General features: G+C 50.7%; 22 protein-coding genes across 22 annotated transcripts; 13 read left to right on the top strand and 9 right to left on the bottom strand.

The window, feature by feature from the left end:
* Positions 1 to 1,377: 1,377 nt before the first annotated feature.
* On the bottom strand, positions 1,378 to 2,883 carry MAA_10964 (uncharacterized protein; the record flags this gene model as incomplete). The annotated part of the gene is made up of 3 exons (XM_011412909.1): positions 1,378 to 2,215; positions 2,276 to 2,575; positions 2,627 to 2,883. 3 exons carry the CDS (start codon positions 2,881 to 2,883, stop codon positions 1,378 to 1,380), a joined length of 1,395 nt encoding a protein of 464 aa, XP_011411211.1.
* Positions 2,884 to 7,301: 4,418 nt separating this feature from the next.
* On the bottom strand, positions 7,302 to 9,473 carry MAA_03700 (Glycoside hydrolase, family 29; the record flags this gene model as incomplete). Its single annotated transcript, XM_007821698.1, has 6 exons — positions 7,302 to 7,854; positions 7,942 to 8,278; positions 8,340 to 8,477; positions 8,547 to 8,731; positions 8,782 to 9,313; positions 9,374 to 9,473. The coding sequence occupies 6 exons, from the start codon at positions 9,471 to 9,473 to the stop codon at positions 7,302 to 7,304; spliced, it is 1,845 nt and encodes a 614-aa protein (XP_007819889.1).
* Positions 9,474 to 11,077: 1,604 nt separating this feature from the next.
* On the top strand, positions 11,078 to 13,118 carry MAA_03701 (sister chromatid cohesion protein Eso1; the record flags this gene model as incomplete). The annotated part of the gene is made up of 2 exons (XM_007821699.1): positions 11,078 to 11,295; positions 11,381 to 13,118. The coding sequence occupies 2 exons, from the start codon at positions 11,078 to 11,080 to the stop codon at positions 13,116 to 13,118; spliced, it is 1,956 nt and encodes a 651-aa protein (XP_007819890.1).
* Positions 13,119 to 16,667: 3,549 nt separating this feature from the next.
* On the top strand, positions 16,668 to 17,849 carry MAA_03702 (transcription factor RfeG; the record flags this gene model as incomplete). Its single annotated transcript, XM_007821700.2, has 3 exons — positions 16,668 to 16,829; positions 16,922 to 16,984; positions 17,091 to 17,849. 3 exons carry the CDS (start codon positions 16,668 to 16,670, stop codon positions 17,847 to 17,849), a joined length of 984 nt encoding a protein of 327 aa, XP_007819891.2.
* A 5,918-nt stretch (positions 17,850 to 23,767) lies between these two features.
* On the top strand, positions 23,768 to 27,853 carry MAA_03703 (importin-7; the record flags this gene model as incomplete). The annotated part of the gene is made up of 9 exons (XM_007821701.2): positions 23,768 to 23,857; positions 24,211 to 24,289; positions 24,390 to 24,856; positions 24,964 to 25,148; positions 25,219 to 26,402; positions 26,467 to 27,150; positions 27,210 to 27,388; positions 27,461 to 27,584; positions 27,663 to 27,853. 9 exons carry the CDS (start codon positions 23,768 to 23,770, stop codon positions 27,851 to 27,853), a joined length of 3,183 nt encoding a protein of 1,060 aa, XP_007819892.2.
* A 1,105-nt stretch (positions 27,854 to 28,958) lies between these two features.
* MAA_03704 (IMP-specific 5'-nucleotidase 1) lies at positions 28,959 to 30,704 on the top strand (the record flags this gene model as incomplete). The annotated part of the gene is made up of 5 exons (XM_007821702.1): positions 28,959 to 28,983; positions 29,104 to 29,139; positions 29,224 to 29,379; positions 29,488 to 29,838; positions 29,944 to 30,704. The coding sequence occupies 5 exons, from the start codon at positions 28,959 to 28,961 to the stop codon at positions 30,702 to 30,704; spliced, it is 1,329 nt and encodes a 442-aa protein (XP_007819893.1).
* A 4,624-nt stretch (positions 30,705 to 35,328) lies between these two features.
* On the bottom strand, positions 35,329 to 38,262 carry MAA_03705 (serine/threonine-protein kinase hal4; the record flags this gene model as incomplete). The annotated part of the gene is made up of 2 exons (XM_007821703.1): positions 35,329 to 37,577; positions 38,160 to 38,262. 2 exons carry the CDS (start codon positions 38,260 to 38,262, stop codon positions 35,329 to 35,331), a joined length of 2,352 nt encoding a protein of 783 aa, XP_007819894.1.
* A 10,853-nt stretch (positions 38,263 to 49,115) lies between these two features.
* On the top strand, positions 49,116 to 49,613 carry MAA_03706 (uncharacterized protein; the record flags this gene model as incomplete). Its single annotated transcript, XM_007821704.1, has 1 exon — positions 49,116 to 49,613. One exon carries the CDS (start codon positions 49,116 to 49,118, stop codon positions 49,611 to 49,613), a length of 498 nt encoding a protein of 165 aa, XP_007819895.1.
* A 1,882-nt stretch (positions 49,614 to 51,495) lies between these two features.
* Positions 51,496 to 52,492, top strand: MAA_03707 (Tyrosine-protein kinase, active site protein; the record flags this gene model as incomplete). The annotated part of the gene is made up of 2 exons (XM_007821705.1): positions 51,496 to 51,652; positions 51,756 to 52,492. The coding sequence occupies 2 exons, from the start codon at positions 51,496 to 51,498 to the stop codon at positions 52,490 to 52,492; spliced, it is 894 nt and encodes a 297-aa protein (XP_007819896.1).
* Positions 52,493 to 61,725: 9,233 nt separating this feature from the next.
* Positions 61,726 to 63,699, top strand: MAA_03708 (uncharacterized protein; the record flags this gene model as incomplete). Its single annotated transcript, XM_007821706.1, has 1 exon — positions 61,726 to 63,699. One exon carries the CDS (start codon positions 61,726 to 61,728, stop codon positions 63,697 to 63,699), a length of 1,974 nt encoding a protein of 657 aa, XP_007819897.1.
* Positions 63,700 to 64,415: 716 nt separating this feature from the next.
* On the bottom strand, positions 64,416 to 65,617 carry MAA_03709 (autophagy-like protein 3; the record flags this gene model as incomplete). Its single annotated transcript, XM_007821707.2, has 3 exons — positions 64,416 to 64,469; positions 64,559 to 65,027; positions 65,097 to 65,617. 3 exons carry the CDS (start codon positions 65,615 to 65,617, stop codon positions 64,416 to 64,418), a joined length of 1,044 nt encoding a protein of 347 aa, XP_007819898.2.
* A 647-nt stretch (positions 65,618 to 66,264) lies between these two features.
* Positions 66,265 to 67,499, bottom strand: MAA_03710 (CCCH and RING finger protein (Znf183); the record flags this gene model as incomplete). The annotated part of the gene is made up of 3 exons (XM_007821708.2): positions 66,265 to 66,685; positions 66,798 to 66,822; positions 66,938 to 67,499. The coding sequence occupies 3 exons, from the start codon at positions 67,497 to 67,499 to the stop codon at positions 66,265 to 66,267; spliced, it is 1,008 nt and encodes a 335-aa protein (XP_007819899.2).
* A 3,353-nt stretch (positions 67,500 to 70,852) lies between these two features.
* Positions 70,853 to 75,991, top strand: MAA_03711 (Pleckstrin like protein; the record flags this gene model as incomplete). The annotated part of the gene is made up of 2 exons (XM_007821709.1): positions 70,853 to 71,320; positions 71,420 to 75,991. The coding sequence occupies 2 exons, from the start codon at positions 70,853 to 70,855 to the stop codon at positions 75,989 to 75,991; spliced, it is 5,040 nt and encodes a 1,679-aa protein (XP_007819900.1).
* A 2,434-nt stretch (positions 75,992 to 78,425) lies between these two features.
* On the top strand, positions 78,426 to 81,520 carry MAA_03712 (uncharacterized protein; the record flags this gene model as incomplete). The annotated part of the gene is made up of 2 exons (XM_007821710.1): positions 78,426 to 78,931; positions 79,015 to 81,520. The coding sequence occupies 2 exons, from the start codon at positions 78,426 to 78,428 to the stop codon at positions 81,518 to 81,520; spliced, it is 3,012 nt and encodes a 1,003-aa protein (XP_007819901.1).
* Positions 81,521 to 82,080: 560 nt separating this feature from the next.
* Positions 82,081 to 87,232, bottom strand: MAA_03713 (DNA polymerase family B; the record flags this gene model as incomplete). The annotated part of the gene is made up of 2 exons (XM_007821711.1): positions 82,081 to 86,942; positions 86,998 to 87,232. 2 exons carry the CDS (start codon positions 87,230 to 87,232, stop codon positions 82,081 to 82,083), a joined length of 5,097 nt encoding a protein of 1,698 aa, XP_007819902.1.
* Positions 87,233 to 87,930: 698 nt separating this feature from the next.
* On the top strand, positions 87,931 to 89,310 carry MAA_03714 (Pre-mRNA splicing Prp18-interacting factor; the record flags this gene model as incomplete). The annotated part of the gene is made up of 1 exon (XM_007821712.1): positions 87,931 to 89,310. The coding sequence occupies one exon, from the start codon at positions 87,931 to 87,933 to the stop codon at positions 89,308 to 89,310; it is 1,380 nt and encodes a 459-aa protein (XP_007819903.1).
* A 338-nt stretch (positions 89,311 to 89,648) lies between these two features.
* Positions 89,649 to 90,365, bottom strand: MAA_03715 (uncharacterized protein; the record flags this gene model as incomplete). The annotated part of the gene is made up of 3 exons (XM_007821713.2): positions 89,649 to 90,060; positions 90,124 to 90,222; positions 90,301 to 90,365. The coding sequence occupies 3 exons, from the start codon at positions 90,363 to 90,365 to the stop codon at positions 89,649 to 89,651; spliced, it is 576 nt and encodes a 191-aa protein (XP_007819904.2).
* A 402-nt stretch (positions 90,366 to 90,767) lies between these two features.
* Positions 90,768 to 91,498, top strand: MAA_03716 (uncharacterized protein; the record flags this gene model as incomplete). The annotated part of the gene is made up of 4 exons (XM_007821714.1): positions 90,768 to 90,803; positions 90,857 to 90,924; positions 91,001 to 91,048; positions 91,168 to 91,498. The coding sequence occupies 4 exons, from the start codon at positions 90,768 to 90,770 to the stop codon at positions 91,496 to 91,498; spliced, it is 483 nt and encodes a 160-aa protein (XP_007819905.1).
* Positions 91,499 to 93,170: 1,672 nt separating this feature from the next.
* Positions 93,171 to 97,517, top strand: MAA_03717 (cytoskeleton assembly control protein Sla2; the record flags this gene model as incomplete). Its single annotated transcript, XM_007821715.2, has 6 exons — positions 93,171 to 93,360; positions 93,417 to 93,486; positions 93,564 to 93,704; positions 93,762 to 94,243; positions 94,299 to 96,712; positions 97,431 to 97,517. The coding sequence occupies 6 exons, from the start codon at positions 93,171 to 93,173 to the stop codon at positions 97,515 to 97,517; spliced, it is 3,384 nt and encodes a 1,127-aa protein (XP_007819906.2).
* Positions 97,518 to 105,511: 7,994 nt separating this feature from the next.
* On the bottom strand, positions 105,512 to 106,642 carry MAA_03718 (mating-type MAT1-1-1; the record flags this gene model as incomplete). Its single annotated transcript, XM_007821716.2, has 2 exons — positions 105,512 to 106,362; positions 106,411 to 106,642. The coding sequence occupies 2 exons, from the start codon at positions 106,640 to 106,642 to the stop codon at positions 105,512 to 105,514; spliced, it is 1,083 nt and encodes a 360-aa protein (XP_007819907.2).
* Positions 106,643 to 108,164: 1,522 nt separating this feature from the next.
* MAA_10963 (mating-type MAT1-1-2) lies at positions 108,165 to 109,214 on the bottom strand (the record flags this gene model as incomplete). The annotated part of the gene is made up of 2 exons (XM_011412908.1): positions 108,165 to 108,958; positions 109,043 to 109,214. The coding sequence occupies 2 exons, from the start codon at positions 109,212 to 109,214 to the stop codon at positions 108,165 to 108,167; spliced, it is 966 nt and encodes a 321-aa protein (XP_011411210.1).
* Positions 109,215 to 109,518: 304 nt separating this feature from the next.
* On the top strand, positions 109,519 to 110,214 carry MAA_03719 (mating-type MAT1-1-3; the record flags this gene model as incomplete). Its single annotated transcript, XM_007821717.2, has 4 exons — positions 109,519 to 109,631; positions 109,682 to 109,806; positions 109,854 to 110,015; positions 110,066 to 110,214. The coding sequence occupies 4 exons, from the start codon at positions 109,519 to 109,521 to the stop codon at positions 110,212 to 110,214; spliced, it is 549 nt and encodes a 182-aa protein (XP_007819908.2).
* Positions 110,215 to 111,357: the final 1,143 nt, after the last annotated feature.

Here is a 111,357-nt window from a genome sequence, read left to right as displayed (position 1 = left end):
TTGCACGCGCGACAAAATGTTCACGTTAACTAGGCGCCGCCACCCTCCAACTACGTACATACTCAATCAGGCAACCGCCGTTGCGGATCAGATCGTCAACGAGATATCGTGATGTCAAGGCTCAACACCCTCTACATCCCAACTAGTAGTACTACTGCCTGTATTCATGCAAGACTCGTCCCCAAGTCGTCGGTGGAGAAGTAATTTATCAAGGAACACGTGGGGACAGCTATTCTTCAGCCCGAAATAGCGTACGGGGTCTATAACCAGACGGCGTTGAATCAACGACAGGAACTAGACGAGAAAATGCCAAAATCTGTAGAGATAGACCCAGAAGGTGGATGCCTTGTTTAAATCCTGGCTGTGTTGCCATATGTACGTAGCGATGCTTGGTGCCCCGTCTCTCCGGATTTCACCAGCATGTGGCTCCATCTGCCAAGGAAACCATGAACAAGATTGCATGTTCAACTCGCGTGACGCCCCGAACGGCTGGAGCCTCGGCCCAGCAATAGGAGGGGTGGGTGGCCTCGGGGCGCCTGACCTGTCATATTTGAATGACAGCGGCATCGTATTCCGTACAGAAATTCAGCCACCAGAATTTGATGTCTCTACGGCTACACATTGTAACAAGGTCCAGGGGCAGGGGTGAGCTGGGGTACAGGAGTCAAGGGCCATGACTCGATTCGGGCGGGAAGAGGCCAAAGCCACGCGTGTGGCCTTGTCTAGGGCGGAGCTGATGATTGCTGTCCTCACCTCACTGTCCACAAGAGAACAACAAAACATCACAGTCAATATTGGCATCTGCATGGTTTGTCCCTGACACGAGCCGCAGACGGCCTGCTTCCACAAGAGCAGAAACATCATCTGTTGTGTCTCAATACAATCTAATTTCGCCATCGTACGCAATGAAGCTCTGATTTTTTTTATGCCGGCTAAACTCGTTGCTGCTTCACACATGTATCATGTCCATATCCAAGATTGGCCATGTACAATACACGACACCAAAATCCAAAACAGCTTATCCAAAGCACACGCGGCTTTCATCAGAGGAGTAGCACGTGTTTCTGTGCTACAAAGGTATCTATCTCCAAGTACAGGAACCAGACTCCTGGATCCAAAAAAAAAAAGACTCCGATGAAATGGGACTTGACGGTCATAGAGCAAGCTCCCCCCTTTCTGTTTACCAGAAACAGACACTCTTCCCGGGATCATGCCAGAGAACGCATATTAGAATTTTGAGTCGAAGCAGGTCGTAAAAGTGGGAATAAACAGATAATAGTAGCTAATTACATCAACATCAACCATAATGAAGAAGAATGAAGAATGATATTACAATAGTGTCGGGGATTTCGTTTCGTATTATGGCGCTGCAACACCTCAGCAGTGACGGCTGCCATCAGCTGAATGAGCCCGAGCCTTGGCCAGCTCTGTCGTGCTGTCAGACGCAAAAGTCCTGGAGCTGCCGGGAGGGGACCTGAGCACGTTCCGGCTACGGGGGGGTGTTGCGGCATCCTTTTTGTCGCGACCGTTTCTCTCGTCAATTAACTCGGACACACTTGGTCTTTTCTTCCACCGCAGATCCTCCAGGAGCTCTTGACACGCCGACCAGGACGTCACGGCGTAGATGACGGCGTTCCAGAACCCTTGGAGGGGAAGGACAAAGGCGCTCATGAACTCCAGAGTAACAGAGACATCCTTGTCATTCACAAAAGAATACACTCGGTTCGCGCTCGACGGGATCCACGTGATGAGAATTGCTGTGAAGAAGAGAATAGAGCACTTGGTATATGACCAGGCCGCGTTGTTCAGCTCATGGTTGCGTCGACGACTAATGTTGGCTGGTCGTCGAGGAGCAAGTTGCACCGTAGATGTATGTTGCAGTGTCGTTCCTTGAATGGGCAGGGCATCTTCGTCATAGGTCTGGGCAGTGTTATTCAAGTCCGCTGAGATGTGAACTGTGTACGCTCCGTTGGGACTCCTCGTGCTCTGCACAGAGTTGGAGTTTTGACGATTCATGCTGGCGAGCTGCATTCCCCTCTCTCCCGCTACCTCGCTTGTGACGGTAATCTCCGTGGTCTTGACGGTGGAGATGGCGTCGCCGTTGACTGAAAGAGGGTCAGGGTCGGACGAGTTAAAGCCTCGAAGCTGCTTGTGCTTTTCATAAATGGTACGCCCGGCTCGTATATAGATGAAAAATGTCATCAGAATCACAATCCTGGATGGCTTGTATTAACGAGAGTGAAGTTCAGCATGATTCGGGGCCATGACCACGTACCAGACAGGGCCATAAAAGGCTGCAATTCTAAGGAGATCCCAGTCGTAGGAGATCCAACACCACAGTGAAGCATTTCCGTAAACACGTGCTCCATCGTGGTCTTTGATGAAAAGAAAGACAAAGGCGGGCACGAATGGGATGCCGTAGCAGCCAATTAAATAGGCGATTTCCATGCGTCGAAGGCGTTCGGCATCAAATTTGAAGTAAAACGTAAGATAAACATTAATAGCCATAGCCAAAGTCCAAAAGGCATCTGCAGGCATAAATCTGTAGTTTTGGGGGGGGGGGACGTTAGTAACTCTTGATATAAATAGGTTCGTGATGCGGCTAGTCAGAAAATCGACAACGTACAGTTGAATCAGAAAGGCTTGAAATTGGCACCCAAAAGAAGTACCGTTTTCCAAGAAGGTTCGTGACATCAAAGTTCCGATATTAGTTAACATGTTGCCAAAGGAGGCATAAAACACCAGTCGGTTGATTGGCTTGTGAAAGGATCGTGAGTAGCAGAAAGTAACAATGGTGAAGAGACAGCCCAGAAGCGACAAGACTGAACAGGCTCTCTCAATGGCACTAATGGCCCTGAGCTGACTCTCGTTCATACCAATCATTGTCGGAGGCCGCTCGTGGCACGAAGCACTCGGTCGTTGACTGTGTTCTTGGAAACAGGGTCCATATAACACAATGAGCCAACAGAATGCCAACGGAGTGCTTCCAACCGCCTTGGAAAAGAGGCCCAGGTGACGTCGTAGTTCTAGAGTAGAGAAGCTCGAGGGTCAATTCGCGGGTCCGTCGTTATACTCGAGAGCCGGGAAGGCTGGTTGTTTAATACTTGATGTGAGTCGTTAAAGGACATGAGATGAACCGGCAATTGAGTGCAAGTGAAATCTGATAGTAAGAAGAGTGAGGGGACCTGTAAAATTAGAGCCAGGCAAGATCATGGCCCCAGGTTCGGCATCTACTCTCAATCGTTGGAAGTGGGCAATCTTTTGTCGAATGAAGACCAGGTAAAAACAACCCAATGGGCTGGGATGAGACAAGAAGTGGAGAAATGGACGAAGACTGAGGGCTCTATCTAGGATTCGTAAAATCTTTTGCATGTCCTGCCCGATCTGCAAGAGATGGATATCTGTTTCGGCTAATCAGACTTGCCGTTGATGGAGTTCGAGCAGCATCGAGCCACTCGTTTCCCAGACAAAGCCTTCAACCACACGTCTAGGGAAGACGATTGGTAATGACAACAAAAGAATGAAGGAGGGCTGTGTTTTGCCAATCTCTACGCGTGCGGCAGAGGAATGGATGAAACTGACTAGAATTCTCAAGTCGTGGGCAATGAATGGCACAGGCCAATATATGGAGCCAGTCCGGCAACATGGACATTGGCTATACTCGTCCAACTGAGAGACTGAATGCTTGGACCTTTTCTGCCCGGGAGACTGACAGGAGCCTCAGGGAGTCTGTGTCGTCTGTGTTCCGTACTCTGTGTACACATTTGTATGTTGTGGCGTCGTCCGGTAGCCGCCTCTTGTAGCCAGGCTGACAAGGATATCAAGGGTAACAAGGGTGCATAGCATGGACGCAGGCACAGAGGTTGGTTTAGCAAGGGTCCATGCAGATGTGGTAAAAGGAACACGACCGTGTTGCATTATAAACCCAGAATCTGGGACCGTGGGCGGCGGCAGATGGGTGTACGGCCAGAATGGATGTATGTAGTAGTAGTTTTGTGCTTGCTGGGTTGCACTGAGTGGAAAGCGGCTACAAGTCCGAGGTTGCCCTTGTTTCGTTGAACAACAGAGTCAAGTTTGTCTGAGTTGAGTCAACTTGAGTGTGAGGCATGTGGGGGGATGAAGACTTCCATGTCGGTCGGTGTTGGAGGACCGAACCTGCCAACGGGGGTGGATTCTCTCTAATGACGGCCTCGTTTGTCCGTTGGCCTTCGGGTAATGTAAGTACTACTGACTGTGTGTAAATCCGGGCTTAGCGTTGCGCGAGCCTGTCAGGACCCTCCAAATAACAGGCAACGCCCTATCGCTCCGACTGTCAACAGGGGAACAGGATTTACAATAATGTACATACAACATATTGTCCATGTCCAGGCTTGGAACATGGAAAGCATCAGAGACAAGGTCGACGAATCAGAGCCGCAGGATTAGGGTTTAGCCATGACGGGTGGAGGCCAGCAAGTCTGTCCCTGGAGAAGTCTTGGCTGAACCCCCTCAACAAGAGTCAAGAGTGCCACCATTCTGGGGAAAGCTGGTCCACGGCATTCAACTGTTCTTTGCTTCATCTTTTTCTCTTTTGCTTTTGCCGGCTTTGGTTGGCTTCGTTGCCTGTTCTCTGCACTGACATCATTATGGAGCACGCTTCCGTCGTCTCGGCGGCACGCATGTGGATGCGAGTTGGAGCCATGAGAAGCAGACGGCAAACTTTGCGATTGTTTGCTTGCCGGGCCAAAAACGGCAACTTGCAGGTGGAATTCTCCCAGCGACAGCATCCCACCTCGCGTCGTCGTTTGGCACTCAGTTGCTTCTTTGTCCCGATTTCGAGCTATCCCTGCGGCCGGAGCAGTTCGTTTCGGGTTCAGACGGATCCAGAGTTTGTGGTTCCGGTTGAGCAATCCAGTTTCGAGTACAGCATGACAGTCACTGTAGGCCACTTGGTCAGGTAGTCAGGTACGGACGAATCGACCAGGGATGAGCAGAGCCAGACCAAGCTCGAGACAGTTCGAGTGCCCAAGTTATGATGCTGCCCTGGACGAGAATAGAACAACTCGGAGACTCGGAACCGGCCGCGGAGCTCCTGAGCTGTACAATGTACATATATGCTAGTACAATGTTTGTCCCATCCCGGTCTACTCCTCTTGATGGTGGAGTTTTGAGTTGTAAACTTTGTCAGGATGGTGTCAAACGTTTGCCTTTTTCTTTTCCCATCACAGCCAGCACGGTTGAGTCGGCCCATCTCTTCTCCATCTCCCCACGTCCTCTGTGGGCATGTCTTACCTCAACTGGCCTCTTGTGGTCGGCGAAGAACAGGGTCTAATACGCTTGAGGAGACAAGCGTTGGCAGGCAGGTGGGAAGAAAGGAGAGAGAGCATTCTCACAAGATGATACGTACTTTCCAGTTCATTGTCAGGCACAAGTTCGCCGCACAACACCGCCGGTTACCCACAGACGCCCTCTCAGACAGATTGATTGTCAGTCGTCCAACTGACTGACAGGCTGAGTGTCCGTGCTTGGACATTCCATGCCCGTCCCATCAGCTAGTACTAGTAGTAGCCGTGCCCTAGCAATCCTGGCCAGATTGCGCATTCGCGTCATTCACGTTGCCACCAAGTCCCCTGCTTTTGCTGCAAGCATGTCCGTCCTCAAGTCGCGTCCATCAGTCAACCTGCGCGGGTTGGTTGATGGCGCGCGACGCACCGGACCTGTGGTCTCACAAAAACGACGAGTCTCCGCTTCTCGCAACGGCTTCTGTCCTTCCAAGTGGCGTAACTTGTCTTAGGTCCCGAACCTAGATGACACACAGGAGCCAGGGGAACAAAAAGGAAAACTGCTGAAGAATGTCAGGCACCGTGGCGTCGCCGTTTCATGTGCTTCGTGTGGACAGGTCCACATCCAACCCCAACAGGGAAATCGCTCAGCAATAATAGGACATCAGTGATACTACTAGTACCGGAGTACTAGTACTAGCGTTCTTGCATCCAACTCTCTTCCTGGCTTTTTTCTTCTCTTCCTCTGTTCCCCGGCCCGGATCGTATCGATGCCTGCAATAGCGGCCGTCTTTATCGGAGATTGCTCAAGGAAGACGATCGAAGGGCATGAGAGAGCCCACCAAAATTATCGTAACCGCACATCTTCCCAGCCAAGGAGCCCCAGATAAACGGGAAATATACCTCACTAGTGCTTGTGCTTGCCGGTACAGCCGTCTTGGCTCTTGGAAATGGTCAGAGTTGAGTCTTTCTGCTGCTGTATCCGTGGCTCCAAGGCTGCAGACAACCCACCGTCTTCCGTTCCACAACGGGCACTTTCCCCCGTTTCGTACACACAGTTCTTTGCTCCATGTGCCAGCAAGCTAGCAAGGCTACTAGCCTCCGCCTAGTAATGATGATCATGATGAGGGCTTGCGTGGAACCGCGCCTGTGGCTCGAAGCACAACATGGCCAGAGGTTTGTCCGTTATTGTGATTGGGCCCCACCCCTTGCCCTTGGTGAACTTGATGCCAAATTTGCCGGCTCAACACCAAGTCCAGAGTCTGGATGAAACTAATGCACCTAACCCTGTGGCTCCCATGTCCGTTCCTGCGGAGCCAGCCCATGAAGATATTCGTTGCGGAATCGTAATGATGGAAAAGAGCCATAAGCTTGACTCAACGGAATCTGTGTCCCTGGATTACGGTGTGCACCGCAAGTACGTACAATAACCGCATAGCTATGTTAGGTTCAGAGCCGACGCGTTCCTCAAGTAAGGATCCATGCCGTCATGGCTGAGCCATCAATGTATGTATTTCCAGTCTTGAGCTGTCATTAGGACCTTCCCAAGTGGGTATAAACCTTACTGCGTGGCTGCATTTGAATCGCAGCAGCTATTGGTATTGCAACGATTCTCAATTCCGCGGAAGGCCATCCCCCATACCGAGTGGCACGCACTGGTCTCCATCAGAGGTACGTATGCACGGTTAGCATAATTTGGAAGGCAACAGTGACTTGGTGTGCGGCCTTGTTGCCATGTTCATCCAGATTCATACATGTAAGCGTCGGGTTCGGCACTTGTCCGGAGTTTGTAGTACATGTAGGCAATAACAGGTAAATTTGTTGTGTCTCAATCCAAAAACCTAGAGTTGTTTCACATGAATTATTGAGTGCCATATGAATCTCTTCTCACCCAGTCCATACGAGACAACAGCTCAGAAAAAGACGCTGTCGGATAGTGATTAGCTGGCAGTGGTAGCCTTGAACCAACGAAAATGCTACATCGAGTACTGTTATCGTGTCTCAGGTGCTCCTGGGATGTTTTTTAATGCCGCAGCTGTACTAATTGTACTGAATCTTGAACGTCCAGATGTATCTATCCCCAGAAAGAACATCCTTTCCCAAAGTGAGCTTCAGAGAGCCGACCTCGTTCCACGACGCGGGGACAGTCTTGCCGTTCAGTCTTCCGCCTACGACAGTAACTTTATCGCCCGGCAAATATGGGACCGGGTCAGTGATATCCAGGGTTTCGGATGGCTTTCCAATGTGATGAATGTAGAAAGCGTCCTTTGTGGTCGTATAACGAAATGGATCAGACCCCGGCTTGACAGTCCAGAATCGTGTCCCGAAGATACTCTCTCCATGGGACTTGATCCATCTGCCGGCATCTCGCAGGTTGTTCTGCATGATTTGTGGAATGGATCCATTCCCCGTAGGTCCAATGTCAAGGAGAAAATTGCCGTTCTTACTCACCATATCAACCAGGGTATGCACAATCTGTTCACCCGTGAGATAGGCGGAGTCTGGCGTTTGGGCATTGTAGCCGTATGAATGTGGATCCATGCCTCTACTGGCTTCCCATTTTCGTGTGACTGTCTCTCCGTTGGTCACATATCTACAGAGAACAGAGGTTAGCAATACAGTCCATACAATGGCCCGTACAGATGCGAAATCCAAGACTATCATTATTATATATACGTACTCCGGAGTATCGAAGTCTCCAAGTATTCCACAGCGGTTGTTAAAGGTCACCTGACGTTTATTCTTGCGTGCCGAATTCAGCCATTCAGATGCAAATATTGTCGCATTATTCCCTTTACTCGTGATATCACACCACATGATATCGATACCATATTCGTCGGCCAACGTCCTCATCTGAGGCAGCTGAATGTCCTTGACGAAGTCTTTGACCTCTACGAAACCGGTGTAGGGGATTTCTGCTTTCGTGTAAGGATTCGTCGGCGGGCCACCTGGCCAAGCACTGAATCCATACTTCTTATATGCTGGGTTGAACCATTCGGGCATACTAAAATATGTGCCTTGAATCCGGTTAGTGAAGGTGTAATTCTACGCAATGATGGTTGTACTCATTCTCTATACCGAGTCGGAGATGAGGCTGATACTTCTTGGCGGCGGCAAAAAGGTCCTTGATGATATCTCTTTTTGGGCCATAGTGGATTGATGATCGCTTGCTAATTGCAGTTGAGAAGTTGAACAAGGCAAACCCATCATGGTGCTCTATGAGGTCAAGTTAGATATAATAGGCTTCTAACGGCTAGGAGCCGTTCCAATACTAGGCAGACATACTCGTTGTCGGCACAAAATACTGAGCACCCGCATCGGAAAACAAATTTACCCATTCTTGAGGATCAAAGCCTCTGTCAGTGAAGTTGGCAAAAAAGTCGTCATAGTTGACATCCTTGCCATATGTCTTCAGGTGATACTGGTAAGTTTGGGTCTTGTCATTGGGATACTGCATTGATGACCAGTACCTATAGAAACGTCAGTTGAAACCCCTTACTTATGAGTCTAAAATACTTACCATTCTGCATAGTTTTCATTTTTGCCCACGTTTCCATAGGCAGGCACAGCATAAGGCCCCCAATGTATAAAAATTCCATACTTCAGGTCATCGAACCAGTCTGGAGCGAGATGAGGGTTGACACTGGACTTCGTTGCAGTATAGTCTATGAAGCCGCATGTTCCAGAGACGGGCTGCGTAGCTTGCTTGCCTCCCCTCTTGTGACCGTAATTGGCGACAATAATTCCAGTACATTGAGAGCCCGCCTTTGCTTTTGGCTTATTCTTGATGCCAATTTGAACAATGGCAGCTTGTCTGGGGCCGAGGCGCTTGAGCGTTCCACGCACGACGGTGTCTACTGAGTCTGACAAGACTTCCACAACCAAGTTGTCTGCCTCTGTCAAGTAGTTTGTTGGGTCTGTGTTATTGATATAAACCTCTACAATCTGCACGAGGTCACTCCCATCGATCCATTTGGAGGTGATGTTCGGCTTGTTTATCTGCAGCCCAGTTGGAGATTCATGCGTATCTAAATTGACTTGCCGGGTCAGTGCTGTTTTCCGGGAGTATGGATACTTGAAGCATCGATCTCACAACAATTGTATCGACGTACCAGCCCGGGTAGGGATGCTATTTTGCGAGACAGAGTTTACCAAGGCAGTCACACCTGGGAGACAGGTCAACAATTTGGCGAAGAGAGCGTTACGAGTCATGCTGGGATGATTGGTGTTTAATCCATCGAGGGTTATTGCTGATTTGAAGAGGTTGTACAAAAGTTGGATTGCAAAAAAAAATTCATGTTGCAACGGAGAGATTATATTATTTACGGAAACCGCGAACTACTTTGTCGATATCTTCCGTCGGGTATTTGGTGTGCAGGGACTTGCAAGCCAACTTTCAGTCCCCTTAAGCAGCTGCCTCGTAAGCTGCAGATATCCTAAGGAATACTTTATTCGTATCTAGATTTGGCCATGAACATGGTGCTGAATCAAGTCGCCCAATCAATCACCTGGCAGAGAGACGAAGCTAGGGGGAGTGAATGCTGATCTATGGTCACAGAAGCCATCTCCAGAATACGACGGTACGATATGATGCGGGGTTATCGGCTCACAAATTAGGTGGTTGGCATTGTCTAGCCGACGGCGTCGAAAAGACATGTCATTGGCAAAATGGTAATACCTCAGCTCCTTCTGTTTTCATGAAGACGGGATGAATAAATTATCCGGGTCCTGTAACAACCCAAATTATCATGGGACTTGTTCCGATCTCCTAACCTACACTTGATCACGTCGGTCAATACTCCAAATTCTCGCCACGGGAGAACATGTAGAGCCTGTGCTCATTATTCTGGTTTCAAACCACTCTGATGGGATGCAAAGACATCTTCATGTGTCAGCATTCATCAATGAAAGGAGTCGTAATGCCACACTCCGACCATAGTCCATCCGCGAATAAACTTGCAGTCTATGAATGTGTTGATCAAGGCATCCATTTATGCAAAGTCCTCGATGTTGCTGTGCCATGCGTTTCCCCGCCATCCAAATCAGCGGTTGCGATATCCAAGTTTATCCTGCGGGTATTTTCAGCGTAGAGCAAGCTGCGGTGTTGTTACATGAGCAAGGTTCCATGATTGGCATGGACATGTCCGAACACACGCCACGAACATTGGTCGCAACAGGCTCGGGCACAACCAGCGGGATACAACCCTTCAGGCAGATGATCCAAAGATACGTATGTATTGCCAATGCGTTTGTGGGTAATTATAGCTTCACCCAGACTGCCCAACGGCGGAATGAAAGAAGAAAAGTTCGAGGCTTCGAGCATGGGCAATAGCTAGCGAACATCTTGATAGGACAAAGATCGAAACGAATAGCCTAATGCTTGTCTCTCGACAGAAGTATGGAGGACATTCCACTTGGTCGTCACGGGAATTATTGACGGATGTGCGGAGCAATAGATCCATCCTACAAATCCTAAGTAAACTGCGATTCACCAGACCCGACATGAAAGTGAAGTTGCGCCTGAAACATTGATCGCCACAGGGTTTCTAGAATCGGAAGTGGGGGCCCAGCTACCGAGGTTGGTTAGTGCATCGTACCTTCCACAATGAACATTGAGGGCTCGAGATAGCTTCACTCCTTGCACTGCAATTCTTACACCTCTTACAAAGCTGAAGGACCTACCAGCGAAACACGCTGTCCAACATTCAACATCTATCAGGTCATCCTCCATCAAACACCGTGGCGGCTAGCCCGGGTTATGTTCCATGGACGCGTCCAAAAAGCCATGAAGACGCGCTTCAGTTCGTATTGGAGCCATGCCGTCATCGCCCGTGGCTGGCATTTCGTCGCCGCCAGATGCAAGGCCGGCGGCGCGTTCAAAGTTCACATATCGTCAGCTCGGCCAGCTGGCATCATTCAACACGTCAAATCCACTTCGCGTCATTGCTCACATTGACCTAGATGCATTTTATGCACAATGTGAAATGCTGAGGCTGGGGGTTCCTGAGGACAAACCTCTCGCGGTCCAACAATGGTGAGTGAGGTAGCTGCCTAGATAGTCTTACTGCATGCTGAGCCACCTCTGCTTTCCCGAAGTCATGCGCTGACGCCATATTTAGGCAAGGACTCATCGCAGTCAACTATCCAGCGCGAGCGTGGGGTATCGGTCGACATTGCAATGTGGCCGAGGCCAAGAAACTCTGCCCAGACCTCATTGCCCAACATGTTGCTACATGGCGAGAAGGTGATGACAAGTGGGCATACCGGGACGATGCTGCCGCCAGCATCGCGACAGATAAGGTGTCGCTTGATCCATACAGATTGGAGTCTAGGAAGATTCTCGCTCTCATCCGAGACACGCTGCCTCCCAACCTGCAAAAGGTGGAGAAGGCTAGCATCGACGAAGTCTTTCTCGACCTGTCAGCTCACGTTCACACCATACTTTTGGAGCGGTTTCCTGAGTTGTCGAATCCACCCCCGTATGATGACCTTGCCGAGAGGCTTCCCTTGCCTTCCATAGCGGCCCTGGACTGGAAAGCTGATGCTTTGGTGGACTTGGATGAGGATCAGGAGAGTCAAGATCCGGACTGGGACGATGTTGCAATTCTCATTGGATCCGAGATTGTACGCAATGTACGTGCACAAGTACGGGGGAGGTTAGGGTATACATGCTCCGCTGGCATTGCGAACAACAAAATGGTCAGTAAATTGGGCTCCGGCTTCAAGAAGCCCAACAGCCAAACGGTTGTGCGGAGTCGTGCAGTGCATTTGTTTCTAGCGGACTTCAAGGTGACCAAGATTCGCAATTTGGGCGGCAAACTCGGAGAACGAGTTGTGTCAACATACAGCACGCAGAGTATCAAGGACCTTCTTGAAGTTTCATTGGAGCATATGAAATCGAAGCTTGGTGACGAAACCGGCTCATGGCTTCACGATACACTTCGAGGCATTGACAACAGCGAGGTCAGCTCTCGGACCCAAATCAAATCGATGCTCTCTGCCAAGTCCTTCCGACCTAGTATCAGCACGGAAGAACAGGCGCTAAAATGGTTAAGAATTTTTGTCGGAGACATATTCTCTCGATTAGGGGAGGAAGGCGTGTTGGATAACAGACGACGACCTCGCTCCATTAACCTGCATCACCGCCATGCAGGCCAAACTCGCAGTAAGCAAGGCCCAATCCCCCCCGGTAAAGTTATCGACGAAGAATTTTTATTTCACCTGGCCAAGGATCTCCTCACTCAAATCTTAGCAGAGGACAAGGTCTGGCCATGTGCGAATCTCAGCCTTAGCGTTGGTGGGTTTGAAGATGGCGTGAAGGGCAATATGGGGATTGGTGCTTTCCTAGTCAGAGGCGAGGAGGCAGCTCCGGCGAGGTGTAAATCTCCCGAGAAGAGATCAGTCGAGACCGACGCCCCCTCACATAAGAAACCACGGATAACCAACGACATACAACGGTTCTTCTCCAGGGATGGCATAAGCAACGCGGAGGCCCTGAGTATCACAAGCGGTGAAGCTGCTCCCATGTATATGCGTGACAATGTGCAGGTTTCTGCGCTAGTTCAGGGAAGGGAAGCTGCCTACTCGACGGAAACCGAATTTTCTGAGGGTCAGGCTCGAATTACTAGCTTTCTCTGCGCTCGATGCGATTTTGTTTCTGTTGATGCGGCACAGCTTCAGAGCCATGAAGATTGGCATATGGCAAAGGACATTCAAGAGCAGGAACGTGCTAAAAGCACACCCGTTTATAAACCATCGGTTTCCCGCAATTCGGCCCCCAAAGGATCAGGTGCAGCATCTAAGCGTAGCCGCGGAAATAAGCTGGAACAAGGACAGCAGAAGCTCAGTTTCGGATGATCCCATGGAGCAAGATTGCGGCATAATCAAGCTGAACTCGTATCTACCAGCTCGGAATGCGGGGGAACCGATTTGTACGTACACTTCCGAATTTTGTCGACCCTGAAAAAGAAAAACGAGTTCTGCAATTGAAGGCTCAAGGTGCACAGAGGCAGGACATACCTCACCATTTCGTCAACTTACCAACGGCACGAAGCCCGAAAAGCATTACGGAGTACTGCCAGTTGTGTACGCCAAGATTCTGTGCCGCAAAGATGCAAGAGTCGCCCACTTTGTCTGTACAACTGCGAGGCATGCCTTGGACTTGAAAGCTGGCCGTAAGCAATTACTCCAACGCTGGGTGTGACGTCTACACCAGGAGATGTCATGGTCTAGTCCTTCGAAGAGGTCCTTTATCGCGGCAATGGTGATACGGTGGCTGATGACTTGACATAAACAATGAGCAGTTTTTGTGAGAGCACAATTAACACTTGAGAATTTTTGCACTTTGCCAGGACTTGTCACGAAAAGGAAAGTTTCCCTCCTCCCTGATTTGTTGATGAGGTCACATTAGGCAATTAGTCATTGGACGGACTGAAATTTGTCTTGGTGGAGCCCGAGCGTTCACGATACGTGATATCAACTAGTTTATCACAAGCCTTGAAAGCGTGTTAGGCTCCAATTGGCGAGAGGCGTCGATACCCAACTGCGGCCCGAGACTAGTCAAAACCTTGTGGGACAGGCGGTTGGGAAAGTCGTCGCCACATTTTGAGGTCTGAGGCAGATCGGGGTATCGGCCTTCAGAAGTCTGGCCTCGGGACTCTCACAACAGTCCGCCGCCAGCATGACTGACACGTCTTCTTGCTTCTGTGGACTGCACCATGCGCTATTTTGCATTGAATTCGTGTTTTACCTTGTTGCTCGCCCGCTCGCCCTCCACAGGGTGGGCCCTACTGTGTTGAAACGGGTGCATTTGTGCTTTCCGAAGAAGATGAGTGAGGCGAGTGTACCGGGATGCTTGGATCAAATCTATCGACAGTCTCTCGAGGTGATTGTCTTGCATGTATGACAATGGATTTAGTATAAATTTCACCACAGCTTCTCGACCTGGACGACTATTGCAATGAACATTTGCTGTCAGGTTGACCTTGAGAGCATCACACCGGGTGACCAAGACGTGTGCAACCTTACTCTATTTCCTTGATGTACTATGATCGTACCGCGCCGCACATGGTGACACAACTTCTCTGAGACAAAGAGTCGGAAACGCCAGCCGATCTGGGTATTGTACGCCACCAAGTGCTTACACCACAGTGTGTGTGTGCCAGGAGACCAAAGTACGAACACTTGCGGTCATACTACGGAGTATTCCTCCTTGGATACTGGCGATAACTTCAGCTGTCCATCAGTTCTCCAAGTACTCACCACCTCTGGCACTCTGGTAGATTATTGTCCTCGTGACTCGCGAGTAGACTTTGAACACCATACTTGCAACCGCTGTCCTCTTGAATTTTCTAGAGGGGAAGCAGCCAGAAGTTGAGAATATTCCGCACTTGTTTCATACTTTATGAGGCTACAAATCCCATGTGGCCTTCTAATGTTATACACGTCGTCTCGAAAACAATACAGCACTCTGGCAACAAGTCTTGCCGATTGCTTGCCGATACGCGCAAAGGCTCCAAACGCTAACCGACTTTTCGTTCCTTAGCCGAGCATACTGCTGTATACTTGCGGCGGAAGCACGGGGAACCTCCAGCTAGGCAACTCCTTCACTCAGAAGAAGGGGTCAGGACGTTTGCTGGTAGTCTTGCTAGCACGACGAGACGGCCGCCAAGCACAGCGGTGGCGCTTTCTGAAAAGAAAAGATCGTCTCGAGCGTTCGCCCACATTGTCTCTGACTGCGAGAGCCAAACGCGTTGTCGCTTCTGAGAAGTAAATATTGCCTCTATACTGTTAGATGAGCGGAAAGCCGGCAGAGAGGCATCACAGACATTTACAAGCGAGTTTCGAGCTTACCCCGAGGCGGTCTCGGTCTGGTTAGTCCCATACCACCAACACTCGCTGGAAAACCTCTTATCCGCTTGGCATCTAACCTCTCTCGGGTTTGAAGTGGCGAACCAACCAACCAGTGGTGAGACCAGTAAGAAAAATCGCCAAAAACCAGGGCCACATTTTCCGCCCACATTGTTGCAGGTCGCAGGGTCTTAGGTTGGAGCAGTGCAGCCCAACTCTAGGAATATTGAACCCAGACAGCCAGCCCAACCCACAACAGCCAGCCGCAGCCAGCAAGCCACTGCACCATCACGGCAGTCACACAGCAACGACCCTGACCCTGGACCTTGGTCTGCTCGGAGCCATTGAAGCTCAACTGGGCGACAAGATTCTGTCGGGAGTGGATCATTGCTGCTGCCGTGCCTGCGCCTGCATCTCTGCAGTTTGTGTCCGTTGCGTTGTATAGAGTGGTATTCCTATCTACAGCGAGGAAGCTGGATTGGGACTCACCAGCAGCAGAGTAGACAATCACGGACTGTCCTCGCCACCCCGCCGCACCGGAGGACCATTGAAAGGTGCAGGACCTGGCACTAGTGGACAGATCCTGTCTACGCCTATGAGCGCCAGCTATTTGGAGGATTTCATGTATCGTACTTGTTTACCTGCTGTAGGTACTTCAGTACCTCAACACGGAGTAACCTGGCCAAGGTGTGTTCGCTCTGCCTGGTACAGAGTGCTTGTCCATTCGTTTTAAGGGCAAAGAGGGTCACTGTCGCCGTGTCGGTGTCTGGCAGCCCAAGAGCCCAACATTGACAGGGCCACCCGGGCGGTTTCTGCTGTCTCTCCCTCTCCCTGTCCCCTTCCTTTTATACCTATTTTTGCCTCCACGCTGTCTCTTGGGCAGGAGTTTGGCCGTGAACCGGTGGTTTTTGTGGGCTTTGTGTCGGTCACGGCGATCGGTAGTCGTGCGGTGCGTGGCTGCAGCTTGGCAAAAGAGTCAAGTTTGCACGAGAGACCTGATCAGTTGAGTCGACATCTGGACCCCTGTCCTGTCTCGGGCAGTAAACGGCTGACTGACTGGCATCGTTGATCTGGCCTGGCATCTGGCCTCCCGTCTGGTGCTGCGTCGAGGTGCTGTGTCAAGCTTGTTGCGTCTCCTGCCTGTAAGGTCACTGCCCGCCGCCCACTGCCCACCCACCAACTTGCAAGGAGTGCCACCAGTTGGACCCTGTTGACCAGTCGTACCAGTCGACCTGATTTGCTCCCCTGTCTCCAGGCCCAGATTCATTGAGCCCCTCAGACGCTGCCTGCTGACCCTGCTGACCTGTCGAGTGCAGGTCATACCTCACTCATACCTTGCAGGTTTCTTTTCTTCCCTCCACTGCCTCACTTTTGACAGCCTTCTCTCCTCTCCCTATCTACCTTTCACATTCTCCTTCGCGGGCTCTCTTCCGTCTCTTCTTTCTTGTCATTTCGGCCACCTCTGACCGCCCCGTGCTGCCCTTTCGGCCACCTCACGTCGCCCCTCCCCTTCTCTCTCTCACACTTGCGACGATAGCCTCCCGCCGACCCTTCACGATGTCCAGACAACCCCGCCCCCAGGGAGCGTCTACGCAGCCGGCGGCGACTCGGCAGAACGAATACTTCGTGCCGCGCGATGGCATCGATCGTGAGGTCATCTCGGCCGACATCTGCCGCTACCTGGGCAATGATGCCTTGGTGCGGCCTGGCCATTACGAGGTATGGCTTCTATCCTGTCTGATCTCGGATGCTTTGCCCAAGACGTGCCGTACATGGGGAGAGACACGAGTCACTAATGATTTCTCGTGTAGAACCCTCAAACCGGCCAGGTCGCTCAAGGATACTACATTACCGCATACAGAAACCTAACAACTGTGAGCATACCTTCTCTTTCTTCAATTCTACCCACGTCCCGTGGAATAGAGTCTTGTCCTCCATACACAGCGAAAATATTTGCGCTAGACTCACATTCCTCTCTAGGCTATGATCGAAGACTTGAAGGCCGATTCGGCGCGCTGGGATAGTGAAAGGCGTGCGCAAACTTCGCGCAATACCCCTGGAGGTATCCATGCCTCGAGAGATGCCACTGGCGTTCCTGCGAGACCCTCATCTAACTCACCAGCAGTCCAATACCGCTACTCCGAGACTCACCAGTCTCGGCAACATCATGGGCCTACCGAGCCCCCTTCCTTCCAGCCGGAGCCGTATCCCCGGGAAACCTATGATGCACCGAGATACCCCGGGACTGGCGCTCCTGGATATACCGGTGCTTCTAACACATACCAGCAACAGCCCCCACAACAGCCCTTTGGCGCCTCAAACGGCAATGGCTTTAATACCGGTTTCCCGCAGCCTCAACAGTCGCCGCCTCCGGATCCAAGATACACTACTGCCCAGCCCGGATCAATGATGCGTCCAGGCTATCAACCGAACCAGGATCCTCCATACATTGGCACTGGCGCCAATTTGCCCCAAGCCGGCTATCCCGTCTCCAGTGATCCTTATTCAAGCCGGATGGGAACCTCTGCTGCCGCCCCTCAGCAGCCAGTTTATTCCACAGCACCACCGCCTCAACCTGGATACCCAGCTCCCCAATATCAGTATCAGGGCCAGGCTCCTCCTTCTGCCGCCGGTGGCCACTCGTACCCGGCTATGCAACCCCATGACCCGTTCTATGGTCGAGGTGCGTCAAAGCAGAGATCATGCGAGCCCAGCTCGCCAAAAAGGCCCCGCGTCTAATTGTTTAGCTTCACCAGCAGGCCAAGTTCCTCCCCAGCAACCGCAACAACAGCCGGGGTTTACAGTCCAAGGACAACAGTATGATGAACCCCCTCAATCCCGCTCTTCTGTGCCTGTTGCAAGAAATCAAACACCCCCCAGTGGCTCAAGTAGTCGTCGTAGTGACCGGGATACCGATAGGCAACAACCCCGACCCCCACGACGATAAAATTAGAAAAAGGACGCCCGTCCTCCTTTCACATTTGACTTTTGTTTTTGCACGACCAATTAGCCATGGTACGACTTTTTGCGGCCTACCTTGTGATTATGCGTTGCTTGTGTTTTATAAATGGCTGGACTCTGGACTCTGGACTCTGGACTCGGGACTCGGGGCTCGGGGCTCGAACTCTACCTTCTTGGATCGGCGCCCTGCGCTCTTTTTCTTTTTGTTTGTTGTTAAACTTGCTCCACGGATAGCCCCCATTTGGATATACTCTTTGTACACGATGCCTCTGAGAGTAGCAAGTTTGCCTCTCATCGGACCAAAGCACCTGGACAATGTCATCCGATGCTCTTTGCCAGTCATTTCTCCTGGATACAGAAAAGACAGAAAAGACTTGTTCGCACCCTGGGATACACCATCTGGCACTTGGCTCTTTGCATCCGTTGTCATTTAGCCCTCGAAACGCATGTCTTTCGAGCTTTGGATTCATTTATACGTTTTGACTATGAATGGGCGGGATTACTGCATTTCCAGTCTTTCTCTTTTAGTTTGGCTCATAGGAAAGCCCGGGATGAATTATGCTGATTGATGTTATGCACAAATACTTATGGCGCAGGTTAGGTTGACGGGCCACTCATGGTCGTCGATGGTGGTTTTTATTTTTATTTTTCTATTTTTATGTTATGTCCTTACCTCGCTGCCCGGATCCGGTCCTTCTAGTGGAGTTACCCTAATAACTGGATTTTGACTAGCTCACCACTTGGTCGCCTTGGCTTGACCTGCTGGAGTGGTCCTGGATGCTCACCGCGCTCTCCATGTGCCAAAGCTGAGGGGATGTCCGGGCAGCATGGTAAGTTTCAAAATGAGTTTGTATATACTAGCCAGATGTGTTCAAGAGGACCCTCTCCCGTTAATTTTTTACGTTTCATCCCGGAGTCCTTCACGTGGAGTTATCTAATGAGCCCATTACATTGAGACGAACTAACCGCGTTGTTTCTCTAATAGCAGCTAGATATGAATGATGTTTCTAACCCGCCACGGTCAAAAGAATTTTCTGTTACTTGGTTTCTCCTCTGCCTTGGACTTGGGGACTTTTACTTTGTGCCTGGATCTTTTCTTCTTCTTTTCGACGTGGGGGCATAAAACCAGCACAGCATGTACTCAAATGCAAATTTTAGGCTATTGCAAACCAGACTCTCGGAAAACAACAGGATCCTTTGCCCACCGCGCAAATCCGCGAATTTTCCGAGGATCAGGCGCTCTTGTCCCATGACGAGAGATTTCTCTTCTACCTCGCGATCCCTTGGAAATGTATTAGGCAAAATCATCTATTGGCAGTGTTGTTCCTGATATGGAAGCTACCTTTGCCCAGGTGCTCTAACCAATAAGTTTGGCATCCTGCTATTATGTAAGTTCGACCTCTGCCTAAGGATAATGGCTATCTGTTCCGGAGACGTCTTGCTTTTGTCCGTTCTATTCTGCGAGCGCTATGCTGGTCCAGCCTTATCCAACTTGATGCGTTATTCCTGTGACGAGAACAACTTGCCTTGCTTCGGTGCCCGTGCCCTGATGTCAGATTATATACAGGCATCTGCTCAAATTTCATGTCCACTAGATCAAAACGATTATATGCACCTAGCCCGCAATCCTGGACTGGACCTTGCAGGCAACCCCGAGGACAATACTCAGTTTGGCCGGCGATTTGGATTTCATTCTGGAGGTTATCAACGAGATGTTTCATCCGACAATACGAGGGCCGTACAATGTCCCTAATGTATTTTGTGTGGTGAAGTGAGGGAAAAGACGAGCATGATGTGTACGGGATCTGCAGTTATGAGAGATACGGGAGAGCAACTTTTAAATTTCAGGCGAGGAATAAATTGAGTACGAGACAACTCGCTTTGCGCCAACCATGACACGTGCAGGTCGGCTACCCCGAGCAAATGCTTGTCGAGGCATTCCATCCTTGGCCACCATAAAGTAGCCAAAGCCTGATTCTACAAACCAATTTCAACCTAAACAAATGATAATAATCTGTTTTCGACATGCGATACTGGCCAGCTGGGCCTATTTCTATAACACTACCAAACTCAACCAGTTTCGGATCAAAGTCGAACGCTGTATACTCGAGACGATTGCCCCATTTGAGACGTCCCCGGCAGACATGCCGGAGGATAGGAAGAAGAGGAAGAGGAGAAAGAAGGATTGACGCCACTTGGACCCCGAGCTTATCAATTATATGATCGACAGAGACTACGTTGATGGATGTCATTTGCATTGAGCCTATTTTGGTCCAAGAAAGATCATGGAACTGGCGCCGCTCGTACCTGATACAACTTGGATTAATATACCGGCAGGGGTTTAGGGAGCATATGGTGTTGAATTACTGAGGATCAAGCTGCTTGTCCTACGAGTGCATTTCCGGGCTAGCAAGTTAGGGTCTTGAGTTTGCCTTGAAGGCGAGGAAAGCAGATTTGGCGCGGATATTGTGTGTTTGGCAGAAACGGTGGACTGGATGAGATGGATCCAATCGCTTGAACTGCCACAGCTTCCACTGCTTTGGCAACATTGCGCGGGCCTACTTAATTTGTGTCGCCTTTCCGGGTAACGCGCTTGTTGCCGTGGATTTTTTGGGCTCCAAGGTAGGACTACATGACGAGTGGCGAGGCACCACGTCCAGTTGCGACGCACAGTACTCTGCAGTCGGTGCAAGATTGCGTAGTTGAGATGTGGAATCAACGATTTGAAAGGTGGAAGCGATGACAGAAACCTTGCTGACCGGACGTCAAATACTTACTCGGGTACCTGCCTGCCTAGATGCCTAGCGGGCAGTAAGTCAACGTAAAAATACCAGGCCCTTACAATCTCGGGAAGATTAAATGTTTCCTTAAAATGTACTCCCAGCGTCATGCATGATTATGGGCTACCGATGCACGTGGTCAAGTGCCTGGTAGGTACTTGGTATGTAGCTAGTTCCAGACTTGCTACGTCATACTTGGATATCTTGCCGTCAATAATATAAAGTACCTACCTAGACTTAGGTGTGAAGGTATCCAGCTGCTGCGCACTTGAGATTGGCGACTGGTAAATCGACGCTGCGGGAGGGAGGTACTTTGCGCATATGTATCCATCTACTCCGTATGAAGCTGATGAAAGCCGACTTTTTTTTTGGGCATATTCCGTGGCGAGGCTTCTTTGTTAGTGACCGACTGCTACGACGTCCCAAGACACGGCTTCCAAGCCCTTTGATACCACCCGACTCTTTTGTAGTTCACGGACGATGGCGGCCCGGTCCACAGCTGCTCCGTATTGTACGGAGTAATAGTTGTATGAACACGTATTTGGGCAATACTATGCATTTGTCTTTTGCCGCAACGGAGCGGACGCCTCTCTGGTTGGGCAAGTCGGAATGGGAGGAGGCAAGGCCCCGGCGGGCGGCGAGAAAGCCTCGTGGCTGTGGCCGTCAAGATGAGAAACAATTCGACTGTAGTAGGCGCGTGTTTATTCTTTCGCGGAGGGAAATTTCACCGGGACCAAGAAAGTTATCAGTTGTAGTTACGTAGCAGAGGGTAACGAGGCAAGCCGGGGTCGGTTGATGATGTGTGCAAGCAGATTGGCTGCTGCGGCTGTTGCTAGTGGATGGAAATGTTGAGATTTGGCACCGCTTTTTTTTTTGGACGCTACGGAATAATTAGCAAAGTTTGGAACCCTTGCTTGGCTTGAGCCTCAGATGGGCTAAGCTACCGTTGACGTCTTGTTACTTCTGCAGCCGACGAAGCCTGAAAGATGCCTGGATGTCAGGCGGGCAGGTCGGTGTGGTGGCAAAGCAAACTGTCCCTCCTGACCCCAGTCCTGGTGGAACTGCTTTGCAAACTTGACCGGTTTTCGCCAGAGTGAACCTTGAAAGTTGTTCTTGTGCGACGTGGGAGTTGGGCGCGGACTGGGCGAGGCTGGGTTAGGCTGGGTTACATCTTGGCCGTGCACGCACGCTTTGCTTATGCCTAACTGAGTCTCGTGAATAAGGTTTTCGCGAGGACGGCTGTACGGAGCACGGGCTGCTCGCTGCTCGCAATTGAAATGTCACTGGACGTCTGGGGGGGTATGAGAGATGGGATATTATGTGAGAGTGTGGTGGTGAGTGCAGATGTCAACGTGTGATATGTGAACGTTTGGTGGAGCAGAATTCCCATTCTCCAGCGGCCCAGAGCACGCACCAGGTGGCTGTCTGGTTCAATTTTACTGCGGGCATCTTTATTCATGTGCGTAATGTAGTTGTACTTGCTCGAGTATAATAGATCTGTCGCTTTGCAGCAGGCGAGTAGGTATCTCTACGTAGGTACTGCTTGGCCAGGACTGAGTGGCAGCACATCGTTTCGGCGCCGGCCGGGCTGCATTATGTAATTTTTTTCGTTTATCGACTTGCTCGTTTCTTGCGCCGGCGTGACAACGTGAAGAAGATGATCCATGTTAGCAATGAAACAAGGCGTCTTCATAACGTGCTGGACATGGATGAGACGACATCTGGAGGGAAAAACCTGGTGTTGGGCTTCCGGTGGCCCCAGTTTTTCATGTGTACGAGAACAGTCGATTGAATGTTGAAGCCAGAGCCACACGCACCACCAGAGCCACCGCTCAAGCTGGCACCTGGGCTACTGGGCTCCTGGGTACTTTATGTAATGCTGGGCGCGCACCCAGACGCGGCCAACAAACCTTGAACTGCTGGAACGAGGGAGCATTAAAGGTCGCTGGCCGCTAACTACCAGTCCCCAGTGCCGGCCAGGCAGCTCTTTACTGCAGGTTGTCGGTGGAAGTGGGCCAACCGGAGCCATCTGGAGCCACCCAACGACCCCTCTAGACCACTCCGGGAGGCACTCGAGCCCTAGACCTCCCATGCGGGACCTTGACATTGATGAACATTGAATGTCTAGTTCGTCCGACCAATTGACAGTTGCGCACTTGAGATTTTTTCGTATGCCTGCCACCAGCCAGCACGGAGACCAATGGCACTTGAGCCCTGCACCTTGGTACTCCCCAAAACTTCTAGCAACCGCCCACATGTGCACATGTGCAGGTACCCAGGTACTAGGAAGTAACTTGGCACTTCATGTCTGTTCCTTCCCGTCGTGTTTGCCTCCATGTCTACAGCCCGGTACAGAGTACCCAGCGCCTAAAGTAAGGTCTTCAATGTTCCTTCCAAAGTTAGCGCCGTGCTGCCCTGGAGCACTGGATGTCTGCTTGTGCCCTCTGAATCATCCCGCATCTCTACTCTGTAGATAGTAGCCTCCATTATCCCCCCCCCTTGCACTTGCATTTTCATCTCTTCCCACTGCCCGTGGCCCAGCGTTCCCTAGAGCTCGCTTTGGTTGCGCCTTGTTAGCCGCCTTGTGCGTGCGCTTCTTATTCATCATACCAAACACTTGCATCTTTACATAAAACAGACCAGCCAGCGTGTCTGGTCTGTCTGTCAGCGATTCGTTCCCGGGTCTCAAGTGCCTGGCCATCTTTATTCCTTTCTGTCAACTGATTGTTGCCCGCACGCCCACACTCCTGCCCACGCCCACGCCCGCGATAGCGGTGGATGCCCCGCCATCGTCCTCCGCCCTCTTGACCGACCACAAATCTTATCCCACGACACGAGAACTTCCTCGCCGACACTTTCAACTCGTCTCGACCCCGAACTTGACCTCGCCCAATACTGCCGCCCTCGAGCCTCAATATGGATACCGCCGCGCTCCGGGACCTGCTCTTGGGCAGCTTGTCGACCGATGCCGACAACAGACGACGGGCCGAGCTGCAGTTGAAACAGGTATGTGAAGCATTACCTTGTCCTGCCCGCGCCACCAAAGAGCACGGGAGAGTCGAGTGTTTCGCTGCCAGCAGCCATTCACTAGTTTTCTGCCCCTTGCTTTTATTTTTCTGCACATCATGAGCTTCTACCGTAGCCATCGTCTATTCATACATAATGTGCCTGCCAAACATGGACTTTTGGCGGGCTGAAACCCGGGAGAAAGGGTGGTGGTTTTGGTTTTGCGTCCCTCTCAAGCAGATATTTACCACTTCTGCAACCACCAAAAAAAAAGCCGACTGCCAGGGCGACCATTACATTTCAACTAGTTATTTTGAATATCTATACTGACTCATTTCCTCGACTTGGAATAGATTGAAGAGCAAGCAGGCTTTGTCGATGCCTTGTTCGATATTTTACAAGCTGAACAGGATGCAAGCGTGCGCCTGTCAAGTATGTCTCCCTCCGCCGTCTCGCCTCCGCCTGTCGTTTAAGATGTTGTCGAGCTCGTACGCTGACCAAACCTCCCTTTTGCTTTTTTTTTTTAATCTAGCCGTCATTTATATCAAACATCGCGTCAATCGTGCCTGGTATCAGAGTGAACAGTATTCTACTGAATACATAATACCCGAAGATGAGAAGGCTCGCGTTCGAGACCGCTTGGTTCCGCTCCTGGCCGCCTCCGAGGGCGCTGTGCGCCAGCAGCTCATTCCCGTTCTCCAACGCATTCTGCAATGCGACTTTCCCAGCAGATGGCCGCGATTTATGGACTTCACTACCGAGCTATTAAACACGAATACCCCTAGTTCCGTCCTTGCCGGCCTTCAGTGTCTACTTGCTATTTGCCGTGCTTTCAGATACAAGTCAAATGACACACATGACCGAGCACAATTCGATACGATTGTTGAGAACAGCTTCCCACGCTTGCTTGCTATTTGCAATGAGCTGGTGAATCAGGAAAGTGATGAAGCCGGCGAGATGCTTCACCTGGCTCTCAAGTCCTACAAGCATGCCACATGGGTAAGTTGAACCCTTCCCCAAAGAGCAAACATGGGAAGCTATTCTTGTTCTTAATATTTTGATTATTGAGACGTTATTCAACTAATCGTCTCGTGCTTGATACACAGCTCGAGCTCTCCAACCACTTGCGACAACAGCAGGTCAATATTGCATGGTGTACCGTGTTCCTGCAGACCGTATCTAAGGCTGCACCTGCCAATGCCATGCAAGGTGATTCCTTTGATCGTGAAAAGCATCACTGGTGGAAGGCGAAGAAGTGGGCCTTCTTTAATCTCAATAGATTGTTTATCAGGTTCGTTCGAAATATCTGTACACATGGTTGAGAAGTTGTTGTGAAGTTGAGTATAAGCTGACTTAGCTAGACATGGAAACCCTGCTAGCCCCGGAAAGGGCGATGAGGCCGCACAATTTGCCAAGAACTTCATTAACACTATTGCCCCCGAAATTTTGAAGCACTACCTCCAGGAAATCGAGAAATGGGTGGCCAAGACATCTTGGCTCAGCCGACCTTGCCTTTCATACGTTATCGTATTCCTGGACGAATCTGTCCGCCCGAAGGAAATGTGGACTCATCTCAAAGCCCATCTTACCAACCTTGTGACGCACTTCATCTTCCCTGTCATGTGTCTCTCCGATGAAGATGCCGAACAGTTCGACGAGGAACCCGAGGAATACTTGCACCGCAAGCTCAACTACTTCGAGGAGGCCTCTGCTCCCGACGTGGCCGCCACCAACTTCCTCGTCAACTTGACCAAAAACCGCCGGAAGGAAACATTTGAAATCCTCAAATTCGTCAACGCCGTTGTCAATGAGTACGAGCAAGCACCTGACGACAAGAAGAACCACATCGCCAAGGAGGGAGCCTTGCGCATGATTGCTACCCTTGCGCCCGTTATCCTGAGCAAAAAGAGCCCCATTGCTGACCAGGTTGAGTATTTTCTCGTCCGATACGTGTTCCCTGATTTTACAAGCAGCCAGGGCTATCTCCGTGCTCGAGCGTGCGACACCATCGAGAAATTTGAGCAGCTCAACTTCCAGGATCAGAATAACCTGTTGACGATATATCGACACATCTTGGATTGTATGGCGGATCCTGCCCTCCCTGTTCGTGTCACTGCTGCCTTGGCGCTGCAGCCTCTCATCAGACACGATGTCATCCGCTCCAGCATGCAACAAAGTATTCCTACCATTATGCAGCAGCTTCTCAAGCTAGCCAACGAAGTGGACATTGATGCGCTGGCAAACGTCATGGAGGATTTCGTTGAGATTTTTGCCACTGAACTCACCCCCTTTGCCGTTGCGCTGTGCGAACAACTCCGCGACACCTACCTTCGCATTGTCCGTGAGCTTCTCGAAAAGGAGAGCAAGGCCGGTGAAGATGGCGAGTTGTATGCAGACTATGACGATAAGAGCATTACCGCTCTGGGTGTTTTGCAAACAATTGGCACCTTAATCCTCACTCTGGAAAGTACCCCTGATGTTCTTCTTCATATTGAGGCCGTCCTTATGCCTGTGATCAAAGTCACTCTGGAGAATAAGCTTTATGGTAAGTCAATCGGAACCCTTCGACCATGGCTCTCTCGTCTTGGTAAGTTGTTGCTCACAGACAGCTCTAGATCTGTACAACGAAGTTTTTGAAATCATTGATAGCTGCACATTTGCTGCCAAGGGCATTTCACCCAACATGTGGCAAGCTTTCGAGCTCATTCACACCACATTCAAGGCTGGTGCCGAATACTACTTGGAAGATATGCTTCCCGCATTGGACAATTTTGTCCAGTACGGCACACCCCAGTTAATCCAAAAACCAGAGTATATCCAGGCACTGTATTCAATGGTAGCCGACATGTTCACCGACCAAGTTCAAGGCGGCGTTGAACGAATTTGCGCCTGCAAGCTCGCCGAGGCTATGATGCTTAGCCTCCGAGGCCATATCGACAGCTGTGTTGAGGGCTTCATTAACATGGCCATGGGCATATTGGCAACCCAGGAAGTGAAGATCAAGAGCTACAAGATTCATCTTATGGAAATGATCATCAATTCTATTCACTATAACCCACTGCTGACCCTCCAGGTGCTCGAAAATAAGAGCTGGACAAATCGCTTCTTCAGCTTGTGGTTTGGCAGCATGACGTCGTTCAGCCGCGTACATGACAAGAAGCTCTGCATTGTCGCAATCTCTGCTCTCTTGGGAGTCAGTCATGAGCAGGTTCCGGCAAGCGTGTCTGTTGGTTGGCCACGCTTGCTCCAAGGGATTACAGAGCTATTCCGAACTTTGCCCAATGCTATGAAGAGTAAGTGATGTCTGTTGAGATTACTCGCGTCACCAGGTCCCTGACTGACGCTGTGATAGACCGTGAAGAAGCTTTGCGCGATGATTTCCATCTCGAGACAACCTACGACTACGGCGAAGAAGATGAATGGGACGACAACGAGGCCGACTGGAATGGTGAAGGCGAGGAGAACAACGAGGAAGAACCTGTGGAATCTAAGGACGAGAGCAAGGCGTACCTAGAGTTCTTGAATGATGAGGTTTGTGGCACCCCAACAGGCTCGCACGTATTGATGCTTTTGAAAGTTTGCAAGCTAATACCATTTCTACAGGCCCAGAAGTATAGTCGCGCGATTGAGGATGTCGACGACGATGAGCTGGGTGAGGACAGTGTTCTACTCGACTCTCCTCTGGACAAGGTCGAACCTTACCAGTTGTTCAAGGCCACTCTTCTAAGTATGTGTCATCCTGAGCCTGAACTCGGGCGAGCTTTTGAATCATTGACCATGGGTCGCTAATATGTTGGTTTCGCAGAAATGCAACAAGAACAGCCTCAGTTCTACAGCAGCCTTGCTAGTCATCTTTCAGCCGAGGAACAAAACCTGCTTCAGACGATTATGGTGAAGGCTGACGAGGTGGCGGCGCAGCAGGCGCAACAAGCCCAGCAGGAACAGTTGTTGGCTCAGCAGCAGGCACAAGCTGTTGGTGGCGCTACGGCGAGTTAAAAGAACGAAGTTGAGGATATCTGAATTGCACGGTGCCGCGTCGGGCTGTGTGACTGCTACACCGCCGCGTCTTACACTTGTAAGAGGAGACCGGAGTTTGAAAAGGATATGAAAAGCATTTTTCGATGGGGTATTGTCTTTGCGGGCCGGCACTTGAGCGAGAATAGTGATGTACCTACAGTAGGTGTTGTACCACTGACAAGGGAGGGGAGGCAGGGCCAAGAATCTGGACGACAATGGGCAATGGAAGACGCGATTGGGCTACTTGGAGCATGTCAACGATACCACTGCACTCCTTTACATAGGCTGCTTCGAGTGCCCGGGTAGCAATCTCTTTTCTCATGTGGCCAAAGAGGTTATACTGCGGTGCCGCCGTAATGGTGGGAGGGGTGTTTTTGGTCAATAGTATAGAGACACAACTGTCGAGCAAAGTGGGCTGGAGGGCGTTTGACTGATGGGAGACATGTTGGAGCATGATCAACTCTGGTTAGTCATGAGCAATCCCGCCCAATTGTGGTGACATTGGACTATGGACATTGTAGGAGACAATTGTTAGAAGAGCATTATTAATAGCGAAATACAGCAATACTTAAAAAAAATAAAGGAAAAGAGAGAGGGGGGGGAGTTGAAAAAGTATTTGCTGTTGGTACACAAGGATGGATGGATGATTCGTTCCTGGTCCTGGGAATGTTGAATCGGACCTGACCGAAATGCCATGCATATGTATGTACATATGTAAGTTTGAGGCCATGGACCGGCGAGTGCCGCTAGCCTGCCCCACCATGAGGACTGACGTCTCCTCTCACCATGTGTGTTCCCCGCGATTATCTTGACCTCCCTCGACCAACTTCGATCATCCCGGCTACCGAAGCTAGCAAAACTCCAGATACCGGACGACTCATTCCGTTTCACTCCCTTTTTCAACCTTGACCTGTTTCCCCAACGCTGCGTCCACTTGGTCTGGGCGGTCACCGAGATTTCATTTGAAGTTTAGCTTGTGCAGCAGCTAAGCTACTCCTGTACCAATATATGCTAGCCTGGACAAAACTTGGAGATTGCCTGCTCCTCAGTCTGGTTTGCGTCTGGAGGCGGCCTCATTTACAACATGACGACTAGATATCGCGTCGAGTGTAAGTTTGCATTGTTCGCCAACTGTGATGATTTGACATATCACGGAAATAGAATTCGCGGCGTCTGAGACGTTGGAGACTCAACCAATGTACTCGTGCTGACTGCGCCGTGCTGTGTAGATGCTCTCAAGACCCATCGGCGAGATCAGTTCATAGGTTAGTCTATTCGCGCTGCACATGTTGCGGGCTGCTCCCATATCAATCTTGACTCGAATACATGACGCTGACACCTGGACACAGAATGGGTCAAGGGTCTTCTCGCAGTGCCGTTTGTGCTTTACTCCCAGCCCACGGGGGTGCCTGGTGACGATGCCAGCGTCACCAAGATGGCAGAGGAGGCTCATCGGCGGTATGCAGAAATTATGCGTGATGTCGAGATGATGATTGATGATCATAGTACGTCTCTGATTTCATCTCTGAGCTGCAACCCCAAAAAAAAAAAATAAACACATGTTGTGCCCTGTGAAGTGACGACAGTGTAAATGCTAACATGGCTTCATCTAGTATCTCGTCAAAGACATAATCAAACCCAATCGCAAGGGTTAGAAGGCGCCGTAGCAAGTCTCATAGCCCCCTTGCCATCAAAACTAGGCATGCTGGTCCCCACAGCCGGCCCATTCTTCACCAGGCTGCCTTTGGAAGCTGCCTTCAAGTATCAAGACAGAAAACGATACATTTCGTCTAGACGATATGTAGCCCCGTCTTTCAACGACGTGCGCTTGGTGCTCAACTCAGCACAGGTCATGGCTGTGACTGGTGGTGCGCTGCAGCTTGCTACCTTCGATGGTGATGTGACGCTGTACGATGATGGAGAGAGTCTGGAGCCCACGAGCCCCATCATCCCGCGACTTCTCGGTGAGCGACTGCATTTTGTTTTGTTTGTGAAGATGTATAAGGAAAGACGACTCACATGATTTGGTGGATCGCGGGTAGATCTTTTACGCAAAAACATAAAGATAGGTATTGTGACGGCTGCAGGATACACGACGGCTGATCGATACTACGACCGTCTCCATGGGCTATTGGATGCCATCGCCGCCTCCCCCGACTTGGACGAAACTCAGAAGCGAAGTGTTGTCATCATGGGTGGCGAAGCCAACTACCTCTTCACATACGAGCCATCTTCGCCTCACCGCTTAGCACCCGTCCCTCGACCGCAGTGGCTCACTCCCGAGATGGCAGCCTGGTCCGAAGCCGACATCGCCGCTCTTCTGGACGTGGCGGAATCCGCGCTCAAGGACTGTGTCCGCACAATGAATCTTCCAGCGACCATTGTACGCAAGGACCGTGCGGTCGGCATCATCCCGTCGGAGCCTCACATCCGCATCGCACGCGAAAGCCTCGAGGAGACGGTTCTTGTGGTGCAGCGAATCCTGGAACTTAGCCACCTTGGCTCGCAGACGCAGGCTGCTGGGCGGTCGTCGTCGCCTGCCACGGGGCGCAAGGGCGTCCCATTCTGTGCCTTCAACGGCGGTCGAGACGTCTTTGTCGACATTGGCGACAAGAGCTGGGGCGTCACTGTTTGCCAGCAGTGGTTTGGCCGGCAGGGCGTAGCCATCAGGGGCGAGAATACCCTCCATGTCGGAGATCAGTTTCTGAGCGCCGGATCCAACGACTTTAAAGCGCGAAGCGTGGGCACAACGGCTTGGATTGCCAGCCCGGCCGAGACGGTCGAACTCTTGGACGAGCTGGCCGACCTGATGCAGAAGAAGTTGTCATGAGGTTGTTTGTCTTTTTTTGCATTCCCATTCGGTTCTGTAGGCATGTCGTTGTACCTCTTTATTGCGTATACAGCATTTGAAGGCGCGCGCGCGCGTGCGTATGTGCGCGCAATTGGGTTATGGATGGAGTTATTTCAACATGATGATATCGCCCGCGTGTAGTTGCTAACTGGCTGTTTATTATTTCTATCATCCTTTCCTTTTTTTTTTCCCTTTCCTGTTTCCCCTTTTATATATACCTTGGTGTACTTTGACGGATCACACTGATCGGATACATGTATACGAGCAAGACGTCGAATTCGGGTTTTGATCATATCAAGATTCTCCGTTTCGAATAGGCTTCTAACAGCAAGGAAATCAAATAAACACTTGATAACATCACAGTAGAGTCCAGTACTAGTCGAGTAATGTTCACTTGGATTCAAGCATTCTGGAATCATGGGCGCAATGCTTGGTTGCAAGCCTCACACGCCTCTTTTTTCATTTCACACACCCACTCCACGTGGACTGCAGGATTGCAACACAGTACGGGGGTCAGCGTCCCTCGTTTCGCTGCATATCAACAGGATGAAAAGGTACATGTCCACGTCCTCAGGCCAAGTACTCGAGTACTGGCTACGCGACAGCATTGACAAATTGCTTGCGGCCCCCATTTGTTGCCGGTATCCGGGTTCCAGCTCATCAGATCAACAGAAGGGGCATGCATGCATGAGGGACAACGCAAGTGCGCATGACCCGGAGGAAAGATGGAAAAAGATGAGGCAAGAAGAGGGCTTACAGAGAGGGATGGCATTCGCAGCCGTCGTCCACAAGCGTCGTCTTAAACCGAAACCTAGCTCGGTGGCTTGGTGTCGCTGCAACGCGAGAGGGAAAACAGGACAATGCGTCCGACGGCGAAAGGTGCTTCGTGCTATGTATATTGAACAGCGCATTCGGAGCCCATTCGGCGGCGGCTACGGCGGACCATCTTTTTGTGGCTGTTGCTCCTTTTTTTTTGCATTCTTCTTGGTTACTCTGTACGGCGTCTAGATTATGTATGGGAACACAGGCGGAGAATATGGCCGCATGTCCCCGTTTCGCTATGAGCGTCTTATTCCCAGGCACCTTCTTGGCACGCTGCCAGGCTGGGGCTCAACACCACGTAGTACGAGGTGGGCGAGAGAGCCGTTCTTGTGTAAGTGTACTCTTGCTGCCTCTTGACGATGCGTATGTTGGCTCACCAAGTGTTCAGAGCGCCTTTGTTGGCAACGTGATACTTGGAGTGCCGCATTGCCGGGTTTGTATGTGTCGTGTACGTACTTTGTGCCTCTGGGCAAAAAGGAAATTGATTGTTTATGCTTTAGTCTTCTTTCGTGTCAAGCTCGTCATGATTTTCACACAGTGTTTTGCGGGCTAAACTCGATCCGCGGCCGCCAGCTCTGACACCACTACAGAGAGTTAGTCAAGCATGCCTCTCCTTTTTGCACGCAGGTTCTTTCAAGCGCATTATTTCGATATGCATGTATCATCGCTCGCCCCGTCGCCCACGCTACCGCCTCGTGACAAAAGGTGTCTCGGATATACAGGCACGAAACCCGTCCGGCAAGCAGGCCCGCCGCGGCGCCACCATCCTTCACTTGCCGTTCTTTTTTTATTCTTCCATTTTCTTTCAGCCGCTTCAGCAATACTCAGGTCCCCAACAGTCGGTGAGTATCTCTTGGTCCAAACGTCTTCAAGTATCGCCGGTGGGACCCTGGACCGCCACCCACCCACCTCACCTCATGCTGCCTCGCCTCGCCTTTAGTCGAAGCGGTGCCGTGTTTGTTGGGCGGTTGATGGAGCACACTTGAACGTCTTCGTTGGCTGTACCAAGTCGAGTAGTAGAGGGCGTCGGAACCAATTAAGTCGGTAGCATGATACATTACGGTCGATAGAACGAGCCTAGGCATGCCCTGTTCTGTTAGATTGTCGGCCGTTGAGGAAGGAGGGAGGGGAAACCCTGTCATGCAAATGGCACAGGGAGCCCATGAAGCCGATTTAGCCGTGTCCCGCTTTTATACTTGAATCTTTTTCATCAGTTGACTCTGTGTTGACTTGATGTTATCACAAGCTGAGCTATGTTGCAGGAATCATAGGGGGGCGACTGATTACTTAGTACTAGCAAGTGCCAACAGGTGCCAGCAGATGCCATGCAAAGAGATAACAAAAAACGGTGGAAGGAGCATCTGAGATGTGAGCGGCCAACAAAACCCAACCAGCATCCTCATCATTCATCAATCTCATCACCCATCATCTTGCTTGCTCAGCCGTCAGGCCTGCTTCCCTCTCATCCACCCCGCAACTCGGCTCGCTTTCATCTTCCCTGCAAATAGTCATCAGCATCCTCGATTGCCGCCATGCATTAGTATCCAAAAGCCGACTGCAAAGCCAAGGGCCTTGTCCCTGCCTCTCCCACCGTCCATCCAACCTCCAGCATCCAAACGCCCACCCACATCTCCCCACATGCAAATGTGAACCTATTGATTGTGTCTGCCTTTTTTTTCATCTGAGCACGCGGACGGGAAATTCCAAAAAAAAAAAGCAAGATTACTTGAACAGGCATACCGATGCCCTTTGCATCACTTCCCCTGTCAGCCTCTTTCAGAGACTGCCCCCATCGGTGCCATCACTTACATACATGTAGTGTCCATGCATACATGCAGGTGATTGCCTCCGTCCTTGCCCGACATGCGGATTATCCTGCAAGAAACTACGCATAGCTGCCGTTTATACGGCCCTTCAAGCTTACTTAAGTACGCTACCCTAGGTAGTACTTGGTACCCAGCACTACAAACAAAACCTGTTGCTCGACCTGCGGTTCCCAAAGGATCAATCAACTCCCAAAGTCCCGTCTCGCATTGACCAGTAACAACCCATCACCACGTCGACTTACATGCCGGCCAAAATCAAATCCGTTAGTTACGCCATAACCGTCATTCGTTCACTAGTACATACAATGACCATCGAAGCCCGTCAGCCGCTCGAGTCGTGCATCACTAGACCGCCCGGCCCATTCGCTGGACATGGCCCCCACCGTGGCGTCTGTCTCCCCCCCCCCCCCCCCCCCCCCGTGGCCTTGTTCCGCTGCAAGCCTCGCTGCTGTACAACATGAGATGTCTTGTTTCAGTAACATCGACATTGACCGGGGACTTGATTTGCCGCAACCTTCCCGTACTGTCACTCAGCCCCGTTTTCCAAAGCAAGGCTGGCAGTCTGCCTGCCTGCCACGTTCGCCATTGGCGTAACGTAGGCCGATTGCAAGCCAAGTTGACACTTTGCCCTGCAAAAACTTGGTGCCAGGAGCCGCTCTCTTTTTGGGGGGGCGGATTCAGGAAATTGAAAATCACAGAACCATGAATTGCGAGCGAGAGTCAACATTCCCGTTGCCAGCATGCGGCGTGGTGCCAAGTCGGCAAGAAAATCAGAACTCCGTGCATGCATAATTGTCCGCCCCATGCATGTTGTTTCGAAACCGCCTTGATGGTAATGCCGGCAGGCTGGCCGAAACCCTCGTATGTGCATCGCCATTTTGTCTATACAATGTACTTCACAACGCACCAAGTTGCATGGCTACAGTCATTGACAGAGCCAACGTCCAACGTGGTGTCTCGGCAGCAACCTGAGACAGAATCAGAAAGGAAAATATCAGGCCCAGAGGGACGGTAGCAGACAATGTGCGACGGTCAGCCGCTGCCAGAGTGTCTCCACGGTTGCCATTCACGGGCGACATCTACGATAGAACCAATTTCCTCAAGCGTCACGTATCGTTTCATTGCAATCTATCATGTTTGACAAAGACTGCTTCTCTAGTCGGGCTGCAACGACTAGCACTTGAAAACCGAAAATCTTTCTTTTTTCCCCTCTTCGTTTCTCTGTATCTTGGGCCGTCCAATCAAGGGCACTTCCCACGTGTCTCTACTCCGTCTCTCCTTGCGATACCGCCCTGTCATTGTTTCGTATACTTGAAATTCGTCCAATGCGTCATATTGGAAAATAAAATAACCACCATGCAAACCGTTCAGGAAGTCCACCTTTCCTAGGTAACCAGATGAACAATACCAGTAATAATAAATGACAAGACCTAAGGATACGAGTAGCAAAAGAAAAAGAAAAAAAAGACAAAAGAAAAAGGCTGGCCAGTCGAAGCCATAAAACCATGCAGTATATACGCTGAGTTGCGCCAATGTTCAGAGGCAGCCAATACACCTGTACCTTTGAAAGTGATGTGCAAAAAGGACGAGCAGCAATTACGCTGCACTGTCCCATGTAAGGCCAGCATGTAAGGGCCGCAATAGAAAAAGAACAAGTCAAAGAGGCACGAAGAAAGAAAAAAACCAAAAAAGCGACAGACACCAAACGCCACGCACGGCTCGTACGATTGCTCGCTTCCTCTGCAGCCGCTAAATGCCCTTTGCCAACGCCAGTCATGGTCAAGAGTGCTTCCCACCTTCCCAAAAGCGCCTTTGTGAATAATGTTTCTATACACTCGACACAACAGCCATCGGTGCGGAAGATAAAAGGATTAGTGAATAAATAATAAGTGAAACATGAGAAACACAGCGGATGGGAAGGAATTTCCAGCCTGTTCGCCCCGAGACTCTGAGTATTAGTAGCCTGCAGTGCCAGGCATTTTGCCCAGCGAGTGAGACCCACTCGTTTTTGGCGGTAGGTGATTGTGACAGAAGATCTTTTTGGCTGATATCTTGCTGCTATAGTCCTTCTTGGTCGCGTCGATAAATTGGTCGGGGTCGTCGTACGACTCCAGTTGGCAGCATTCAACATTCTTCATCCAGCGGTTGTTGACCACCTCGTTGATGGGAATGCGCTTGGCAGGGTCGGGGTTGAGCATTTGCAGGAGAATGCGTCGCAGTGCCGGGGGATTGACACCAACGTCTAGAGCGTAGCAGTTGGGGTAGTCCGTGTCTGTAATGCAAGCATCGCACTCGGGGTGCTTCTCGTACCATCTATTCCAGCCCTTAACCAATTTGTCGTAGTGCAAGTTGCCGAGTTGAGCGCGAGACCAGATGGCCCCGCCAAAGGTAAGGTAAATCATGACAATAGCCGAGCCCCATACATCCAGAGCCCGCGGGTCGTAGCTGTATTTCTTTTCCAAAACTTCCGGTGCAATATACGGCTCACTGCCACAAATTCCAGGAGAGCAGAGGCGAACATCTCCCATATTCTGACCACACTGGCCACCGGCTTCTCTCAGACCGGGGTGGGTTCCGCTGAACACTTCGGAAACACCAAAGTCGGTGATCTTTAACTTGCTGTCCTTGGTGAGGAGGAGGTTCTCGAGCTTGATGTCCCGGTGCGCGATGCCGTTGGCGTGAAGGTAGTTGACACCCTGAATCAACTGCTTGAACAGACACAGGCGATCCTTCTTCTTGTCCTCGCCTTTGAAAAATCCCTTTTGTACAAGACCGAAAAGGTCTCCTTCTGCGCAATACTCCATGACATGATTCCAGCGTCCATGGTCGGTACATAGCCGAACGGTTTCAACAATGTTTGGATGGTGAAGACTCTTGCCAATGCTAAACTCGGATTTGATCTTCTTCTCGTAGTCTCCTTGGCTTTCACGATTTGACTTGCCTCGAAATTCTTTGACTGCGTACAGTTCACCCGGACACCCCTTGCGGACCATGAGAGTAACCTTGGAGGCGGCGCCCTTGCCCAAATGCTTCCCGTGCCGACCCAACAACTTGTGCTGATACTCAAACTCGGAGAGTAGCTCAGCAACATCCACGGTAAAATCGTCAGGGAGGCTTAAACTCATGCGACGTGCCTTTGCGCCAGTACCGGCGTCAGGGGGCAGTGGCCATGGGAGCCGTTCGGGGGGGTACGTCTTTTCTTCATCAATGGGCTTCGGCAAAGCAGGCACGGGAGGTCTATTGCTCATGTCGAAACTGCTCGCTCTCCGAGGGCCCTTGGTGGGGCGGTTTCCACGGCCCATTGTAGCGCCAACGAAATTCACCGCCCGGCCACGGAGGGTTAGACCTGTTGTTGCTCGGTTCTTCTTCTGGAAGTCGACAGCGTTGGGGAGCGTACCGTTGGTGTCAATGGCCGAGCGATGTGAAGGCGCCATTTCCAGAGGTGAGCCTGGGGACGGCGGCGAAATTGACTGAGTGGTTGTGGATGACTTGTTGCCATTCAGATACCGGCTGCTTGGTGCGGCATTTCCATTGAGGTAGCTAGTTGACTGTGGTGCAGACTCGGAGATTGGCGCAGGAGTGCCGACAATGACAAATTCCCTCTCCTTCTCCAAGGAAGAGTTGGAGCGCTTGAAGAGCCGAGACATGGTGCGTTTAAGACTCTTGGTAGAGCCACGGGTGGTACGTTGTTGGAGGGGCGCTTGCGGCGATGTTTCTGATTCAGCGGCTCTTGGTGTGGAAGACGGATCGGAGCTGACCAGAGCAGCCGGCGGCGCAGATGATTGCGAAATTAGTAAAGGAGCCTTCTTCGGGACCGAGGTTGGAGGATTCTGTGCCGTCTGCGCTCTTTGCAGTGCTTGGTAATCGCTGTAATGGCTGTAGTGGCTTTGGCGCAGAGTAGTGAAATCTTGGGAGAGGCGGCCTCCGCTCACAGGAGTGACCGGCTCGATGGGCGAGTCTGTGCCAGATCCAACGTCGCCTTCCTCGAGAATAGGATCAGTGATGTCTGAGGGGAATTGGCGAGGTGAGGAAGAATAGCTGCTTGAGTAATAAGGAACAGAGAGAGAATCCGATGTGGCGGAAGTAGTTGTGGAACTGTCCGTGGCAGTCGGCGTCGGCGTCGGCGCCTCGGATTGCTTGGCTGAGACACTGGAGGGAGGCAACGGTGCAGGGCGCTTTGGGTGTGCCGGCAGCGAGGCTCGCGCTGTATTGTGGGTAGCAGGAAAAAGTCAGCAGGGCTAACAATAATTTGATGAATGGACGTGGAGCTGACGGCGAGGATTAAAATTGATATTACTAGTGCAATGTGCAAGGGCCCCAAGTCAGGTGTGGATTCTCGCTGATGGAGCCGTAGACAATCACGTCACTGCCGCACACGGCCCTAGAGGAAAGGGGGAGTTGAGGCCGGGCGACACGAGGCAAGGCTCCATCCGGCGGTCATTGAAGGAAAATGGAAATGGATGCAACCAACCAACCAGCCAACGGACCAACCAATGAACCAGGAAGCTCGGTAATGGCAAGCCCAGCAAAACCCCAGAGGGCCAAGGGCCAAGAGCGCTTGGTCTGGCAGCGACCTTGGATGGTCGATAGGCGATGGTTGATGTTCAAGATGGACCGTCGACAGGTGGTCGGGGGTCGGGGGTTGAGAGTCGGGGGTTCGGGGACAAAGAGGCACGAGGCGCACGAGGGGCGGTTGAGTGCTGGTGGATAAGGTTTTGCGGAACGGACAAAAGAACAGGAAAACATGAAAGATGACGGAGCAGAGCAAAAGGAAAAAAGCACTCACCCTCACCCGTCTCCTTAGCCGAAGACGACATTGGCTGGTCTTCAGCCGGACCCAGTGTATTCGAGGTGGTCCACGGATGAACCTGACCCAGTGAGAGCGCCATGGTAGTTCGTGTGGTTCGTGTGGTTTGTGCGGTCTGGTGCGACAGTGGTGACAGTGGTGACGGCCAAGGGCCAGAGGGTTGCTTAGTAAGAATCGAAGTTGCAGTGGAAGCTGCCATGGAAGGCGCCAAGGTGACCGACCCCCCTTCTCTGCGACTTGGCAATGCTGTACTCGGTACTGGCCAAGACGCCCAAGTACTTGAGCAAAGGGTCAGACACACTGCTGCACCACAGGAATGCGTCCGCGCTCGTCCGTACCGAGTACTGGGTTCCAGGTTGCAGTGTTGCAGTGCTGTAGGTGAGCTGGCCGCGGACCGTTGTGTTCTCCAGGACCTGCGCGGCGATGCGATGCGCTGCAGCCAAAAACGCTGGCTCGCCACTCGGCTGGAAACGAGGCGCCCAAGCTAGCTACCAGAAACCGGATGGAACCAACCCAGCAGGACGACACCAGTGTGACCAGGCACCATGAACAGATGCCCACGACGTCTTGGACACCGAATGCTCGACTGGAGCAGCCCTGGGGAACCACGGAGGGTGGGGGTGGAGGTGTACGACGTAATGGCTGCAAGCCCTTCCACCACTAGACAGCCAGCGCGGGCACCAAATCAGGACGCGGAGTCGCCGGTGCTATCGTGTCTTGCAGGATCGCTGTAGATGGTGGTGTTGCTAGGGCCAAGAGGTTTGCGGCTAGCTGTGAAGCGTGCAAGCTTGTTGGACTTTGACTGTACTGGACTGCTGAGGGTTGCCGAAATATCCACAGGGCGCGCGAGTATCGTGGTTGAATTTCAGGGAAAGAAACGATTCAAGGTTTTAGATTTTGCCGCCAGTATGCTGGATGTGCTCGTCCCTGCTGTGCTTGGAGCTGTACTCCGTCGTCGAGGTTGAATCGCGGGCAAGCTGGGGAACGAGAAACTCGTAGGGTTCTCTGGTCCGGGGTAAGTAGAGTTGGAGACGTCGTGTTAAGAACGTGGCGGATGGTTGCTGGCACGGGCTAACAGACTGAGATGATGGCCAGAGCCAACAAGCGGACCCTCCCTTCGCGGCTCAAGGCTCAAAGCTCAGCATGAAATACACACCGGGGCCGAGCCAGGGAGCTTGAGCGAAGGCATTCGCCAGTTGCCAGCAAGGCACGAGGAGGACGGCAAATGAGGAAACAAATTTATAAAAGAGGCAATGAGGAGACTCGAAGGAGTTGAAGCGTGGAGAAAGGTCTCTTCTAGGTGAGGAAAAAGAGAAGCTCGAATAGGGCAATATAGGACGGGGGGAGGGAGGGCAGAGGCATTAATAGTTCAAGCGCATCCCAGCTGGAGCGTTTCGACACACCAAAGATATGCCCAAGAAACCGCTGGTCTGGTGCCGCCCCCCCAAACTTTTTGATCTGAACATCCGTCGGCCGCGTGTGTGTGAGAGAGTTCCACATGGAGAAAGTTGGGGAGTCTAATAAGAGTCTCCATCGCATCTCCAGTCCCCATGTCCCAAACCGTCTGGTGGCATGGGTGTATGGCGGGTGTATGACGGGTCAATGTGAGCTGGCTGTTCAAGTGCTCGGCTCTAGTGCACTGGAGGCCCCTTCTGACGACCCCCGTAGGTCCTGCTCAAATGCCATTTGACTTGACGATCTGATTCTGCTTGGGGTGGGAGTGAACAGTCTGGGACTGGGCTTTCAAAGAGCAACAACGAGAAGCCGCACAAACAGCAGGGTCGAGGGGCGCTTGAACACTGACAGGGTCGTCGAACAGGGTCGTCGAACAGGGTCGAACAGGGTTGAAGAGGACTCAATTTGCTCAATTTGGCATAACATCGGGGAAGAGCATGACGGGGCACCGAGCTTGGATTGCAGACTGCATGCCCGAGATGAGATTGACCAAGAATTGTGTGCAGTCGTGACGGGCATCTATCTGGAGCCTTGTCCGGAGCACAGAGTACAGACAAGCAGGTACACAGTACGATGCCGGGTACAAGGCCATGTACTCCGTGCAGCTGTACAGTGCGCTGCTTGCCTTGCAGACCTGAGGCGTGTCGATAGCAACATCAGAGCTTCTGAAAGTTCCCAGCAGTTGGGCTGGATCTCCCTCCCCTTGCCCCTCCTCCGCCCACATCAAGAAAGAGCTGGCGCTTCACTGAGCACTTGTACGGCACACTTCAGTCAATCATTTGTTACCAATATGCACAGCGGGATCGTCCTTCATTCACCCACTTATGCTCGATTGTGTCGCATCGCCTTTTTGCTTCGGCAAAGGTTTCCCTTTCTTCTTGGATCAATCGAACCGTACCAGTCCGGCGAACAGCAAGTTCAGCATCAGTGTCGACTGGCGCCGTAACATGTTCGCTTTTCATGGTCATGGCCTAGTCCATGATCCATCACATTCCCTTGCTATCGACACATGACAAAGCTACAACTTATGCTAAACAGGGAGTTCTGTGGTACATGGATGCCAATTCCAACTAACGATGCGCATCATGTACTCACATGGTGCCTTCATAATGTCTTGCGCTATTGTCCAAGACGAGAAGATGCAAGTCTACGGAGTACAGCCCTCCAAGTTGGCACGGCTTATGACGTTTCTCCTCGCTCACAAGGGCGCCCGTGAGAGCAATGTGGAATTTCTTGGCTGAACACAGTTCTGCCCAATAACGCCCCGTCGCTTCTTGCCTGTCTGAAATATCAGCTCCAGTTGTCATAAGAAGTAGTACTTATGAGCTTTTGCCGCCAGCACTCGGGCGCTCTGCGTGGCTCAGAGACCACAGACACCTCAGACACGAAAATAAAACTAGGGGCTGCGTTCAGAGTTCCACCTCAACAGTTCTGTCAGAAGGAGACGAGCCGAATTGACAGTGGCGCTGGCAGAAGCCTATCCGCCCACCAAGCATGAGGTGGTGGCGTTAATCAGATCCCTCGTCCTAAAGGGATCGGCTGGTTTCCCAATTCATGATACCGCCGACGATGATTTTTTTTGTTCTTGTCGCTGGTGGGTGGTGGTGGTGGCTTTGTGACGACGCGAGCCACAGGACCCTGTTCCAGGCAATCCTGCATCGTGCATCGCGAACTGATGCAGCAACCATTACAATGTATGTGTGGGCTGGGCTGCAACCACAGCCTGCAAAGTTATCTGACTTACAATACAATCAGCAACTATGAAAACCGGTTGCTGGGCACATTTCAATGCGTAGTCCAAGTCAGACCAAAGCTTGAGATCCGCGATATGGAGCTTACTAGATAAATAGTGCGAAGCGCGGCGTTTTCCGGTTCTTGGCTAGAGCCCAGGACAGCCACCAGCTTGGGAAATCGACGTCGAGTCCACGGCTCATTCCCGTTGTCATCGAATAACTGCTCAAGTCGTGACTTGTATATTATGCATGGGGCGGCGAGGCCTGCTATTTTCAGCAACGACAATCGACGAATCGACGATGGATCAACAGCACGCGTACATAGCGTCTCCGCCGTAAGAGCTGCGGCATGGACAAATGCACCCTGGGCGTTTTGGGGGAAAGCCAAACTTGCTGGGCCATCATTCCCCAGACGCCGGGACGTATACCATTTCCGGTGGTTTCGGTGTCGTGGTGTCTTGATTCAAAGCACCCGCGAAACGTGAAAAAAGTCGTCTTCCGTCTCATTATCGTGGGCTTGAGCAGAGGCCAGGAAGAGACTATTCTGTACGGCGCGATGAATTTGGCTCTTGCAATTCTCGAGAGTAACGCTTCCCGCCGTCTACCCGACCCCATGGGCAATATGGATACTCTCCCCACATTGCCAGGACGCCATCGCCAATTGCACCACTCATACATGCTGCTTTGCCACTGACCTATGGCTATAATGCCTTTCAACAAGGCCGCAAAACGCGCCAGAGCTCAAGCATGAACTCACAGACCGTCTAGTATTTCCCTCAAACACCCACCTTGCCGTGTTCCTACATGAATAATCCCTGGAACCCATGGGCACCAGACTGCCTGGAGCTTCAAGTCCACCGCATGACATTCTCGAAACCATGGTCCAACAGTTTCTGAAGCGCAAGCTGTTCGACCGCTTCAGCCTCGAGATTTGCCGGCGAGGTATTTTTGTTTCCGCTTGTTTAACCAACTCTCCGCGCAGATTGTGGTTACTTCTCAGAACAACCATGCTTGCTGACTGAATAGATGATTTTTCTGGACGCGTCATGAGAATGCTCTCTCCTGCAGGCTCCGGCAAGTCCAGCCCGAAAATGGATGAAGAAATTTGACGGGGTCCGCACTATTTTTGAACAGCTCTGTACACAACCAATAGGCATTACACGGGTGCTCTTCCAGGCCGCTGGGCTGACAGAATTCTACAATCTAGTAGTCTTATAATCGGGAGCTAAAGCTGCAGTCGAACCTGTGGTTTCCGTCACGCCAACACCCCTGATACTAAACGCGTCGTCTTGTTGGGAAGCCCGGCAGAATCGGCACGGCTATCTGCTCCAACCGGAACGCCTCAACTACATAGCTCAATTCCGCTTCTGCCATTCATCCTGTCCTCCGGGCCCTCCGCAGAGTTCACGCCATGGGAGATGGGCCTTGAGATAAAGCAAGAGGCTAAGCTCTCAAATAGAGTACCAAGACAAACGGCGCAGGATTGGACCACGTTTGTCTATGTCAATTCTATGGACTTGATGTCCTGAGTCTGTGGCATCTCTCAGATCTCACCATCAAAGCCGCCGTTAGGCCTCGAACGTCGATAAGCGTAGAAACCGCCCTCAAGGCACGGAGTATCCCAGGCAAAGAAACCCAAGGCTGTTCAAGGGGCGGTGTCAACCGATGTGTTCAGTTCTGTCTGGACACAGTGTTAGACCTGACGCTAGTAAGTAGTCGCATGGCACCACTCGACGCTTGGGAGTAGAATGGGGCGCTGAGTCAAAAGGTTCAAGGAGGGGGTGGTATCTTCCCTATCATTGACTACTAGTACTTGACTGATCAAATTCCTCGTTGAAATAGACTTGATTGCATTAAGATTGTAAAGTCTAAGACAAGCCGTCGCATTGATTCAGCTAATCTGGACGTCGAGAGGCCGCCGGCAGCTATTGGTAAATGGATCCCGTCACTTGGATGCTGGAGCATTTGCGGACATCAATGGCTATGCTATGATGGGGAGAGTGCGCTGACAGTACATAAATAGCACAGCTTCACTGACGGGGCAACAGTCCTACCGCGACGATTCGGACATCCCGATGCGTTTTCAAGAGTCTGTGCTTGATGCACACGCGTATTGTACATACTTGTACAGCTAGGAGACAAAAGGACTCCGATCGGCTACAGGGACCCCAGCGCTGATGTGGCAAAGAGCAGCGTTGCATGCCTTTGTCCCCTACCGGTCAAATCATCAATGGGGATACTACAATGCCAGGCTTCCGGACCGGTACAGAAAGGGTCAATCATACATACAGTGGAAAGAGCAGCCCCTGAGCCGTGTGCGCAGTGGTTGCACATGTGTACCGACCGCACCAGGTGCGCGACGAACACCCAGTGCTAATTAAGCTTCTTTGGATGGTTGTTACGAATCCAAGACATTTGGCCGCGCATGAGACCAGATACATACATACGTACATATGTGCTACTACTGCTGCAACCGCCAAGCTTTAATTCGAGCATGAAGGTACTCTTACAAACCCTTCGCTGAAGGCCCATGGAGATAAGTCTCCTGAGCCCTGACCACTCCCGTGGGACGGACCTGCATCACATATTTCCGAACTGAGATCTGCCAAGACGGCACTTGATAAACATCTATGTACATACAGTGTGTACTTCTCAGCGTTCATTTGCCCAGAGACGGGCCATGACCCTTGCTCCTGCTTGGCAAACACTGTTGTAATGTTTCTCCGGGACAGCGTCAGCACTATTCGTGGACTCTCCTCTTGCTGCTTATGTATGGCGCGGTTGAAATGCAGCAATACCGCCCGATCAGCAAGATGGATCAATGTCTTACTAGCAGGCAGCACAGAGTCCTTGGCGGCCATCCCACGATTCGCCGCTCTTTTGAAAAGACTGGGAGATGAGGGGCAGCAAATCAATACTGTACAGTATGTACATACATGTACACTACGAACTACCTTGATTGCAACCTTAATTTTTCTCAGGGGAGCCTGCCTGGCCGTGCGCCTAGTGTGTACAACTTTTACGCTCTGGTATCTGCCTGGGTTTTGAAGCGTCCATGCCAATGTCTCATTGGGGGATGAGGTGCAAACCTTCAATGTTCATTTACCGGGGGCACGGTGGCACATGGGTGCTTCTTTGGATTGGACCAGATCCGACATTTTCACAGCTACGCACCACTAGCAATGAGCTCAGCTTGGCGCAACCCTATTTGATGCTAACATCTAGTTAGTATTTCTGGATTGAAGTTGAAACCATCGATGTCCTGCCTCGCCAAGGGTAGGTTTCTAGGCCGACTTCTGGACTTTTCCGTTTGTTGTGTAGATTACGCCAGTTGTGCTCTTCCGCTCTCGTTGATTGGGCATGGCGAACATTTGCGCATCCGCCTTGATGGCCTATAGACGCCGCTCCTATGTTCCATCTCTCGATACAGAATATTGCATCAAGGTCCGCAGATGACGGGAGAAGGATGCCAAAACCTTCCATGGGCCACTGCTGTCTCGTGAGAGTCGTTTGGTGAGTCTCCTTTCGATCAGTGTCTTGTGATATTCTAGAACGCTGCCACCGGCATGCCACTGCGACATGCCCAGAGCCTCCCTTTTGGGATAGTACGTCCGAGCAAACTTTCGTCGAAAGGGGCAAGTTTAACAAAAAGGCGTGGACAAAGTTTTGAATATGCAACAATCAAGACTCTGGCACCCAACCCAACAGTCGAATCCGACCATGTTAGTTGCAGGACACGCTGTTTCTGCTGACCTGGATGACCTGGCCTGCCTATGAGTATTGTAGACATCAACACATATTAGAAGCACGGGGCTCGAATCTGCATGTGCAGCCTTGCAAGATGAGCCGGCAGATGAGCTTGGCAAGCGTGCGTAGCCACCGGACTGCCAACATGACATCTGCGCAGGTGCCTTGTGCATCTACCACAGGCAGGGACGAGGATGCCGTCCGCCGACGGCTCCAAATCCCCTGTAAATCGGTCTATTTCTGGACAAAGCTCTGTGTGCTTGCGTAACGGGATCGCATCCATCACTGGTCCCTGTTCTGGGAACTTGGTACTATTACTAGCAGTAGAACTACTCAAACACCCTGGCTCGGCCCCTGATTGGATTCATCCCGGTCCTCGTCCACGAATCTCCGTCTTCCGTACACTCATGAATGAGGATTGATTGGCCTGGTGGTTTGGGTTGCAAACCTATAAACTCGCCTCGTGCATCTATTTTTGCTCAGTGTAACGTGGCCATGAAAGGCGTCGGCGAGGGTCTTAGCCGTAGTTTCCTGCTGACGGGCCATGACGAACCGGCATCATTGACACAGTGCAAAACTCGTCTCTACAATCTCCATTGCGAATTCGGGCCGCAGGCTAGCAGACGTGGCCCAGAAAACTGCATCTCACACTTTGGATTTGTTTCTGTAAAATCGGAGCAACTTGCGGAGAAACCCTTTAGAGGTTGTAAATGGTGGGTTGTTTAACCGTCTGCATTACTTGACCACCAATGCTCATATCCACAGGCTTTGTACAAACACGCTCAAGATGGCCAGGGCACCAATCGGCTTACGTGACACAGAGTTTGAGTCTGCTGTGCGCCTGGCCTCGGGGTCAAATGGACTCGGGCTCGAGGTTTGATGAGGATGCAGGGTCGGGATAAGTGCCTCAGGCGTCTCTTTGTGGTTAAACTGACAAAAGTGCGTACAACTTGGGGGCTGCCATGACTGCCATGTCGTTGGCAAGCGTGTACAGTAAAACAAGGGGTGGTGTAATAGGCATTGTTTCCATTCTTACATGCCTTGTCTTCTTTTGACTAGCATCGCGAACAAGGCAAAAACCCATGCTACACGGTATGCCAGAGACAACCACGCACGCACCCCTTCCACGGGAGTTGAACTGACAGCCCTCTTTGTGAGGATACGGCGGCGAGCATCAAAGGCGGCAATATACGGGTTTCTCCTTTGATTCCGGAACTATGGCGATTTTGCATGTCACGGCTTGGTTTGATCATCCGCAAGCCGGTTGTCACAAGCTCAACGGCTTACCCCCTTGGTCCGAATACTACGCCAAGAAAGAAAGACTTGGACCCCGCCAAGTCATTGGTGCCTCGTTTCAACAAACAAAAGACAGGACGGCATGTTCGGTGATGTGGAACAAACAAGGAGGAGGCCCGGTGATTCGGCCGTCGGGTCAAGGATGGACCACGAGTCGCCTCCCAGTTGGCTAAAAGCCGATCCGATGAAAATAGCCATGGTGGGCTCCGTACGAGATTGTAGGTCCCCCAAGTGGCAAATGTGAATCGTGGAGTACATGTGATGTTGGATTCACCAGTCGTGTCATGTCGACGTGTCGCTGTGTTCGTTTTGTTTCTTTCTTTTTTTTTGCGGCGGGGAGAAGACGGCGTTTCTTATAGACGAAGTCTACCGGGAAAGACTGAACCCTTGGCAGTCGCACTTGGTGCTCTGCAAAGAGACGTGGAGTCCAGGGCGAACCGAGAGCCAAAGGTTTTTTTTACACGGCCGGTATGGTAGGTGGCTTCTTGCAAGATGCAACATAGGTTCTGTGGTCTTGGCAGTGTTGCACGACCTGGCTAGTGTAAACATTCAGGAACACGAGCAAGTATGGACGGATTGACGCATGAATGGGGGGTTACTCGATTTGCTCACTCACATGAACGGTTAGGTTATGGGCCACGACGTTGGAAGTTGCCGCCGGGAGCTCACATGGTCCAACTTGAAAAGTCGATGACGATGGCGTGGAGTTGGAAACGAAGAAAGGAGGTAGTCAAGTGCTGCAGTACTCTGCAGGGACGCGATATTGGGGTTGCAGGTGGACGCACGAGTTCATGACTTGTAGTTCGCAATTGCTCGGGAGTGGCTTGGATGGCGGACGGACCAAGTGGAGAATGCTGCTGTCCATGTCGGAGACGGATGGTGAAGGATGGTGGTGGTTGGCGATGATGGCGATGATTGTCACAGCTGCCGTGATGCGGCGTAGTGCCTAGTTCAAGCTAAACAGATGATCGTTCATGCCTAGTGGTTGCCCAACCGACCCGAGGGGCAGAGGGCTAGGGCCTGTGCTTTCAATGGTGAGGGGCTCCGAGGACATTCAGTGGGCATCGACCCTTGGGAAACCCCGCGCCACCAGACCGTTGACCCCTCCAGTGGAGTGGCGGGCCCAATGACAGCGGCAGGAGCCGCCATACCCGTCCAGAAGCCCGCCACTGTACATGTAGCTGCGGCGAGTTCCGTCAATATTATAACACCGAAATGTCTGGTTTGGTCAAGTATTTGCAAGTCTGGGGAAGATTCAATGTTGAAACCGCTTCGAAGGAATGTTGCGAGTTGACGGCTTGGCCGCGCCAAATTCGATCGATTGATGATGCATCTACTCAAAGCGTGTCTGACCATTGACCACTATTGCCATGATGATGCCTTAATTTTCTGGGCAAATTCTGCCTTGTTCCCGCCCATTCCTCTCCTAGTAGCCGTTGATGTTACGATACATCACTCCCCCGTAAGCCTCTCTCTTTCTCTATTCGAGAGGAAGACGAGGGGAAAATACCAGACACAGTTTCCCGCCGCCTCCAAACACCTACCGATCCGATACTTACTAAGTACTACCTACTAAGTAGGTACCTTGGCAAGTACCTGGAACCTAAGGCTGCCGGGGACTTGGTTCATCAAGAGTTCATGTATCCTGAGCGTAATTGCTTATTACTCAAGTACTTAGCCGCTCGAGGGCTACGCGGGGCTTCAAACATGACGATGCACGCGTATTTGGTACTCATGTATTAACCATCAATGCTTCATCCTCACAGGACGCCTCCATTTCATACTTTTCATCGGGCCATCTAGTGATGGGACATTTTGCCAGACACTTCACCGCCCGTCCCCCAAACTCATGGACGGCCCCTCTATCTATGGCGTCGGCGAGCAAGTATCATATCTTGTTGATGCTCTTATATGTGCCGCCCCAAACGGCCCCCTCCCATCCAAACATCCCAACATGTTGTATCGTATATGTTTTCCATCATCGTCTTGATGCCCGCGTCCATACTCGGCCCCGTGGTGCATGACTTGTCTCGTCAAAGTCTCCTGGACAAACCGATAAAAGTCGTACACACACACACACACACACATGGACACACACGATGCACCACGCCGGACGACACCCGCCTCAATGAGCTTGGATGCCTTCAATCCTGTGGCACAAAGGTCGTGTCCAACGGGCAAACGAGCTTCGCAACAATGAAAAATATCATCACCAACCAACTATTGCTGACTCTCCACGCTGCCAACGATATGAAGCCATGAGTCCCTGCGATGCTCTGCATTAGCTGCTCCTGACAAAACCGATATCCCCAGACGGCTTTCATCACTGCCACCCTTTGCAATCAGAATCCACAAACAAAAACTTAAAAAAAAAAAAAAGTCGGTATCGCGTCCATCTTCAATTCCCTCAGGTGCATACACATGTGGCCGGTTTTTTTCTCCTTCCGGTCGCTAACAAGCTCGCCAGCAGCATCTGTCTGGTTTTTGTTCAATCCGCGAGCCAGGCTCTTTTTCCTCTGCGTCCGTCTCCGTTCTGTGTCTCTCTCCTTCTCCTGTCCCTCTCTTTCTCTCTCTTCCTGTCCATCCACTTTGTCTCTCTTCACCTGCGCCTTTTACTTCTCCCTCTGCTTCTCTGCCTGCTCCCCTCCCCTCCCCTCGCCCTACTTTGTCCATCGGCACACCTGCCTCCGCCTATGCTTTAAAGATGGACAGGCACCAGCAAGAGTTCCAAACGCACATCGTGGTTCATCGCGGAAGCATCCAAGACACGTCTCACCAGCGACGAATTGGCCTCTGGTTCGTTCCGTGCGAAAGAGGATCCCAGTATTATTTTCACGTGAAGCGCGCCATCCACAACTACCAGTTCGAGATCAAGAGAGACTGGGATCCGACCTGCACCGGAAGTGCCCTCCCGCTCATTTACATTGGCAGGACGGACAAATTATCCGCCAGCGAGTTGGTCAAGATCCTCACCGACGTGCCCATCGAAAACCACAACCTCGAATTCAATGGCCAGCAGTGGATTTGGGAAGCACTTACGTTTCTGGTCTCCAAGGGCCACTTGACCAGAAGGCAGCTGGATGACGGCTTCGAACAGATGCTTGTGACGGTTCTGCAGGGCTCGGCTGATGAGCTCCCGGAGACACATCACGGCCATATCCGCAGCAGCAGCAGCAGCAATGACACCACAGATGTCGTCTAATCACCAAGGTGGTGATTTTTTGCCGCAGCTTGTTAGGGCTACTAGATGATATCTACAACTACGATTTAAGTTGCAACGAAATTACGAGACAAACGCATGGTTTCATGGTATTGAGAGTCTTTTGCGGGGTTTGTCTTTCTTTCTAATCGTCTTATTCTTTTTCTTATTACATGCTTGATTCACATCCCCAGTTTGTTTTCCGCCTGCTCCAAAATATTCCCGGTCGCTGTCCGATTCAATGGTCCCTCGATCGACAAAGCCACTGGTAGGCAGAGCTCCGTTCCACGACAGCCGCATTTGGCAAGTAACCATGTGGGAGAGCACGACCTGAGCGATCACAACGCACAGGACAAAGAGTGTGTGGCAGAGTCCGCCAAAAGGTCATCAAGGTGGGTGGCATGTGTTGTATGTGTGGTATTTTAGGTGTTGAGTCTGGGCCGGCAACATGAGTGAGTTGGAGTCATCACAAGGCGGACATGGCGTTGGGGGCAAACTGATCTCATGTGTTGTTGAGTTTTTTGGGTGCCTGGAACTGATGGTACTCCGTACAGGCACTTGGTTTTTATTTTTATTTTTTCCCCTTTCAATCCTGTTGGCCGTGGTCCCCTTTGCCTTTGCACATTTTTGCTTCCGTTTCGTTTCATGCTGTGAAAGGTGGAGATTGACCTGGTCCTTTGTTACAGTTATGCTGGGGCCCTTGTCCGAGAGAAATAATGACAGAGGTGCATGAAGGCCTGGACTCTTACTCTTATTAGGTGGCTCTCGAGATGCTGCGTCTGCCCACCAATCGACACATGGCCAACCCTTGAGGTTTGGCACAGCGGTAGGCGGCGGCATCTGCAATGTTTGATGTGAAATGATAAGATCGACAAAGAAAAATATAGTGTTGCAGGGCATGTAGCATGAAACGAGCAATCGGCATCCGGCAGGCCAGGATGATGCAGAATATCCTTCAAGGAGTTCTACTCGTGGGTCTTTTTTGGGCCTTTTGCTCTCTGTTTTTCATCATCACACAAATACAGACACGGGGCGCTCCTTGACCTGAGCACTTTACGCACATCGAGACATGTTGGCCTATGCTTCTACGCACCAGTTCCGCGTGAAGACAACGGTCCATTAAGATGCTCAGGTGGCCCTTGTCCTTGGAAGTAGTACTACCGGGGGCAGGCCGAATAGACCGGGTTATTTCTGAATCATCCCACGGGAATGTCGCCCCCCATCGGGACCGAGTAGTACTCGTGAACCACTCCATGCTGCCTCAGTAAGGAGGACTCTCTATGCCGCAGCATCATGCCTCTGAGAGCCGGAGTAGCCATGGCGGTCTCTGTCAATATTGCCCATCCATTTGCCAGAAAAAAAAACTGCCCAACGCTTGCCAGAAGCGGGCAATGCATGGGATCAGTCACATCCCATGCTCCCGCGCCGGGCGGTTGCCTGTTACACAAAAGCGAACCAATGTCACGCTCAAGTGCTCAAGTCTAAAGAGGGGAGATGGAGGGATCAATGAGAGACAGAGAGACAGGGCTGCAACCAACATTGATAAGAAGTGGATGGAACCCCTCACGGAGGACTGCGCAAGTAAGGACCATTCCCGCCGCTCAGAAATAAAAATGAGATTGCCTCGGCGGGAAAATGGAGGTTCTGAGGTTCTCTAGCTGACAGTTTTCGAGCCTTTAAGTCTTTCCTTTTTCTTTGCGTTTCTTTCCTTCTTTCCTTTCTATTTCGCCTCTTTGAATGGAAAATTTCGAATCAGTCGTGAATTCGACGACGCTGTCTCGTTGAAGGTGCCGGCGCCACAGCCGCAGCTGCAGCCGCAGTGTCAAAGTCACACAAACTCGCCCCGATTTACAAAATACCTCCCTTCACCTTCCAGTCTTTCATAATGGTAACGCAAGAGAAATCTGTGGTAGGGATTGGTGCGGAGCCCAAACTGCTGGGCAGTTTCGACGTCGTGTGGAAATATCTGGGGCAGCTGGATGAAAGTGCACCAGCTCCTTCACCATCGACTGTCGACGACAATCATGGCACGGAATCAGATGGTACGAGGCCCTTTGTGCTTACAACTCGTGTTTCCTTCGGATATCCAAGTTTCCGAGTTGTCATATGCCGTCATTTGTAACTAACCGTGTTCGTTCAAAACAGGTTCCATCCTTCTCTACAGCACATCGGACCGAAGTGTCACCCTCTTCCCAGACAAAACCATCGTCAAGTCGGGCAAAACCATTTCCCTCGAAGAAGCCGAAGCTATCCAAGTTGCCGCTCTTGCAGGTCTGCCCGTACCCGAAATCTTCACCACGGACAGCCAGCCCGGCGGCATCAATGTTCTTCAGATGAGCCAAGTCGAGGGCCGGCCCTTGTCAGAAGTATGGCGGACCATGACGCTTCGTCAGAAGCGTAGCATTGCCCTCCAACTCCGCAGTATGCTCACCGCCATGCGTGCATTACAGGCTCCCCCTAGATTGGTGGGTGCCTGTAGTGGTGGCCAATTCCGCGACTCGAGACTCTGCCACTCGCATTACTTTCCGTCGCTTGTCAACGAGGACGAGTTCAACAAGTACCTGATATCGAACTTGTCGCATGTCACGCCGAGACCGGTGAGGGATGCCTTCACCAGACAGCAGAGGAATGGCCATCGAATTGTCTTTACACACGGGGACTTGAGCCCCAGAAACATCATTGTGTCCAACGATAGGATTGTGGGGTTGGTTGATTGGGAAGAAGCAGGTTGGTTCCCCGAATACTGGGAGTACGTAAAATTCTTCTTGAGGACGGGTGCAGAAGATGGAGACTGGCCATCGTATGCGTACGAGATTTTCCCCGAGGTATATCATGACGAATTGGTTTTATACTTTTCCATTCTGCAATGGCAGTCGCCCTAGCCACTACTCAAGAGGTTGCAGAGACTGAAACAGCGAGATCAACAAAAAGGGTGCTAATTTGTGCTTATAAGGGAGGGCGGCACACTGAATTCTCAGTAACGACATGGATTGGGCGTTTTCTCTTCTTACAACGGCGGGATTAACATTCATTTGAGGAGTAGGCAGTGACATACCCCTGGACAGCGATATGAGTTCTTTTTGGGATGTTTTTCTTTTTTTCAAAAGCAGATTGGCCGTTAATACATGCATTACTTTTGTCGGTCGCTATGATGATGGTTTCCTCTTTTTTCATGTACATGACCAAAAAGCGCTTGGAGGAGCACGGTTACCTGTATATGCATATCTTCAGCACATGTATGCGTTAACAACAACTGGGGCATAACGATATTCTTGCTTCCAGCATTTGGATCAAGAGCGAGAGCGAGTTGTAGGGAAGATAATTTTGCGTCTGCAATTGCTACAGTGGGAGGCAAAAAGTGTTCGATCAGATCAGGTGCCTGGCATCACGCTCCATGTCTGTTACAAGATACTACAGTATATTAGTGTGAACTTCTTGGTGGGCACATATGTTCTGCCACCAGACAGTCTAGACTGCATGTGTTCAATGCTCGGTATGTGCCGTTGACGCCAATATACAGCAGATTGCTGCAAGTCTCGCGAATCTGCACCACACCCAATCAGATATACATACAGAGTTCACCTACATACACTTGACAACACACGACGCAAGGGCACGCAAGGTACTTTATGTACTGCACTTGGCGACCTCGCCTCCGGATCAAAGAGCTCGACAGTCACTTCTCCGCAGCACATGTACCGTCGACCTATACGTCTAGACCATAGTTACTTTACCTAAATGCATGCATCGGATCAAGCATTTCCGGTGAGCAGCAGCCCTGACAGATGGCCAGTGCACGCAAAGATGTCCATTGACGGTACGTACATGTATGCAGCTTTCAGACACTGGTGCAGGCGCATCCACGATCCATCCTAACTGACATACATATTGACATCTCATGCCTTGCCAGCAGCTGGCCGTTTGAGAAAAATCACAGTTTTCTTGCATTCCGATTTGCCGTCCATCGTTCATTCGCGAGTCAACCAACAGGTATTGATGCGGGCAGACTCCCAAACCAGCCATGGTCCCGTCTACCCATTTGCAGAGGCGGCGTTGGTTGTTTCTACGGAGCAGCTGAGTTGAGCATCGTCAAGATCAGTCCGAAAGCCCTTAATCGTTTTCTTCAGCCCGACTAACAGATTGCGGTGAAGACGACACGGGACACTCATTGATCGAATTTTGATGGCGCCAATGCTATTGTTGATGTGTCTGTTCCATGGTTGAGCAGCACTGCTTCAGCAAGGCGGGTTGCACAAAATCGCCGTCGTAAAAAATAGGCGAACCCAACGAGGAGGCAACTACTACTCCGTGCTACGGAGTACATACTCCATACGGAGCAATAATCGATGCTTTCTTCTGCGGGCTTGCATCCTGCGCCTCGGCGGAGGCGTCTTGCTGTCTTGCAAAAGCTCCTTCTGCCCGTGCGTGTTGCTCGAGCTTGACTCGGCACCCTGTCTGCTGCCATGGTATTGATGCCCAACAGGCCCGTCCCCCCAATGAAGAAGCTTATTAGCAGAAGGGGAAAAAAATCAGCTTACTGTCCGAATGGACTGCAGCATGGCCACTCGGGTGTTGCCTCTGTTGCTGGCTTACTACTTCTTGGTTGAGACAAAGGCTCCTTTTTTTGTCTGCTGCAATACATACCCCGGCCGCATTGCCTTGAGTGTTTGCCCGCGGTATCGTGGTCGCTATGAACAAATACACAGAGGACGACTCCAACTAATTGGCCAGTGCTTCATCTTGATGGAAGAAATAACACATTTACCGACAGTGTCGTCTGTTCACTCGGCATGTCTCGACCCACGAGTTAAATGTCCCATCCGTCCAACATGGGTTGCGAAACGGTCGCGTCTCCAATGATACCAGCCAAATGTACAGATTGGGGAAAACAAATTGCCAAGACAGTCAATCATGCATCATCCCGTTTCTCAAAACTCTCGTACTCTCTCTCTCTCTCCTTTCCTGTTGAATCGAAGTAACAGAGGCTATCATCTGCCAGCTTCCGGCACACGCCCCCCTCCGGATGGATTATGGCAAGGCTTACGGCCGTCAAGTACTCCCCATGTATCTTCGACTTGAATGCCAAGCAGTACCATTGCATCTTTTGTACGCCTCTAACTGCTGTTGGGAAACATGAGGGCCGTCAACATGGAAAGGAACCCCGCTTCGTCCTGGAGGCTGGCGCGTCCTAAAAAGTCGCACTGCGTCAGAAAACGCGATGGTGGATGATGGGTGGATGGGTTGGATGGGTGGATGACACTGGATAGAGTTTGTCGAGTTCTTCCATGCATGTTCGGTTGCATGAAACTGCTGCGCAAGCTTATCCGCAAGCTTCACTTCGAGTTTAGTACTACCACTAGTAGAAAGTACCACCTTGAACCTACCAGGAGGACTTCTTTCTGGCGATCAAACTCACGGCTAGGCCCGCTAGTTTTGCTACTATACGGTCCTCACGCCTTTCCCATTCCGAGAAAGGCGGCGATCATAGATAGCATTTGCACCATGGCGAGGCAAAAGCTTGTTCGTTTAGCTCCTCTTTAGCTGGCGATCACCAACCGGCCCAGCACGGAGCCGTACCATGTGTCTTCACAGGCTCAGGGTGTAGGGTGCGGCTTCTGATGCCTCTCCTCCAAACCACATGTAAACATGCATGTGTACGTTGCCAAGGTTGTGTTCCACCATCTATCTCAATTTAACCTGCAGGTCCATGACCCTAGGGCCATTTTTCACGAACAAAGCCTTTTGCTCGCCCGGTTTGACCGTGGCTATGCCCGCCCTCTGAAACGGTGCCCCCAGCCAACAAGATCGTCGAAAGGCGACATCAATCTCCACGTGAAGTCTTGGCAACGACCACTCTGCAGTATTGTAGATGCTACGCCTACGGCAAAATATATTTGCCTATTAACAAGTATACACGTATGCTAACATGCTTTAAATAGTATGTCTCTTGATGGCCAGATGCATGGTAAGTTGCAATGCTTCATGCCTCCCACTAGTTCCATCACCAAGTAGTCCAATTGGCAAGGCCTTACGACGCTGACACAAAAGGAGGCGAAGTCGGTCTTGGCCCCATGATTGCAAATAGCAAACATGAGCTTGGCAGATGCCTCGGATGACTACTTATCTCTACTTATCGAGGGTGTCGACCGCTGGCCAAGAGCTTCGACAAGACAAGTCGGATAAGCAAACTTCTTGGCGGACCTTCTGGAACCACGCTCCAATATGCGCATCCCGGTGACTTTTTTCTTTTTCTTTTTTTTTTGCCTTTCTTATGTATCCGGATATGTGCCATGGCGGCGCAGATGTCACTTGGCCTCATGGACGGTAAGTGATGCACTGTGTAAGCATGTGCAAAGGCACGATAAGGTGGGATCATCCAACAGGGCGCTGACCAAGATCGTCCTCTCGAGCGCCTATTTCTTCTTCACGCCCGTGGTCTATGCAGGAACTGGAGCCAGTGTGCTCCGTCGAGACTTGATGCTAGCGCCTTCGCTGACCCTCGTATATGCTCTCGAAGCAGTTAAGGCTTCAACGATGTATCCGTCGAATATTGTGACCAACAGGCCACTATTTTTTCTGATCGATACGCCTATAGCCACTCATTAGAGCTCACTAGAAAAGAAGCATCAACAATTCGATATGGGCCTGGGCCGGGATGCTTCCAAGGCTTGTGGGAAGAGATACTCTGTTTGGACCCTTGACTGCTTTAGGGAGTTAGAATGTGGTACAAAGCCATCCAGGCAGTTACCTAGTAGTCAAAGGGCCTTTCAGTCATATCTTGTCTTTGAAAGGCACGCTTCTTCCGTCACAATATTATGATTCATGGCGACGTTGATTCCCTAGGAACGAGGTAGTGGGAGTTGCTGCTTCAATAACAAGACTCTTCCACCATGGGATTAAACATTGACTCTTCATCTCATAAAAATAATTGAAAAGAGCGAATCTGCGGGTGTTTGTCTTAATAATTTCTTTCTTTAAAGGAGGATTTGCATGAGTAAGTGTACTGGATGAAGGCAGACTATATTGCAAAACTGTGGCCAAACAGCAGTCACGTATATATATAGACTAAAACGGTGAAAGGACACACGAAGAGCTTGATATTGGTGATATTCGGCCAAGGGCTGCTGTGGCTGGATCTTTTCACTCCATGATTCGATTGTCAAATCCAATATCCATCGTGACAGAAGGAGGCACAAGCTTGGAAACTACCATATTATTGATGTTTAGTAGCTATTATTACTCATCACTCTCCTCCTCCTCAATGTTATCATCTCCCTCTTCATTATCATCTTCTTCCACCTTGTTCACACTCTGATCTAAAACCGCCCAACTTGTCCTCATAATTTGACATTTCTTGTGTAATACTGGCACAAAATTCTCTCCCCGGTGCTTTTCTAACATAGAATTGCCTTGATCCCCGGACTGTTTCTCATGCGAACCTGATTTTGAGTAGGAGAAACGTCCGCAAGCCCTTCTGGCCTGGTTTAGTAGGGGGCAAAAAGTATTTAACTAGATCAAGAACTTAGCTTTTGCGCTCTGTGCTTCGTACTATTCTCTACAGCCATGAGACAGACGAGTTCTGAAGCGATTAGTGGAAGATACCTACCTGCTTTTAGCACTGGTTACATTGACACGTATTTTCTCGACTCATCGCTCTCTAGGATGGATACTAATCCCGCCAACTAGAAGCAGAAACTGGATAATCTTAAACTATCGTCCCAGCCGTGGACTTTGCTCTTTCCTTATACCCTCATAACACCGCGGTCGGCGTATCAATAATCTCCATAACCGAGGACATTCGTTTTCTCAGAGCTCTGACCACGGCAACGATACGTTTGGTGGACATGCCTAACTGCGATTTTGACTGCGATCATCTTCCAAGCTGCAGTCCGTAGCAGAATATATTTGCTCAAGTATACCACTATTATACAAAAGTATGTTCGATCAAAAAGTGCAAAGGTACCCGATGTCAGTGTTATCGATGCGCCTTGTGTTGCGTGTGCACGAAGTAGGCTGCTGTCATTAACTATGTTGACTTCATTTCCCCTTCTGAGATTGACTCTCGTCGTGATTATATCACCAGCTACAGGGCTATATAACGGAGCCAGCTTCATCCCCTGGTGACGAATATGACTATTGGACATCAACGCTGGAGCATTATGTAAACGAACTATAGGGTTAGCTATTTACTGTATTGTAAGTAGAAATAATGGTACTCACACCACTTTAATTGACTGATTTAAGGCACCGAGCTTCTATTCAACCGTGCCAGGCCTCGGATCAATCGCGTCAAGTTTCGTCTCCATCGTTCGTCGTAAGGCTCCCAACTCAATTCTATTGAGTGTTGACGCGTCCTGTACCGCTTGAATGTTGGAGCATGACTGCACTTCGCGGGCTAATGACTGCAGGTCATCGGCAGCATGGGCAAAATTAGGTTTACCGTTGGATATATTAGTGTATATCGTAGGCATCAAGTGTGCATATTATAAGTTACTTCATGTCCAATCTAACTCAACGACCTCGTTGAAATCCCGTCCATGCCAAATAGTTACATACCATCCCAAGTTCAATATGACTTGTTTAACACCATCCCAAATTAAATATCAGCCTAATTCGAAGTGTCCCATGTGCTTCCCAATCCTTCGCCAATCAAGATATCTCTGCTCATTGATCAATCGTCATTATTTGCGTCCTGGCCCGCGGCTGCCGCACACAACATCCATCCCACGCGTACACCGTACATATTGTAAGGTATTAAGTGTGTATATTGTAAGGTACTCATTGGTCTACTAGCCGGTTTGTATTTCAACCAGTCTGATGGCCGGAGATCTGTATGGTCTCATTTACATCTTAAAGGTCCTCGATACTTTTCTTGAGGAGGACGAAATGTACATAGTCATCAAGCTATGACACATACGTGCGTGCAAGATTCCTTCAGAAAGGCCTAAACTTGGTCTCTGAGCCAAATATACTTTGCGGTTTCTTCTGGCAGTTTTAGAGTTATTAGTAGAGGATGCAAATGTAGAGGTCAACTAGAGGCATGTGCGTTTATTCTGCAGGAAACATTAGCACTACGAAGGTTTATACACTTTTGCTTTCTTCCCATCATAGCATGGAATTACGGCTCAAGTATTCATGGTAGTGGGAACCAATGTGGTCCATGAGAAACGGAAGAAATGCCAGACTTGTTCACCTTCTGTTGGGTCTAATTGATCTCGTGGCACTCCTATCATGCCGACTTGCAGATGATCGACAGTGTTTGCTTTTTCTTTCATTCCACATCATGGGCTTTGTTCTCGGCGGGACAGTCTTGCTGCGTCAGAGGAGAGACGTCTGCCGCCGAGTCGTACACTTTTTTTTCTGTCTCGGGCTGGAGTGATGAGCCCCTGCATGCCCGGCAAGATACCAGTGCAAACAGGACCAGAGTCAGAATGTTTTGTTCCGTTAGAAGATTCAGACTAAGATGGATGTAGCGTTTCGCACAGCCGTCCAGACCAAACACTCGAAGCGTGGACATGGTCGCTCCGGGTTGGCTACTCATGCACCATCACCGCCTAGAGTGGGATTTGGCGACATGCTCTTTCATAAGCAGCAAGCCATTGCCCTGTTGCGAAATACATCAAACAGCTAACGGACCTACCGCTGCGGTCTACACTCCATGTCACCACACAGGTCTGCGGTCTTGCGAGGGAATAAGCCAAAACAGACGGCATGTGTAGAGTACGAATCTCCGTTCCTATTCCGATGGGGCAACAGCTAATTCCGATCAAGGCCGTTTCGTGCGTACATGGTGGCTCATATAAAGCCAAAATACTCCATGCGATGCCACACAACAAGGGAACGTCACCTTGACGGCGATGTCAAGAAGACAAGAACTAGCAAAGGCATGTGAAAGATGCCCATCATCCGACGACATGCCACTGGTGGATTCATTTCCCAGGCGTCTTTGTCGGCCTCGTTATTGACGGTTGATGGTTCTCTCGTGGATTCAATGAAAATGGGCTCATATGGGATCCAGCGCCTGCAGTTAATCAACTACCCACCTGCATTGCCAGCTCATCAGCCAAAAACGGGAATGGTGGGAAAGCCACTACAGGGCGTCCTCAGGGGGACTTTGAAAGTAGTACAAAATATTGGAGGGCACGCATCTGATGGACCGTTGTGCGGATTTTTTTGTCGATGCTGTCGAGCCGGCCAGAAATTCGCTCATCAGGCGGCGAACTGAGGTTGTGTTGTGCTACAGCTAGCAGGCGTCGTGTTCCTGGTTCACCAAAAAAAAAAAAAAAAAAAATCTGGCACGGTCTCTCGGAACGGGGAATAGACGAATAGCCTCATGCCAGATATGCGGGCGCGGCTGCGTCCCTTTGTCCTCCAGAATGTCCGCCATATGTATGTACACGAGTAGACAAGGTCCACGTCGCCAATGCCTAATGGCAGAGGCACAAATAGAAGGTAGAAGAAGCCAGTTCGGGCTGATACGCACCGGGTTGGCGGACAGGTTCCAATCGGGACGAATTGGTGATGCAGCTTGGCAGCAGTGGGTGCTGATTCGCGCAAATGAGTGGCGTAAAACCAAAACAGCTTGCAGGCCCAAGGGGACCGACGCCGACATGGAGCAAGCCATCCATGTCTGGAGGGATCAAATAGTGGGATGAGTCTGGTTCCTGTGTGATGCACTGAGGCTTCTGCACTGATGGCTCAAGTTAGCACCGGACTGTCAACAGTGGGTGGCTTCGGTGGGGGCCAGAAAGGGCTGTCGAGCCAGGTCCTCCTTCATGCGACGCAGCGTGTCGTGAACACCAAGTGCACAGAACGCAAGTGAGAGAGATCTGCGGAAGCGATGCCGGCCGAATCCGCCGATGCGTGAGGTGAAATGAGATGAGAATGGACACTGACTGGCTCACTGCCAACACTTAATGTTGACGAGGAATGTTCCAAGCCGGGAGAAATTCTGGGGTTTCAGGTGACTGCGTGCACGAGCCGAGGATGCGGCAGGATGCGGCAGGCTGTGGTTGGCTGCGGCGGGCAGCAGTTGCCTTGCGCGCGTGCCTCTTGGTGAGCATCGGCGTGGCATGGCCCAGTAAATGGCCCCACCAATTGTGGTGAGCAGGTGCACAATGAGCCTGGTCTGATGGGCCGCGGTTCACCGTTCCGAGCCGACATCTCGACATCTGGACTGACTGGACCCTCAAACTGCCCCAGCAATTCTCATCCGCTTGGCGCGCCTAATTTGTCCTGGTTCCAGCGCTCAACCACCCAAGTCACCTTCAATCACATTCCCAGAGTACGGAGTACATACGTACATGTACCGAGTTACCTCCGTTCGCACAGGAAAGTACGCAACATACAACCCTCCCCTCCGCCTGCCGCATTTAACGCTTGCGCCTTTCAACGTTCGCTCTTTGAATTCGCTCGACAACCAGCACAACGGCGCAATCCTTTGCGACATCACCGTCATCAGCGCCGCCATCGCATCTCGCCGTTGCATCGGCTTGTGCGTGTGCTTCTGCTTGTGCTTCTGCTGGTTGACATCCGGTGTCCTCTGTCCCCAGCCCATTCCATCATCCGACACCCAACTCGGCCACAGCGACAAATATTGCTTCAATATTACTTCAATACCTGCCGCAGCCGACGACGCACACACCGAGTCTCAGCCGCCTACTCCGTCGTCTTCCTGGCAATCTGGGCCGCCGGCATATTTGGGGTCGCACAAAAAAAACACCAAACACTGCCGTCAGCCTGACTCAAAGCGCCTGCATCCATTCGTCCAACCATCGTCATCCGCCGGCCTCGTCAGCCAGCCACGAGACCATTTCCCCGGACTGGCGCATAACCCGCCTGTCATTGCAGTGTACTGTCGACCCTTGTCCGACCCGTCCTCGCTCTCGGTGCCGATTTGATCATTTCTCAACTGCTACCTCTCTGCTGCTGCCCGCGTCCTTGCACTGCCGTCGCCCGGCTCTGACCTCGGTCTGAATACAAATCTCATCAGCTCTTCTCCCCCCGGCCCCCGAGGGCACGGGGAGAGTAAACACGTAAATACTACCACACCTTGGGCCCTTGGTTCCAGCTCTCCAGGAGTGCAGATTGTTGGCTGTGACGTCCATTTTCCATAATGACCAAACGCACGTCAGAGTCGGACGCTTTTCTACCCTCCGGTGCCATCGACGTCCCAACCAACGGCGCCTCAATAGGCGGACCAGCGTCACATTCCGGTTTTGATTCCTCGCAATCACCTTCAACCATGACTCCCTCCGGAGACGCCTTGTCCAATCACTGCGACGGCCAATCAGTTTCGTCACCGAGTCGACATGCCGCCATACAGAGCCCTCCTATATTAAACCCTCTCAGTGCCAACCGTTCACACTTCAACTTTCCTTTGGCTGGCACGCACCTGGATACGCCATCACCGTTAAATTTGTCCAACTCGGCATCACCTGTTGCTGCTGCTGGCGCCGCCAACTCTTCCAAGGCAAAAGTACGTGGCTACTTTCATCCCAACTCTTCTTCGCTTTCACCACCTGCCGCCTGGGACTTTGGAGGCGCCTCTCTAGCAAGATCCGTGTCTGCCGATGCAGCAATTCCTCCCCAGACGCCATCGCGGCTCTATACCGGACTGGCTGGCCATTCGTCATTGGTCGAAAATTGGAGACTCGAGCGTGGCAACCTCGAGACCCTCAGACAGAAAGCCGAAAGGCTGTACCGCGACCAGCAATCCGTCATTGACGAAATGAGTGAGGAATGGTTGAATGAGAGGAAAGAAATGTCGCATCTTATACAAGGCCTCAGAGAACGCATCCAGCGTCTGGAAGGGGAAAACACCGTCCTCAGGAAATTTGCCTCGTATACCACACATGTCCCCGGTCTAATATCACCTCACAACAGTCTCCAAAGCGGCAGTGGGGAGGCAAATGTCAGCCATTCGCCCTCGCTCGCTTCAAACAAATCTCCGCCACCTCGACCTTCTGGACGGAGTGCCAGCGAGGCATTGGCATCCCTCGATTTACCTCCTGGGTTAGATGGTGCCTCTCGACGCCCTCATCAATTTGCCAAGCAAGGAGGTAGTCCTTGTACCTCTCCTACTGCCGCCCCTGCACATGGGACTCATATACCCATAAGTCCTCGAATAGTGCCTCGGAAGTCTGTCACCACTGATTTCCTCTCCATTTCATCACCAGAACCCAATAAGGGTGTTCCCATCATTGATATCCAAGAAATAGACCCTAAATTGGAGGGTATCCCGATCAAAGCTACCGCGGTTAAAAAATCAACCTTCCATGCAACATCAAACCGGCCTGGCAACATCTCAGAGCCACCCCATGCCCCTGAACCAGCGACAGGCACTCACAAAGACAACCATCTCAAACAAAAGAATGGGATTTCCATACGGGAAAGGCTCCGACTCGATCGGCTTCGATCTGGCCTCACCCCTCTCGCTTCCTCACAAGATCAAACAAAGCAAATACTGGCTACTGATGAATCTCGACGCCTTACGATGCATGCTGGACATACACCAAACCACTCTCTGTCCCTATTCCCCACCATGACCGCCACTGAGAGCAGCTCAGCCGCCGCCAGAAGCCAGGAGACTACGCCAACTGCATGGGCATCTTCTGGATTTGCTGACCAGCATGAGGACACAGATCTCAGCGATGATTCTGATAGCAAACCTCGGCATGGCAAAGAGGATATTGGCGAAGGAAAGCAAGAGGGTGGCAGGGATGATGATAATATCGAAGGCTACTTGGAGCCCTCTGATGATGTCGCTCTCAAAGGCCCACTCATGATAAAGAATATACCAGCCCAGGACGAGATATTTTGGGCACAGGTCAATCAGAGGCTAGATCCCATCAGTCGAGGTCAAGACGCGTTGCCCAAGGTTCTCCAATCTCCGGAGCTTGAGGCTGTCCGGAATATGTTACCTGCTGCACTCCAGCCACCACCAGAAGACGGTAAAAACCCGGAAGAAGCCAGTGCCGACCTCGAATGCGACGAGGAGGGAGAAGACGAAAAGGCTAGTGTCGAGCCAGATGTTCCTCTCAAGTTCAAGAATACTTCCAACTTTGGGGCTCCCTTTGGCTCCGCATGAATCAATCCATCAAGCTTGGGATGGACCAAAACTATCATTGCATCAAACAGAGGGGGCTTATCTCTTTTCTATTTTTTTTTTTTTTTTTAGTTTTGAATCGTGCTTCCGACATATACCCATTTTCTTTGTTATTCTTCACCCATGTCCCATCAGTGGCACAGTTGATATGGACGCGTTACGACTGTTGGGGCCGTTGGCATGGACTCGTTGGGCAGATAGACACGTAGCATTGCATTAGCATCATCAAAGCATTTTGGATCGTGGTGTGCCGCTGGAGGGTATCATCCAACCCAATTTTATTCTTGTCAATATTCTCACCATTATCCTTATTCATATTCACGTTTATCGTCATTTTCATTATTCACATCCACAATATATTCGGTTCATGTATACTGGAGTCTGGGCTTTGGATACGGGTTGCCAAGAAAAAGATAGTTTGAGTATCGTGGTTTCTAAGCCAATAGTACGGCCCCATTTCTCAACAAGAGCAATGCTTCCCCTTTTGGGGCAGAACTGACAAGATTTGCACTATAGCATCCCACGGTCCAAGTTTCATGTCCACTATGTCGAAAATACTGAAGATGTTAAATCATGCAATTAATCTAATGCCACAGCACTCTTTTAAAAGAAAAGAAAAGAAAAGGCTAACCAGTCATGTCATAAGTCGGCACAGTGCATCAAGATAGACCCATACCATGCCCAGCAATAAATCGTGCTCACACCCCCATCGTGAAGTCGTGTTCGATGCCTGGTGTAACGCTTGCCATGAACTAGAGGATGTCAATTAGTTTGCCATGTCGACCTACACCGCAATGCCTCTTCTTGGCCACGGAGTGGGGAGAACGTGGTGAGTACGAACCTTGAGGAAAACGACAAGATACTGATCTACCCGGATGGCAACCTCTTGCTCATCAGCATCCACACCCTCGACCTCCTCCCACTCATCCTTGTCGGCAGCTTCCTGTGCACTCTTGACATCAAGCTTGGCCACTTCGTCTACCAGGCCCTCCATGCCGGGATCACTGCCAACGGCCTTGCCGGACCGGAGCTTGTCCCTACGAATGCGGAGGGCAGCGTCCGCACGGTCGAGAAGCGTCTTCATGACGGAGGCATGCTTGCATGGGTGCACGCTAGCCATTTTGATGTTGTTGGCGAAGAAGGGAAAGTCCTCGAGGGTGACGGTTTTGTCCTTGTAGTCGCCTACAATGTCGTCCATCATGCTCTGCGGAGGCAGGGGCTGTCCGTTGGGCAGGTAGCCCGAGAGGTAGAGACGTGGAGTCCGGTAGTACGGTGAGTACATTATGTACAGGGTATATGTTCGTCGTCCGCTGTGAGATGAACAAGGTCAGCGATCGTGCACCTGAAAAGGAAAGAAGGAAAGGAGGGGGGACACCAACGCGCTCTTGGATTCGGCACTCGTGTCACGAATAATGGCATCGTCGTCGTCCTCGTCCTCCATGTCGGGGATGTCGTCGTCCAAGTCCGTTGTATCAGCCAAGTTTCCCGCATCATCAACCGCCCTGACGTCCCGTGCCTTCAGAGGCTGTGAGCTGGCCAGCCCACCGGTTCGCAGCCAGCCATCGTCGTCTGCTGCTCCACCCGCGCCCTTGAAGTCGTCGCCATCGTTGACGATGGCCTCCTCATGGCCCGCATCTCCAGCGAAATCGTCGTTCAGCCTTCGGTGGCAAGGCACATTCCGTGTGACGAGGTATTGCTTCCCTGCGGGGAGGTAACTCACCCGCCGGTCCTCGGAGTCAGCATCGCCCCAGGACCACGTTGGGAATTTATACACCAGGTAGTCACCCGCCGCGATGAATTCTTCTGGAGTGACCTGGCCGGTTTGTCGGAATGTCGAGTTGTGCGATACAGGGGTGTACCTATCCCGAAGGGTATTAACCGTTGACCGTATGTAGTTCATGGCTCCTTGTTGTTCTGGGAGCTGGATGTGTCGTCGTAAGCTATCTCGAAAGCCAGGTTATGCGTATCGAGGCTTGGTTTGATGTAGCGCGTTGACGTAAGTAAAACCTATCGGGAAAGTTGATTTCAGGTCCAAGATTCTAGTCACTTCTTTAAAGGCGAGCAAGATTTGCTGGTGTTGTGGGCAGATGAACAAGAAGCAGACCTCCAAAAGCCGAAGTTGCCTGATGACTTGCTCCGCCTGAGTGACGAGCTGCCAGGCACAGCGATGAGGCGGATCACATGGAGGGGGTGGTGGGGTGACGGAGACCCTGATTGGGTGAAGGCGGGCCATGGTGGGGTATGCCAAAGTCAAGCTCTATCTTATCAACAATGCTTGCAGGTATTCCATCCAGCTCCCATGACAGTCACGTTATCAGTCAAGACAGAGTGCAAAGGGAAGGCGAAAGTGGTTTGCCATTTATTGGGCTTGTGTACACATAGGAATTTCCCTAGGAGCCTCGAATTTTATTCAAGACCCTGAAACAGAAAGAACCCCAATTTCTATCCACAGCAACATGGTATCATTCCATCATAGATGCTCGTGCCCGTTCCGTTCATCCTGCCCCCCAAAATTATATGTACATATAAACAAAAACTGCCCGGCATTCACTCATCTTGGTCGCTAACTTCTTCACCCGCCTCTAACGCTGCTTGTCTCCGCTGCGCTTCTCGTTCGCGCTTCTTATCCAGCAGCTTGTTCAGTCGCTTGCCGGAGTTAAAAACCCCGTTTGTTCCAGCTCCGCACGCTGCGCAAGTCGGGTCCTTCCGATACCGCTTCAACGCGCACGGCTCGCAAAAGTAGTGTCCACATCGTGTAATGATGGGAGACTTGTACGATTCTTCACAGATAATGCAAACAAACGGGATGTTTTGTAGCAGTGTGTCGTCATCGTCGTCGTCGTCGTCGTTGCCGTCGGTTTTGTCACGCTTTGCGCTGGCTACAACGGTACCTCCCAGGCTCTTCTTGCCCTTGGTGACGGTATCCCATTCTCTATCAAGTTGCCATCCATGTTTGTAATCTTCGCGACTATGCAAGTATTTACTGAGTAGAGGCGCACTGTTAGCACAAGTTCGCAGGTGATTGGTATAGGTGGGCGACAAGCCGGTGCTTGGGGAGCAGCAGGAAGTGAAACACTAACCAATTAGATCCGAAACCACAAAAACCTGGTGTTTTTTTGTTAGTGACATATTCTCTTTTTTTCTTGACCCATCCCAATACTCGTGCAAGCACTGCATTAGGTAGGGCTCAATGACATTAACACTATGTGGCTGGTCGTACCTGTTTTCTTATAATCTTTGCATACATCAGGGGCGAAGTCCGTGACAGTGATAGTTCGGATGTTCGTTGGCGCCTTGATGGGCCCGACTGTCTTCTTGGGTGCGTCGGGATTCTTCTGGATAAACGATGTCTGGTTCGCCAGCCCTTTGTATGTGCCGTCGGCCTGGGAAGGTTTGGCTGTTGATTTTGATGAACCGAGCAAGTTTTTTGCAGAAAGGTCATCTTTTGTGCCATCGTCGTACCAGTTGCTCTGCTTTGTCGCGTCGTTGGAACTTGAAATTGGCAAATCTCGGTTCGCCTTGAACACAGTTGCGTTCAGGTCCTCGGCAACGGTGGAGGCGTCTTTTGATGAGACAGTGACTGCGGCATTCCTCTTCCGCCGCTTCACACGCTGCCCGGATTCGTCTTCAGACGACGTGTAGTCGCTGTCGCTATCGCTGTTGGCTGGAGGTGGTGTTGCCGGTCGCTTTCTGATGTTCGCTTTGCCTTTAGGGCCTCGTTTTTTGAATAGTGCCACAGGCGCATTCACCTCTATAGCAGCTCCAGCATCGTTTGAGTCCATGTTGTCAATGTTTTGGTTGGCAGGTTCAATGTTGACGCTCGTAAGAGTATGTCACCCAGCTAAATTTGTCACCAGAAGCTGACTGATCAAGTCCGGTGGACAATTGGGGGCCACATCAAGGTTCTGGAAAGGTGACTAATGAGTGGATCCAGTGCCTTCCATGAACGACAGGAAGGTACCTAAGTACCTTTGTTGCCTCTTCTAGCGTGCTCCGTGCGAAGCTTTGTTTTGGCGTCACGTGCAGGGTAAGAGTAAAGGAAAAAAAAAAAGTGGCTGACATGTCGATCACATCTACCTACTCAGGTAGTAGTACTATGTACAATATAATAAATGACAATTACTGTTGTCGAGTGGGAGTTGAGAGTGTAACTCGCTCTTCCCATCAGCACGTCTGTTGAGCAATTCCCAATCTTGAACGCGGGCTTTGCTGTGTTAGCCAGCGCCAAAAGAGATACTGTTAGTGTACGGAGTAAACGGAGAGCTAGCTGGGATATGCGTGTGAGATGAGGTAAAAATCGCGGCGGATACCTTGCTTTGATGATTATGCAGATGTCTGGTGACAATTTCATCGAGCCTATGAGGCATCTGCATCAAGACATGCACAGGAACAAGTGAGACGAAACCGGACTGTCTGGTCCCAGAGACATTGTCGACTTTGCCACGTAGTACCAGTTGTCGATGAAGCTCGAGTCTAGAGTAGCTACAGAAGTGTGCCTACTGCCGTACGATGGATGCTTGCGTCTTGGTGCTCGTAGTTGAAAATAACCGAGGTGCATGGATGATGAAATACATGGAGGCATCACCATGTCCCTGCACCGATTCAGCGGCTGGGAAATGAGGTCTCTCAATGCGACGCACCGGCGCGTAGAACCAACCCACCCGTCGCTTGCCCCGCTAGCCTGTATGACCAAGTACTACTACTAGTACGGAGCACATGTTGTGTTATCGCGTGCATCAATATATCGTGAGAGTGGGTCGCTCATCAGCGCCACGCAGTCAGACATCTCGGCGTGTTTTACTGGCGCCTGCGAAATGAGCGCTGCAAAAACAACGATTGCATCCGCGTTTGGATTCTGGATTTCGTGACTGTTGCCGCCTGATGGTCGCGACATTCCACAAATGACACCGGCGGTTGCTCGTCCATGGCCAGAGTTGCGACGGCCTCGCCGCGTATTTGAGCCATGGCCCGCCGGTTGACTCGACAGCAGCACCTTCAACGGAAGACACCAGCCAACAGTTGCTTCATTGTGAACTGGCGTCCGAGTACTAATATCTTTTTCATGTCCCCGTGTACATGGTACTAGTTGTCACCAGATGCCAAGTTGTAAGCCGTAGGGCATCAGCACCACTGTCGCCATCAGCACCACGCCTTCATATTTCCTTTTTTAATTACTACATACGCACATATATGTACGTTGTACTCCGTATTGCCTGATGTCCCGGTTCAGGGCATGTTCTGGACCCTGGACTCAATATTGATTGCCCCATGCCCAACCCCCAACGCCTGGCTTCTTTCTGGAGAGAACCGACAACACCCTCTCTTTGGTAACAACACGGGCAAGGCGCAGTGCTGGGCCTGGTCCTAGTCATGATCCACAGCTCCGTACTCTGTATTACTACGGAGCACGGAGGACGTGACTATGCTATTATTCTTTGGTGGCTCCCGTTGTTCACGACTCACGAGACAGTTGACCATGACGACTGAAGGCTCGAGCTGAGGTTGAGATGGATCATAATGGACAGATGCTGGCCAGATGCTCGGTCCGTCCACCTCTTGAGGGATACATATTCCTTGGCCGCCTGACAACAGAGGAGGCCACGGGCATGGTTGAGCAATTTCTGCGGCCAGAGACAGACGTTAGACTTGTGCTGTATTGTTGTAGTATTGATCGTATTGTACTCCGTAGTCGGTGGCATGCACTAGTATCTCTTTGTTCCCCGTGCCTGGCCAACCACGGCCAACCCTCGTTTCTTTGTTTACTGCTACAACATGTACCCCATTCTGAGCCAGTGTGCCAGACTGGGCAGCACGTTGGACTGTGCCTATTCTGCTTTGTTGGTGTTTTGTCTGCATCGATCCCGGTGACACGGTTCAAATCAATGTCGAGGCAGAAAAAGCATTGGCCCAACCTGTTTTAGTGCCGATTTTAGTCCCGCCGCTACGCGTCTTATGTCATGTCAAGTGTTGTTTTGGTACCAACGCAGGTCAAGGCCAAAAGACGTCTTCGTCGCACCTGCCCTGCCTAGCCACAATTGTGTTTGGTACACACCTCGTGTACTTGCTGCATGTGTGCTCTGTGGAAACCCTTTTCAGAGGAATTCAATGTTTACCTTTGCACTCTAAAGTTTAAAGTCGCTCAAACCACCTCCATACATAACTGTTGCTTGTTGTTATTCCCAACACCCTCCCTCTCTTCGCTCTGTTGACGACTGTGCCCCGAGGCCCAGCTACGTGCTAGTTAGTATTTATTTCCCTCTAGACGCACGCGCACTTTGCTGGCCCCGACGGCCCTTTTTTTTTTTTTTAACCCTTTGCTCTGCGGGAACCAATCGTTTCCCACGGTACCTGGATTGGCCCAATTGGTCTTGATGCTTGGGAATGAACAACAAGCCCAAGGGCGCGTACCATTCCAGCTCGTCACAACCACGACGCCGCCGTGTCGACTCCTGCCGTCTGAGGCCATCCTGTTCGAGGTGATTATCTAGGTGCCCTGCCCACACAAGCGCCTGCAGGCTATCGCTTGTTGCGAGGGGGTCTCGGCGCCAATTCCAACGACCGACGCACGCCAACAGTACGTACTTCGAGGTACAAACCACATCGACTCGTTGAACCCAGCCGTCTCAAGAGTCAAGAAAGTCGCGCCCTGCACAGCGCGTCGGCTGCCAGCGAACGTTGAACGCAAACGTCGCTCTTCGGTCTTTCGATTTTGCTGCTTCTTTTCTGTTGCTTCGCTAGCCACCTGTTGCTGACAAGACTTCTGACATCCGTGGACGCCGCCTTGAGCTGGCTGCAACTGGAACTGCATTTTCAGGTGCTCCAATCTGTTGTCGAGCTCTCACCCCCCCTGCAGCATTGTCCCTGCTCACGCAAGGGGGGCTGCCCGACTTTGACCCAGGCCTTAATAAGTGTGTGTCCTGTCACTCGCTTCCTTTTTTTCCTTGTTTAAAGGATTTGCGGACTGCGACGTACAAGTACCGTCTTTGGACGGCCGCATCCTTCACCTCTCTTTTGTTCTTCACCTGCGGTTGCTTCCTCCGCGGCCGCATATTTCTTTTGCCACGGAGCCTTCGAAACTTGATGGTGCCACAGTGCTTGTAGACAGCCTTCCTTTTGAACTCGTTCGTTCATCAGGATGGCTTCGTCTCTAGCCTCCGACAACCGCCCAGATCTTCCAGCTCCTGCTGATGGGGATACTGCCAACGACCCTTTCGTGACCGACTCGTCTTCATCCGCCCATCACCGGTTCTCCAATTTCGACCTAGAACTTTTCGCTGCTGGGCCAGGTTCTTCACCTAGACAGGCAAAGAAAGCCCTGGAAGCACATCTCGCAGAAACAGATCGTCGTTTAGATGAGGCAGGAAAACTGGGTACTTCCCTCGTCGCCCAGCGCAAGCTGTTGGCTGAGCGATTGCAGGAAGTGCAGAAGCTTCAGGCCGAAGGCGAGCTTGGCCCAGAATTGCGCAAGAAGCTCGTGGACATTGAGCGGGAGTATAACGACTTAGCCAGGGAGTCTGCTAGGGTATTTCTTCCTAAACAGAGAGTGCCAAGCAATGAAGCCCACCCGGGCTCGCCCTTTGTGCCAGAAGGACGAAGCGGAAGGGTAAGGACAGCTGGTTTTTTTTTTTTTTTTAATTTTTTATTATTATTTTTTTTTAGCTACGTGCTTTGTGGTGTATTGAGCTAACCAAGCCGACGACAGCGTTCTGTGAGCCCTTCCAAGTTTGAAAGCCAGGCCACCGGCTCTCCAACCAAGCTGAACGTTCCGAATCGAAAAGTCAGAAACCAGCCGTCAAATCGAGTTCACGATATTGAATTTGCTGCTGAAATCAGCACGTCTCTTATTGCCCAAGTTCGAAATCTACAGGCATTACTGTCTGAGCGAGATGACGAACTCAAGAGTGCTCAATCGGAAAAGACCAGGCTCGAGATTGAATCAGAGAGCCTACAGCAGCGACTCAAAACGTTGGATGAAAGCGAACATCGATACAAAGAGGAGAACTGGAACCTTGAGACTCGCCTTCAAGAAATTGCCTTGCAGCAAAGAGATGCAGCGGATCGTGAGAAGAAGCTTACTCAAGCTTTGAACTTGTCCAATTCTGAAAAGACATTGGTCCAGAAAGAGCTAGATGATGCCAAACTGTCTCATTCTAAACTGGCTGAGGAGCATGCGGCTGCGATGAAGCACCTCGACATCGAGTTGGGCACTGCCAAACGCAACATGGTCATGGCTGACAGCGAGAGAGCGGCAATGCAACACAAGATTGATGACTTGACTAACCAGAACCAAGAGCTGGCAAAAGCCTTCTCGTCACAACGGGGACGGACAACAGACCGAGAGTCACTGTCTGGTTTCAGCGATGAAGATTTTGAGACTGCAACAGATAATATCACGCCTGAGCACTCGCCACCACCATCTCCAGTAAAAGGCACACCTCGACATGCAATGCTCGAGACGGAGACTATAAAATCATCTCTCCATCACGCGCAGAGAACAATCCAGAGCCAGCGAAACCAACTCCACCGAGAAAAGACCGAAAAGCTGGAGTTGCGTCGAATCATTCAAGACCTGCGAGATGATTTGGAGAAGGCAAGAGGTGATGCAGGCGCTCCTTCTAATTCTCGTCGCAACCGCAAGATAGACTCAAAGGAATTCAAGAAGCCTGCTCGTCTTCTGGGAACCCTTCGGTCTAGCAAACAAGAGATCATGATGGATGACCCCGATTGGGAGGATCACGCTGATATGTTGCCGTCAGGCCCCCCCGCGAACGTATTCCGTCGCAAGGTGGAGGGATCACATCCGACTGACACGAGCGATCACTTCGAGACGGCCAACGAAGCTAGCGAGTCTGCCTTTGAGACTGCCAATGAACGTGCTACTGAGACTGAGGACTTCCAGACCGGAAACGAAGCATTGTCTGGCGATGACGATGACAATGAGACTGAGACCGAAAGCGCTTCTAGAGGGTTCGGTCGAATGAAGCGCCCGCCTAGCCTCCCCGCTGGTTTAGCAAGAGCAGGCAGCCGGGACTCATTCGACAGTACCGCCTCTACTTCAGCAGATGAAGATGAACTCGCCGATTTGCGTACGCCAACAGGTACTATATCATCTCAAAGAAGCCGGTTCAGACTAAACCGAAACCCGTTTTCTCGCAGCTCGAGGCAGAGCAGCGAAGAACCAAATATACGGAGCAGTCCTGCCAGCTATACCAGCGGCGGTACTCCCCAAACGGCTGGCCAGAGCCTTTTCGCGGAGCTTCAGGACTTTGGTAGTGATGATGAGTCTCTTGGCGCCGCTACTCCAAGCCGGCGAAGTGTCCGATCTGCTACTCCCGGATCGGTTCGCCGGACCATGTCGCCACCTCCTGCTGTTCCAAACTTGCCTAAAGTACTCATGGTGGACAGTGGTGTCATGACTGACCCCGTCAAGATCACCGCAGAAGTTTTCGAGGAACATACTGACAGGCCGGTGTCGATGGAATCAGTTGTTCACGCTGGAAACCGTCTGTCTACAACTTGGCGAACCAGTCGGGGAATGGATACAGATTTCTCTCGCCCAGCATCCATGTTCTCATACAGTGATGCAAGTATTCAGTATGAACAAGATCTGGAAAGCAAGCTGGCCGAGTTCCCTGTTCCTCCGACCTCCTCACCTCATGCTGAACGGCCTGCACCACCCTCACTTGGGTTGTCGCACATTCAATCTCAGAACGTGGAACCAAGGGATGAGATTACGATGCCTCCAACACCCCCGACTCTGCGTCTGACTTCTCTCGCTATGGAGCATGTTGAGCCGAGGTCTGAGCCTGAACTGGCACAACCCGAATTGACATTATCGCATATCGCCGCCCAGGCTTTGGAGCCAATAGTAGAACCCGACACCCCTCGGCCGCAACTGACCCTATCTTCCGTTTTGGCTGAAGCCATAGAGCCACTGGGCATTCCACCGCCTGAGTTGACAATATCTAATATTGTTGCTGAAGCGTGGGAACCTGTTCCAGAGCCGAAGACGGAGACCACCATTGTGGCCCCCGTTGTACCTGTCAGCCCTCAGGAAGTTCAAGCTCCACCAATAGACCTGACCATGTCTTCTATACATGTGGAAGATCTTGAGCCCATAGAGCAGCCGGTGATTTTACCAACACTGCCCCGCCTACAGTTCTCGGGAATCGCCACACAGAATGTCGAGCCAGTATCGCTGCCGCCGCCCGCGCAGCCATCACTTGCTCTGTCATCGATCCTTATGCAACACACGCAACCGATTATGGAGCCCCCCCCTCCTCCGCCGGCGTTGGCTTTGTCTACAATTTCTGCCCAGCAGGTAGAGCCTATGGCACCTACACCCGACTCGATGACTTTGCCAAGCTTTGGCTTCTCTTCAATCGAATTTATCGAGACCCATCCCACATCTCCTCGCAGTCCTTGGAGAAATGCCTTTATTCTTCCAAGGGATGATGACCCTGAAGGTAAAGAGAGCAGTGTACCTGAGACGCCCACCAAGAATATATTTGGATCCATCACTTCCCGCGGCAAGAAGAGAGACATTACACCAGTTATTGCCGAGGACGATACTCGACAGTCTCCCATCTCACTAGATGCCAGTACTCCGGAGTCACAACGGCCATTCAAAGAGATTTCTGCCAATACCAATTTCCGTCCAGCACGAAAGCAGAGTGTTCCCACCAGTGACCAAGCCGCCCAGACGTCATTGACTGCCGGGGCTATCGAACAGCTTCTCACAAGTGACTCTCAACGCTCCTCTGGGCATGTGAAGAACTCGTCCGTTGACTCCGTCGGCACGCCTGACACCACCGGCACAGTTAGAATCTACCGCTCACAAGAGAGTCTTGGCACACCTATTCGTCCTAAGGGCAATGTATTGAATGAGTTTGTACATGATGCCGGAACTTTAGTCCGACCAGGAAGTGCAGCGAGTGGTCGAGGCTCACTCCACGATGCGCCGCCGCTACCTTCCAATCACCGCCAGATTATTGAAGCAGCTCGTTCTGGGTCATCTCACAGTCAACAATCAGCCAACATGGGCCCTCCCCTCTGGCCTGCTTCGGCAACGAAACATCGACCTCAGACTCCAAGTCAACAAGGTCCCATGTCGTCTGGCCGTGGAACTCCCACGCCGAGGGCCGCCCGTAGCGGATTCATGCAAAACGGAACTGCAGAAATTAGCGCATCTGGTAGACTCACATCGCATTCACGGCGGTCATCTGTGTCATCCTTTGCGTCCGAGCTTGATACGCGATTCAACATGCGACCTGGGGAAATGGGCATGCCCCCGACGGGATTTGGGCCTAATACTGATCCTCGTATGATTCAAGCAATCACGCAAACCATGATTGGTGAATTTCTGTGGAAGTATACTCGAAAGACGGGCCGCGGCGAGTTCTCTGAGAACCGCCACCGTCGCTACTTCTGGGTTCACCCGTATACTAGGACATTGTATTGGAGCGACAAGGACCCATCTACCGCAGTTCGCACGGAGCTCAAAGCCAAGAGTGTACCTATTGAGGCCGTCCGTGTGGTAACGGATGATAATCCGATGCCACCGGGGCTTCATCGTAAGAGCTTGGTCATCATCTCACCTGGGCGAACCATCAAGTTCACTTGCACGACTGGTCAACGCCACGAGACTTGGTTCAACGCGCTCTCTTATTTGTTGCTGAGAACTGGCCAAGGTCAACAGACGGACGCAGAAGAGGTTGCTGGGCAAATCACGCAAGAAGACGTCGATGAGTTCAATCCACAAGTCGTTCGCCGACCAGTCAATGACGCCGGATCAAGAGCTGCCCCGTCCCTCTCATCGTACAATTCCCGTACAACGCGAAATGAGTCTCCAGCACTCGGCGTGTCAATGAACGTTCCAACCCTCACACCGTCTGGCAATCGCAAACGTGTTATAACCACAAGCAGCAGAACGTCGACCGGTACTTTGAGCAAACTCAGCGGGTACTGGAGATCTGGAGCACCGAAACTCTCTGGCACCCTCTCCAGCTTCCGCAGTCGAGGTGCCAGCGGCCAAAACTGGGGCATTTATGAAGCAAGTGAGGTGCATGACAGCGCTGAAGATCTGCGGGAGATGATTGAGCGTCAAGATCGAGAGGCGGATCGACTTGAGAATGTGAGAGCCTGCTGTGATGGCAAGCATGATGTAGGAACCCTGCCACACATTCCACGAAGGGGTCGCGGGCATCCTTCCCACTCCCACTACGCCCAGTCTGTTAACAACACGCCAGTGGCCTCGATGCGGTCACGAGCGTAAACTGTTTGTGGCTATCCGATGCTATGGCACTTTTAGGGCGTTTTGCCCTGTTCAAGAATTATGGATCAATTTGTTCCGACAACAACAGCATACCAACAACTATTTTCCTTACCTATTTTACGACAAGTGTTAATCTTGTGTGAAAGTTTGACGACATGACGACATCCCGTCCTTTATTATGTGGTTTTCATTTCCTATTTTTACTCGCTAATCCGATTCTGCTCTCACCGACATTGCAGTGCGCGGCTATGGCTTGTCTTGAGCTAGCCTCTGTGATGCATACAATCTTTTCTTTTCGACGAAACCGAAATAAAAAAGCCGATGCCCTGTTTTACTACCGCGAATCATGGTTTCCAGAACGGAGTTTCTTGCGGAAATTTTTTTTTTTGGTCGTTTCCCTCTGACTGCACCCTCGCTGCATTTGTGCTTTTGGGGCCGTCCTTCTCCCCTCATAATATTTCTTACATTCATATATACAATGAAAAAAAAAATGCAGGCAACTCGACGCTAGCAGCCGGCTGATGACAGACTGATTACATTTTGACAACCTCTCTCTCCTTGCCTGTCTCATGACGAGTAAATCGAAAGGCACTTGGCCTGCTGGTAGACCAAGAAGGCTTGTGTGTCTGAGTATGGAAGGGCAAGGGACGAGGGGTTGTCTGTTCTTTTCGTTGGCACTAGATTCTACTTGCATTCTTGAGAGAGAAGGATGCTCAATGGCGACACCTTTTCTATTTTTGAGTTTAACTGATTGACTGGGCTTTAGACGTTTGGCCTGGCTGTATAAGTCCCAGACTTTGAAGTATATATATATTAGTTAATACGGTGGCCATCCCAAATTGGGGAAAGGAGCATTTGCTGTTTCATGTCTATAGACTGCAGCGAGACCCGAAGATGAAGATGTGGGGAAATTGTACATGTACAGAGAAGAAGGTGGAAGGAGAAGCAGCTGAAAGGTCGACGGCAAAGGAATGCATTGCGCACCGGTTGATGGTAACGCAGAGCGGCAGTTACAGACGGAGGAGAGATGAGATGGTTGGGTAGGTGGTGACAGGAGGAAGAACAAACAAGGAGACAGAGACAGAGTGTACTTGCATGACGAATGAATGATGTTTTATTTTAAATTTGTACTGGCCGTGTATGCGTGTCTATAAATTGCTGAAAGAAGAAAGGACACGGGGGACTTGAGAAGGACCAGAGATTGATTTGTTATTCGACCGTGTGCGCGCAGCACGGTTGCTCTGAGATCAATGCTCTCCGGTGGGTCCAGGCTTCTAGAGCTCCAGTCTGGAGACACTACCAACTGCGCAGGTGGTTTGACTGGTCCCAGCGATGACCGTCCCCTGCTAGACAAGCGCCTGAGGCCCCATCACATGACGTACATAGGTGCATCAACATTGAATGTCCATTGAGGAGTCACAGAGGGCAGGACGACTTGACACAACAGACGACAGCAGCCCGCTCGAGATCCACTGCCAGCCATTCCGGAGCCATTCGGCTCGCAAAGGCCACATTGACGTGGACTGGAGCTCCACGACTCGAGCTTATTTAGGCTTTGAGCTTCATGGGCAAAACGACATGTGTGCTTGAACAAACCACCATCCGACCTGCAATCTGTAACCTGCCACCTGCGCCACCTGCCAGCTGCAATCGGTGTCATTTTAAACCTCGACACGTCTCGAGCTTCTCGCAGCTTGCAGCTCGTGTGCTATTACACGTTGCCTGGCTGCAGCCAGAGCTAGACGCTCCAACAAAGGATTTTGTAACGAGCCTGGCCGGACCCTTGGATCGACTCTACATAGTCTCGTCTCTCCCTCGCTCTAGCGGCTTGGACCTTGGCTTCGATGATTGGCTTTTTGGCTTTGGCTTTGACTTTTTGACTTGCAGTTCGACTTGGACGCCGGCTTCGACTTTGTTTGTTTATTAGACTCTGCCCTTTCTTTTGCACACCCCGCCACTCTATTCTATTTATTTAACCTTGGGTCCTTGGCTCGTCTCGACGACGTCTCGTTTGGGCTCCGGAGCTCATTTCAACCCTCCCTTCGATACATCATTCCAGTCTTCTTTGGCCTGCTCCTGCGCCGACGTCCATTTATTTTGCATGCTGGTCGTGCCGGCCTAATCATAGCTAGCCTCTATTGCTCGCCGCGCTGCATGTTGCACGTTGCATACTGCACAATCAAACTCGTCCCGCCGGGCCACATAGACAACTCCTCGTGTCCACCACCTTTGTTTCTTTGCCTGTTCACAGCAGCCAGGCCGCTCTGTATCGACGTTTCACCTGGTGCTTGGCCTCCAGCCACACCTATCGCGAGCGTCAGCCGTCCTGGGAATCGCCGCCGATTCTGCCGATTTCGCTGCATCGGACCTCGATCCTCTCGAGGCCACTGTGGCCTTGGCCAAATAGTCTTTTCGCATACTATACACAACAGCCATGGGACCATGGACGACATTACTGGTGACGTATCTTCTTGGAGGCGTCACCTTTATTCCGCTTGTCGTCCTGGCCATACTGGCCCACGCCCACTATACCCTGCCGTACCGGCATGACCTGGTGCCTCCTCATGACCGCGAGGGCGACCGACTCCAGAGTGACATCGTTCAACCCGGCGACGATACCTCAGCTCTTGAGGCAGAAAAGAAGAAATCACCGGCCGAAACCGCCAGTGCCCGCGCCACCCGCGACCTCGACGTTGCCGCCGGTTACTTCGCCGTCTGCCGCGAGTACACGCCCATGGGTCTCAATGCCAAACCCATCGAACGCTCAACTCCCGTCGGTTCCACTACCGTTGCTCCTCCAAGCCCCAGCGTCTATCAGACCATGTATAGAAGTATATTCGATCGAAAGCCGGTGGCTGGGCCCCTGGATAATAATAATACCAATAATAGTATGAGCCAGCGTCCAAAGAAGGCTGGCAACGTCTTTTACGTTGTGCTAAGGTAAGCAGGCGTTTCAGCCTTCTTGTCACCATTTATCGATGTACTCCTTATATTTAAACTTACACTTTTCCTGAAACGCCCAGGCACGGCCACATCATGTTGTTCGACGACGAAGAGCAATTAGAAGTACGCCATGTTATTTCGTTGGCAAGTTATGACATAAGTATTTACTCGGGCGGCGATGTCACCCCCGAAGGTGAGTTGTTTATCAAGCGGAATGCGTTGTGCTTGTCGAGGAGAGCAGACGGCCACGATATACCCGACGCAGACGGCCAGACGATGAAGCCTTTTTATTTATTTTCTGAAAACTGCTCGGCAAAGGAAGACTTTTACTTTGCCTTGCTAAGGAATCAGGAGCAGACTTTCGGCTTCGACTCGAACCCCCCAATCCCCAAAGGCTTCGAGGTTAAAAACATCATCTCCTTGGTACAACGGTTGCACTCTTCCGAGGACCATGTTCACTCCAGATGGTTAAATGCAATGCTTGGAAGAATATTTCTGGCCGTCTATAGAACCCGAGATTTGGAAGACTTGATCCGTGAAAAAATCACCAAGAAAATATCCAGAGTTAAGCGACCTTCATTTCTAGCCAACATCACCATCCAGAAGATTGACACTGGCGAAGCGGCGCCTTACTTTACAAACTTGAAGCTCAAAGACCTGACGGTAGAGGGCGAGTGCGTTGTGGAGGCAGACGTTAGATACACTGGCAACTTTCGCCTCGAGGTTGGTGCTACAGCCAAGATTGACTTTGGGGCAAGGTTCAAAGCCCGAGAGGTCACCTTGCTGTTGGCCGTTGTCCTAAAGCGCATTGAGGGCCATATTTTATTCAAGGTCAAAGCACCGCCCAGCAATCGTGTTTGGATGTCTTTTCAGACAATGCCCAAGATGGAAATGGTCATCGAGCCAATTGTCAGCTCAAGACAAATAACTTATACTCTGATTTTGCGCCAGATCGAGAGCCGGATAAAGGAAGTCTTTGCTGAGACATTGGTGCAGCCGTTCTGGGACGACGTACCCTTCTTCAGAACGGAACACAAGATGTGGAGAGGAGGCATATTCCAAGGCGACGATGCTGTTGTCAAGTCAAGCGAAGATGCTGAGCGTCCACAGGCAGTTCCTAATGTCGAGCAACCGGAAAAGTTGGATGAAAACGAAGATCTCTTAAATCAAACTCGACCCCTAGAGAAGAGTCACACTCTACCTGCCACGGGGCAGCAACCAACCAGCACGGGCTTCTTTGGCAGGAAGCTGGGAAAGAGTGCTAATGGAAGTGCGACTTCTGTCCTGACCACTGCTATCGATTCCAAGGCCCTAAACTCTGGCCACAGCACGCCGCGATCTCTCAATATCATCAAGAATTCGACGGACCCTGTGGTAGGCACCGAAACTGCCCACGCCGACCTCTTTAAACCTTCCTCGTCGCCTCCTGACCATGCCACCAACCTCATGGCCTCTCTGGCATCTCGGTCCCAGGACGCATCACCTATGCAGGTACCTGAGCCCTCAGCAAAGGCATCGCCCCGAGCTAAGAGGTCGAGTCGTTCGTCGACCTCCTCCAAGGAAATTGAGAGCAAGGAGCATACCGGAGATACAGATATAACACCGGTACAAAGAGCACACCGCAACACAACGTCCTCGGTCGAATCTCTCCCTCATAGTGAAGATTCTGGCCCCGGCTCACCCACGCCATCTACAACCGGCTCGTTCAAGAGCCATACAGAGTCCCTTGGTCGAAACTTCTTCTCGAGACGTGACACTACTAGCACCACTGCATCAACCGAGTCATCCTCGGGCGGTAACCTGAAAAGAAACACACTAGCCGCAGTCACAAATGCTGCGGAACAGGCAAGGCAGTGGGGTTGGAATGCAATTCGCCGGCAAAAGGACCAACGGCAAAACGGCGACAAGTGCCATCAAGTTGATCTCAGTCAACCGATGGGGCGAGGTCAACCACTACCGCCTCCAGGAACACCGCTTCCGGGCCCTACCAATGGGGGCACAAGACTTGTCACTGCACCGGCGCCTAAACGTAAACCTATTCCATCCTCTCCCTCTATCCGTGAACAGCCGCAGGCCGAGTCTACGGATCATGACAAAGAAAATCGATCGCCGCAGCCGCCTTCGCTGCCTCAAAGAAGACGACGAGGCGCAAGCCAGCAGCAAGAAGAGGTTGCGGAACAGAGTATGCTCGTTGTGGCTGCCCCTGACGATTCCCGGCCAGGCACACCATCCCATGAGGACAAGGTAGACCACGATGAAGCTTGGGGAAACTCTGCCACGAAAGTCGAAAAGGCAGCAAGACCAAAGATGGAAATGGGAGTTGAGGTGAAGAAGGATCTTCCAGTAGCAGTCGTGGAAATTAAGTCTGGCTCTGCAGAAACCTCGTCCAGCACTGTTCAAGGATCTTCACAGGAGCCTGCCATAGAGGGTGTGGAAGCGGAAAAGGAAAGTCCTCTGGCAGCACTACCAGCTGCCGACGTCGGTATCGATGACGACGACGACATTTCTGGTTGGTTAGAGGATGATACTCTTGGGGACGAGTCAATTGCTGAGGGGCTTCCTGTAACTACTGGCGAGATCAAGTGAAAACAACCACTCCTATACTCTTCAGTGCCAGTTCAGGAAGTAGACGATCAAAGTGACACGGTGGACGTATAAAAGCATATAAGAAAAAGCGAGCGAGCAATAATTATATCCTAGGTCATTTCATCCTAGAAGGAACGGGCCTGAGCTGCCTACGTTTGCTCTTCTCCCCCCCCCCCCCCCCCCCCCCCTTTTTTTTTTCTTTTGTTGATTTAGAGCAGGTGTTTGGCGTTATTTTTATTCATGGCTATAGAAGGCGCACTGGTCTATCTCGAATTAGTACCACTGCAGCCTGGCGAATACTGTTGAGTGAGATGATACGTGGCCCTAATGATAGGGGGCTACCATGTACGGAGTACATATGCTACGAATGTACATAGGCAGGGCACCAAATTAGTCATGCACGTAATCAGCTAGGTGCACGGCCGAGTGACATCGGATCACAAGCATCATTGCAACACGTCTATAAGTAATTTACACTGCCTTCCGCTCTAAAAAAAACACCATACCAACCCTCCCATCCCTTTCAAAATTAATAGAATTGGACCAAAATATCATTTCATTCACCATTCTAACGCCGACCTTTCCATTTTACCTTCAGCTAGGGCCCGTATGACCGGTCCAACGGTTGCCCTCATTCCCGCCACTTTTGTCCTCTGCTTCGTCCTGGTCCAAAACACAGGGCAGTCTTTACTATCGCAGCGAACGTCCTCAAGAGGACTCAGTCCAGAGCACGTTTGACAAATGCTCAGCACGTCTTGGTAGCCGCGTTCCTCGGTAGCCAGCCTCGTCTGAAGCATGAACAGCGAAGCGGGCGTATTGCCTCGGCATGCGGGACAGAGGGTTTGGCCTTCTTGGGCGAACTTGGCGCCGCAGACGAGGCAGTGCGTCGAGCGCATGTACGACTCGAGTGTCATTTTCTTGGCTCCCGGGTCGTTTGGCGACCTGCGTATGCGCTGGACCTTGGGCATCTCGTCGTACCACTGCCTTACATTGGCGCCGACGAGGTTGAAGATGCGCTCCAGCGGGGGGATGAGATTCTTGGAGATGTAGTATTCTGCGTCGAGCTGCCAGTGAGGATTGGCCAGTAGGTCTTCTGGGGCCACGCTCCGGTCGATGAGACGTGCCCCGGGAGCTCCTGTGATGACCACGTACGGTACCCTCTCGCCGTATTGAGGTTCCGCTCTGGCATCCTCGAGCATTTTCTTGGTGCTGATAAGAGCGCCGGCCGGTGGTGGCCCCTTGTCGGAATACGTACCCAGCCGTACTTCCCTTGCAAAGCAGAAGTCTTGTACAGACACTGCTCCCCGCAAAATCTTGTCACATTGCTTCTGGAAGTACTCCTTGATTTGGCTCAGATCGGCAGTTTCAAAGAGTAGTTTAAGAGCCTTTTCCTCAATCTTTTGCTCGGCGGGTGTGCCGTCTCGGCGAACAGTCTCGATGCCCTTGGCGTCGAACTCGGGCGTGACTTGGTCTTTGTTTTCATACTTGTATCCGACGTAGCGTTTCTTAGCTAGCAATACACAGGGGTGGTAGACCTTTTCAAACTTCAACTTGACGGGTTGCGGGTTGATGTCTGTTATTGCCTTTGCAATTTCGTTGCCGATCTCAAAAGCTTGGTCTCTCGTCCTGCCCTTCAAGTAAACGAACAAACTATCTGTGTCGCCGTAGACGACTTCGGCCCCCCATCGGTCTACCGAGTGGATGTATGCTGTAGCACGCTCAAGCGTCTCTCGGCCCGTCTGGACGATGCTATCTGCTATTTCGGAACAGGGCATGCGTCCTGAGAAGGAGGCAGATGCGTACCCGTATGTGACATTGGCCAACAGTTTCAGTGCCAGCTGACGGTTATTCAATAGCTGTTGTAGCACCTTGTCGTCCTTGTCACTCTTCATGCCGCTCTTGACCATGACCCTCGTTTCTAATATCTCTGTCAACATCTTGGCGAGGAGAGACTTTCGAATCTCGGACTTGACATACATCATGCCATTCGGCGCAATGTTGATGTAGTCTTTCAACAGGGCGAGAAGACCTTCCTGACGTTTGTATTCCGTAAATCCCATCTTGTTTACGCCGCGCCAGTTGGTAATTCGTCCCAGAAAAGTCGAATAGCAGTAATTGTAGGCAATCATGACACTTGGGTACAAGCTCTGAAAGTCTAGGACCAAAAGCGGGCTGTTGTAAAAGGCACTTTGCGGTTCCATAACCAAGGGTAGGCATTCCAATGCGTTCTGGCTGCCGACTTGCTTTCGACTCGGAGAGACAAGGATGAAGTTTTCGGGTTTCGCAATTCGAAACATGATGGACTCGACTTTGAATTGAGAGCCCCGTGAAAACACAGAGAAGAAGTCCACCCCAAGCAGTCGAGCTTGTTCACTCGTCCTGGGAATCAACTCGTTGGTTTCGAGGATTTGGATATCCATCAATGTTCGCGTCTGGTAATATCTGATGACTCTGCCGAGATCACTAGACTTGCCGCTCTTATACCAGGATGTCAAGGTCCTCCAAGAATAATGAGGCACGCGACGATGTAGGAGGTGCCAGGCCACATTCTCGAGGCTGTATTGGAGAAGATTCAGTTCGCCACGCATGGCCCTCCAAATGTTGATCATGTGCCGACCCGTAACGCGAATCGTCGATGTTGTGTTAAAGCCCCATCGATCACTTTGCTTGCCAAACCGCCCATGAGAATCGCTTTTCATCCTGGAAAACTCATCACACAAATTGTAGTCGTATTTGCAACGCGCGCGTTCGATCAAATAACCCCATGAGCTACTATGAACCTCGTATCCAGTTAAGATATCGGGGTCATATGTTCTTACAATCTCGACCATACGGACAATCAAGTCTAGTTCAGAGCTCTCTTCAATAATGTCTGACCCTGTTGATTTCCGCATGGCCTGGCTCTCCTTTCCGTCTTGCGACAACACCACTATCCCTGTGTGGATAGCACCTGGGGAATTTTGGCTAATTCCAACCACTTCATCAGACTTGCAAACCCAAAATATGCATTGAACCTCGTCCTCTTCGGGATTGGGAACATATTTTCCTCGAGTATTGACGTGGATTTCCAGACTCATAGTGCTCATGTATTGAACCTCGTGTTCCACACTTGTTGACTTGCCCTTTTGTGTGTACTTGAATCCATGCTTGTTTTTCTGTGTTGGGCCATCGATCTGAGACAACCAAGCCCTTGATGAGGGGAATACATGCCGAGGTGCTTTTTTGTCAGCTTCCTTCTGCCGCTTCCGCGTATTTAGCCAGTGTACTACTTCCTGGTGAGACGGGGGCAATTGAGCGTACTCCCAGCTTTGCCAATTGCAGTGGCGACGCTGTAATGCCTGTTCTTGTTCAAGAGCTTGTTGCACTTGACAATTGTCTGTTTTGATCCCATAGCTAGCAGGAGAGACACCATCGGCGTCAAAATCAGGAAGAAATGGTACAGTATTGCTCTCCAACCGATATTCTCGGCCGGCATACTCACGGTTGCGCTCTGGAACATCGGACTCTCTACTATAAAATGCATCTTGATAGATAACATCAGGCAGCTCAGGGTCTTTTACAGCTGAACATTGGCTAGCAGTTGGTGGCATGTATGAGTATATCATGAACCTGTTGTCAACTACCTTCGCAACGGCCCTTTGTATCTTTGTCCTTTCATTGTCGTGCTCTGAAAGGCTGGACGAAAGGTTAGGCGAAGGCACGTCGAACTGGGAGTTGCCTGTTTTCTCTAACAGATCATCCACACTCTGATGACAAGACATGGTTTTGGTCAGTTTGCTGCCATCATTCTGCTTAATAGGTGATATCTGGCTTCGCTGGCTGAACCGCACTTTTGAACTTTCACCACTCTGTTCTTTGGTAATGGCGTAATTCAGCGTTCGGTTTGAGGTGGCGAGGGGATCGCTGCTGGATGGGCTACATCCATCTCTAGGAGCTGAAAAAGTAGAGTGGCGTTGGTTTACGGATCTAAAGCCGCTCGGCTTAGGGGAAGACGAGGAGTCAGCTACAATCTGCTGGACTGAAGACGGTGGTGCGGCTTTGTAGGATTTCAGTCGCTTCTGTGGGCTACCTGTGGGCGACGCCACTGGCCCCTGACGTTTGCGGGCCATCAGTTTTTGAGATCGCAAGGCCTTCGGTTTTGGAACTCTTCCGACCAGTCCTTCATCTTCGGCAGCGTCGAGGAGCTCTTGTGAAATGGGGACGGCGGGAAGTGATCCGGTTGAAAGTACACTGAGACATACGCCGGGCATGAGATGTGATGATGGCTGCAGTGGCTTAATTCTCGTCGACGAGCTCCCCCTATTGGCTGAGATAATTTCTGTCACAGCAGCGGCAGCCTCTTGTCCCATGTCATTCTCAGCACTATGTTCTGCCCGGGTCATTTCTCTAAGCCTCTCTTCGTCGGAATCATCCGGGAAAAACTCATCTCCAGGGTTGAGTTCCTGAAGGATTTTTTTCTCGTCTACTTCAATGCTGCTTGCGGGTGGCTCCCCCGTTGATTGCGCCGCGTTTGATGAAAGGCCGAGAGCAGAAATAAGATTGCTTGGAAATAAATCTTCAACAGACTGCAGAGCTGTATGAACCTCCCCGTCTGGGTCCGCTGGTTCCACAAAATCTTCGAACTTGGGATGCTGGTCGTCGAATCCAGCAAGTTCTGCGTTGACCAGCTGGGTAATTTGTCGCATATATTCCTCCTCGTGAATCCAGCCCTGTGGTCGTGACTGTCTAGCATCGGCAGACATACTCACCAAAACATCAGGGGGGAAGGGGCTGAGTCCTTGCTTGCCACGCGGCATTTGACGTTGTCGCCGTTTGGTCTCATCTCTCCAGAGTCCTGCCAAGCTGAACACAAGCTTTAAATCTGCCGGTATGGGAGAATTTCGCTCGATGAAGTCATGATGTAGTTGTCGCTCCTTCACTGCCTGGCGATTGACGATGTGTTGCACACAAATATCTACTTCGATGGAGCAATGGCTAACTCGTGGCAAGGAAGGATCATCTGTGATATGTTGAGGAAGCACTGATTGACTATGCCACAGGTGTGAGGAGTTGGATCCAGCGTCATATGCAGGGATAGGAGACCGAAACGCGGTCTTGGACGACTCCAGGTAACCACACCCATACAAATTGTAATCAACCATGAACTGAAGCAGATACTGCAAGTGAGCTTCGTAGGGTTGAAATTTCCGCTTCATAATTACCCCCTGCTGTAGCAAATCCGCTAACCTTGTCATCACGATTGGGTTGAACATGTATATCTTGAGGAAAAACCGGTAGCCGACATGAAAGCCGTAGAACGGGATGCCCTTGACCAAGGTGATCCGTGCGACAAACTTGGCATCTTCCCCATACTGATCTCGCCTATAGCTTACAGCCAGGGCATGATCAATTGAGAGATGCAGTCGATAGATGTATGCTCCAACTAAAAGAAGCCATCAGCATGGTTGGCGCCCTTGCGTCTCAATGGAGCATCTCACCCTCATCAGGCGCCAAGTCGCCATCGTATTCCACGTATAAATAAGGAAATGCGCCATGAACATGAGCACAGACCTTTTGTCCGGTTTCTGTAGAGCCGAATATGCGTACAACAGGAACTTTTGGGCCCTTGGCTACCTGTGATGCACGAACGTCATTTCGAAGCTGAGGATCATAGCGGGTGGGGATCGCCTGGTAATGATCGATGCAATTCAATCTGACCCGAAACAAATTCATGCTTTGCAGCATGCAACTCCATTAGGTTCAACTATGATTCCGGAATTGAAACATTACTGTGCTTGTGTCAAGATTTGATTAGCAAATTGCGAGAAAAGGCACCATGCGATGTTCACGATTTGTCTGCGCTCGCGCGCGCCGAAGGTGCAAGTCTGACGCACTAGTCTCGCGTAGTCACGTGCTGATAAGTGCTACCTTTAGCCCAGGCTAGCTCCTAGCCCATTTGATTAGCTACTGCAGAAGTACATGACAAAGTTAACTACTAACAGTTCTGACTTTGTTAGATACCTTGGTAACCAACTCATAGGGTGCTTTAGAACTTTGAGGATAACTTAAGAGAGTACAGTCTATCAGAGGATGATTTCTGGGTATGATTATTAAGTTGAGTTACGATTATGTGAATGTGAGTGCAAATGAGCGTGTATCAGAGTTTAGAACATCTCTGTTAAGGGAGGTACTTCGCGGGATGCTGAATAATACCCACCCTAGAAGTTCTCCCAGCTCTTAGGCTGTACTCCGTATATTGCACGTACTTAACACCCATGCAACCTCGTGAATGCGCCAGCCCCGAAACGCTGCCCAAGTCACGGTTGAAAAACAAATAATCTTGCACATGCCTGTATAAACAAATCTCTTCTATCTACCTCCATCGAATTTTTCTCTAATTCAACGTCCTACTGGACGCAATCGCCCGCACGATGCCACCCGCGCCTCCACGCAAGCCTGAGACAGGCGCGGCAAACAAGGAGGAGAACATCTACATCCCGTCTTTCATCAGCAAAAGGCCCTTCTATGCGGGAGAAGAAGGAGATGATAATGATTACCTCAAACATCAGCGACGAGAGGAGAAGAAGGAATCTTCGCAATGGTACGATCGAGGGCGAAAGTCTGGCCCGGCCGCAACAAAATATCGAAAAGGCGCTTGCGAAAACTGCGGCGCGATGACACATAAGGCCAAAGATTGCCTCAGTCGTCCTAGGGCCAAGGGTGCCAAGTGGACTGGCAAAGACATTCAAGCCGATGAAGTTATCCAAACCGTCAACTTAGGGTGGGATGCCAAGCGAGACCGATGGAACGGATACGACTCGAAGGAATACCGCAGCGTGGTGGATGAGTTTAATCAGATGGAAGAGTTCCGAAAGCAGTCACAGAAGTCTCAAAACGGGGAAGAGGTTACCGAGGATGGCGACAAGTATGCCGAGGAAAACGACATGAGTAAACATCAGAGCACAGCGACTCGTCAACTGAGAATACGAGAAGATACGGCCAAATATCTCCTGAATCTCGATTTGGAGTCTGCGAAATATGATCCCAAGACGAGATCATTAGTTGACGGAGGAGCCACCGGTGGCAAAGCTGCAGATCTCTTTGCTGAAGAAGGATTTATGCGATCATCAGGTGATGCCAGTGAGTTCGAGAAAGCCCAAAGATACGCTTGGGAAGCGCAAGAAAAGAGTGGCGACACATCACAACATTTACAAGCAAACCCTACCGCCGGTGCTTTTTACCGAAAAATGGAGCAAGAAGAAGCAGAGAAAAAGCGCGCAGAGCGTGAGAGACAGCTCAGGGAGAAGTACGGAGGAGATGGCCAAAAACCCATGCCTGCTGCGTTGCGCGGTATGATGGTCACCGAGTCGGAATCGTATGTAGAATATGATGAAGCAGGCTTGATCAAGGGAGCGCCGCGAAAGGCTGCCAAATCCAAATATGCAGAGGATGTATTGATAAACAATCATACTTCTGTTTGGGGGAGTTGGTGGTCCAACTTCAAATGGGGCTACGCATGTTGCCACTCATTTGTAAAAAACAGCTACTGTACTGGAGAAGAAGGCAAGGAGGCCTGGGAAGCAGCTGAACGACAAAGGAGTGGCGCAAATTTGATTGAAGCTCCGAAGGAGGAAAAAGAAGATGAAGAGGCGATCCAGAAGGACCAAGAAGGAACAACGGCGAAGAAACGCAGCCGGGAAGAAATGCTAAACGGCATCTCAGAAGCCGAATTAGATGAGTACCGGAGAAAGAGAGCGGCGGCAGATGATCCCATGGCAAAAATGCTGGGCAAAGACGAATTATTAAGCTAGCAAGCGTGGATTTGAACATCAAATAATTTAAATGGGCACACTTGGCATGCTGAACACTGTGGTTGATGCGCATATTAAATCTCCAACAGAAGCAATTTAACAGGCATATCTAAACATATCATACTAGACTGCCTGTGACATGAACATTTCACGTTTCACAACTTGAAAACACATTTACAGAGCACTGATCAAATGTTCTTGGTATTGGTAGGGAAGTCAATCAATTTTTATCCTTTTACCAACGCCGCAAGCTATGACGAGTTTTCCCTCCCTCAAGCAGGATACCGAATCATTATCCCCATACCAGTCGGAGATCCATTAGGACATGGCTAATGCATTTACTCGTCATCTTCCTCCTCCTCGCCATCAGCACCGCCCTCGGCGGCCTTGGCCTTCTTTCTGCGGACACGTCCAGGGCGACCGCTACCGAATGGCGAGTTCAGGGCGAAGTCAATGTGCTTCTGCGAGTCGAGACGGACGATGAAAGAAGGAACGTTGACAATCTGCTTGCCGACACGGATATGGCGCTGACGGATGAGGACACGGGCGTGGTGAATGGACTTGGCAAGGCCTAACTTGTAGACACAAGTCTGTAGGCGACGCTCCAAGAAATCCTCGAGCTTAAGAGCAAGCACATAATCGAGCTTCATGCGAGACTCGTCGAGGACTCCGACACGGACAAGACGGCGAATAAGGGCATTGCCTTCGAAGAGACGCTTAGGGTCCTTCTCGTCGAGGGTAAGAAGCTGACTACATTTGGGGGTTAGCAACATCCCGCGATGAGTTATTCCTATGATTCCAAGAATGGCATACCGGGCAGCACGACGAATCTTGGACAGAGTCAGACCGACTCGCCAGACCTCACGCTTGTTGCGGAGGCCATACTCGCCAACAAGCTTCAACTCAGAGTCCCTGTTGTATATGCGTCAGTTTCGTTCACAATCGACTTAAACAGAGACAAGCTCTAGTTCAGTGGCCGGTGGTACTGACAATCGAGCAGACTCGAAAGGTCTGCGGGGGACACGGGACGTCTTCGAGTGGGCGCGGGGAGGCATCCTGAGAGGTTTTGTTAATGATTTGCAATTGAAGCAATTCGCGACATGAGGACTTACTTGACTTGCTCCTATGGTGATGACTGAGGATGGAACAAGTTGCACACACACACAAGTCTAGAGATGAAATCTTTCAACATTGTGGGGAGCTAAATTTCCGCCTAGACTAGCAGGGTCACGTGCGTCTCGCTTTCTGAACCCTAAGAATTTCGCATCGCATGGGCCCCACTTCCCACAGTCATTATGCCCTAGTTCTGGTCCTAGGCGGGAGAAAAAAAATACGGATTATCTAAGCTACCGCTCCCACAACCACCCGCAAATTCGACGCACCCACAAGCGGAGGCTCTATCTGTACACCTTCGCCAATTCTCGATCACGAACCCGTTGTTCGCCAAATAAGACGAGATGGGTCACTCTTACGGAAAGCGAGCGGGCACCCGCGTGCGTATAATTCTTTCGAGGCACGATTTGCGACAAAACTAACGTCGAAATAGTATGCCTTCAGCCGCAACTTCCGCCAGAAGGGCATGATCGCCCTGAACACGTACCTGAAGACGTACCGGTTCGTAAAACCCGAAGTCGAATGGCCCTAGAAGATGGGATATGAAAGTTATGAGAGACTGATTTTGGATATTCAGTGTTGGCGATATTGTTGACATTAAGGTCAACGGTGCCGTTCAGAAGGGGTAAGAAATCCTGTCCCACAGAGGTTTTCGGATGGTATACCTACGAATACGACGAATGAGCTCGAGAGAAGATCGCCTTGCAATGGAAGGTAAATGGTGCTGATTCATGTGGTGAATAGTATGCCCTACAAGGTCTACCACGGCAAGACTGGTGTTGTCTACAACGTCACCAAGTCTTCCGTTGGTGTCATCATTTACAAAAAGGTGTGGCACCGATACATCGAGAAGCGCATCAATGTCCGAATCGAGCACGTCCAGCCCTCCCGATCTCGTGAGGATTTCCTGAAGCGAGTCAAGTCCAACGCCGAGGCCAAGAAGAAGGCCGCTGCCGATGGTGTTACCGTCCAGGTTAAGCGACTGCCTGCTCTTCCCCGGGAAGCTCGCACCGTCTCTCTGACCGACAACCCTCCTGAGACTGTTACTCCTTTGCCTTACGAGACTACGATCTAAAAGGTGTTTGTTTGGGAAGGAATGACTTGGGGCTTCGTTTTTTCTTGTGGTGTTGCGTCCGGATGGGAAAGAACTCAGCATGGCAAGGTCTGCATTTTCGATGTCCATAGGAAATAAAACCAGAGAGACATCACTAGATGCTGTAGTCTGCTTCACTAGGTGTGACTTGTCGTGTACTTGGCTTGTACCGTTGTGTTGTACGCTACCTGATGCCGTGCAGGTGATTCCTATCCGCCCTTTAGTTTGCTTAGCATTATGGTCCTAATTCTACCTTGAGAGCATCCTGTCTGCCATGCCTTTTTCGCTTCCAGTGTCCGAGACACGTCAGAGACTGCTTGCAATTGTCAAACCGTCGTGGGCCAGGCCATCTTACGAGCGCTGTTACTCTCTTATGACAGTATTTGTAGCTTTTACAAGTCCTATTAAAATATCTGCTGTCCATTGACGGTCCCAGAGAGTTGCAATTACAAATTACCTATACAATTTGAACATGGATAGGGAACAGTACCACACAAAAATGAGAAGTTGAACAACCTGGACAATCTCGAGGAAAAGAGAAATTGTTTGAAGGGTTCTATATAGCTGGCAAACCCGATGGGGAAATGGACGGCTAGGGTTAGGCTTGCGATCCCCTGGTGCATTGAGGAGACCATGAGGATTAGCTCCGGCTTCACTGTGACTGGATGGCGTGGAGCAGCGGCTTGCCGACGTGTAGAGTATGGAGACGACATTTGGTGATGTTAAAGGGGAGTATTGTTTCGCTCTGTAGTCAAATGAAATTACAAGCATGATACGAGTATCGTGCAAGCGTAAAATCTAAAAACAGTATTGGGCTGTACCAGGCCAAGGACAGTAAGAGACACATTTGGTGATGTAAGGGAATGTTTTGACGAAAAAAGCCAATGCGAGGCTTTTGTTATTTCAAAAACCTTGTGGGGGATCAGTCGTGTTGGTCGATGATTGGTGGCGAACTTGCTTCTGACATGACACGACTGGGAAGCTCACATATTTAAGTGTTGTATTTTTGCGTCCCATCAGTATCATTTAGAGGTCGTTCTTTTTCTTCACCTTCTCTTACCGAACCTGCGGGCTTTGAGTTTTGCAGCAAACATGCAGGATTCAGCTACCTATAGTACACAGTCACAGACGGGGCTTCCCTCGCGGCAATACCGACTCGAAGCGGCTGGAGCGGTATTCAAGTGAGGCGTGTTTCGAGTATTCCCTTTGCTTCCTGGAAACATAATATTTCTGACCTGCACACGACGAGCGGGAATTTTTTGAGTCTAATGCAACTGGTGTCTTGCAAATAATCTCTCACCCGTAGGCGATGAAGCACATGGGAGGAGAATGACGTAGTTGGGTAGCACGAATTATTTTGCCAGTAGATACATGGTGCGTCCAGACAGAGGTGAGAGAATGCATTTGAGATCAGATAACCAGACAAAAGAGAATGTCGTCGAACAGAGCACTTGATCTAGTGATGTCTCTGGGAGGATGATGACTGATTAACCTGGGAGTTGGCGAAGTCATCGTCGAGCCGTCTTCTGGAAGCTGCAGGGTAGGCGGCTGGCATCAATGGAGAAATGAAACGAGGCTTGAAGGCAATGCGAACACTTGGGACAGATGGACCCACATGGTGCCCTGTGACGCTGTCGCCTTCAGGTACTCCGTTATGGAGCTCGAGTCTGCATCATCCAAGGCTGACGACAGCAGACACGACAGCAAACGAGACACTTCTGCTTGGCGCCGGCAAAAGGCCCATTTTGGCCCCAAGTTCTCATTTTTCAGACCTTCGCAAACGAAATCAACACCTCGGCGACTGTACTGTACGATCCGCGTGTTTGGCCTCACTCGTGTGTGGGGTGAGTGCTTTGAGTCCTCACGACAGACTAACTACGCACTGCACCCCTTATTAGAGCTCCAACAGCTGGAGAGCTCTCCGGAACGGTTGCAATCATGACTTCGTTACGAACCACGGAGCACACCAAGTATGTCATGCCCTGTACCAACCCCCCGACCTTCGTTCTCCCGTCGCTTTGCGTATTCTGACAGTGGTTGCCTACAGGACAGACCAAGAGCTTGCCATCAGCATCAAGAAGGCGACCAACAGCGATGAAATATCCCCGAAGCGCAAGCATGTGAGAGCATGCATTGTTTACACCTGGGACCATAGGTCTTCTGTGGCCTTTTGGTCTGGAATTAAAGTGTATGGTGCCCCGGCAGCTGCTTTGCGACACCCACGATCGCTGACCGACTGAGACAGGCAACCCATTCTTGCCGATGAGGTCCAGACATTCAAAGCCCTCATCACGATTCACAAGGTCCTCCAGGAAGGCCACCCATCTGCTATCAAGGAAGCCATGGCCAACCGTGGATGGATCGATGGTTTGAATCGTGGCATGACGGGTGAGGGAATCCGTGGCTACGGACCGTTGATTCGTGAATATGTTTATTACTTGCTTGCAAAGCTTTCATTTCACCAGCAGCATCCTGAATTCAACGGCACGTTTGAATACGAAGAGTACCTCAGCTTGAAAGCAATCAATGATCCGAATGAAGGCTACGAGACCATCACCGATCTCATGGTCTTGCAGGACAAGATTGAACAATTTCAGAAATTGATCTTCTCCCATTTCAGAAACGTCGGCAACAATGAGTGCCGTATTTCTGCCTTGGTACCGCTTGTGCAGGAGAGCTACGGCATCTACAAGTTTATCACCAGCATGCTCCGAGCCATGCACTCGAGTATGCCTCCTAGACCGATTTCGCAGATGTGTTATGTTGCTAACGTGGTGGCCAGTCACGGGAGATGACGAAGCTTTGCAGCCTCTCCGACAAAGGTACGACGCTCAGCACTATCGGCTTGTCAAGTTTTACTACGAATGCTCGAACCTCCGTTATCTTACTAGCCTCATCGCCATTCCCAAGCTGCCCCAAGATCCCCCTAACCTGCTCGCAGATGACGATGAAGCTCCGGCTCTGCCTGCCAGGCCCAGGCAAGAAATAGAAAGAAAACCGACGCCTCCTGTAGAGCCAAAGTCTCAGGAACCTGACGAGATATCTGAATTTTGGAAGAGCGAGCTCGATCGCCAGAACCGAGAGTATGAAGAACAGCAGAGAGTCCTTGAAGAGAGACAGCAGGCGGCGTTACTAGCTCAGCAGCAAGCTCAACAACAGGCACAGCGCGATTTTGAGGAGCAGCAACGCCGGCTGGCAGAGCAGCAGCAGCGAGAGCAGGAAGCTCTTTTGGCGCAGCAGGCTCAGTGGCAGACACAGGGTCGTTTGGCCGAGTTGGAACGAGAAAACCTCAATGCTCGGGCGCAGTATGAGCGGGATCAATTGATGCTCCAGCAGTATGACCAGCGAGTGAAAGCCCTGGAGGGAGAGCTGGCGCATATCCAGAACAGCCTTGGCCAACAAATTACGAGCAAGGATGATCAAATCCGAGCCTTGCAAGAGCAGGTCAATACTTGGAGGACAAAGTATGAATCACTTGCAAAGCTGTACTCCCAATTGCGTCATGAGCATCTGGATCTTCTGCAAAAGTTCAAAGCGGTTCAACTGAAGGCCGCCAGCGCCCAGGAGGCTATCGACAAAAGGGAGAAATTGGAGCGGGAAATCAAGACCAAGAACCTCGAGTTGGCCGACATGATTCGTGAGAGAGACAGGGCTCTCCATGACAAGGATCGACTCAGCGGCAGCAATAAAGATGAAGTTGAGAAGCTCAAGCGGGAGCTTCGTATGGCCCAAGACCGGGCCGACAACTTGGAACGCAGCAAGGGCAACGAGTTGTCGACAATGCTCGCCAAATATAATCGCGAGATGAGCGACCTGGAGGAGGCTCTTCGCAACAAGTCCAGAGCTTTGGAAGATTCGCAATCCAGGATGAGAGACGGGAACTCTGACCTTGAGCAGCTTTTGCGAGACAAGGAAGTAGAGCTTGAGGTCTACAAGGCTGGCATGGATGAAGCGCTGGTCAAGTTGAACGACCTTGAGAAGAATCAGGGCGAGACAGATTATGCTTTGGATGGACAAATTGACGCTCTAATCTTGTCCAACCTTGACAAGATCAATGCTATCATTGATTCCGTTCTGGAAGCTGGGGTATCCCGTGTCGACGATGCCTTGTATGAACTCGACTCGTCCATGCAAGCTGGTAACCAGAATGCTTCGCCGTCATTCGTATTGTCCCAAATCGAAAAAGCTTCAGACAGTGCAACTGAGTTTGCAACCGCCTTTAATAGCTTCATCGCTGATGGTCCAAACAGCACTCACAAGGAGCTCATCAAGGCGATCAGTGTCTTTGCAGGGGCGGTTGCAGATGTTTGCAGCAACACCAAGGGTCTTAGTAGACTAGCAACTGATGACAAGAAGACGGATTCTCTGATGAACGGTGCACGACAATCGGCGGAATCTAGCATCAAGTTCTTCCGCAACTTGCTCAGTATTCGACTGGAGGAACTAGACACGGATCAGAAGATCGATGTGGTTATCAATAGGAATCACGACGTGCAGATGAATCTACAGAAGCTCAACAAACTTGTTGAAGCATTTGCACCCGGCTTCGGCAGGCTCACAAACAACAAGGGAGATCTTGGAGATTTGGTCGATTCCGAGCTTAGCAAGGCCGCCGACGCCATTGCTGCAGCTGCAGCCCGTCTTGCCAAGCTCAAGAACAAACCCCGAGACGGCTATTCCACGTACGAGCTGAAAGTACACGACTCTATCCTGGATGCCGCCATGGCCATTACCAATGCCATCACACGACTCATCAAGGCGGCAACCGTCACCCAGCAAGAGATCGTCCAGGCGGGACGAGGATCATCCTCACGAACAGCTTTCTACAAAAAGAACAATCGCTGGACTGAGGGGCTCATTTCGGCCGCAAAGGCTGTCGCGTCTTCGACTAATACGCTGATTGAGACGTCAGATGGAGTCATCTCAGACCGAAACAGTCCCGAGCAACTCATTGTTGCGTCCAACGACGTGGCCGCATCAACCGCGCAGTTAGTTGCCGCAAGCAGGGTCAAGGCTGGGTTCCGTTCCCAAAGTCAGGAGAACCTTGAGCAGGCCAGCAAGGCGGTGGGAGCTGCATGCAGAGCGTTGGTCCGTCAGGTACAGAACATGATTCGTGAGCGCGGGCAGGACGAAGAGCAGGAAGATTACACCAAGCTCGGGGCTCACGAATTCAAGGTCCGCGAAATGGAACAACAGGTGAGCATGCAACCATTTCTTTTTCTCTCTCTTTTTTTTTCTTTTTCTTCCTATCCTCGACAAAACGAACCCCTCCCCCCCGTTCCGCTCTGCATCCCTGTACAGTTACACAGAAGGGAATCATTTATGACACCCGTAGCGAATAGTATCTGTTTTTGAAGAAGACACAGTTTCATCATGCCTCGTCATTCATCAACCATATTCACTACCCAAGACAGCACCCTACCCTACACTCCTTGCATGGTTTTCTTTTGTCGGTTTTGATACTCTGACCGCCATTGGTACAAATACCCGGCTTTCCTCTTCTGATACCTCTGTCCAATGGAGATGTATCTGGATCAGCCTCATTGTTCGGCAAGGCCACAAGAGCTGTGCCGGTGCCCGTCGTCAGCCTCAAGCCACTTTCAATCAGAAAGCACACACCCCCTCCCCCCCCCCAGACGGAACCCTCTTGGCGTGTTCGGCATCTCTGCCGTCATGGAGGCTGTACTACATTGGGCGGCTTGCATAGTGAACAACAGCAGGATGCTGCAAGGTTCGCCTTTCAGCCCCCTCCAAGGGGCCCCGGATTATGCACGTTGGTGGCGTCCATCAACGTTTCCCGTTCCCTCGTCGTACTCCACACCCCCATCATTTCGGAGAATGGGAAGAGCCTAAGAACAGACCGGATGATGGTGTTTGCTAACCGGTGCCCCTCTTTGGGTGGGTTGCGCGACAGGTCGAGATTCTCAAATTGGAAAATTCATTGGCTGCAGCCCGACATCGGTTGGGCGAGATGCGTAAGATTTCGTACCAGGAGGAGTAGGATGTAGGGGTAGTAGTTGGGAAAGAGAGAGGGAGAGGGAGAGAGGAGAGAAAGTAGCACTTCAGTTTGTTATACATAATACTATGTCAAAAGGCACAGCCCTACGAGCAAACATGCCCTGGACTCGTTGCCTCTTGACTTTGAATGTTTGTTTCATTTGTTTGTTTGTATTTGTCCTTGATGCATGCATGGTGTCTGGCTTTCTTCTCTTTTTCTTTTCTTTTTTTGGGGGTTTCATGATGTTATGCCCCCCCCCCCCCCTTTTTCTTTTTTTGGGGGTTTCATGTCCTTTTCCCCCCCCCCCCCCCCTGCCTACAAGTCACGTAGCCGTTGCGATAGTATGTGCATCACCTCATCCCCTGAGTATGAGCAAGGCTGCGACCATTGCGCGCTGGGTCCTTGCGGCTGCGGGCACAAAGCCTCGTGTCGTTGAAGCTCCGTGTATGTATGTACATACATATATACTACCACCACCAAGGGCCGCGCCAGCCTGCCATTTAGTCACACTCCGCGAAGTTTGTTCGAGAGACCCTGCAAATTAGTCGGGATGGGGAATTTTGGCCCGATCTTGACAGCGCTAAGGCCGGCCTTGATCTTCAGCCAAGCGGTTTCACAAAGATTTGCAAGGGTGGAAGAGCACCGCCATGCATGGTCTAGATCAATGAGGCCAAGGAGGGGTGCGCGAAAAAAAAAAAAAAACATGGTTAAATGGTGAAAGCGAGAACTGGACAAGATGAGATCTAAGCTCGAGGGGGGAAAACGGAGCAACAAGGGGTGAATGATCTGAGCGTCGGAGACTGCGACCAATCAAGGTAAATTAGCCCAATTAGCTCTGATGGCACGATTGGTCTGGTAGGGGTAATTAATTGCCCTCTTTGTAATGGAAAAAAGGCCGCCAAAAAGTTTAACATGCAATTGTAATTGCACTTGTTCATATTCAAGAAAATGCCACGATTCTGAATGTCGTCCAGGTTATATATAAGTATCAGGCTAGAAAAACTCCGGTCTCAATTTTCAGTGGCTAACGCCAGCGGCGCAATTGCAAGATGATGGTAGGTCTCATCTGGGAGGCGGGAGGCTATCCGAAACTCTGCTGGGCGGTTTGGAAGCCAAGGTCCAAACTGGCGTATGACGATAGGGCGAGAGGGAGAGATGACAACGGTGCCGCCCGGCGAGGATGGCCTTGCATCATGTATCTCCAGAGAGGGCGTCGAGGGCACCTATTTATGCTAATGGAGCGCAACACTGGTGGCTTGGTGGGCCTTGCACATCTCCGCGGAAATTGACATCGACCAAGAAGGACAAATAGACTCAAGGAACACACGGAAAAGAGAAAGAAGAGACGACGACGACACAGTCTTAGTCAAGCGGCCGAATCATGGCAATCGATTCGATTCGACATGGCTCATCGTGCCGCACTCGGACCTGTCGTCCCCCACTGGCACCTTCAATCGGCAAAATAAAGTTGCGCAGATGAACATGGGGTTCGGTCCAAGTTCTTTGGCCGTGGTTCTGTGGTAATCGTCGTACCATTTGCCCCTAGATATCTATCGTGAGCCGGCGTAGCGCTCTGGCATATAGGGGCGACAAAAAACCACAAATGGCCACGCTCCTCGCACCTCGCACGCTCTTTCAGCCGCGTCGGGCGCTTTCTGGGCCGGTAGCCGTCGATATTGCACCGGCACTGGATAAAGCTGTTGCATAGGGTCGCATTTCGCCAAGCGTCCTGGGGAATTGATGCGCCATCCGCTCCCGTCTTGATCTCAGGTGACCAGGCGGGCATGCGTCTACCCTTGTCACACCTCCAATGTGGCGTCGGGACGTCGGGTTGGCACCCTGCTGAGAAATACTCCGTACTCCATATTAGTACGTACGTACTACGTATTGGATGGTTTGAACGGGCAGAGTACTCCGTACGCATCGTCGTCATTGGCGTTGCGACCATTTGCTTAGCTTCTCTACCTTGGCAAGTGCCGTTGACAGGGCACATCTCCGGGCCATTGCTGAGGCATCGTCTGGTGACCCGAAAGCAACTTGGGTATCTGTCTCAGCCAGGACCGTTAAAAGTCAGCAAACAAATATGCAGATAACCAAGTGCTGACTATAATTGGGAATTCGTGAGCGCACACAGACACGGTGGATTGACCAAGCTGGAGATATTTGTATATACATACGACGAGGAGTTGACCTGCCACTGCATGCGGTGAATTTAATGCTGCCCTTGAGGAATGCGCAGCCAGGGCCTCACCAGGAGGAATAGAGAGAATCGTCCGCATCCCGCAGCCCGGAGCATATACATACAACGTCTGGCCTGAGCAGCAAGTGAACCCCCCGTTTGCGCAGTCACTTAGGACTCACGAGACGCTTGACCCTGTTGGAGGACATTAGAAGGGGGTGTGGATAGCAAGTCAACGACATGGAGAAGACGATGAAAGCAATTGTGGATCCTGTGTGCTCCATGCGCCATGGCCCGTGCCATGAGCCTCCAAAAAAAAGTGAGAATAAAGTCATGACAGCTGTGTGTGGGGCTTGCGACGTTGGCACTAAGTGCTTTAGCATGAACAAATGCTCCACAGTTTGATAGGACGCATGTTGATCGGTCGCGGGAGCTAAGGGACGATCAAATGGCCAGGCAAGCGACAGCTAGAGCTCGTCTCGACGACGAGGGGGCGCCTGTAAGAGACCCCAACGACAGACGCTGAAAGAGACGTGGCGGCGGCGGCGGCGACACAAGCGACTTCCTCCAGCTCCTTAGTTCCAAGCTCATCAACTCCCATCAAATAGATCTTGATCACAGCGTCTCAGCCCTGCAATGTCTGCCAAGACGACTAGTAGCAGACGACTGGCGTGGCCCGACAGCTGGCGTCGATTGGCACAAAAGAAATGTCCTCACGGTCTGCCTCTCATTGGACTGGGGCAGGCATTTCGCGCCATCCCAAGAGCCGCGATTCCCGAGCTTCGAATCCCTGATGCCTCTAATAGACTATGGAGTCTATGAGGTGCGCAGGTTGGTCGGTGATGTGAGAACGTGACAGTCATAGTACCCGTTTGACCTCCTCCCACTGCCAAATGCGTGCCAGGCAGCCAAAAGTGCACTTATACAGCGTCGTCGCGTCGTCCGCAGTCTATTATTGGATCCAATAGTGCGAACACCGTGACGCCGGGACACGATTTCCCTCACCAAGCTTGACAACCAAACCAGGAAGCAAGAGAAAATCACGCGTCAGGATAGTATATCAAAGTCAAAACAACCATTTACCATCAAATGCTAGCCCTCAGATCTGCATGTCGAGTCGCAACGCGCCTGTCACACACAAGCTAAAAGTCTTTTGTACCAACCCACAGTCCTTGCAATCGAGAAGCAAGCCCTTGTAGACCGCAACTCGTGTTCCATTTATTCTGAATGGTAGCAGGAGTCACTGGGCTTGTCGCTAGGCCACATTGGGCTCGCCCACCGTTTGTACTAGACGAATACCGGGCATTGCCGATTGGTCTGCATGCAGCCTTGAACAATCGGGAGGCCGTTTCAATTGTTGCCTCTTTATTCGGACATGTCCGAGGTGTGAGTGTGTCTGCTTCCGAGCGCCAAAGTCTTCGAGATGGCTATCGATTGTGTCTGAAGCGTTGTAAAAGCGGCCTTTGACACCTCATTGGATTGGAGGCACTTCCACCCATAACGGTCGGAGGAATGCCCAGAGAACCGTACACCGGCTCTAATCTTTTCGTAAAAACACCGGGAACGGCAATGGCAATCCCAAGACCAACAGCTTTGGTGTAGGGCTATTGGGCGGTGGACAATGGATTCATGTCGATACCATTAGTAGGCGAGGGTGTCTTAGCGATGGCCAAGCGAAATATGCTTGAGACTGACTTCGCTTGCCAAGTGAAATAGGCCACAGCGTTGGCAATTATACGCTAGATGACGAACTGAATCAATGATATTGTATTGAGTAGGGAGCAGAAACTGACCAAGACGAAGTAAAGGAGCAGGAGAGAGGAAGATAAAGTAGCAGGGGCAACTCGCGGATGTGGCGTGTCGTTAATGATTGCGAGTGAAGGAAGCGTACTTACCAATGCCGATCGAAGGAAGTGAGAGAGTCTGCCATTGTCTAGAACAGCGGGCCGTGAGACTGAACGAGGCTCAGAGACATGTCGAAAGTTGAAACACTGTAGAGCGAGCCGCAGAGGCCGATTGGAGCCAGAACGACGGGAGGACTCGGATTGAGGTACTCCGTACGAAGCTGCTGAGTAAGTGGCGTGGCTTTGGGCCACGAAGCGGACGTCCTACTCCGTACTACTACTCCGTACTGACACCGCAGAATAAAGAGATGAAGAATGCGCAGCGTTGACCAGTTAGCTTCAAGTTTGAATGCTGCTAGAGCACCACGTGCGTCAAAATGTGACAGAAACGCTACTTCCAGGCTACCAGACTTACCAACCAGACCACCTGCCTCACCGAAGTACCTACCGGGTACCCAAAGTAAATATGCCCTTACTCAGCAGGGGCCCGTTAAATCATGGCCTCGCGTGCACGACACGACCGACGTTCCCTTACCTGCCCGTCACGTATTTGATCGAACCGGCTTCAATCCTCGGCCGAGTAAGACATTTGTGTTACTACTACTCGTCTCTTTGCCAAGGGACTACGGAGTAGACTGTACGGAGTACAGTACAATAACGCTCGGTAGTCTATCCGGAGCACGTGCAGAGGTATTCAACTGAACACTCGTACATCGCACGTGTCCGACCAAAGAACCATCCGTCACATATCACTTCAAAGGCCAGCATATTACCTGACAGCGCCATTCCCGGCTGCTGAGGACTTGAAAATCTGCCGACTGGAATTTCCAAATTTCTTGCAGATGCTCGGTTGGTTGGTTGGTCAAGGCCGGGCTGCGCTCGTTGCCTGCCGCGAGCCTCGTCATGCCTGTCCAATGCTCAACGTCCAGCAATGGACCAATGCAGTATGGCTGACATCAGAGACAGACAGGATTGAATGATTGGTTGGGATAGCCTGTCTATTCCTCTGTGGCGACATCCCCGTTCCTTGCTTGGCGGCCGCTCCCCCACCGAGGTTCCGATATTGCCAGCGATATCCGCGTGGCTCCCCCAAGTCTGCGTCTCTAATCGTCTTCCCACCACCACCGTCCTCCCATCTCCGATGAGCTCAGATGGCAGAGACACTTGGAGGCTGTCAGAATCGGATTTCATCGACCCACCTATTCATCGCTCAATTCATTCATTGTACGGAGTTGTCCGTGTTCAGAACTTGGACTCGACCGCCTCGATCTCTGGTGATGCTATAGCCAAACGGCCCCGTCTACTCTTCTCCGTTCTCAAAAACTGCTGATGATGCTTCCTACTCATTCCCGAAGCCACATTGTCTAGCTCTGTCTGGGGCAGGATCTGGTGGACCAAATAGTTACCTGTTGCCATGATCGTCCCGTTGGTCTCCTCCAGGCCGAGTGTATGGAATACTCAATTTTGTCGCCTGAAATTTTGCTTCGAATACTCCGTATTGCATGCATTCTTGATCCTGGCACCATTCAAATTCAAACCGACCCCCTAATCTCGTGGTCGACTTTGGGTTGCATGTTGGCCGTACCATCTGCATAGTTGATTTAGTCGATAACCGCACACTCATAACGCCGACCTTGGCTCCAGGATATGCCGTATTGAAGCAAACCCGTACGTATTGAGCAAGCTCAGTACACAGTATTGTACTTGCGCGATGTCTGTTTCATCTCGGGAGTGGATCCGTCCGAGTGTTGAGACACAAAGTTTTGTTGTTGGGTCGCACCCGTGCGGGAACCAGCCACAGAAGAATGGCATTCTTGCAATGCATGCAATTTGTACTCCCTACACCAGCACAATGCCCTAGAAACCCATCACTATAAAGTTGGATGTACCGCTAAGTGGATCGGCTATGGCACTTGGACTTCGGACGCGTGCCTGGACGTTGGCTATGCGTGTGCAACCGCTCCCGTTATATGGTCCGGAAAAAGCAAACAAACTAGTCGCTTGAGAGATTTGAGGAAATCACCAACTGTTGCAAGCAATTTCATCCATGAGCTTTGCGTTGTTTGCAGTCTTGACCACAAACTAGGTAGTCAACCGCGGTGGTATACAAGACCGTGGGCAGAGCGGTTGGTTGGGTTGCTGGACTCAACAGCCTTCGCTCCAACAACGCTGCTCGGGCCATGGTGTTACTAGAGGGTGTGCGAAGTATGTGCTGTATGCGCACTAATCATGTCCAAGTACATGTCTCTGGGTCTCTCTTGTTTATGTCTCAAAAATTGGCGTCATTTGGATCTAGTATTCCAGAGTCATTTGACAACCTGTGCCGGAACTGGTTCGTCCGTGCGACAAAGTTGTTGGCTTGCTCTGTATTCACGCTATCACAGTGTCTGAGTCCTCGAGGTCGTCGGGTAATCACTATTGTGCCTGGCGTCCTTGAAACCTACGGGCCGAGTAGTACGGTTAACGCTTTGGACTCATGCATCATGACGATCGACGTGCACGGCCTAGAGAGCGGAGGCTGCAACTCTGGTGTCTCTCGGCCGGGTCGACAGAATTTGTCACAGGCAAACGGTAGGCCGAATGCTCAGAGCTCTTACGGAGAAAACCAAGACTTACAAATAAAGAAACAATGACGCAGGGATCCATTCATAGATCCCGAAATCTGTGCAAGGGTTTGCCGATGCTGGCTCCCAACTTGCGATGCAGAAGAGCAGCAGAAGTAGCAGCAGCAGCAGCAGCAACAGCAACAACAGCAATAGCTAGAGATGAACAACGATGCCTGGGACCCAATGCCTACAGGGTGTCGGACTGGGAATCGTTCAGTGACAAGGCGTAAAATGGTTCTGCCTACCAGGGAATTAGAAATATGACATGGAGGAGGGTTTAAAGCTGTGTATGCTCGCAGCTGCCGGTAACCAATCATCCCCCTCCAGAAAATGCCGTTAGGATGTAAGAGCCGGCTTGCAGAATTGCTGTCCCATGGTCTCGGTGGCTTTGTGGGGATCAACAACTGCGATGAAGAGGACAGACAAACAAGAGCTGGCCAAAGGACGCACTGCGCACCTAGGCCATAGCCCTGGGTCGTTTTGAAACCATTTCAGCACTCTGGTTCTCCCTGATGACTAGGCGAACCAACCCACAGGCAATCCGTGTCCCAGGAGTGTCCGCCTCCCCCATATCCACCATCGTCGTGGCTCGGCCTAGAAACACTGATGATCAACTCAACAGTCAAAATTAGTACTTGGGTGAAACTCGGCAAGTTTACCATCTCCACTCCGTTTTGTTTCCTTGTGAAGGTGTGAAGGCAGTTAGTCTTAATTCAGTGCCGAAGCCGTGGCTCATTGGAGAATGCGTAGTGGCGGTATATGCTAGTTTGGTTTGGCCAGATGCCCCTATGACATCTAGAACAAACCGGTTTGATGCAGCCCCCCGCCCCGGACACTCAGGATGTGGCGCATGACTGTTCAAGAGGCGCGATCAAAAGGCACAATGAAAAGGGCCATTTCTTGCTCCTCATCAGGGTGTGGGTGTATTGGGGCTCCGTCCTAGCCAACAAATTATCATCATCTTGCCAATAGCTTCTTGTGGCGCTGCCTTGCCTACACGCCAGCTACATCTCTCACAGCTTGAATGTTGTAAGGCCAGAAATTCGATTTTGTGTTAACATTCAATTCATGGGGTATCGAGGCGGAACTAGAAAATGAAATAAAAAATAAAACAAAATTTTTGGGCCGACCCGCTTGCGCCTGTGAATGACAACCTGTGCCTTTATGTGTCCCAGCGACACTTTGGTGTCTCTTGTAGCAAAATGTGTCCTGAACGCCTCAACGAAACATATAATACAAGCTCGGGACCTAGAGCAGATGATGCCTAACGCCAAATTCGCAGCCTCTTTACCCCTCAAAACGGGTAATTGAAGTCGTCTTGCGGGTTATGCATAGGGCTTCGTTGAATATTTCCAGCTGAAGGAACTGTTAGTTGAAGTTGCCATGTTGAAGCTCGGTAAACTCACTTCTGTCTCCCTCTGATTGAGTTTGACCTAGAATAGTGTCTACGTCCCAGGGACTGTCGATATCGAAACTTTCGTGCTCTGGGATGTTTTCAAAACTCATTGTTGGTGCACCGGCAAGCGACAGCTGAGCGTGACTCGTGGAATAATTGTAGTAGTACCTTGGATCTGGCATTTCCACTTGCATGGGTAGGTGATTGATTGAGTCAAGATCTTCAACGTTATGAGCCTTGACTCCGAGCATTTGAATGGTGTAGTCATCATATACGTCCCCCAGCAGCTCCTTGGTTGCCTGAACCGGGTCACTCCGAATGGTACCCATAAACTGAAGCTTTTCTGGAGTGTAAGAAACCGGAAGAGACAATCTGGGTTGAGTGGCAGTAGCCATGATGCTGCTATTGTTGGCCCCAAGTTTTCCCATGAGGTCAATGCCTTGTTCAGGTAGGTAGCCAACGTTGACCAAAGCTGTAAGCAGCTCTAGTTCAGTACTCGGGACCCCATCAGACTGCAATCGAGACTGTCCAAGAGCTGCTAAAGTTTCATCTTGGATTAATCTTTGGGAATTTGAATCTCCTCCGACTGACCACCCGAGTATGGTGAGGTAAGATTGTGGCTCGATGATTCCCATCACAGGACAGGAGAAACTGAGGAAGGATGCCAGAGTAATTTTGTCCTTGCCAATTTCATCTCGAACGAAAGAATAAACTTTGGCAATGAGTGCCCATTTGTTTCGAAACGGATCCTTATTCCAGAGAGTCGTTAGGAAGCCAGATGCACTCTTTTGTTGTACGTCGGGGAACAGTTTTAAATAATGACCTGAGTTGGGTAAGAATGGATCACTGATAGGTTTTGTAATGAACTTACTGCGAAATGCCATGAAGGCATTGAGTGGTCGTTTCGCCTTGTCGCAAACAGTATTCTTGGTCTTGTGAGTGTTATGTATCACGGGAGTCGTTGATGGCAAAATGTTTGACTGCATTGAAGCGTCAAAGTACTGAGCAGCGATGTCGAAGATTGTCTCATCCTTGAGAATATGGAGGAGTTCCTGAGTCGGAAGCATGGAAAGACGCTGCATGAGTTCTGCCCGAGTCGCCATTTCGATTTCTTCTTTCGAGATTCAACGTATGTCCATGAGAAAAAAGAGCTCGGTGAGGTAGTTTTCAAATGGAGAGAAGACGGAGAGCGGGAGGGAGTGTACTTATGAGACAAGGGCTCTCTGAGTTGGTGCAACAGGGGTGAACATAAGCAGGGGTGTCTAAGCAAATGGTGCTAGGGTGTATGGTGGCTGGGGGAGCGAGCCACCATGACCCACACCACCAAGTTGGGCTATTCTGATTTGGATAACCACAGTTGTCAGCGCTGCAAGAGCTTGGCATATGCAAAATCATGGCACGGTGTTACCTATGATTATAGGTCGTAGGCCGTAACTAAGAAATCAGTTCTTCCAGTTGAAAGATAAACTTATATCGTTGGGGTTGTTATGTTGAGGTTAAGAACTAGTAAAACTACCTATGTATATGCGAAAATTGAAAGCATCTTCCGGTCCTCCAATGTAAAAAGATTAACATGCATCCATCTAATTATATCTAGATGTCTACATAACTTCTAAGCATCATAATCGCCAGATAGATAATAATAGAGATGCATGAGATTTACCCAGTGTGCTGAACGCCCTTAGCCCTTAGCAAAGAGCTATATTGCATCAAGACAAATCTCAATCTTTTGGTTCGAGCCTGTACCATTTCTGGGTCATGATTCCTCGTCTCAAAGTAGTTATAAGGTATTAATTAATAAACGGCTAGCAAACATTCACAGAATAAGGTAAACAGGTCACCTAGGTATTATCAAAGCAGCTATATGTAAAAATTCGAAGACGGCTTGCAACTAATACTTCGTGACGCGTTATGCTGCGGATTACTCATTTACCTATCAGCACCACCAGAATCGCCAGAATCATGAAGCGCCTCAGTATGCATCGCCGAAATCCATTAGAAAGAGCGAAAAGAGACTGCGGCAGCTTGCAATGTGATGTGGATGGGTGGGCCGCGGCATCATACCAGGAGTCTATTGACAATGTCCATTTCGGGGTCAAGAAAGTGTATTCAGAGCTACATAGAACTAGGCCATCTCACTTGATCCAGTATTATAGTGATAGAATAAAAGATTACCAAAAACTAATCAGCTTAAAATTTCGTACTAGTTCGTTGGGCTCTCCTTGAAACCTCAAAGCCCTTAATGCAGACGTCATGAAAGGCAAGGTTAAGTGCCCATGCAAGTCCGTCATTGGCCCTCTTGTCTATAAAAAATATGATTAGATGCCACTGAACTCCTTGAGATTTAGTAACAAGTATTAATTGCCTACCAAGGGAATGTTGAAGAGGTATGACTGCTCCAAATTGCTTTCATCATTTGCAAACTGAGAGCCTCATTAGCATACTCCATAAAAGCAATACTCAAGTTAGTAAAGTACCTGTGGAGAAATTGTTCGGGAGGAATATGGCCGCCCCGTAGCTGCTGCAGTCTCACCATATTGAGCTTGACGCGCCTTGAGACTGAGATTTCTGCGTGGTCGTCCAGTCTTAAAATGAAAGTCAGTAATATTTCCACGAGAATGGGTATTAGAAAGAACTTACTAGAGAAAATCTAACACGAAGCATATTGTAGTAAACCGCCCAGGGTTGAGCGAGGCCAAACAATGTGCTTGGAAGAACAACAACCAGCTCATTTCTCAGTGGAGATGTAGTAGGAAAAATCGGACGGCTAGAGTTTCGAATAAATTTATTCCAATTAGAACCGGGAACCTTTCGACAAGGGTGCCAGTATGCTGGCTCAGACCAGGTATTGCATCCAATTTTTGTTAAAAAACGATTGCCATTATGACTGAGCTTCACCTCATCTGGAGTAGCACCAAACTCACTTCCAGGTGGGCTATCAAACTTATCGAAGTTTTCACAAGCAACCTGATAGGATGCTTTGATGAACAACGCTAAGGCTTCGTCGGTTTGCCCCATAGTAGTGCTGAGAGACCCAGGGGACCGCAACACCTGAGGACATATGAGATATGAAGCGAAAAGTATTGTGGTTACTGCACTGGAGACAAGAGAAGCGGCCTTTAGATTTGGATGCTTTGGAGGTAGCCAGTTTTCGGAAGTCATCAGCATTGCCATGAGCCCCAGGTTTCCAACTTCATGTTGCTCAGTGGAATAAGAACGACTCCAAGTAAGCGTGGATACACCGTTGCTAGTGTCTCTCATTGCAGAGTCCAGAGGGAGACCATCTTGCGGATCCCGTGTGAAAACTGGCACCGAGCTGGCATACCACACTCTCAAAGTGGCCTCGACAATGCCAATAGGACTGGTGCGCAAAACCATGCTGATATCACGGATTCTTTGGAGAATTTCGTTCCCTTGAGCTGCGTCACTCAAAAGTTGCTGGAACATCGAATGGCATTCTCTCAGAATTTCTAATTTATATAGTGGTCAGCAGAAGTTCAAACATGGGCTCTGGAATGGCGTACCGTTCAATGTAAGATTTCTGACTTCTTGAGAACGGTGTCTATTCAGAAATAGCTTGAGAGACTGTAGGCGAAGTTCTTCTATAGCTCTCTGAGGTTTTGAAACCAGTTCTGACCTTCGCCATAATGGCGAAAATTGACAAATACTCTCCATTTTGGGTGTTGGTGAAAAAAAAGTGTTGGCAGTGAAAGATCAACAAAAGTGGTCCGAGTTCATGTGGCTGAATAAAAAGTGACGGATGTGAATTAGAATCTTGGACTAATGGAGGTCACCTGAGTGGAATGTTGGGTCTATGCTGCCCACTCAATGCAGCAACCTAGGTTTGTGCTTCTGGCAAACTTCACTACCGTTCGTGCACCTTTTCCCACTCACATCCTACGAAGCAGCCGAAGAAAAAAGCGACATTCAGATTATATATATCGAGATGCGGCCACGAATTCATATCCAAGATGGAGCAATGTTAGACACTCCAGTAACATTCGTTACCAGCGAGATCCAAGGCAATGTCCATATTTTCATCCCGGAAACCTTCCACAGAAACCTGGTGGAAGTCATTGCCAGTAACTTCAGGTACAAAAATTCCTACTTCTTACTGAGATTTAGTATTCTAAACAAGACAGCCGGCGAGTGCAGCAGTCAGTATCTGTGTTCCATGACGCCTATCGACAGAAGTTTCGAATCTGCCCGCTTCCCCCAGGGTCTGCTGTTAACCCGACCAATTACGGAATACTACTTTTCACATGTGGTAAGTTCACATGAAGTGTAAGAGTATCCAAACTAATAACATGCCAGATTCCTCAGGGCCGAAAGAATTGAAAGCTCAGGCGAAGACCGCCGAGCCTGAAGACAGCTCAAGTCACATTCCACGTCCTAGAAATAGCTGGATCCTTTACCGCCAGTTCAAATCGCGCGAACTGAGAAAGGATCACCCTGGCATCACTGCATCGGAACTTTGTATGTGTCTACTACTGCAGTCCATACTGAAAATGTGCTGACGCTTTTAGCTACCTTAATCTCCAACCTATGGAAAAATGAGTCTGATGGCGAGAAGGCCTTCTGGCAAAAGATGGCCCAAGAAGAAGATCGAATGCACAAAGAGAAATACCCGGGATATAAGTACACCACAAAGAGAAACGCTGACAGGAGTAAATGACCCCGACTTCATCTTGCACGATTAGACCATGCTCAGCCATTAGTTTGATCGCTTTGAATCGTGGTTGGGCAAGGATACTGAGCGGGAGAGCTGATATTAAGAGCTGACTTCTGAAACATGACATTCTGGTCAAATCTCATGATGAATGTTATTTGCTTTTATACAACGTCGATTAAACTAGTGAGAGTGTTAAACTCTCACGAGTTCGTAGGACTGCGTCAGGTTTCTATTGTGGACCTCGGAGGGGAGGCCGTTCAAAATTCATGGCAGCAGCTGGAGTTCATGGAATAGCATAGGTTTATTTTTCTGTATCTAGGGAGTTGCAAATATTTAAAAGCCAACGACTTTGCAGGCTCAAGATACCCCTTTCCTTTGCCACCGCAATGAGCATGTTTTTGACGAACGCGCAACTTCATACTCCCGTCCGCACCACCGTGAACGATTGAGCTACTACAACCTTGCTTCAAAATCGAGTCTGCGTGCTGAAACGACATCTATGCTGGGCTTGTTGAACATGTATGGTCAAATAGCTGCTGGTTTCGCAGGCACTCTTTCAGCGCTCATGCAGTTACACATTTCCGAGGGTTTGCCCGCATAGGCAGAGATACGATAGATTTCATCCGAGGGTTTACTTTTGCCTACGGGCGATACATCAATCGACACTTCTGGGACTTGGTCCCCTGTGACTACTCAAGTCGCAAAAGTCGGTGTGGGCAAAATAATAAAAAGAGACACGTCATCATGTCACAAGACCATGTCGGGAAAGAAATGAGCAAAGAGCGCTAACAGTATATTAAATCAGGTAGGCGAAGAGCCACCTCTTATGCGACGAGCCGAGCTATGATCAAATGCTTCTGCGGAATGCATCAACCGATGGGCGTGAGTCGGAGTCGCTATAGAACTCAATGATGACAAGTGCATGCCGTTGCGAGCACTCCATGGGTTGCGACAAAATTGGCTTCTACGCCCAGGACTGTCATGACATGCTGCACGGATCTATAGCGCCTGGCTAAACCTAGAGTCAAAATTTCGAGCGGTAGAAGAGGTAATGTGGGCAATGCATGATCTGGGCGACAGTTGGATGCTGCAACATGAAGAATGTGTAATTTCAAGAGCGAGTTTCGGGGCGAGGGTTCTGGCAAA

Source organism: Metarhizium robertsii (assembly GCF_000187425.2).
Source record: "Metarhizium robertsii ARSEF 23 chromosome Unknown MAA_Scf_3, whole genome shotgun sequence".
Lineage (NCBI taxonomy): Eukaryota > Fungi > Ascomycota > Sordariomycetes > Hypocreales > Clavicipitaceae > Metarhizium > Metarhizium robertsii.
The sequence above is the reverse complement of the archived record's forward strand: the minus strand, read 5'-3'. Positions and strand labels throughout refer to the sequence as shown.